The 144,179-nt window shown below is 38.4% G+C and overlaps 1 protein-coding gene across 1 annotated transcript; it reads right to left on the bottom strand.

The window, feature by feature from the left end:
* Positions 1-35,193: 35,193 nt before the first annotated feature.
* LOC140847595 (uncharacterized) lies at positions 35,194-121,736 on the bottom strand. The gene is made up of 10 exons (XM_073228282.1): positions 121,652-121,736; positions 109,316-109,403; positions 70,941-71,004; positions 64,120-64,554; positions 63,005-63,101; positions 62,278-62,381; positions 56,675-56,820; positions 54,606-54,735; positions 41,430-41,535; positions 35,194-38,934 (listed from the first exon to the last, which is right to left on the bottom strand). The coding sequence occupies exons 1-7, from the start codon at positions 121,734-121,736 to the stop codon at positions 56,689-56,691; spliced, it is 1,005 nt and encodes a 334-aa protein (XP_073084383.1). The 3' UTR covers positions 35,194-38,934; positions 41,430-41,535; positions 54,606-54,735; positions 56,675-56,688.
* Between the last annotated feature and the right edge of the window lie 22,443 nt (positions 121,737-144,179).

Below are 144,179 nucleotides of genomic sequence, written 5' to 3'. Positions count from 1 at the left end.
CTCACAGTTTTTTGTATAAATCACCTTAGTGGCTTCCCATACTGCCTGGTTTCATTGTTACATTTTGTTGTGCGATTCTGAACCACCCCCACCAGATCATGAGCTCCCTGCAGCAGAAACTAGATTCCATTTCCCCCTGTTCTGTCCTTGTAGCTCTAGCCCCAAGAAGAAATGTAGTATGAAAAGATGATTCCAGTGGGGTGTCGGACCAATTTTCCTCCCTGGACTTTTGGATGTTAGAGAGAAGGGGGTCTGCCTTCAAGATTTGGGTAGGAAAATATTTGACTTGCACTTGGATTTTTCTCAACTATGTACTGTGGTCTACTGAAAGGCTGTACAAGTGGTGCTGAACAGTATATGGGGAGATACTGTTCTATATTCAATACTAAGAAGCCTTTTCCCAAACTGGGTCTATAAGCAGAGGAGTCTTTGCCTCAAGTCATTCATTGGCAATCTTCTCTGTTAAATTCTGTGAAACCATAAGCATTGGTGGGATAATGGATAAGGTGTAAGGGACCCTCCATGGTCACAGGATGACTGAAATGATTTGAACTTACTAATATTAGTAATACTGCATGCCCTTTGAGCACATTGTATACCAGGCACTATATAGACACAGTACTTCATTTAATCTTCACAATAACCATATGAAGTAAGTGTTAATACCATCCCATCCTGCAGATGAGAACCTCAAATGTAAAGGATTCTAAGTTACTGACTCATATTACACAGCTGCAACTACTCATGTCTCTGTGTCTCCAAAACCTGCACTTATTTCCTTTTGCTAAATTCTTTCCATTGAAGGGATTCAGAACATGCCATCCCAAGCTTTGCTGCTTTGGCATATTTACAATTTTGAGCTGAAGAGACTTGAGAAACAGCAGATATGGGAAGTGCTCTATGCCCTCTTCCTTTTCCCCCCAGAAGCAGATCATAAATTTTCCCACAGGAAAGATGCCTTCTGGCACCTGTACCAGGAGTAGAAGACCATTCTTATCTCCAGAGACTGGGAGTTGATGCTGGAAGAGACATGTGCAAGCAAATCTACTAAGATGACACTTATTATCTTCAATTAGTTTCCATCTCTCATGTACTTCCTGGTGTGTCCCACAATTTACTGCCACTACCCCAAGCCCCTTTGCCTTGTCACATCCTCACAAGTAATAATTCTTTATGTAAAAAGGCATGTAATATTTGGCCCTAATGGCTTCTTTTGGGTCTCATTTTCTTTCCAAATGCACCACTGTATGTGTTAATATATATATATAAAATAAATTTGTATGTTTTTCTACAGTTTAACTGTCTTGTGTCCATTCAGTTCTTAGGCCAGCCACAGAACCTAAGAGTAGAAGGAATTTTCCTTCCCTGTACCAGTACAGATGGACCATAAGGCCTTGGATTTTATTCTTACCATATTTGTTGTGTGAGGTAGATATAGTTATAGAGCTAGAATGTTGCTTTTCTGGTCTTCTGAAGTGGCCATGCTTCTCCTTGGCTCAAAAATGCGTTGACTTGGCTCCCTGAGTTAGATGGGTCCACTCTTAAGAAAAGTTGGTTTTCAAAACCATGCATTCTTAAACCTAAGCATTTGAACCTGTTCATCACAAAAGTGAGAGATTTTGTTTTATATGTGTCCATTCTCAGGGTTTCTTTCAAATACCTGGCTCCTGAAGTGTTTATGTAAAATTGTATTTACACAAAATAATGTGTACACATCTTCTCAGAAACACATCTGGGGCCAAGAGTAGGTTTTGAAGACACTATCACTGGGGAATGGAAAGGGCTTGACATCATCAGAGCTCAGAACATCTAAGTAAAAAAGTTAGAATGAAGTTGAATGCTGATCACCTGAGGTTTTAATAAAAAAAGTATATTTCAATTTAGTAAATTTTAATCTTGATAGCCTAAATAAAAAAATTCTATTTAAAACAAAAACTGACTGCAGTTGCTTTCACATATTTGAACCATCATGAACTACCTCAGGAGCCAGGGGAGAGGGGAAAACACCTTCATGGACTGGCCTGCTCTCCTTGGTAAGTCAGTCTACCCTGCCATTGGCCCTGCATTACAGCAGAGGTAACACAAAGAGGGCAGAATTCATTGCTTAACCAAGTGGGTTTCCAGATGGCCTACGAATTTCTGGAGGAGGGAATTGCCAGTGAGTTTTATATATAGAAAGTTATGTCTGCAGTCAAATTTGTGGTTTTGTTACCAGTTCTGTCTTGTAATTTGCCAATATTTTCACAAACATTCATAAAAGTGTAGTGCATTCAGCAAGTTTGATTTCATGATGCTCTTAGGGGAATGAAAGAAGAGAGTGGTCCTCAGGATGGGAGAAGTGGTTCAGTATTAGGGGTGGCATCTGGGGGAATCAAAGGTGTTTTAGCTTGTGCTGCCATAACAGAATACCACAGGTCTTGGGGCTTAAAAAACACATTAATTTTCTCACAATTCTGCAGACTAGAAGTCTAAGATCAAGGTGATGGCAGGGCTGGTGTCTGGTAAGAACTCTCTTACAGGGCTGTAGATGGCCACCTCTTTGCTGTGTCCTCACATGGCTCTCCCCTTGTATGTGCATGGCAAGAGAGAGAAAGAGATCTCTGGTATCTCTTCCTGTACTTACAAGGACATCAGTTCTATCAGATTAGATTCCTCTCTATGACCTCATTTAACCTCAAGTAGTTTCCTAAAATCCCTGTCTCCAAATACAGTTGCATTTGAGGTTAGGGCCTCAGCATAGGAATTTGGGGAGATACAATTCAGAAAATAGCAGAAGGTGGACCTGAAAAACAGGTGACAGCAAATAGGTGTGAGATGCAGCATGTGTTTAGTCAGAAATGGTCAAGAAACAGCTCTCTTTCCTCAAATTTATCAGAAGGCGCTCCTCGTAAGGGATGGGGCAGAATAATTTGTTTCATAAAACAAGGTGTATCACTGAATATTTACTGTTATATTTTTGTATCAGAGTCACCTTTCCAAGAGTTAAACCCAATTATCTAAGAAAAATTCACCTTCTACACTTCTGGGGTTCCGGGGGCCACAAATTGTTATATAAAGATAGTGTACTTGCTGGTATTCACAACAGAGCTCACAGAAAAAAATAAATGTGTTCATTTTCTCCTGGAAATTCATACCTTCCACTAAGAGGAGAATCATCTTTATCCAGTGAGAAATATGTATAATTTAAAATATTCACAAAAAGCCCACATAATTGCTAAAGAATCACAGGTTCTCAGTCTTTAAGAGCAACTAATGAATTTATTCTCAGCAAAGCGAGGGACTTGTTTGAAATGGAAACTTTCTCCTTCTTGCATATCAAAGTGGTGGCCAGCCTGAAATGGTGATGCTATGGCAGAGGTCAGGCCCTTAGAGCAACAGAGCATCTGTGGAAATGTGGTTAGCACTGGTCCTGGGCAGGGAAGATGTCCCTCTGTACTCTCAGAGGCAGCCTTTTCCTAAGTAGAAAAATGACAGGTTCTGCTTACCCACAAAGGTCCATGACTTTCCTTTTAGAACAATCAGAGTACTGTGTTCAAAAGGACAATTGTTTGATTGCAGTTGCAATTTGCAGAATATCAGCTTGAGATGTGGGAGGAAGAAGTTTAGCTCAGTTCATTAAAAGACTGTGAGAACTGAAACAGGGACCTGTGCTCCATGTGCATCCAGGAGGCAATATGATAGTGTGATTTAGCACAGAGGGTTGTAATCAGACCTATCTGAACTAAAATCCTGGTTCTGCTTCTTATCAGCTCCTGGGCTTTGGCCATTAGTGATTCTTCATGTATGAGACAGGGATACTGATTATAACTGTATTATAAGATTATTGTCCCACATGTTTGCAATTGCCTTAGCATATAGTGTTTGATAATTCAGAAATGCTTTTCAAAATGTATGCTCTAAGTAGGGTGTCATATAATGAAATGTCCAAAACTCATCCCATTTGAGGTACAAAGAGTCACCATCAGAATTTATATGGGGCATAAACTGAGACTATTCCAGGAAAACCAGCATGTATATTTGCCTTAGCTATGAAAATAAAGCTTCTGTTTGTAACCTGGAGACAACTCTGGTGTGGTAGAAGATTCCCCAATGTATATGAATAGATTTGCTTGGAAATTGGAGTATCAATACCAGAATTATAGCTTGTATTATGTTATGGATTTAGTTGTGTGCCCCCAAAAGACTTTTGAATCCTAAATGCCAGTACCTCAGAATGTGACCATATTTGGTACTCGGATTGTGGCAAATGTAATTACCTAAAATGGAGTCAGATTGGAGTAGTGTGGCTTCTTAATCCAATATGACTAGTATCTTTATATAAAGAGCGAAATGCAGATGCAGACACAGAGGGAAGGTGGCCATGTGAAGACATAGGCAGAAACTAAAGTGATGCTGTCAAGCCACAAAATGCCTGAAGCCACCAGAAACTGGGAAAGGTCAGGAAGGAACTTCTCCTAGAGGCTTAGAAGGAAGCACAGCCCTGCTGACAACCTGAATTTGGACTCCCAGTCTCCAAAAGTGTGAAACAATGCATTTCTATTGTTTTAAGCCACACAGTTTATAGGACTTCATTATAGTAGCCCCAGGAAACTAATACAGACCATGATATCAATCAGCTGTGTGGTGCTGAACGATCCATGTCAGTTCAATGAGACTCAGTTCTTTGCCTTTACAACGGGAACCAAAGGCCTCACAGGAGTAGTGAAAGTATTGTCTGACCTAAGCAGTGTGTTCCTCTCTAAGATAAAGAAAAAGAGGAGTATGACTTGATCTGTGTCTTCCCACAATTTAATCCCAGCTGCCTAACAGAGTGAATTCACTCAGCCAAATGACATAGAAAGGTTATTTTAGTTATTTGAGTTGAAGGATTGGCTAAGCCCAGTGGCCAGTTAGAGGGGCAAGACCTTAAGACCTCCAATGGGTCTGTGAGCCCCACCCCAGGGTAATCTTAATGTGATTGGCTGTGATCCTAGTTCCAATCAGAGTGTGTGCCTATGAGGGGTTGTTGGAGAAGAAAAGGTGGATAAGTTGGATCACAAAGGGAGCTTATAAACCATTTGTCACAGTGCTGGTGTCCCTGGCTGCTCGCCTCGGAGGATTTGCAGATTTAAAAAACCAGTGACATCAATTGCCCTCTGGGGTTTCCACTCACTCAGCCCTGCCTGACAATGCTGGCCCACAGGACCCTTTATTTGTCAGGCAACCCCTTGGAATCAGAACTACGAAAGTGTCCCAAGGCCTGGGAACTTGATGTTCTCAAAATCTACAGGCAAATTTGGAAGAAGTAAATGTAGGAACTAGTTGGGTGACCATTTTAATAATGTATATAACTGTTAAATCACTATTTTGTATACTTGAAACCAACAAAATATTGTATATGAACTATACTTCAATAAAAAATATATCAAAAAAGGAAGTAAATGTAGGAATGCAAAAATAAATAAATAATTGAAAGGATAAACAAAAGAATTTCTGTATCATAGGCTGGAGATTTAGTCCATTAGGCAGAAAGGAATGACAAAAAAACTATTCATGAAGCAGCAGCATGTACCTGAGGTAGGAGTTTCAGTGAAATATAACTTGGAGAGAGAATTTGTGTTAGAGTGCTCACTAAAGCAAAAAATTTGAAAACTACTGACTACTGATGGTAAAATCCAAGTGTGCATCTTTAATCTATCTGAGGACTTGTTCTGAGCATGCCTCTTCCTCTTAGATTTAGATTATGACTCATAATAAATATGACTCATATATAACTTAAAAAATCTTATAAATTTATATACATAACAAACACACTCCAATTGTATATATTATTTGTGCACAAACTCTGAAACTTGCTTCTCACCCTGAGAGTGCAGATCCATCATGATGACTGTGTCCCAGCCAGTACCCTCTGTCCTGACAGTTCAAGGACTTCCAACTGAGTGGGTTTTGGACCAGCCTGTCAGGGAGGTGTGAAATGAGACTGCCAGTTTCTACTCTGGCCTTCATCAATCTCTTCTCCATACAGAAGCCAGAGTAACATTTCGAAATAAATCAGATCATGTCTGACCCAGGTCAGAATTTTCTGAAGACCTGTCATTACACTTACAACAAATTGCTACATCTCACTATGGCCCACGTGGCCTCCGTGGCAGGGCTGCACCTTCCTCTTTAATGTCAGCTTTTACACCCCCCTTCTTTATTAAGTTCTACCCCCATTGTCCTTCTTTTCACTCTTTAATGCATCAAGAAAGTTCTTGCCTCAGAGAATTTTCTGGTCCATCTTCCAGGAATTCTCTTCCAGATATTCACATGGCCATAGTTTCTTTTCCCGTCAAACCTTCCCTGACCTCTCTATCGATAAATGTATCTACTTCCTCCCTATCTCCACATAGCAATTATCACTGCTGGCCATTATATTGGATGATAACGTATGCAGATCACCTTATCTCACTGGATTGTCAGCTTTCTTAGAGCATATGCCTTATCCAACTCCTCATGGCATTCCTAGCACCTAAGATAGTGTCAGTAATCTGATAGGGACTTCAGTAAACCTTTACTGGATATATGGAAGAGTAGATGGAAGGGTAGGGTATTAAAATACAGAGTCATAGCTTTAAAAATTGATGTCATCGAGGCTGGTAATTATATATTTGCTTTGTTTATGTCACTGTATTCCTATTATGTTAATATGTGTGCGCAAGTTAGTTAGTAGTTTAAAACCTACACATGCTTAAGGTACTCTACAAGAAGATATGTCAAAGAAATAATCAATCCTCCCATGTTTTCTTCCATATGCTACCTCTATAGCTTTTCTTCTTCCTTCCTAATTACAACCCTTAAATAGAATTCGTGCCTCATATCCAATTTTCCGAGTATCATAATTCCTCCAGGTGGTAAAGATTCCTCGAGACAAGTGCTGGGCATAGAAGCCACAGGGCATAAATCTGCAAAGAAGTAAAAAGCTAACCTTTTCAAACAATATGGCTTCTCTCTCACTTACCAACTATACATTTCCCTGTATGGCCCCGGAAGATGACTGGTTAGCTAGAGACGGGTAAGATTCCTCAAGGGAGGAACAACCTAAGACAGGCACAGTCACAGGGGGCACATCAGGTGAGAAATTGGGGATCAACAGAGGTGAGGCTTAGAACCTCACCCCCCCAGTTTTGAGAGAAATCTTCTGCATCCGTGGACTTTCAGACCACAAAGATATAAAACTAGAAGCTAAATTGTACAAAGAAAGCAAAAAAGGCCCACAAACACATGGAGGCTTAACAAAATGTTCCTAAATAATCAATGGATCAAAGACCAAATTAAAATAGAGACCAAGCAATATATGGAAACAAATGACAACACAACGCAAAGCCCCAACTTTTGTGGGATGCAATGAAAGCAGTCTTAAGAGGAATGTATACGGCAATCCAGGCATATTTAAAGAAGGAAGAACAATCCCAAACAAATAGTCTAATATCACAGTTATCGAAATGGAAAAAGAAGAACAAATGAGGCCTAAATTCAGCAGAAGGAGGGACATAACAAAGATAATAAAAAAATAAAATCGAGAAGAATAAATCAATAGAAAAAAATCAATGAAACCAAGAGCTGGTTCTTTGAGAAAATAAACAAAATAGATAAGCCTATAGCCAGACTTATTAAGAGAAAAAGAGAATCAACACACATCAACAGAATCAGAAATGAGAAAGGAAACATCATGACAGACCTCACAGAAATACAAAGAATTATTAGAGACTACTATGAAAATCTATATGCCAACAAGCTGGACAATCTAGGAGAAATGGACAACTTCCTAGAAAAATACAACCTTCCAACACTGACCAAGGAAGAAACACAAAATCTAAACAAACCAATTACCAGCAAAGAAATTGAAGTGCTAATAAAAAACTACCCAGGAACAAAACCCCCGGACCAGATGGATTTACCTTGGAATTTTATCACATACAGAGAAGACATAACACCCATTCTCCTTAAAGTTTTCCAAAAAATAGAAGAGGAGGGAATACTCCCAAACTCATTCTATGAAGCCAACATCACCCTAATACCAAAACCAGGCAAAGACCCCACCAAAAGAGAAAATTACAGATCAGTATCCGTGATCAACATAGATGCAAAAATACACGACAAAATATTAGCAAATCGAAATCAGAAATACATCAAAAGGATCATACACAATAACCAAGTGGGAATCATCCCAGGGATGCTGAGATGGTACAACATTCAAAAATCCATCAACATCATCCACCACATAAACAAAAAGGACAAAAATCACATGATAATCTCCAGAAATGCTGAAAAAACATTCAACAAAATTCAACATCCATTCATGATAAAAATTCTCAACAAAATGGGTACATAGGGCAAGTACCTCAACAAAATAAAGGCAATATATGATAAACCTACAGCCAACATCATACTGAACAGCGAGAACCTGAAAGCTTTTCCTCTGAGATCGGGAACAGGACAGGGATGCCCACTCTCCCCACTGTTATTTAACATAGTACAAAAGGTCCTAGCCATGGCAATTAGAGAAAACAAAGAAATACAAGGAAACCAAATTGGTAAAGAAGTTAAACGGTCACTATTTGCAGATGACATGATATTATACATAAAAACCCCAAAGACTCTACTCCAAAACTACTAGAACCGATATCGGAATACAGCAAAGTTGCAGGATACAAAATTAACACACAGAAATCTGTGGCTTTCCTATACAATACAAATGAACTAATAGTAAGAGAAATTAGGAAAACAATTTTGTTCACAACTGCATCAAAAAGAATAAAATACCTAGGAATAAACCTGACCAAGGAAGTGAAAGACCTATACCCTGAAAACTACAAGACACTCTTAAGAGAAATCAAAGAGGACACTAGCAAATAGAAACTCTTCCCATGCTCTTGGCTAGGAAGAATTAATATCATCAAAATGTCCATCCTGCAGAAAGCAGTCTACAGATTCAATGCAATGCATATCATATTACCAACAGCTGTCTTCAATGAACTGGAACAAATAGTTCAAAAATTCATATGGAACCACCAAAGACCCCAAAAATCCAAAGCAATCCTGAGAAGGAAAACTAAAGTGGGGGAGATCTCGCTCCCCATCTTCAAGCTCTACTACAAAGCCATAGTAATCAAGACAATTTGGTACTGGCACAAGAACAGAGCCACAGACCAGTGGAATAGAATAGAGACTCCAGACATTAACCCAGGCATATGTGGTCAATTAATATATAATAAAGGAGCCATGGACATACAATGGGGAAATGCAAGTCTCTTCAACAGATGGTGCTGGCAAAACTGGACAGTTACATGTAAGAGAATGAAACTGGATCATTGTCTAACCCCATACACAAAAGTAAATTCGAAATGGATCAAAGACCTGAATGTAAGTCATGAAACCATAAAACTCTTAGAAAAAAACATAGGCAGAAATCTCTTGGACATAAACATGAGTGACTTCATGAACATATCTCCCTGGGCAAGGGAAACAAAAGCAAAAATGAACAAGTGGGACTATATCAAGCTGAAATCTTCTGTACAGCAAAGGACAGCATCAATAGAACAAAAAGGTACCCTACAGTATGGGAGAATATATTCGAAAATGACAGATCTGATAAAGGGTTGACATCCAAAATATAGGAAGAGCTCATGCACCTCAAAAAACAAAAAGCAAATAATTCAATTAAAAAATGGTTAGAGGAGCTGAACAGACAGTTCTCCAAAGAAGAAATTCAGATGGTCAACAGACACATGAAAAGATGCTCCACATCACTAGTCATCAGACAAATGCAAATTAAAACCACAATGAGATATCACCTCACACCAGTAAGGATAGCCACCATCCAAAAGACAAACAACAACAAATGTTAGTGAGGTTGTGGAGAAAGGGAACCTCTCCTACACTGCAGGTGGAAATGTAAATTAGTTCAACCATTGTGGAAAGCAGTATGGAGGTTCCTCAAAAAGCTCAAAATAGAAATACCATTTGACCCAGGAATTCCACTTCTAGGAATTTACGCCAAGAATGCAGCACTCCAGTTTGAAAAAGACAGATGCACCCCTATGTTTATCGCTGCACTATTTACAATAGCCAAGATATGGAAGCAACCTAAATTTCCATCAGTAGATGAATGGATAAAGAAGATGTGGTACATATACACAATGGAATATTACTCAGTTATAAGAAAAAAACAGATCCTACCATTTCCAACAACATGGATGGAGCTAGAGGGTATTATGCTCAGTGAAATAAGCCAAGCAGAGAAAGACAAATACCAAATGATTTCACTCATATGTGGAGTATAAGAACAAAAGAAAACTGAAGGCACAAAACAGCAGCAGAAACACAGAACCCAAGAATTGACTAACAGTTACAAAAGGGAAAGGGACTGGGGAGGACGGGTGGGAAGGGAGGGATAAGGGTGGGAAAAAAGAAATGGGGCATTAGGATTAACATGTATAATGTGGGGGGGGGCACGAGGAGGGCTGGGCTACACAGAGAAGACAAGTAGTGATTTTACAGCATCTTACTATGTTGATGGACAGTGACTGTGAATGGGTATGTGGGGGGGACTTGGTGTAGGGGAGAACCTAGTAAACATACTGTACTTCATGTAATTGTAGATTAATGATACCAAAATAAAATTAATAAAAAAAGATATCCTAAACAGTGCTTTTCTTATCTATTCATGGGGACATTATTTAAACTTAGTAGAAGCAGTACAATAAAGAAAATAAATGCTGATTGATTTTTTAAAAAAAGAGAGCATGTGGTACATATACACAATGGAATATTACTCAGCCATAAGAAAAAACAAATTCTACTTTTTGCAACAACATGGATGGAGCTAGAGGGTATTATGCTCAGTGAAATAAGCCAGGCAGAGAAAGACAAGCACCAAATGATTTCACTCATATGTGGAGTACAAGAACAAAGAAAATCTGAAGGAACAAAACAGCAGCAGAATCACAGAACCCAAGAATGGACTAACAGTTACCAAAGGGAAAGGGACTGGGGAGAATGGGTGGGAAGGGGGGGATAAGGGTGGGGAAAAAGAAAGGGGGCATTATGATTAGCATGTATAATGTGGGTGGGGCATGGGGAGGGCTGTGCAACACAGAGAAGACAAGTTGTGACTCAACAGCATCTTACTACGCTGATGGACAGTTACCATAATGGGGTATGTGTGGGGGACCTGGTGCAGGGGGAGCCTAGTAAACATAATGTTCTTCATGTAATTGTAGATTAATGATAGCAAAATAAAAAAATATATATTTGATGAGCTAATTCATATAATCACTATTGATCATCATAAAGGAACTTGACTTTCTATTTAAATATAATAAGGTCTTCCCCAATTGTTCATAATGGAAGAATACTATCTGTCTGGCATACAATTAAGTATGTGGTAGATATGGAATAAAGGATTCACCAAGGCCTGCCTTCTCACTCTACTACTTAGGGAAAAAAAGAAACTAATCACAAAGGACTCTGCTAAGCTTACCTTTTGCAGAGACATTTAGCAACAAATATAGCATTTGTTTTTTCTGGGCCCGTTTATGACTATTTTTCATTTTAAAAATAGGCTTAAGACAAGAACAAAGCTAATGCAGAGTTCTGTGGCAAAAATGAACAAACATAAAAACCATAAAAAAACCGTCTTCAGTTAAAGGGAAGAAGTGTCTACTTAATGCTGAATAATGTTTATGAAAACATAAAATAGAAAGATGATCATAAACTCTAAGTTTTTAAAAACTGTCTTATTGTATTCTAAGTGGCACACACATACACATACAATTTCATTTTAAGTGGCACACACATACACATACAATTTAATCAGTGGAAATGCTGAGTGCATTTTCAAAGTAGAACTCTTCTATAAGAACCATTTACTTTGTAACAGTTTTCTGAATGCAGTTTTGTGTACATTGTTCTTCCTAACTAGAATGTTTTCTTCTCCTCACTTTCTGAAAGTATCATCTTGAAGTCATCCTCTTGCTTTGCAAGTTTTTCCATGACTCAGCCGAAGTTCATCTTCCCTATCTCTGTCCTCCATTCTCCCTAGTATGTATCTGAGCCCTCATCACAAAGCCTTGCACCTATGTTTACATGCCATTATTCACCATTACAGAGTCTACAAAACACCATTTGTGTTTGCTCTCACATTTTTTTCACATCTGTATTTCTTTTGTACTATTAATTTCTTAGTGCTTTTCTTTAATTGGTCACCTTTAAAATTTCCAAGGAATCTCAAAATCACTCTGTGGTGAGACAGCATTAACATTGGCCACAGAGATAATCAGACAATAGTTTTCAGTTCCAGCAAAACTCTGTTGCCTGCCAAAGGCTCACAGCCTGCCACTTGTTTTCTATTTGAGATTAGCCAGTGATGGAAAGGTGTGAGACAGACTGGCACCAAACAGACTTTCTCCTAAATGTAATCCAAAGGACTGAAAGTGAACAGGAAGAATTTTTCACTGGGTGATGATGTTACTTTATGCTATGTCTCTCAGCCATCTGAAATCTCCTGTTATTCCACCTAGGGTGAGGTTTCTAGTCTCTCACAGTTTGGAAAACAGTATCCTGTAGACTGGGGGCTTCACTGGAGGGCAGTGACCAAGTTTTATTCAGAGTTATATTTCTCTGTACCTGGCACATAATACAACAAACATATCTGGACAGAATAAATATTAATGTCATCATACTATATTTAATGAGCAAATGAAATTCACTAACTGAAATGCACCGTTTGTAGAGGTCATCAGCAATAGATGGAGAGAATTTGAACCTGTTTGGCTCTTACTTTTCCTGCATACTAAAACCTAAGACATATCTAATAATAGCTGCCATATATTAAGCATTTACTACATGCATACATAAAATCATTTAATTCTTTTTTTTTTTGAGAGGGCATCTCTCATATTTATTGATCAAATGGTTGTTAACAACAATAAAATTCTGTATAGGGGGGTCAATGCTCAATGCACAATCATTAATCCATCTCAAGCCTAATTCTTGTCACTCTCCAATCTTCTCAAGCATAACGAACAAGTTCTTACATGGTGAACGAATTCTTACATAGTGAAAAAATTCTTACATGGTGAAGAGTACAAGCGCACTCATCACAGAAACTTTTGGTTTTGATCACGCATTATGAACTATAAAAAATCAGGTCAAATATGAATATTCATTTGATTTTTATACTTGATTTATATGTGGATCCCAAATTTCTCCCTTTATTATTATTATTCTTTTCATTTTTAATAAAATGCTGAAGTGGTAGGTAGATGCAAGATAAAGGTAGAAAACATAGTTTAGTGCTGTAAGAGGGCAAATGTAGATGATCAGGTGTGTGCCTATGGACTAAGTATTAATCCAAACTAGACAAGGTCAGCAAAACATCCACGGATGGACAAGATTTCTCTCAAAACAGGGGGGGGGGTGAGGTTCTAAGCCTCACTTCTGTTGATCCCCAATTTCTAACCTGATGGCCCCCCCTGAGACTGTGCCTGTCTTTGGTTGTTCCTCCCTTAAGGAATCTTATCCGTCTCTGGGTAACCAGTCATCTTCCGGGGCCATACAGGGAAATGTAAAGTTGGTAAGTGAGAGAGAAGCCATATTGTTTGAAAAGGTTAGCTTTTTACTTCTTTGCAGATTTATGCCTTGTGGCTTCTATGCCCAGCACTTGACTAGAGGTATCTTTACCACCTGGAGGAATTATGATACTCGGTAAATTCGATATGGGGCACGAATTCTATTTAAGGGTTGTAATTAGGAAGGAAGAAGAAAAGCTATAGAGGTAGCACATGGAGGAAAACATGGGAGGATTATTTCTTTGACATATCTTCTTGTAGAGTACCTTAAGCATATATAGGTTTTAAACTACTAACTAACTTGCGCTCACATATTAACATAATAGGAATACGGTGACATAAACAAAACAAATCTATGATTACCAGCCATCTCCAGTGAAGCCAAGAAAACCATTTAGGCACCCTAGGCATTTGTGAAAATTTGTCTATGATATGATGGATATTGTCCAACTGTACTTGAACAGTCTGAGAGAAATCAGACAAATTAAAGCAACCCATTTCTGGGATCTGTTCACATCCCATATGTTCTTTTAACCGTAGATAGTCTATAGTCATAAGATTTTGGAGTGCTACAACTTGCAACCCTCCCAACTCCTGGTTGAGTTCCAACAGTACAGATCTGGTCAAATCTGTTGTCTCACTGTATGCACATTCCAGCCTAGACATCTCCCTCCTCATTCCAAAGGCAAGTCCAGGAAATGGTGGGGTGGATGCAGCCACAACCGCAGCATCGTCGGGATCCCTGTGGAGGCTTTTTGATGATCATCCCCCAGCACAAGTCCTCCAGAGAGTGCTAATGCCGGAAGCTCCTCCTCATATCGTATCTTAGTTCATTTTCTGTGTAGCTAAGCTAGGCCTTGATCTTCTGCATAGAAACAAACAGACCCCTTGCCCACACTTTGACATACCCTGTATACCACTGTGTAGAACTCATTGGAGGTCAGCACACAAGAACTGCTTTTTTTTTTTTTAATTAAGAGAAAGGAATATTATCAGAAAAGAGTACCTCCATAGCTCATCATCTGACACCCTTTAAGTGATCAACATTAAGGACATTTAAAGCATGCGTTGATCTTTGATTTACCAATAATTTTATCCTATCAAGGAGTAATCCTCTTTTCTTTCTTTCTTTCTTTCTTTTTTTTTAATCTTTAATCTATACTTAGATGAAGAATACTATGTTTACTATGCTCTCCCCTATATCAGGTCCCCCCTAAAAACCACATTACGGTTACTGTCCATCAGCTTAACAAAATTTTGTAGAATCACTACTTGTCCTCTCTGTGTTGTACAGCCCACCCTCCACTTTCTCCCCACCCCCATGCATGCTAACCTTAATGCCCCCCTGCTTCTTCCCCCCTTATCCCTCCCTGCCCACCCATCCTCCCCAGTTCCTTTCCCTTTGGTACCTGTTAGTCCATTTTTGGGTTCTGTAATTCCGCTGCTGTTTTGTTCCTTCAGTTTTTCCTTTGTTCTTATACTCCTCAGATGAGTGAAATCATTTGGTATTTCTGTTTCTCCGCTTGGCTTATTTCACTGAGCATAATACTCTCCAGCTCCATCCATGTTGATGCAAATGGTTGGATTTTTCCACTTCTTATGGCTGAGTAGTATTCCATTGTGTATATGTACCACATCTTCTTTATCCATTCATCTACCGATGGACATTTAGGTTGCTTCCAATTCTTGGCTATTGTGAATAGTGCTGCGATAAACATAGGGGTGCACCTGTCTTTTTCAAACTTGATTGCTGCGTTCTTAGGGTAAATTCCTAGGAGTGGAATTCCTGGGTCAAATAGTAGGTCTGTTTTGAGCATTTTGATGAACCTCCATACTGCTTTCCACAATGGTTGAACTAATTTACATTCCCACCAGCAGTGTAGGAGGGTTCCCCTTTCTCCACAGCCTCGCCAACATTTTTTGTTGTTTGTCTTTTGGATGGCAGCTATCCTTACTGGTGTGAGGTGATACCTCATTGTAGTTTTAATTTGCATTTCTCTGATAATTAGCGATATGGAACATCTTTTCATGTGTCTCTTGGCCATCTGATTTCTTTTTAAGACAACTATCTGTTCAGTTCCTCTGCCCATTTTTTAATTGGGTTATTTGTTTTTTGTTTGTTGAGGCGTGTGAGCTCTTTATATATTCTGGACGTCAAGCCTTTATCAGATCTCTCATTTTCAAATATATTTTCCCATACTGTAGGGTTCCTTTTTGTTCTGTTGATGGTGTCTTTCGCTTTACAGAAGCTTTTCAGCTTAATGTAGTCCCACTTGCTCATTTTTGCTGTTGTTTTCCTTGCCCGTGGAGATAATGTTCAACAAGAGGTCACTCATGTTTATGTCTAAGAGGTTTTTGCCTACGTTTTTTTCCAAGAGTTTAATGGTTTCATGACTTACATTCAGGTCTTTGATCCATTTTGAGTTTACCTTTGTATATGGGGTTAGACAATGGTCCAGTTTCATTCTCCTACATGTAGCTGTCCAGTTTTGCCAGCACCATCTGTTGAAGAGACTGTCATTTTGCCATTGTATGTCCATGGCTCCTTTATCAAATATTAATTGACCATATATGTTTGGGTTAACTTCTGGAGTCTCTAATCTGTTCCACTGGTCTGTGGCTCTGTTCTTGTGCCAGTACCAGATTGTCTTGATTACTATGGCTTTGTAGTAGAGCTTGAAGTTGGGGAGTGAGATCCCCCCTACTTTATTCTTCTTTCGCAGGATTGCTTTGGCTATTCGGGGTCTTTGGTGTTTCCATGTGAATTTTTGAATTATTTGTTCCAATTCATTGAAGAATGTTGCTGGGAATTTGAGAGGGATTGCATCAAATCTCTATATTGCTTTCGGCAGGAAGGCCATTTTGACGATATTAATTCTTCCTAGCCATGAGCATGGGATGAGTTTCCATTTATTAGTTTCCACTTTAATTTCTCTTAAGAGTGACTTGTAGTTTTCAGAGTATAAGTCTTTCACTTCTTTGGTTAGGTTTATTCCTAGGTATTTTATTCTTCTTGATGCAATGGTGAATGGAATTGTTTTCCTGATTTCTCTTTCTATTGGTTCATTGTAAGTGTACAGGAAAGCTACAGATTTCTGTGTGTTAACTTTATATCCTACAACTTTGCTGTATTCCGAAATCAGTTCTAGTAGTTTTGGAGTGGAGTCTTTAGGGTTTTTTATGTACAATACCATATCATCTGCAAATAGTGACAGTTTAACTTCTTCTTTTCCAATCTGGATTCCTTGTATTTCTTTGTTTTGTCTGATTGCCGTGGCTAGGACCTCCAGTACTATGTTAAATAACAGTGGGGAGAGTGGGCATCCCTGTCCGGTTCCCGATCTCAGAGGAAATGCTTTCAGCTTCTTGCTGTTCAGTATAATGCTGGCTGTGGGTTTATTATATACGGCCTTTATTATGTTGAGGTACTTCCCCTCTATTCCCATTTTGCTGAGAGTTTTTATCATAAATAGATGTTGAATTTTGTCAAATGCTTTTTCAGCATCTATGGAGATGATCATGTGGTTTTTGTCTTTCTTTTTGTTGATGTGGTAGATGATGTTGATGGATTTTCGAATGTTGTACCATCCTTGCATCCCCAGGATGAAACCCACTTCGTCATGGTGTATGATCCTTTTGATATACTGTTGAATTCTGTTTGCTAATATTTTATTGAGTATTTTTGCATCTACATTCATCAGGGATATTGGTCTGTAATTTTCTTTTTTGGTGGGGTCTTTGCCTGGTTTTGGTATTAGGGTGATGTTGGCTTCATAGAATGAGTTTGGAAGTATTCCCTCCTATTCTGTTTTTTGGAAAACTTCAAGGAGAATGGGTATTATGTCTTCTCTGTGTGTCTAATAAAATTCCGAGGTAAATCTGTCCGGCCCCGGGGTTTTATTGTTGGGTAGTTTTTTGATTACCGTTTCAATTTCTTTGCTCGTAATTGGTTTGTTTAACTTTTGTGTTTCTTCCTTGGTCAGTCTTGGGAGGTTGTATTTCTCTAGGAAGTTGTCCATTTCTTCTAGGTTTTCCAGCTTGTTGGCATATAGGTTTTCATAGTAGTCTTTAATAATTCTTTGTATTTCTGTGGAGTCTGTCGTGATTTTTCCATTCTCATTTCTGATTATGTTGATTTGTGTTGATTCTCTTTTTCTCTTAATAAGTTTGGCTAGAGGCTTATCTATTTTGTTTATTTTTCTCGAAGAACCAGCTCTTGGTTTCATTGATTTTTGCTATTGTTTTATTCTTCTCAATTTTGTTTATTTCTTCTCTGATCTTTATTATGTCCCTCCTTCTGCTGACCTTAGGCCTCATTTGTTCTTCTTTTTCCAGTGTCGATAATTGTGCTGTTAGACTATTCATTTGGGATTGTTCTTCCTTCTTCAAGTGTGCCTGGATTGCTATATACTTTCCTCTTAAGACTGCTTTCGCTGCGTCCCACAGAAGTTGGGGCTTTGTGTTGTTGTTGTCATTTGTTTCTATATATTCCTTTATCTCTATTTTGATTTGTTCATAGATCCATTGATTATTTAATAGCATGTTGTTAAGCCTCCATGTGTTTGTGAGCCTTTTTGTTTTCGTTGTAGAATTTATTTCTACTTTTATACATTTCAATATTTTGGTATTTACTGAGGCTCTTTTTGTGAGCTATTATGTGGTCTATTCTGGAGAATGTTCCATGTGCACTTGAGAAGAATGTATATCCTGTTGCTTTTGGATGTAGAGTTCTATAGATGTCTATTAGGTCCATCTGTTCTAGTGTGTACTTCAGTGCCTGTGTGTCCTTACTTATTTTCTGCCCGGTGGATCTATCCTTTGGGGTGAGTGGTGTGTTGAAGTCTCGTAAAATGAATGCATTGCAGTCTATTTCCCTCTTTAGTTCTGTTAGTATTTGTTTCACATATGCTGTTGCTCCTGTGTTGGGTGCACATATATTTAGAATGGTTATATCCTCTTGTTGGACTGAGCCCTTTATCATTATGTAGTGTCCTTCTTCATCTCTTGTTACTTTCTTTGTTTTGCAGTCTATTTTGTCTGATATTAGTACTGCAACCCCTGCGTTCTTCTCTCTGTTGTTTCCCTGAAATATGTTTTTCCATCCCTTGACTTTTAGTCTGTGCTTGTCTTTAGGTTTGAGGTGAGTCTCTTGTAAGCAGCATATAGATGGGTCTTGCTTTTTTATCCATTCTGTTACTCTGTGTCTTTTGATTGGTGCATTAAGTCCATTTACATTTAGGGTGACTATTGAGATATATGTACTTATCGCCATTGCATGCTTTAAGTTCGTGGTTACCAAAGGTTCAAGGTTAGCTTCTTTAGTATTTTACTGCCTAACTTAGCTCGCTATTGAGCTGTTATATACACTGTCTGGGGATTCTTTTCTTCTCCCCCTTCTTATTCCTCCTCCTCCATTCTTCATATGTTGTGTGTTTTGTTCTGTGCTCTTTTTAGGAGTGCTCCCATCTAGAGTAGTCAATGCAGGATGCCCTGTACAGGTGGTGGTTTCTGGGAGGCAGATTCCCTCAACTTTTGCTTGTCTGGGAATTGTTTAATTCCTCCTTCATATTTAAATGATATTCATGCTGGATACAGTAGTCTTGGTTCGAGGCCCTTCTGTTTCATTGCATTAAGTATATCATGCAATTCCCTTCTGGCCTGTAGGGTTTCTGTTGAGAAGTCTGATCATAGCCTGATGGGTTTTCCTTTATAGGTAACCTTTTTATTCTCTCTGGCTGCCTTAAATCTCTGTCCTTGTCTTTGATCTTTGCCATTTTATTTATTATGTGTCTTGGTGTTGTCCTCCTTGGATCCTTTCTGTTGGGGGTTCTGTGTAATTGCGTGGTCTGTTTGATTATTTCCTCCCCCAGTTTGGGGAAGTTTTCAGCAATTATTTCTTCAAAGAGACTTTCTATCCCTTTTCCTCTTTCTTCTTCTTCTGGTACCCCTATAATATGAATATTATTCCTTTTGGATTGGTCACATAGTTCTCTTAGTATTGTTTCATTCCTGGAGATCCTTTTATCTCTCTCCATGTCAGCTTCTATACATTCCTGTTCTCTGGTTTCTATTCCTTCAATGGCCTCTTGCATCTTATCCATTCTGCTTATAAATCCTTCCAGGGATTGTTTCACTTCTGTGATCTCCTTCCTGACATCTGTGATCTCCCTCCGGACTTCATCCCATTGCTCTTGCATTTTTCTCTGCATCTCTGTCAGCATGTTCATGATTTTTATTTTGAATTCTTTTTCAGGAGGACTGGTTAGGTCTGTCTCCTTCTCAGGGGCTGTCTCTGTGATCTTTGTTTGCCTGTAGTTTTGCCTTTTCATGGTGATAGAGATAGTTTGCAGAGCTGGTAAGAGTGACCGCTGGAAGAGCTTCCCTTCTTGTTGGTTTGTGGCCTTCCTCTCCTGGGAGGATAGCTACCTCTAGTGGCTTATGCTTGTCAGCTGTGCGCAGGCAGGGCTTCTGCTACCTGCCCATTTGCTATGCAGTTTATCTCCACTGTTGCTGTGGGCATGGTCTGGCTGGGGCTGCTCCTCCATAATGGTGGCGCCCCATTGGAGGGGGAGCGTCCGGGAAGCTATTTATCTCTGTAAGGGGCCTCTGTGCTCCCTGTTGCCCAGGGGGTTAGAGTGCTCAGGGATCCCCAGATTCCCTGCCTCTGGACTAAGTGTCCCACCCTGCCCCTTTAAGACTTCTAAAAAGCACTCTCCAAACCAAAACAACAACAGCAACAACGAAAGAGGAAAAAGAAAAAAGAAAAAAGGAAAAAACTCACAATTTTCATTGTCCTCAGGTGCCGGTCCCAGGCACCCGCTCACCAGTCCTGCTGCCCTGCCTCCCTAGCAACGGGGTCCCTGTCCCTTCAAGGCTTCCGAAAAGCACCCACCAAAAAAAAAAAAAAAAGGGAAAAACGCGCGATATTGTTTATCCTCAGGCGCCGGTCCCAGGCACCTGCCCACTGGTCATGCGGCCCTGCATCCCTAGCACTGGGGTCCCCATCCCTCCAAGGCCTCCAAAAAACACTCTCCAAAAAAAAAGGGAAAAACACGCGAACCTCTCCATCCCCAGGTGCCGGTCCCAGGCACCTGCTCACCAGCCCTGCCGCCCTGCCTCCCTGGCACTGGAGTCCCTGTCCCCCTAAGGCCTCCAAAAAGCACTCGCCAATAAGAAAAAAAAAGGGAGAAACGCGCAATTTTCTTTGTCCTCAGGCGCTGGTCCCAGGCACCCACCCAACAGTCTTGCTGCCCTGCCTCCCTGGTATTGGGGTCCCTGTCCATCCAAGGCTTCCAAAAAGCACTCGCCAAAAAAAGAAAAGGGAAAAACACATGATTTTCTTTTGTCCTCAGGTGCCGGCCCCAGGCCCCCGCCCACCGGTTCCGCCGCCCTGCCTCCCTAGTATTGGAAAAAACGCGCGATTTTCTTTTTCCCCAGGCGCCCGTCTCAGGCACCCGCTCACCAGTGTTGCTGCACTCTTTCGCTGGTATTGGGGTCCCTGTCCCTTTAAGTCTTCCAAAAAGCACTCGCCAAAAAGAAAAAAGAAGAGGAAAAACGCGCAATTTTCTCCGTACTCAGGCGCCGGTCTCAGGCACCCACCCACCGGTCCCGCTGCCCTGCCACCCTAGCACAGGGGTCCCTGTCCCTTTAAGGCTTCCAAAAAGCACTCGCCAAAAAAAAGAAACCCTACGGTTTCTTTCCACCCGCCGGGAGCCAGGGGGAGGGGCGCTCAGGTCCCGCCGGGCCAGGGATTGTATCTTACCCCCTTCGCAAGGCGCTGGGTTCTTGCATGTGTGGATGTGGTCTGGATGTTGTCCTGTGTCCTCTGGTCTCTATTTTAGGATGAGTTTTCTTTGTTATATTTTCATATATCTATGTGTTTTTGGGAGGAGATTTCCACTGCTCTACTCACGCCGCCATCTTGGCTCCGCCCCCTCATTTAACTCTTTAAACCAATTAAAGGTAGATAATCTTACCACTAATTGTAACATAAGGAGGATGGGACGCAGACAAGCTAAGTAAGTTACCAAAGGACTCAGAGCACTAGGTAACAAGATTCAAAATTAAAACTGGTTTGTCTCACTTCAAAGCTATCACCACTCCATCAAACTTCCTTCTAACAGTTCTTGGTGAAAAGATCAAGCTTGAGAATCCAGAAAGCCAGTTCAGAGATTAGGATGTGGCCATCTGTCATTATTCTGCTTAATTCTTTTCTGCTCTGAATGGACTTTTGGTTTTGCTTTGAAACATCTCTGAATCCTGAACAACTTTCCCTCCTCTCAGCTCCAACTCATTATTTCCTCTGCCTACTATAACCTTTCCCCCACATAACCATGTCAAAGTTTTGTATACTATAGCCAAGGTTCAGCATGAGCCCTACATGCTTTAAAAATCCATACTGCGTACCCCTGTCAAAATGGCATTTTGAGTCTATTGTCCCATAGCATGTCACTTGTTTCTCTACATGGGACACATGACAGGCTGCTTGTCCAGAAATTTGTCCATAGTAGGCATTGCATAAGTGTGTTTAATTAAACAGATCAATGGAATAGAGAGTTTGCTACATCAGAGATTGGTTTAGCCCAGTTATGTGACCCAGCCCTTGGCCATTGGGAACTAGAGGACAACTGCTTAGGCAGGATGATACAAATAATGGTGTTTCTTTGTAGACTAGCACTGTTTATTGCATTAAGAACTTTTACAGCAATTTAATTGAGTAGTTTTATACATATTGATTATAATGATAATAATAATTATAATAAGTAATTAGTGTTGGCATTTTGAATATCTTTATTTTTATTTCATTTATATAGTAATTGGTTGTTACTGTATTTTAAAAAATAATGGTTTGTGATGGATTGGGAAAAAACAAACTGGTTCTTCATCTCAGATCATCAGAGATCCTAAAGAACTTCTGGGAAATATTTTCCTCCCATAGAGGAAGGGATGCTTCTTCTTTGTGGATATGATGTCTACACAGGATGCTGGGGACAGTTGCATTCACCCAAGGGACCACTGAGAATTCCACACTGGTGTGCTGGAATTTCAGAGCCAAAAGATGGGGCAGCTAACATGTACCAGTAACAGTCTTAGTTACCATTCATTGAGTACTTATTATATACCTAGCCCTTTTCTAAATGATTAATGCAAATCTCCTCATTTAATACTCATAATAACTCTGAAGTGCCTCTTCTATGAGCTGCTTTGGGTTGGATTTCCATTACCTACAGCCAAAAGCATAGGAAATAAGCAATAAAAGAAATATTCCACAGAGATTAAAGATGGTGGCATAAGAGGTGAGACAGAGGCCTCCTCCTAAAACCACATATAATGCGAAAATATAATAAACACAACTAATCCTGAAAGAGCAACAGAAAAGAAGGATGCACCAGAGTGCATACAGCTGGAGAAAAGAGCAGACCTCATAGAACAGGGTAACGTACCAAAGCCGTGATCCAGTGGGACTTAAGCCCTACCCCCACCCCAGCTCACTGGCAGGAGGAAGAGAAATGGAAGAGGGAGGGAGTGGAGGGCTGGGACTGCTAAACACGTAGCTCTGAAGATCTTATCTGGGAGCCCAAACCTGCATTGTATGGTGCTCTGATGATTACGGGGGTTGGAAATCTAAGGCAGAATACTTAGAGAGACTGAGATTCCAGCCAGTTGTGGAAAACAGGAAAACAGGGATCCATATCTGGCTGCTCTGGGACAAAGGAAAGGCTGGTAGTCTAAGAGACTTCCTAAGAGCAAGAGAGCTGCTAAAGGAGCAAGGACTGCCCAGAGCTTACTGCTCATGAGAAAGGACAGGTAGACAAAATTGTCTCGGTGCACTCTGCCCAGCAGGTTGGGAACTTTCATGATCCTCAAGTGCTCCAGCCTCCTGGTTGGCTATGCAGCTCCAAGGCCACCCTCTGTGATATGCAAACTGTTGCGCTTTTATTCCGGCCAGCCTGCACCTGGCTCACAAACTGGCAAACCCTGCACTGGTGTCAGATCAGCTAGAGGGAAGCCCCACCTATAGCACTTACAAACGCAAAGCATAGAGGCTTATACCTGAGTGCTCATCCCACTGGTTCTGGCAGTGGAAACAGGCACAGCAGCCAGGAAGCAGGAAACAGTTCTTTCCTCCCCTCAGTTACCAACACCACTCCCCTGCGACCTCAAACATTGCTCCAGGGGCTGAACAGCTCCAGAGAATAGAGCTTCTGGGCCCAAGAGGGCACCACATACAAGTGTGAAACATAAAAGGAACCTGGTTCGAAGCAAAATCCTACATACTCCAGGGAAAGAGTAAAATGAAACCAATCTCATGAATCTTTCTGAGAGAGATTTCAAAATAAAAATCATAAACATGCTCATGGAGTACACAAAAATATTCAAGAACTCAGGAATGAATTCCTGTCAGAGACCCAATTATTATGGAACACAGTTTCAGAAATGAAACATACAAGTGAAGGTTTAAAAAGCAGATTAGATATGGTGGAGGAGACAGTAAATAAAATAGACATTAGAGAAGAGGAATGCAAAGAAGCTGAGGCACAGAGAGTAAAAAGTATCTCTAAGAATGAAAGAATTTTAAGAGAACTGTGTGACCAATCCAAATGGACCAATGTAAGTATCATAGGGGTACTAGAAGAAGAATAGAGAGACAAAAGGGATAGAAAGTGTCTTTGAGGAGGTAATTGATGAAAACTTCCCCGATCTGGGGAAGGAAATAGTCTTTCAGGCCATGGAGGTGCACAGATCTCCCAATACAAGAGACCCAAGGAAGATAACACCAAGACATATAATTATTAAAATGGCAAAGATCAAGTATAAGGACAGACTGTTAAAAGCAGCCAGAGAGAGAAATAAGATCATATAAAAAGGAAAGCCCATCAGGCTATCATCAGACTTCTAAGCAGAAATGTTAAAGGCCAGAAGGGAGTGGCATGATATATTTAATACTATGAAGCGAAAGGCCTAGAACCAAGAATACTGTATCTGGCAAGAACATCATTTAAATTTGCAGGAAGGACTAAACAATATCCAGATAAGCAAAAGCTGAGAGAATTTACCTCCCACAAACTGTCTCTACAGTGTATTCTGGAGGGACTGCTATCAAGGGAAGTGTTCCTAAGGTTTAAAAGTTGTCACCAGAGCTAATAAAACCACAATATATTACAACAGTTAATCACTAAGCAAATGCAAAATTAAATCAACTACCCACAGAGTCACTCAAGGGATAGACAAAGAGTACAGAAAATTACACCTATTATATAAAGAATGGAGGAGGAAGAAAAAGGAGGAGACAAAAAGAACATTTACATTGTTGTAATAGCATACTAAGTGAGTTAGATTCTTGGACACTAAGAAAGTTAACCTCGAACTTCTGGTAACCACGAATCTAAAGCCCACAATGGCAATAAGTATATACCTATCGATAATCACCATGAATGTAAATGGTCTGAATGCATGAATCAAAAGATACAGAGTCACTGAATGGATAAAAAAACAAGACCCACCTATATGCTGCCTACAAGAGACTCACTTTAAACCCAAAGACATACACAGACTAAAAGTGAAGGCATGGAAAAAGATATTTCATTCAACTAATAGAGAGAAAAAAGCAGGAGTTGCAATACATGTATCAGAAAAAATAGACTTCAAAACAGAGAAAGTCACAAGAGACAAAGGAGGACATTACATAATTATAAAGGGGTCCATCCACCAAAAAATATATATAACCATTATAAATATCTATGCTCCCAACACAGGAGCACTTACATATGTGAAACAAATACTAACAGAATTAAAAGGGGAAATAGAATGCAGTGCATTCATTCTAGGAGACTTCAACACTCCACTCACTCCAAGGACAGATCAACAAGACAAAATAAGTAAGGACACAGAGGTACTGAACAACACATTAGAACAAGAGGACCTAACAGAAATCTACAGAACTTTACACCCCAAAGCATCAGAATACTATTTTTCCCAAGTGCACATGGAACATTTTCAAGAATACATCATATACGATGTTGACAGAAAGATGCTCCATAAACTTAAAAAGACTGAAATTGTACCAACCAGCTTATCAGACCACAAAGGTATGAAACTAGAAATAAATTACACAAAGAAAATGAAAAATCCCACAAACACATGGAGACTTCACAACATGCTCCTAAATAACCAATGGATCAATGATCAAATAAAAACACAGATCAATCAATATATGGAGAAAAATGACAACAATAATTCAACACCGCAAAATCTGTGGGATGCAGCCAAGGCTGTGCTAAGAGGAAAGTATATTGCAATACAGGCCTACCTCAGAAAAGAAAAACAATCCCATATGAACAGTCTAAACTCACAATTTATGAAACTAGAAAAAGAACAACAAATGAGTCCTAAAGGCAGTAGAAGGAAGGACATAATAAAGATTAGAGCAGAAATAAATAAAACTGAGAAGAATAAAACAATAGAAAGAATCAAACAAAGCAAGTGCTGGTTCTTGGAGAAAATAACAAAATAGATAAACCCCTAGACAGACTTATCAAATAAAAAAGAGAGTCTACACTCATAAGCAGAATCAGAAGTGAGAAAGGAAAAATTACTAAGAACACAACAGAAACACAAAGAATTTTTGGAGAATACGATGAAAAATTATATGCTAACAGACAGGATAACCTAGAAAAAATGGACAACTTTTTAGAAAAATACAACCTTCCAAGGCTGACACAGAGAGATTCAGAGAATCTTAATAGATCAATTACCAGCAAGGAATTTGAATTGGTAATCAAAAAACTAACTAAGAACAAAATGCCTGGACCAGATGCCTTCAACACTGAATTTTATCAAACATTCAGTGAATACCTAATGCTATTCCTTCTTAAAGTTTTCCAAAAGGTAGAAGAAGAGAGAATACTTCCAAATGCAATCTACGATGCCAGCATCACTCTAATACCAAAACCAGGCAAAACCATGACATAAAAAGAAAATCACAGACCAATACCCTGATGAACATAGATGCAAAGATACTAAACAAAATATTAGCAAACTGAATTCAAAAATACATCAAAAAGACCATCCATTATGATAAAGTAGGATTCATTCCAGGTATGCAGGGATGATACAATATTAGAAAATCCATCAACATCATCCACCACATCAACAAAAAGGACAAAACCCACATGATCATCTCCATAGATGCAAAAAAGCATTAGACAAAATTCAACATCCATTCATGATAAAAATTCTCAACAAAATGGTTAGAGGGCAAATACCTTGACATAATAAAGGCCATATATGACAAACCCACAATCAACATCATACATTACAGAGAGAAGCTGAAAGTCTTTCCTTTAAGATCGGGAACAAGACAGGGATGCCCACTCTCTCTGAAAGGAAAGGAGCGACACACAGCAGCAATTCACCGGAGAATTCCGCTTTATTAGGGAAAGGTGCTGGGTTATATAGGAAGGGGCATGAGCTGATTGAGGTGTCACTTTTACAGGGCTGGTGGTTATTGGCTAGGTGCTGGGATTAGGGGTGGCGAGGGGTGAGTTCGCCATCTTATGGGTGGGGGCCCTTCATTGCCCCCTTTCTCCTCTATGGGGTTGTGGACGTTGCTTTCTCTCTGACTGCTTCCTGCTGAACGGGGGCGGAGAAGGGAGTGAGGGCTTGAGGATTGGGAGGAAAGGGTTGATAGGACTCCCCACAGTAAGGACAGGTAGATGTGGACTTCTTCAGATTGGAAATCAATGAAGGTTCCCTGTAACCATACGTCGAGGACTTGTTGATTCTAATGGTGCCAAGAGGATACGGGTGCCAGAAGCCAGGCGTCTGCGGCCATTGTTTCCAGGAACAGTTTCCAGCGGGATGAGGGGTCCATCTCAGCGTGTGGTGAGGAGGTTACATGAGGGTGAGGGATCTTCTGTGGCCAGAGGCTGATAGTTCCTGAGTAAAAGCTAGTTGAAAGTTTGATTAGAGATTTTTCCGACTTGGGATTTGATGAACTTTATTATACAGGGTAGGAAGAGACAGGCAAGAAGAATGATTATTATGGGGCCTGCAATGGGCCAGAGCCAGGTAAGGAGGGGGTTTGTTAGTATTGAAGAGAATGGGTTGGAATTGGAAGCAGAGTGGAGGCTGGAGGCAAGGTCAGTGAGTTTGGTAATGTCAGTTTCTACAATGCCGGATTCGTTGATGTAATAGCAGCACTCTTCTCGAAGGAAGATGCAGGTGCCACCCTTTTCGGCTGTAAGCAGATGTAAGGCCCGCCAGTTTTGAAGGGTGACCTTAGCTAGCGAAGTGACCTGTATTTGGAGAGAGGTCAGTGGATGTCAGGGCTCCCTCAAGTTTGGCATTGAGATCTATAACTGCCCATAGAGAGTGACCCAAGGCTCTTCCCGAAAACCCTGCCCCAATGGCTGAGGTAGCTAGGGAAATACTGACCATAATGGGAAGGAAAGCAACCCTTCTTGTGTGCAAAGGCAAGGGAGGTTGGAGCTCAAGGAATTCTGCCATGCTGTAAAGTGTAAGCTGTGGGATTAGGCTGATGAGAATGCAGGGTGTGCTGGAGTTGGGAGGCAGTGAGTTGGAAAGACTGCCATTACACTAAAAGGAGTGTCCCGGTTGCATAAAAGTCTTAGAGCCGGAGGTAGGGGTGTAGATAGAGAGGCAGTGAAGTGTGCTGGAGGGGGGTGGAGTTGGGCCTACACAGTGGTGGATGGTGAGATTATCTGCGTATTCTGGTTCCCATAGGGGTATGTCTGACAGGGGGCAGAGGTGTTGTCTTTCTGCATGGAAGAAGTAGTTGGAAATATTAAGGGGCACGGCGGCCAGCAGTGGGCGCTGTAGTGATGTGCATAAGAAACAATTGGTGGTGTTGAGGGAGTGGTTGAGAAAGATGGTGGTGTCTTGAATGAGCTGTAACCAAGAGTAGGAGAAATTGGAAGAGGGGCGGGGATAAGAAGATGAAGAGGTGCCGTCAAGAGTTTGGATAATGACTTTTTTGGAATGTCCGATATCTGATGCAACTTGAGAGATCTGGGAATGAGAGGGAACATACTTTCAAGAGATATGAAGGTTACCGTGGGGGTTCGAGGACCCCTCATAGTAAACTGAGGCTGTGATTCCGGCGGCCCATCAGGAGTCCCAGGGATCTGGGATTGATAAGGAGAATGAGCTGTTGGGATATTTTATGAAACGGTTGGAGGAGTAATACTGTGGGTACTGGGAGTTATCCATGTAGTGAATGGCGCAAGACCAGTAGGGACATCCCCCGTAGGTGTCTGGCCATCGCCTGCAACAGGCTTGTTTTTGGTCATAGAGGAAGCAGAGGTAGGGAGAATAAAGGCAGCTGCTGGTGAACACTTCGGTGGAGGGAGGAAAGTGGAGGTATAAAGGCTCGGAGCAGCCTTTCAGAGGGCAGTCTGATGTGGCAATGAGGGCGGTAATTTTTGTTTGATGCTGTGTGTAAGTCTGTCTGACTTTGAATTGCCATACAAAGGAGGCTGGGGTGGCGGGGAAGACAATAGGAATGAGGAAAAAAAGCGAGAGAGCAGTAAAGGAGGAAATAGTCATGATTTGGGTATGGATGGCAAAGGGGGTGAATGGGATTTTGGAGGAAAGAGGACAGTAAGGTCAGGAGTCTGGAGGGAGGGAGAGTTTGTAAACTTTTGTAGGTGAAGAAATGTTTTAGGTGATGTGGGGACAGAATGGTAAGGGGCTCCCTGAATGTCAGTTTATGAGCTTCCTTCTGCAAGAGCTGTCCACTGGCTAATGCCCGTAGGCAGGGGGCCCATCCCCGAACTGTGGGGTCTAATTGCTTGGAGAGATAAGCTACTGGGGCAAAGGATGGACCATAATACTGGCCCAGGACTCCTAGAGCTTGACTGGACCTCTCATGAATGTATAATGAGAAGGGCTTCAACAAATCAGGAAGATGGAGAGCTGGGGCTTCCACAAGGCTTGACGGAGCTAAATGAAGGAGTGTCGGGGTGAGGATGATAATGGTTCTTCAGGGGGGCCCTTGCTGAGGTCGTATAGGGGTCTTGCCAACAGGGAGAAGTTAGGGATCCATGTGCTAAAATACCCAGCCAGGCCTAGAAAGGAAAGGATTTCTGTCTTGGTTTTGGGAATGGGCAGGTCAGAGAGGAGCCATTTTCTGTCTAAGGTAATGTACTTTCTTTGTTGAGATAGAAGGAATCCGAGGTAAGTGACAGAAGGGGAAGAGATTTGAGCTTTGACGGGGGATACCCGGTAATGATTGGAAGCTAGAAGGTTAAGTAGGGAGGCAGTGTGAAGTTGAGACTGTTCCCACGAGGGACTGCAGAGTAGAAGATCATCCATGTATTGTAATAAGGTGGACTCGGAGTGATCATGATGAAACTGTTTGAGGTCCTGAGCTAGGACCTGTCCAAAAATATGGGGACTATCTCGCAAGCCTTGTGGCAAAACTGTCCAAGTGAGTTATTCAGAATGTCTTGTGTATGGGTCCGTCCAGGTGAAGGCGAAAAAATCTTGGGAGGAGGGGTCCAGAGGGATAGAAAAAATGCATCCTTGAGATCTAGGACTGAGAAGTGGGATGCTGAGGCAGGGATCTGTGATAAAAGGGTGTATGGATTTGGAACTAAGGGATGGACAGGGACAACGGCCATGTTGATGAGGCGAAGGTCTTGGACAAGGCGGAAAGATCCATTGGTTTTTTTTAACAGCTAATATGGGGGTATTAAATGGGGAGTGAGTGGGTCTGAGGTAAGTTTTGTTTAAGAGATCTTGAATGATGGGTTGGAGGCCTATGAGGGCTGAAGTGGTTAGGGGGTATTGGGCCTGACAGATAAAGTGAGAGGGATCACGAAGGCGGAGGAGGTGAGATGGGGGAGGAGATGGTGGGGGAGGAAGGGAGAAGGGCTGTTGTAGGAGAAGGGGAAGGGAGTGAATGGGAGGCTTCTGCAGGGGTGGAGGCGGCGGCGACTGCAGTGGTGGTGGAGGAAGGGGGAGGGGCTGTTGTAGGAGAGGATGGGGAAGGGGGTGGGCTGGAGGCTTCTGCGGGAGAGATGGCTTGCAGGCTAGGAGAACTTGGTGGGAGGTGTGGGGAGGAGGAGGCCACAGCAGCGAGGGGGGCGGGAGGAGGAGGGTGAAGGGAGTGAATGGGAGGCTTCTGCGGGGGAGACGTCTTGCAGGCTAGAAGAATTTGGGGGGAGGCAGAGGCAGTGGTGGCAAGGGGGGTGGGAGGAAGAGGGGGGAGTGAACAGGAGGCTTCTGCAGGGAGATGGCTGGCAGGCTAGGAGAACTTGGGGGGAGGCGGGGAAAGGAGGAGGCGGAAAGCTTCGATATAGGGAATCTCCTTCCATTATTTCAGGCGCTGGCAGTAGTTAAAGAGATTGCGAGTGATGTTAGGATCAAGAGTTCCCCCTGCGGGCCATTGGTTGTTATTGTCTAGGGGGTATGTTGGCCAATCTTGGGAGCAATATTTACGGAGAAGTTTTGGTTTTATATCAGGTGTCAGGGAGAGGGTAGCTAGATACTTGAGCAGGCATTCAAGAGGTGAATCTTTAGGGAGGGAGGAGGAGGCTCCCATGGCTAAAGGACAGAGAAGGAGACAAACAGGGGAAGATGAACAGAGATCCTTGGACTGGGAGCAGACCGCAAGGAGATAAAGGGCGTCTCCGATGATCCCTGGTGGTCTGCGGAAACTCGTATACGAGTCGGAATTTCTTAGGAAGTGTGGGTCGTCACCCAGACTTCTCTAAGAAGGCAGAGTGCCAGAGTCACGAGGTACCTAGTACTAGGAATTTTTGGTGGAAGGAACGGAAGGACGAGGGGGGGGGGGGGAAATGGAGCATTCCTACCCGCAAAGAAGTCACCTCGTTTATGGCTACTGGAGGAGGGGCCTGAGGTTCCGACACAGCCATGAAGGCCTAAGGCGGGGAGAGCAAAGGAGTCACCTTCTTTATGGCTGTTGGAGGAGGGGCCTGAGGGTCGGCCGCAGCCATGAAGGCCTAAGGCGGGGAGAGCAAAGGAGTCACCTCATTTATGACTGTTGGAGGAGGGTCCTGAGGGTCGGACGCAGCCGTGAAGGCCTAAGGTGGGGAGAGCAAAGGAGTCACCTCGTTTATGACTGCTGGAGGAGGGGCCTGAGGGTCCACCGCAGCCATGAAGGCCTAAGGTGGGGAGAGTTCTCTCCTCGTCCCCGAGCGTCACGGCCTTGCCGGATGATCATGGTCAATGGCGCTGAGATAGCTCAGGGAATAGCGGCCCACTCCGAGGGAAAACTTACCCAAAGGCCAAAGAGGAGTGGTGAGTGTGAGGAGCCAGCGCCGGAAAAAGAGGATGAGGGCAAGCTGCTGCTGGTGTCGGGGGAAAGATGGGCCCAGTTGGGGTGTCCCATCTCCCGGGTTTCGGCACCAATGAAAGGAAAGGAGCGATACACAGCAGCAATGCACGGGAGAATTCTGCTTTATTAGGGAAAGGTGCTGGGTTATATAGGAAGGGGCATGAGCTGATAAGAGATGTCACTTCTACGGGGCTGGTGGCTATTGGCTAGGTGCTGGGATTAGTGGGGGGCGAGGGGTGAGTTTGCCATCTTATGGATGGGGGCGCTTCACTCTCTACTTTTAGTCAACATAGTTCTGGAGGTCCTTGCCACAGCAATTGGGCAACACAAAGAAATAAAGACCATCCAGGTTGGTAAGGAAGAAGTTAAACTGTCACTGTTGGCAGATGACATGATACTGTACATAAAAAACCCTAAAGAATCCACTCTAAAACTACTAGATCTAATATCTGAATTCAGCAAAGTTGAAGGATACAAAGTTAATACACAGAAATCCATTACAATCCTACATACTAACAATGAACTGGCAGAAAGAGAAATCAGGAAAACATTTCCATTCACAATTGCATCAAAAAGAATAAAATACCTAGAATAAATCTAACCAAGGAAGTGAAAGACCTATACTCTGAAAACTACAAGAAATTCACAAGAGAAATTAAAGAAGATACCAATCAATCAAAACATATCCCATGCTGACAGACAGGAAGAATTTATAATGTTAAAATGGCCATCCTGCCTAAAGCAATGTACAGATTCCATGCAATTCCTATCAAAATACCAACAGCATTTTTCAATGAACTAGTGAAAATTTTTCTAAAATTCACATGGAACCACAAAAGACCCCGAATAGCCAAAGCAATCTTGAGAAGGAAGAATTAAGCTGGTGCTATTACGCTTCCGGACTTCAAGCTCTACTACAAAGCCACAGTAACCAAGATAATTCGGTACTGGCACAAGAACAGAACAATAGACCAATGGAACAGACTAGAGAGCCCAGATATAAGCCCAAGCATATGTGGTCAATTAATACACGATAAAGGAGCTATGGACATACAATGGGGAAATGACAGCCTCTTCAACAACTGGTGTTGGCAAAACTGGACAGGTACATGCAAGATAATGAAACTGGATTACTGTTTAACCCCACACACAAAAGTAAACTCAAAATGGATCAAAGATCTGAGTGTAAGTCATGAGACCATAAAACTCTTCAAAGACAGCATGGGCAAAAATCTTCTCACTATAACCATGAGCAACTTCTTCCTGAACGCATCTCCTCGGGCAAGGGAAAGAAAAGCAAAAATGAACAGGTGGGACTACATCAAACAAAAAAGCTTCTGTATGGGAAAGGACATCATCAACAGAACAAAAAGGAATCCTACACTATGGGAGAATATATTTGTAAATGACGTATCTGACAAGGTGTTAACATCCAAAATATATAAAGAACTCACATGCCTCAACACCCCAAAAGCAAAGAATCTGATTAAAAAATGGGCAGAGGATACGAAGAGACAATTCTCCAAAGAAATTCAGATGGCCAACAAACACATGAAAAGATGCTCCACATCACTAATCATCAGGGAAATGCAAATTAAAACCACAATGAGATATCACCTCACAACAGTAAGGATGGCCAGCATTGAAAAGACTAAAAACAACAAATGCTGGTGGCAAGGATGCAGAGAAAGGGGAACCCTCCTTCACTGCTGGTGGGAATGTAAGGTAGTTCAACCATTGTGGAAAGCAATATGGAGGTTCCTCAAACAACTAAAAAGAGAAATACCATTTGACCAGGTAATCCCACTTCTTGTAATATACCCAAAGAATACAAATTCTCAGATTCAAAAAGACATATGCACTCCTATGTTTATTGCAGCACTATTTACAATAGCCAAGATATGGAAGCAACCTAGGTGTCCAGCTGTTGATGAATGGATAAAGAAGATTTGGTAGATATACACAATGGAATACTATTCAGCCATAAGAAAGAAACAAAAGGAACAAATTCTACCATTTATAACAACATGGATGGATCTGGAGGATATTATCCTCAGTGAAATAAGCCAGGCAAAGAAAGACAAGTACAAAATGATTCCCCTCATTTGTGGAGTATAACAATGAAGCAAAACTGAAGGAACAAAACACCAGCAGACTCACAATCTCTATGAAGGGACTAGAGGTTATCAAAGGGGAGGTGTGTGGGAGGGTAGGTGGGGAGGGAGGAAGAAGGGGATTGAGGGGTTTTATGTTTAGTACACATGGTGTGGGGGTTCACGGGGAAGACAGTGTAGCACAGAGAAGTCAAAAAGTGAATCTGTGGCATCTTACTATACTGATGCACAGTGACTGCAATGGGATATGGGTGGGGACTTGATGATACGGGTAAATGTAGTAACCACATTGTTTTTTCATGTGAAACCTTCATAAGAGTGTATGTCAATAATACCTTAATTTCAAGAAATAATAAAAAAAAAATACTTCACGTGAAATGTGGTACTGGTGCACATTTTGGGAAAATGGCTGGTTAAATTATGGGCACTACCCATTCCTAGTTGGTGTTTGAGGCTGAACTGTCAGCATTCAGGTCTTTCACATAGAATTGATTTGTGAGTGACAATACTCATCACCTTGTATCACCCAGTTCATGATTTTATTTAGACTCTGAATTGTATGTCTAGACGGTGAGAAGATCAGCTCTTTAAAATACGTAACCAGAGGAAATGCAGAACAGGCTGATAAGGGCCCTGGCATGCAAACAAATACCATGATAAAAATGCCCTCCCTATCAGGCCTCCCAAAGTTGCCTTTGTGCTAAAGGCAGACTCCCAGTGCTCTGTCTTCTGCCTTTGATAACATCTTTACAATGAACTTTTTCCTAAAGCCAGGCTGGGACAACCCACAGAGGTTGCAAAGATCCTGTTGCTTCTGTGTTTAAAAGCTTCTGAAATGTACAGAGCAAATTATCCTATCCTTACTTGTTCTCCTATTAAGACAGGTCTAGTGTCTCTCTCTCAGATGTATTTCTTTCCTGAGGTGGCTGGTTATTGAGAAACAGCTGCAGCCTTTGCTGGCAGTTTGAAGGTTTAGTAAAGGTCACAATCTAAAAGCAAATGACTGACTTTATTGAATTTAGCCTTTCTGATTTGGATTCTAAAATGTGGAATCAGAGCAGATCATTTGAGCTGCTTCCTCCATATAAACATTTGTAAGTCCGGGGAGAGGAAATCCTGGGGCAAAATGCCTCTAAACACCAAAATCAGTCAAAGGGAAAAATAAAGTTTAAAAAATCTGTTTATTGCTTACACACCACAGTCCGGGCCCTTCTCTCTTTCCTGCTCCAGCAGAAACAAAACTGCTACAGCTCCCCTGACCTCTCAGCTACAGAGAAGCCCTCTGTTGCCCAGGTAATTACCCATTGATATGGAGATGAACTTCTCTCAACCCCTGAGGAATGATGCAAATGGACTAAAGTCATACTTCTCTCCACTCTTGAGTGCCTGTTGATATGCAAATGTACTAAAGCCAGGCGAGATATTCTGGAAATATTACAATTTTACCCACAGGCCACCCTTCCAGAAATCTCACCTTACAATTTACTCATTCCCCCTCTTCCGACCAAACTAATGACATACAATAAAATCATGATAATCCTCAAGCCAGAGGACTCATCCTATACAGATTAAGTAAATGTACTTTACAGCACAATCCCTTACCAAGCACAAAATATGTTTCTCCACCTGTTTACTCATTCCTAACAGCCATGCTAGACTGCTCACAAAACTTTTACCAAACATTAGTCAAAGTCAATCCTCTAAGATTTTTTTTCTTGACAACAGCAATACGATCATGATAATTCTCCAGACAGAGGATTCAACAAGGTTCAAAGTCCCATGCAGATTAAGTCCAAAGCTTGTCCATTCCAGCCATCACGTGGCAGCTGCAGTCAGGGTACACATCCAGGACACAAGGACTGTAGAAGTAAGTTGTGGGGGGCCACTTTGCTGTTTTTCCAGGACACATGAGGACAGCTTCCAGGCCTTTTCCCCAAAGTGCCAGAAGAGCCAGCCATTGCTGGTCCATGCGTCGAAATGCCAGGGCCATGTCCATTTGATTCCTAATTGCTGCACCCATCCTTGCAATGCACATCTAATAATGTGGGTACCTTACTCGCTCTCAATCACCGGCGACGGGCCATAGGCTGCAAAGAGATGCTTTAGGTCCTTCTTGGTGGTTTGCTGATCTGCACAATGTGCAGGGCACTTCTTCCAGGCTCGGCTGACTTCTTCAAAGGTCAATGGCAAGCCCCACCAATGGGCAACAAGCCCATATTGTCTTTGTCCCTGTGTGCAGCAAACGCTGATGTAGCTATTGGCCCACATCAGTGGCAGGCTTTCCTTCTAGCCAGGGCACCTGGGGCAATGCATCTGCTTCATCATTCCCTGGGGAATGCAAAAGCAAATGGCCAGTCACATGATATACAGTAGATGTCTGTGCCACACCACTCCATGGCCTTTAGGTCCAGTCTCTCAGTTATCCCGTGATGGGACAGGTGTTTATTATCTTGGTCGGAGCTTTTCTGGCAATGGGCTCCGGGGTACATAGCAGCCAGTTGCTTCTCTAGCAAGATGTACTGGACCTCTGCTCCTTTCCACAGTTGTGACCAGGCTCCAGCCGGCAGCAGAAGCAGCAGCAGTGGCAAAATCAGTAGACTTAGGCTCGGGCAATGGGCTGGGGTCGGCGCTTCCATGACCACATGAGTGTAGACACACTTCCCTTGGTGCGAGCGCCACTTCTTCCCATCATTTCTAGGGGCAGCCCTCCCAAAGGTCCTACCCATTGTAACAGATTTTGGGTTCAGAGGAATACTGCTAACTGCACCAAATGTTAAGTCCAGGGAGAGGAAACGCAAGGGCAAAATGCCTCTAAAAACTGAAATCAGTCAAAGGGAGAAATAAAGTTTAAAACCCATTTATTGCTTACAAACTGTAGTACAGGCCCTTCTCTCTTTCCTGCTGCAGCAGAAACAAAACTGCTGACGCCCCCTTCACCTCTCAGGTACAATAAGCCCTCTGTTGCCCAGGTAATTACCCACTAATATGTAGATTAACTTCTCTCCACCCCTGGGGAATGATGCAAATGCACTGAAGCTGTTGGTGCCCTCCCTGCCTCTGTCCTGCAGATAAGGGAGGGGACATGATGAGATATCAAAGATCTGAAAGGGCCAGCCAGAGGACTCAAGGCATAACAGTGCAAGAGTAATGCCGAAAAGGCACTCCTCATATTTATTGAGTAAATGAACCCAAACATCCAAAGAATTCTGAGTAGGGGTTTCAACACATGACCAACACACAATCATTATCTGACCTAGGGCGTGATGCTCCTCAAAGACACCAAAACCATGTGAGGGTGGTCATGAGTTGTAGGAACTGTTTTGTCTTTACTCATTCTGTTACTGATCATGCATCAGGAGTTGTAGGAGAAACAATCAGGTCATACGTATTTGTACATATGATCCCTATATCACTTGATTTATGTGTTAAACCCATTAATCCCACAAAAGCCATACTTCTCTCCACCCTTGAACACCTGTTGATATGCAGATGAACTAAAGCCAGGTGAGATATTCTGGAAATATTAAAATTTTACCCACAACATCATTTAAAATTTATCTTTAATTGCCAAGAAAAGGATCTGGTTAGGTTATGAATCAGTAATACAAGCTCCTGATGCTGTTCTTTATCACTGTAAGGGACATTTCTTAAAAATTATGTTTGTGATCATTTAAATCCAAGGATTGAGAAGAAGATGAGGAGTGTCCTTTGCAGATATTATACTCCCATTGGAAATAAAGATGTAAATAACACTGACATTGGCATTCAGATAGTAAGGATTTTGGGGTTCAAAATGAGTCATAAGTCAAAGATAACTTGGCTAAGTTCAGTGCAGCCCAACCCAAAGAATGCTTTCATTCCTTTTTTTATTGAAATAAAGTTGACATACAGTTATATTTCTTTCAGATGTACAACAAAGTGATTCTATAATTATATGTATTACTGGATGCTGACCACCATAAGTGTAGTTACCCTCTGTTACCAAACCAAGATATTACAATAGTATTGGTTGTATTCTTAATCTTATCTTCTTAAGAATGATAAAGTGGTTGAGTCAATGGGCTCAACACCCTTTTTGCTAATCAACATTAGAAGAAATCCAGTCAGGGATACACTAAGACTAAGACAGGAGTGTATTATGTGTACATGTAGGCAGGAGAAGTTACTAAAAATAGTGAGTTCTGAACACAGTCTTGAGCTACTGAAGTTAGTGTTATTTTCTTTCATTTAGTCAATCATATTTTTTAGTTTGTAGCACCTTAAAGGCACCATTCTAAGTTCTGAAGACACATTGGTGATTAAGACAAACAGTCCCTCACTCATGACACTTAAATTCTCTCCCACTTGGAAACACATCCCAAGACAGACTCAAGATTTATCCTCTGGCTTTTCATGGGAGACACATTATGTGGACCTGAGGATCAAAGCCATAGTCCTAAGTCATCATCACTGTTTCATCCACTGTAGGCCACATATATCCCAAGGTAAAACAAGCCCCAAGTAGAAGTCTTCAACCCTGGCGCCAAGGCAGTGGTGGTGGAAGGCAAGGATTGGGTGAAGGGTGCAAATTCCTTTTTTTTTCTTCAATTGCATGCATCAAATACATACACCTTTTCCTTTAATTTAAGGGTCTGATAGTAGAGAGGGCTTAATTTGAGCATGGGCTTTGAGAATCTTGGAATAGGCCTTTTATGAACCACTGCAATTGGATCAGGAGCCATCCCGACTCAATCTGGCAATAGGAGTGGCAATTATTTACTCCTTAAGGACTTCCAGGTAAAAAGTTTTCCCAATGCAGATCCAGCTTGCTTTGAGTGAAGACTTTCTTTTTCATCAAATTTCAGTGAGTTTATTGCACATGTATTTGTTAGTACCTGTTTTCGGACAGGCTCTGTTCTGGTTTCTGAGCATATGGTGTTGAAGCAGAAAGACAAGTCATGAGACTTATGGTAACTAAGTAAAGATAGAATTAAACAAGTAAATTTAAAATTTATTATTTGATCCCAGCAATGCCATTTGCTCTGAAGGGTGCTGAGTGTGTAAGTGATAAAGCCAAACTGACTTATTCTGGGGATCAGGAAAGCCCTCTTATTTGGCTAGAAATAGGTGAATAGGAATTGGCAGGGAAAAAAGGAGGACAGTTTTAGGCAGAAATAAGAGAGTGAGGAAAGAGTGGCAGATGTGTGTGTGAAGAATGGAATAACAGAAAAACACATTTGTTTAAAGCCTGGACCGTGAGGAAGACAGTGCTGCCAGATGAGGAAGGAGATGGGCAGGCCTCATAGTACTATGGACCTCAAAGACGAGGGTGAGGAGTTCAGAAAGTCTGTTAACAGAGACAAGAAGCATTTTAAGCTGGCCATGAGTAAGATTAGATTAGCATTCTTTGAAGATCACTGCAACTGCCACATGGAAGTGGTTTGAAGGGAAGCTGATGTGAAGTACAAGAACTGTCAGGGAAATAGTACAATTGTTCAGCAAGGAATGATGAGGGCTGGGATTCAGGTGGTGTGAATAGGTATAAATTTTAAACACCCTTCCTTGCAAAGAATTCTAGGGTAGGTCAGCCATCTAAATTTTCCCCACAGAACTTTCTGCTCTACCAGAGGGGAACAACATGGGTTCACACTGGGGCTGGTGTGTCAGCTGCATTCATGGTACAGCATAACTGTACGTGTATGCTATCAAACACAGGTCCTTTTGCAGAATCAAGATATGCAACAGAGCTAATGCCCATTTATGGGACTTGGACACAAGAGTATTGTTTCAGGTGACCAGAGCAGCTTCCAGCTATTGCAGATTTGTGTTTAGGATAGTTTGGTCATAGCTCTGATTTATTGGATGTTGAGCCCTTAATTGGGATGCTCTTCCAAAAATGGCATTTTTCCTGTGGGGAATATGATTACCTTCATGACAGTCTGATTTATGGACAACTTTTCAGGAATACCCATTGATTCTAGTGCTCAGCACCAACCCTGTTCTAGGTCAACTGTGTGCTAGATATAGGGTATACAAAGATGTCTTCAAGAAGGAGTTCACAACCCAAGAAGGTCAGGCTCATTTCTAGCTGGAAAAACCCAAACTTATACTCCATCTAACCAGATTTCTTAATGATCACTGCCATCATATTTTCTCACACCACCCCTTTCAGCTGGCCCTTTATCCTGTCCAGACTGACATCATCCGTAGTCACAATTCCATAGAGATCCAGGGCAAAGGGCCAGAAAGCAAAAACAAAGGAAACCATTTATTCATGGATTGCATTCTAATATCTTCCTAGGCCATGGTTTATGTATCCAAGTATTTTCCACAAAAGACCTAGTATCTCAGAAATATGCCAAAGCAAAGCTTTTTTTAACTGTTTTTTTTTTCCATAAAAAAATTCTCAGACTTGAAAGTGCGGCCCTTCATTAATAAAATATGATACTTACTAACTCCCTGATGTAATGAAAAATGCAGTGTTTGGAGATGGGAGCATGTGTGCAGATTATTTATCACTGAAGTAGCTTCCAAAGCTGGATTTCCAAGCATGAGCCATATAACTAGAAGCTCAGAAAACCTCTTGTGAGTGACCTGGCCTTTTTGCTGTCACCTCTCCTGAGCTAACAAGATAAATACTTTGCTTCTTTTAGAGGAAACACTTCAAAGGCAAAAATAGCTCTTCCAAGAAATCATTTCTAAAAGCTACTGCCTTTGAGGAGGCTACACATGGCTCTCTAATGAAGCAGTAGCTTACTGTTTTTCTTCCTCTTGCTAAACTATTTCCTCTTGCTTGTTCTTTTATGTTTTTTTTAAATTTGCTTATCTTTCTGAGGCTTTTGTGAACACAGCTAGAGCATAAAACTCTTTAAAGTCCACTATATCTACCAGGAAACTGACTCTGTGATTTTGTGAAGAAGCAACCAGAAGTACTGTGAGCAGTGGTCCCGACTGGCTCCAGAGAGATGTTGTTTAGAGGTTTCCTGCACAGAACCCAGCTGTGTTCTAGTCCCTGACTTTTGTGAGTTTACGCTGACAAAAGTGTAGCCTCATGCATCAGAAATGGCATCAATACCCTAAAACCTTGTTTATCCTCATGTGTATGTAAGTGGATGTATGATGAGAAAGACAGAGAGAGACAGATATCCAGGTAATAGTGGTTCCCACAGTAATTGGTAGTAATAAAAATGTTAATATTAATAATAATAGTAATCATATTGATAACAATGAGTAATAAAACTATAATGCATTGAGTACTTGCTTGTACAGATAATGAACTAAAGTGTTGATATTTATTATCTACCTCAATCCTCGTAACTCCAGAAGATTGATTATATTAGTCAGAATAGGCAGGTGAAACAGCAATAATAAATTAACTCTAAAATCAGTGGTTAACAAAGGTTAAGATTTATTCCTTACTTGTATCTGTTGTGATTTCCTTGGCCATTATACTCCAACAGTGGTAAAGTGATCTGAGTAGTTTCCTCCTGCCATTCTCCATCCCTTAAGTTCTTTGGTCATCTATCTGTGTAGATGGAAACAAGTATAAAGAACACATATGTCCTCTTATCAGTATCAGACCAGAATTGGCATGTTTTAATTCCCCTCACAAACTATCGACTAGAAACAATCCCATGACCCACACAAACTGCAAACGAGGGGAGCATATGCACTACTTTGTGAGCACCACTGTCTTGTCCATTTGATAACACTATCATCATCATTTAACAGACAGAGAATGAGAGACTTTGAGAGGTTAGTGTTTCAAAAATAGTAAGAGCCAGGGCCAAGGTTGGACCGAGATCAGGGATGCTGAACCTTGTTCATATTCTTTCAGGATAATTAGACTCATTCATTCATTCATTCATCCCACAAACATTTGACAAGCATCCATTATATACAAAGAACTGTGCTGGGCTCTGACAACACCACAGTGAGTAAGTCAGATGAGGTTCAAGGTAAATACGTGTGGGGCTAAAACATACATATTTTCTTTCTATTCAAAAGACATTTCTTGAGCATTTCCTGGGTAGTTGTACAAGACACTATATTGAGGAGATCATAGTAAAATCAAATGTAGATCCTGGCCTGAAGACTTGATGATCTATTAAGGTAAACTGGATATCAAAACTCTGTATACTCAACAGTGATATCATGCTTTGCTTGATCATAAGGTGGAACATACCAATTACTGTGGGAACCAATAGCAGGCAGAAGACTAGAAGTGTTTTCATGGTACAGATGTAATAAAACAGGGTAATGGGAAGTGGGGAAGATGTCTAACAGATAGTGTTGGAGTGAAGGATGGAGAGACCTGCATGAGGAAAATCCCATAGAGAAAATAGTGTTTGTTCAAACAGAGGTAGCAAGATCTCCATGCATGTGGAAGAGAAATGTATGCATAGGCAAGTGTGAATAGGGTCAGAGCTAAAAAGCTAGACATCAGGCGACATGGATAAAGCAGTTCAGCAAATGGTCAGGACTCTGCTGTCATGAAATAATATGTGAATACTAGCTTGGCTTATTCCTTACTGTGTGGCCTTGGACAAGCCCATTAACACTCTGAGTTTCAATTTCTCATTATATTAAAATAGGGATAAATTTAGAACCACCTCATAGGATTGCTGAGAATATTAAATCAGATAATGTTTCTAAAGTCTGGCATGTAGAAATCCAATTCTGTGCCATGCCTAATGCCTTATACTCAGGTGGATTGACTCACAAGGGTCATTATGGTCATTTTCCAATCCAGTGTGCTACATCCAGAATGTCCATTTCCTCCAAAAGCCCCACATCTGTATTGAGTGAATCACAGAATGTGCTCTTGGCTTGGGGTGGGAAGTTTGGGTGATGGCTAGTCAGGTAAGTTCTGTAGTTCTGTCTTTCAAGATTCTCTTTGCTAAGACTGATTAAAAGCTATGATTCTTACATTCTTGTTTTGAATGGCTCAAAGGTAACATTGATCTCTTTAGGATGGTTGTGGTAGGGATGCTTCCCTTAGAAACTAAACTGTCAGAGATGGAGGAGCCAATGTGGCTTTTTAGAGGAATTTTGACTCAAGGGATATTCTTAAATTCTTTTGAATTAAGTACTTCACTAGTTGTTTTCCCAACTAGAAAGAGCCTCTAGCTTGTAAGCAAAAAAGCATTAAATACTGTATTAGTTATTACAGAGACCCTTCATGTTTTTAACTAGAAGAAATGATTAATATTTATTCCTTGCCTCAGGATTATGATGTTCATAAGATCCTGGGTCTTGAGGGAAAACTGCCCCATCATTTGGCAATGGTAACACTCGTTACTGTTAATGCAATGGTAACACTCGTTACTGTTAATGGACTTGCAGGGAAGCGCACTCCCTCTCAAACTGCCTCAATCTATTCTGGAACTGGAGCCAGTACTGTGAGTTTTAGCTACTCAGCAGAGCAGGGAAAGCCTAACTTTTCAGAAAAGTATTTTAAGCACTTTCTGCTAGCTTCCTTGTTAGGTAAGGTATCAAGGTAATTTAAGTCCCTTTTGTGATCTAAAGCCTCTGCTTGCTGGCTTATTGCTTTTTAATACTTTAATACTAGTGGCTTCTGGTTTTATAATATTTTACATTTATTTTACAGACTTCCAGATTTGCTGAGATGACTCAACTAAAGAAGTGCAAACTGATTAGCAACATATGACAGAAGAGGAGCTTCCTCCTTGTCTCCTGCCTTAACGTTCTCAAGAATGTTCAGAAGCCTGGGTAGCTCAGCATCCCTGAACTCCCCTCTGCTTTTGGTAAAGGCACAGATTTTGGACTCAGCAGAATTCAGAACAGACTCTGTGTGGTGCCACACTCATGGGTGAGCACATGGTATGTGCTTCTGAAACCTCTACTGAATGAGTGAATGTCCACAGGACATACTCAGGAAACTGGAAGAAAGCATTTTGTGGATAATTCTCAATTCACCAGGTACGCCATTGTTTTACCCAATGCTTTGCAGTAGTTCCATCTTTAACCAGGGTACTTTTTTTTGCAGCTGTTAAGAACAAATATAAATTCTGCTTGTGAATATAACCTATGAAATTACTTATATGGGATGTGAGAGATAGCTATATATCTAAAATGTACAACTATCTATTTCTTTATCTATACATATTCCCATAACCATATATGAACCTTTAAATAAATATCATTCTATCAAAAAAATTAAGGGCACGTGTAACAGGTAACTCTAAAACTCAATGGCTTAAAACAATAATCACTTAACATCGTTCATGAATCAGTGGGTTATATGGGTACTTCCGCTGATCATGGATCAGCCTGCTCATAAGTCTGAGGTCAGCTGTACATTCTTTAAGTGTGAATTCTAGTGTGGCCTCACTTGGGGTGACTGGGGTGTTTCAGTCCTCTTTAACATCTAGATTAATGTCCCTAGTATAATGCCCCTCTAGCAGGCTAGATCTGGCATGCTTTCATTGGGGAGACAGGGATTCAATAACAAGCAAGAGGTAACATGCAAGCCCTCTTGGGGCATAGGCTTGGAAATGGCACCATGTCATTTCCTCTGCATTCTATTGGCTTAAGCAAATTACAAGGTCACCTCAGATTCAAGGGATGGAGAATCCGTTCTGCCTCTTTTGGAAAGGAGTGAAGAAACAGAGCTATTACTTCAATATGTCTACCACAAGCAAAGAAGAGCATTAGTTGGAATTGTGAGGAATAAGCTAGGAACAAAATAATGACCAGAGATAAATTTTCTTTAATACTTAACTAGAATCTTCCATCAGAACTGAGGATTTATGGTTTAGAGGAATGACTGGGGGAAGCCCCATGGACTGATGTGGAAGCTGGGACCACTACTTTGAACAGAAGTTCTGGAAGCTAAGATACTACTAAAGGCTTCATGTGGTCTGACTACAACAAACAGAATGGATGAAATTGCCACATAACCACCTGGGCATGGAAGAGCTCCACAGACCTGCTTCTTCCAAGCATAGCCCCATTGTCTGTTTAGGGTGCAATAAAGAGTTTCTGACTTGCTCTGTCTCCCTTGTGAACTTTATCCTTAAACAAATGTGAAGTAGGTCAAGAGTAAAAGAAAAGTAACTATGCACTTTCTCTTCCTTTTCTCTCCATGTCAAGTCTCCTTCAATCCTATTTCCGTTTTGGTCTCTATGAAATGGAGATGACAGAGGGAGAAACATTAAGACACCATTCACAGAAAACAATGTCATCTTTGCTTATTCATACACCCATGTATAACCAAGGCTTGGTGTATATGTTTCTGTTGTGGAATGAAATTAAACAGCTTTGGTTAATTTTTGAAGTTTAAAATGAGATAACAAATATTTTGGCCCTAGATCTGCATACAATTTACCATTAGCACTGAATTAATCAGTTACCAATCAGTCAGTCAGTCCATATTGAGTGTACCTATTATTTTCATCTCTAAGGAAAAGTAATATCCATGGTTTCTACTCTATATAGTTATGAGCTTTAATTCAGGTTAAATTTACCTTTAAATTTGCTGAACTTGGGGTTCCTCAAATGAAATCAGGTGTATGTAACCATTTCTGGCCCAGGTAGCTTACAGAGATGATAACAAAAGAAATGGGACAATGGATGGAATGGGACTTTGAATAAATCTCTTCAAGATATAAGGAATTATTGAGACTGAAAGAGGATAGTTGTTTTTTCAGGTGACAGAGGGTAGTGTTTTGCCAGGTGACAGAGGGTAGTGTTTTGCCATGCCTGATGGAACGCTTTCAAGTGAAATGTTTTCATTTCCATCAGCACATTTCAGTGCTGTATATTAAAGTAGGACGTGTGTGGTTATATGCATAATTAAAAGGTAATAAAACAGCTACTTCACAGTATTCTAATTCAGAATGTGACAGATGAGAACTTAATTGTTCACTCTGTGATGGCTGCACTCAGTGTCCACTTAACAGAAGGTGACTCACGTGGAGACTTTCTCATCAGGGCCTTGAAGGGCTTCTGTTACAATCTCCATTCTCTTGTTTCTGATGCTGCTGCTGTTCCAAGGTGGTGACAATCCACTTAAGTGTCAAGGAGAAATTAGAATCCTTTCACAGCACTGGATTGTACTGCTGGCCCCTTGAGCCGAGCACAATCCATCTAATTGCATGTCCTTATTGAGTTCCTCGGGATGTATGTGGCACTGATTTTAAAGACTGAAGGGGAGGAGGACTGAGAAGCCTACAGTCTGGCTTGACTGATAAGCCTTTCACACAGAGGCAATTAAGGAACAAGATAGTACATGCATGGTTTAACAGCTTCCAAAATGTATTGTTTGTGCATCTACTGTGCATTTATTCTAATCTTACTTGTATTAACTGTGTCAATATCTGTTACTGCCACTTGTGTGTAAATTCTTGAGGGGAAAGAACAATTACATATGTCATGTCACTCTCAATAAAAATCCTTCAGTGGGATTTCTTTCTTAGGTCATGACAGAGTTTTGGGCACCAAACTCTTTGTCCTATGACAAACAATTAGGGCTGTGGAAAATGGATCAAAAAACTGTTTACAGGCATTGGTAAATAGTGTAAGATTATGACTTGAGATAGAAAAGAGAAAAATGAGGTGAGACCTATATTCCTTTTTGCCTGGAGTAATTTTCTAAATTGTGCAGAGAGGGGAAATCCAAGCAGAATCAATGTGGTCATACTGAGTTGATTGAATTTCAAAGAGAATTAAACAACTGAAATGTTCAGAGAAGAGAACCATAGAAGAGGAAGTTACACAAAGAAAGAGCTCAAGATTGCATGGGGCTTTCCTGAGTCTTTGGTGAATAGTGATTTATGTATGTCATGAAATTGGGCTAAGAGCAACTATCAATAAACTCTAGACCGAACAATTCCCAGACTCCACATGGGGTTGGGAGACTTTTGAATTCCTGGGAGATGACTGAATGAGTCAGAGTAATGAGTCTTTATTGAATACTCATTCTGTAGAGCCCCCAGAAGAGTCAAAGCAGTCCTAGGGTAAAGGCCATTCGAGATGTTCACCAACAAAACCATAAAACCAACCATGAAAAGATCAAACTGATCTACAAGAAATGTCAAAACCAATATTAGTACTCTTTAAAGGATAATAACAAAATCCAGGCATTCACCAATGTGATTTTCACAATACTTGTATCTAATCAGAAATTACTAGAAGTGCAAAGAATCAGTGTAACCTATAAACACAAGAAAAAAATTAATCAACAGAAACAAATTTAGAAATGACAGAGATGCTGGACTTAGCAGACAAGAGAGAAGGCCAGAAAAAAATATCCCATAATATTGACTCAAAGCCCCAGCTGCTGCCCTCTGGACCCACCTCTCTGCTTGCACTGAGACTATGTTTCTTAGGGATTCTCTAAGCCAATGACTGAACATGGCAGAGGATTTAAGGTAAGCCCATTCCCCCAATGGGAGACATTGAAGATTTCCTTATCTGTCTGGTTGAACTCTTCTTGGTACTACTCAGCTGTCTAAGATTTTTCTACCCAATCCCCTTCCTCCCCTCTCTCTATGATAGTTGTCAGATCTGCCCCATGGTTTGAAGTCTCTCTCTGCCTTTTCATGCCTTCTCCCCTTTATCCTTCATAGGCATTTTCACCAATAAATGCCTTTTATTTCTATTCCTGTGTCAATATTTGCTTTTTGGAAGACTTGAGCTAAAAATGTCAAAGGACAGAGCTTCAAAATTCATGAAGAAAAATATGACAGAAATGAAAAAGAGAAATACATATGGCAGAATATATATTCTTTTAAAGTATACATAAAATATTTATCAAGTCAAATCATATATCGGTCCATTGAGTGAGTCTTAATACATTTGTAAGGCTCAAAATTATATAACATATTCACCCTTGATTCAGTAAAATTAAATTAGAAATCAATAATAAAAGGATAATTGAAAAACCTCCATGTACTTGAAAATTAAATGATTAAAATAATTATAAGTAACCAATGAGTCAAACAGGAATTTTAAAGCAGAGTTGGAAAATATTTTGCATTGAATAATTAATACAACATATAAATATTTTGGAATCCAGGTAAAATAGAGTTAATGGGAAATGTATAGCTTTAGAAGAAAGGAAATATTAAAAATCAATTATCTAAATTTCCCTTTCAAGAAGCTAAAAAAGGAGTGGATTGAACAAAAAGCACAAAGAACAAAGGAAATAATACATATAAAACCAGAAATCAATTAAATAGAAAACAGAGAAATAATATAAAATATCCATAATGCCAAATACCATTTGTTGTTGAAAAAAATGGTAAAATTAGTAAAACTCTAGTTAGACTGATCAAAAGAGAGAAAGAAAAGACACAAATGATCAGAATGAAGACTAGAAGAAGAGATATCACTGTAGAACCTCCTGACATCAAATTATATTAACGAAATATTGCAAAACATTTTATCAGTAAATTATAAAATTTTTAATGGAAAAAATTACTTGAACGATACAAATTAGCTAAAAGGCTCAAAAATGAATATAAAATATGAATATATCTGTGTTTATTAAGTAATATAAATTTAAACCTCATTAAAGAAATTCCAGGACCAGAAGGTTTCATTGTTGGATTCTCTATATTTAAGGAAGAAATACTACCCATCCTACACAAACTGTTTCAGGGAATAGAGGAGGAAAGGGCACTTTTATTTTTTTTATTATTTATTTTTTATTAATGTATTATTGATATACACTCTTATGAAGGTTTCACATGAAAAAACAATGGGGTTACTACATTTACCCGTATCATCAAGTCCCCACCCATATCCCATTGCAGTCACTGTGCATCAGTGTAGTAAGATGCCACAGATTCACTATTTGACTTCTCTGTGCTACACTGTCTTCCCCGAGAACCCCCACACCATGTGTACCAAACATAAACCCCTCAATCCCCTTCTTCCTCCCTCCCCACCTACCCTCCCACACAGCTCCCCTTTGATAACCTGTAGTCCCTTCATAGAGACTGTGAGTCTGCTGGTGTTTTGTTCCTTCAGTTTTGCTTCATTGTTATACTCCACAAATGAGGGGAATCATTTTGTACTTGTCTTTCTCCACCTGGCTTATTTCACTGAGCACAATACCTTCTAGCTCCATCCATGTTCTTGCAAATGGTAGGATTTCTTTCTTTCTTATGGCTGAATAATATTCCATTGTCTGTATGTACCACATCTTCTTTATACATTCATCTACTGATAGACACTTACGTTGCTTCCATTTCTTGGCTATTGTAAATAGTGCTGCAATAAACATAGGGGTGCATGTGTCTTTTTGAATCTGAGAACTCGTACTCTTTGGGTAAATTGCACAGAGTGGGATTCCCGGGTCATATGGTATTTCTATTTTTTGTTTTTTGAGGAACCTCCATACTGCTTTCCACAATGGTTGAACTAATTTACATTCCCACCAGCAGTGAAGGAGGGTTCCCCTTTCTCCACATCCTCACCAGCATTTATTGTTCTTAGTCTTATCGATGCTGGCCATCCTTAATGATGTGAGGCGATATATCATTGTGGTTTTAATTTGCATTTCCCTGATGATTAGTGATGTGGAGCATCTTTTCATGTGTCTGTTGGCCATCTGAATTTCTTCTTTGGAGAATTGTCTCTTCATATCCTCTACCCATTTTTTAATCAGATTATTTACTTTTTGGGTGTTGAGGCATATGAGTTCTTTATATATTTTGGATGTTAACCCCTTGTCAGATGCGTCATTTACAAATATATTCTCAGGGAAGCACTTTTCTTTTATAAGCCTAGCATTGCCCCATTATAAGAATCAGAAAAAAATTAACGCATTATGGACAAAAATCCTCTAATGAAATATTAGCAAGTCAAACTGGGCAATATATAAAATGGTTAATCCATTGTGAAAAAGGAGGGGTTACACCAGGATGCAAGTTTGGTTTGTCATTTGAAAATCAATCAGTGTAGTTCACCATATTAACAGAATAAAAGGGGAAAACTGGTAAGGTTTTCTCAGTAGATGCAGAAAAACTATTTGACAAGATCTAATACCTATTAATGATACTAAGCACAAAAGAATTTCATCAAAGTATGGGTAGAAGAGTATTTCCTCTACCTGTGAAATACATTTGTAATAAATCTACAGCTGACATCATACCTGATGGTAAAAGATTGAGCATTTCCCCCATGACATCAGAAAGCAAGGATGTCTGCTTTCACTTCTGTTCAGTATCTTTTTTTAGATTCTAACTAGTGCCATGAGACAAGAAAAAAAATAAAAGCATACAGTTTGGAATTGAAGAAGTATCCTTATTTATAGAAATAATAAATATTAGCAGTGTTACAGAGTAAAAGATCAAACTACAAAAATCAATTCTAATTCTGTATACCAACACTGGAAGATTTGAAGTGAAATTAAAATTTGCCTTTACAGTAACATAATAAGATAAACATTTGGAGGTAAATTTATCAAAATATGTGTAAGACCAGTACACTCCAAACCATAAAATACTTTGTAGAAAATTTAAGAATATCTAAGTACATGAGGAGGTTTGTGAATTCAAATATTTCGTTTCTTTTAAAGCACCAATGCTATCCAGTTTGGTTTAGATTCAATGCAGTTCCAAGCAAAACACCTGCAGGTGTTTTATAAGGACTGACAAGCTGATTCTGAAAATTATATGGGAATGCACAGCTAAAATAATTTTGAAAAGGAATAATAAAGGTAGAGGACTTAGACTACCTGATTTCAAGGCTCACCCTGCAACTAAAGTAGCAAGACAATGTGGTATTTATGTAAGGACAGACATATAGATCAATGGAACAGATTAATTAGCTCAAAAATAGACCCACACATATATTATCAATTGATTTTCAATAAAGTCGCTAAGATATTTTAGTGGGGAAAGTGTTGTGCTTTTAACAAATGGTGCTGGGAAAACTGGATGTACATATGATAAACAAATGAATCTCCTTCACATCATATAGAAAAATCATCTTAAAATGGATCATAGACCTAAATTAAGAACTAAAACTATAAACTTTTGGAGGATAACACCAGAAGAACTCTTTTCAGCCCTGGGATTGGCAAAGATTTATTAGAATGCAAAAAGCTCTGGTCATAAAAGAAAACATGATAATTTGACTTTAAAACTAAGACTTATGTTCTTCAAAGCTATCATTTAGAAAATGAAAATACACCACAGATGGTGTCTTAGTCTGTTTGAGTTGCTATAACTATACCACAGACTATGTATCTTTTAAGGAACAGAAATTTATCACTCACAGTTCTAGATGCTGGAAAGAACAAGATCAAGGTGCCACCACGGTAATGTTTTGTTGAGAGATCTCTTACCGGTTCATACCTAGCAGCTTCACACTGTATCCTCATATGGTAAAAGGCTCTGGGGAATCTTTCTGGAGCCTCTCTTACAAGACACTAATCTCACTGATGAAGGCTGCACCCTCATGAAGTAAGCACCTCCCAAAGGCTCTACTTCCTAATACCAGCATCTTGGGGAGCAGGACTTTAACACAGGAATTCTAGGGGACACAAACATTTAGACCATAGCAAATAGAGAAATTATTTTTGCAAAACATGTATCTGAAAAAGAAAGAACTACTTCCAGAATATTTAAGAACTAGTATAACTCAATAAAAAGACAAACATCTCAACAAAAACAGGCAAAGAATGGGAACAGACATTTCATACAATAAGATAAATGCCCAAAAGCACCATGAAAAATGTTCAAGATTATTATTCATCAAAGAAATTAGTTTAAAACCACAGGAGATACCTCTACACATCCACTAGAATGGCTATAATTAAAATGACTTATTTTCACCAAGCTATGCATCCCTCTTCAAAGAGTCCTTCTTTGAACTCAAATCCAGACTATTTTCCCTCACAGCCCTTTATAATTCCCTTCTTAGCACCTAAAATAATTCTGTAATACATATTAAAATGAATATTAAGTGATAGTCTTCTCCTTTAGAGTAAAGTGCCCTGAAGGTCAGGCTACCACTTTGGCCCCCATTCCGTATCTGGAAACCTCTACAGTGGCTGACATTTAGGAGAGTCTCAATAAATACTGAAGATAAATGAATGAATGAAAAGCCTAAAGTGACACAGAGACTTATAGAACAAATACTTATAAATGCATGTATTAATGAAAATTAAATAAGGGCTCCTGTTATATTCTCATTTGTTTACTCATTTTATAAACTCCCTACCCAGGCCAGTGATTTGGAATAATCTCATATGTTCAGCTGGGAAAGCTTTCTGATGGGTAGAGGCAAGTTTGCTTCATTTGTTCTTGACTGCTTTCAGTAGGGTGAAGGCAATGTCTTTGAACTTTCACCAATATCCTTGTCATATCTATTTGATCATTCTGTATTTGAGCATTACTAATCCCAGAATCTAAATCCCAGTTGCTATGGCCTTTTGTGATCTAGGGCATACTGAAAAGCAAAGCCTTTTTGAGTTACAGATTTTTAGACTGATTCACAGATTTTAAAACTTACTGGTTTCTTGGTGTTTACTACAGTACATTTTGATACAAGGCTAACTGAAAAGAATGGGCTTTCACAAAGATCTAAACCAATACTTTAACATTTTCTCTAGCTTTCTGACAATTTCACACCTTCTATCACATGAAATCCCTCATTTTATTAAAACAGAAGTCTTACAAAAAGTTCCTGATGTTTCTATTCTTCTGCTCTGCTCTCTTATCTACAGCACTCTACCACTTTACTCATTCCTCTACTTCCTATGGTATGTGATGTGACTTACCTGATATTTAAAACGTGGAAAGAATAAACTGGCCATGTTTAGCTCATTCCTACCCTTATTTTTCTTGAGAGTCACCTTTCTGAAGAAAGTACATGGGCCCTGTTGCCCTAGACCAACTCAGTTTAGTGCCACTCTGCCTGGACAGATAACTTTATCAAAGTCCTGAGATCCAGATTTGAGGCTAAGACGCTCTCCCACTAAGCTGCTTGTACCAGTTTTGAGGCTAAGATGCTCTCCCACTAAGCTGCTTGTACCAGGTTAGTTTTTAACAGTTCTCAGGTTGACATATTTATTGCCACTCTTTTCCTTTGTTTTTTAGTTTATTCAGAAGTTGGGTAGGAATAAGAAGTATGCTTTACTGGGCTTCCACAGAGATCTTCACAATGAACACTGTCTCTGTAGATTTAGGCTTCTTAAAGTTTAATTATGAAAACAATTCCCAATTAGCATCAGCAGACATTTTTATTGACCATATATGTTCAGGCAAATACACCAGACTCATGAGGAATTCATGGCTTACTTAGAAAGATTTAACATAGATAGGAACCTAATTGCGGCAAAGTAGAACATGGTTTTTGTTTAGTTTCTATTTTTTATGTGTATAATTCAGAGGATTTTAATATATTCACAAAGATATATAACCATCACCATTATCTAATTCTAGAACATTTTCATCACCTTGCAAAAAATGTGTATCCATAAGAAGTCATTCCCTATATTCCTTCCTCTAGCCCCTGGTAACTACTAATCTACCTTTGGTCTCCACAGACTTGCCTATTCTGGACATTTCATAAATATAGAAACATATAATAGGTGGCCTCTTGGGTGTAGATTCTTTCACTTAGTATAGTATTCTCAAGGTTCATGAATATCATAGCATGTATCAGTACAGCATTGATTCTTGTGAGTGAATAATAGTCCAGTGTTATAAGAAATGTGTATAATTACCAAATATTATGGGATATTTCAGATATCTTCCATTGAGTCCAAGTTTAATCCCTTCATGACATAAGAAAGTACTTTTTATGATTTCTACTTTAATACACTTCATTAAGGTACCCTTCATGATCCTCATATAGTTATATTGGTGATAATTATTAATTCCATATTAAGCTAAAAAAACATGTATACTACCATTGTTGGGAAGAGTGGTAAACGATAACAAAATCAAATAAGTAAGATAGATAGATAGATAAACAAACAAACAAAGGCAGCAAGCCAGTTTGTAAAAGACACATTCACCCTTTGTTTATTACAGCACTACTTAGAATAGAAAAGAAATGGAAAGGACCAATGTATCCATAGTTAGAGTAATAGATAAAGAACATGTGGTACATATAAGCAATGGAATATTATTCAGCCATAAGAAGAAAACAAATGCTACCATTTACAACAACATGGATGAAGCTAAAGGGTATTATGCTCAGTGAGATTAGCCAGTCAGAGAGAGAAATGCATTGAATCATTTTACTCTCCTGTGGAGTATTAGAACAAAGAATAAACTGAAGGAACAAGACAGTAGCATCCTTGCCACACATAAGAATGGACTAATGGTTACCAAACGGAAAATGACTGTGTAGGATGGGTGGGAAGGAAGGGATAAGGGAGAAAATCGGGCACTACGAGTAGCACACATAGCGCGGGCGGGGAGAGAAGCACGGAGATGGCAGTGTAACACAAAGACCAGTAGTGATTCTACAGCATATTACTGGGCTGAAAGACAGTGACTCTCATGGGGTATGTGGTGGGGACTTGATAATGGGGGGAGTCTAATAAAAATAATGTGGCTCATGTAAATCTTAAGTACTGACAACAAAATTAAAAGAAAAAAACAGTACCTTGGATATGGTTTCCATATTCCTGATGCTGTCAAGGTGCTCAGCGCGCACCTCACCGAAATCATACCCCCAGCCAGGGCATCAAGCTATGAAGTGGGAATGTGCTCCAATTGCCGTACACACTCTGTCCCTACGAAAGAGGCACTGTTGTGATGTTATTGAAACTCCACGCAACAGTGCTTCTCTTGCAAAGTCCAGCCTCAGATACATATATGTGTATATATATGTAAACACACACACACACACACACACACACATATATATGTATATCAAAGATTTCTCTCATCTGGGGACTACAACAACAAAGAAATTACTGAAGGAGCAAAAGGGCAGCAGCCTCACAGTACCCAAGAATGGACTAACAGTAACCAAACAGTATGGAACAGGAGCAGATGGGTGGGAATGCAGGGATAAGGGAAGGGGAAAGAAAGGAGGCATTCTTTAGGATGTATAATGTGTGGCGGGTCACAGGGAAGGCTGTACGACACAGAGAAGACTAGTAGTCATTGGACATCATCTAACCCCCCTGATGGACAGCGAGTTCAATGGGGTATTTTGGGGGAACTTGGTGATAGCAAGAGACTAGTAACCATAATGATCCTCATGGAGAAGTACATTAATGAAACCAAAATATAAATAAACAAGCAACAATAGAAAAAAATAATGATACCAAAATATAAAATAAATAAGTATAAAAAATGCTGAAAGCCACTTTTTAAAATATCTAGGTACCCCTATGTTTATCACAGCACCATTCACAATAGCCAAGTTAACTGTATGTGAGGAGATGAATAGTTAAACAAAATGTAGTACATATACACAATATAATATTATTCAGCCATAAGAAGAAAATACATACTACTATTTCCAAAAACATGGATGGAGCTAGAGGGTATTATGCTCAGTGAAATGAGCCAGACAGAGAATGATGAGTAAGAAATCATTTCACTCAATTGGGAGTAAAGAACAGAGAAAAACCTGAAGGAGAAAAACATTAGCAGACTCACAGAACCCAAGAATGGACTAATAGTTACAAAATGGAAACAGACTGAGGTGGATGAGTTGGAATTTAGGGATAAGGGTGGGAGCGAAAGCAGGCATTATGATTAGCATGTATAATGTGGTTTTGGCACAAGGACGGCTGTACAACACAGTGGAGACAAGTAGTCATTTTAGAGCATCTTATACTGCATTGATGGACAATGATGGCAATGGAATAACTGGGGGAAACTTGGTGATGGAGAGTCTAGTAAACATAAATTTCCTTATGTAAAAGTAGGTTAATGACACCAAGAAAACAAAATATGTGTATATATATATATATATATATATATATATATATATATATATATATATATATATATATATATATATATTTATATTTATATATATATATACAATATGCATGTATGTATATATCAATAAATTAATAAGTAAAATGGAAGACAGTTAACCAGTTTGAAAAACACATATGCACACCTATGATTATCACAAGACTATTCACAGTAGAAATGGAAAGATCCGATGTGTTCACAATTAGACTAATGGATAAAGAAGATGGGGTACTGATAGGCAATGGAATATTAGTCAGCCATAAGAAGAAAACAAACGCTAACATTTACAACAACATGGATGAAGCAAGAGGGTATTATGCTCAGTGAGATGAGGCACACAGAGAGAAAAATGCATCAAATGATTTCACTCTCCCGTGGAGTATCACAACAAAGAAAAAGCTGAAGGAACAAGACAGAAGCAGCCTTGCCAAAGCTGAGAATGGACTAAGGGTTACTAATAGGAAAGTGACTGTGGAGGAAGGTTGGGAAGGGAGGTATGAGGGGGAAAATTGGGCATTACAAGTAGCACACATAATGTGGGCTGGGAGGGGAGCACAGGGAAGGCAGTAAAACACTAAGACCAGTAGAGACACTAGAGCATATTACTGGGAGGAAAGACAGCGACTCTCATGGGGTATGTGGTGGGGACTTGATAATGGGGGGAGTCTAGTAACCGTAATGTTTCTCATGTAACTGTTTAGTACTGACACCAAAATTAAAAGAAACACACAGTACCTTGGATATGGTTCCTAAGTTCCTGATGCTGTCAAGGGGGTCGGTGCAGACTTCACTGAAATCAAACCCCGGCTAGGGCACCAAGCTGTGAACAGGGAACCTGCTCCAATCACCATAGACAATCTGTCCTTACGAAAGTGGCACCACTGTGATGGCATGGAATGTTGTGATGTCATGGAATCTCCAGGCAACAGAGCTTCTCTTGGAAAGCCCACCCCCACATGGTAGGCACTTCCCAGCCGTGGCAAGACGCATCATCTTAGCAAACAGTAGTGGTTCTAGCCTACATATACATATATATATATACATATACATATACATATATACATATACATATACACATATCAAAGATTTCTCTCATCTGGGGACTACAACAACAAAGAATAAACTGAAGGAGCAAAAGAGCAGCAGCCTCACAGAACACAAGAATGGACTAACTGTAACTAGGGGACTGGGGTGGACGGGTGGGAATGGAGGGATAAGAGAAGGTGAAAGAATGGGGGCATTGCTCAGCATGTGTAATGTGTGGGGCGGGGCACAGGGAAAGCTGTTCAACACAGAGAAGACTAGTAGTCATTCACAGCATCTTAACACGCTGTTGGACTGTGAGGGCAAAGGGTTATCTGGTGGACACATGGTGATGGGGAGAGTCTAGTAACCATGGTGTTCCTCGTGGAATATATTAATAATAAAAAAAATAAACAAACAAGTGAAAATAGAAAACAAATTAGTGATACCAAAATATAGAATAAATAAGTAAAAAGAAACAAATGCAGCAACCCAGTTTGGAAGAGACCTATGCACCAGTTTGTTTATAACAGCACTATTCACAAAAGCCAAGTTAAGTGTCCGTATCAGGAGATGAATAGATAAAATGTGGTACACATACACAATAGAATATTACTCAGCCATAAGGACAAAGTAAACACTACCATTTCCAACAACATGGATGGAGGAGGTAAGAGTATTATGCTCAGTAAAATTAGCCAAGCAGTGAAGAAGAGTACCAAATGATTTCACTGATATGGGGAGTATAAAAACAGAGATTAAACTGAAAAAGGAAAACAGTAGTAGACGCACAAAACCCAAGAATGGACTTATAGTTACAAAAGGGAAAGGGACAGGGATGTAATGGCGGGAATGGAGAGACAAAGGGCAGGGAAGAAAGGGGGCATTATGATTAGCATGTATAATGCTGGGCGGCATGGTGATGGTTGTACAACACAGAGAAGACAAGTACTGACAGAACAGCTTCATAGTACGCTGATGAACGCTGACGGCAATGGGGTATGTGGCGGGAACATGGTGAAGGGCAGTCTAGTAAACATAATTTGCTCTTGCATTTGTAGCTCAAAGATACAAAAACAAATAAACAAATAAACAATGCAGCAACCCTGTTTGAAAAAGACATACGGCCCCCTATATTTATCACAGCACTCACTATTCAGTGTAGAAAAGAAATGGAAAGAACCAATGTGTCCATAATTAGACTAATGGATAAAGAAGACGTGCTACATCCATGCAATGGAATATTATTAAGCCATAAGTAGAAAACAAATGCGACCATTTACAAAAACACGGATGAACCTAGAGCGTATTATGCTCAGTGAGATTAGGCAGACAGAGAGAGAGAAATGCATCACATGATTTCACTCTCCTGTGGGGTCTTAAAACACAGTAAAAACTGAAGGACAAGACAGAAGCAGCCTCGCCAAACCTAAGAATGGTGTAACAGTTACCAAAGGGAAAGTGACTGTGGAGGATGGGTGGTAAGGAAGGGTAGGAGGGAAAACTGAGCATTGGAGTAGCACACATAATGTGGGCGGGGAGGGGAGTGTGCAGTAGGCAGTATAACACAAAGACCAGTTGTGATTCTACAGCATATTACTGGGATAAAAGACAGTGACTCTCACAGGGTATGTGGTGGACACTGGATAATGGGGAGAGTCTAGTAACTATAATGTTCCTCATCTAAGTGTTTAGTATTGATGCCAAAATTAAAAGAAACACACAGTACCTTGGATATGGTTTCCATATTCCTGATGCTGTCAAGGTGGCCGGCACGCACCTCACTGAAATCATACCCAACGATAGGGCACCAAGCTCTGAAGAGGGAACCTGCTCCAATCACCATAGATACTCTGTCACTAGGTAATAGGCACCATTGTGATGTCATGGGATCTCCAGGCAACAGTGCGGCTCGTGCAAAGTCCACTCACAGATGGTGGGGACTGCCCAGCCATGGCAAGCTGCATCATCTAAGCAAACATTAGTGGTTCTGGCCAACGTATATATGTGGGTATATGTATGTATGTATATATAGATAGATAGATAGATAGATAGATAGATAGATAGATAGATAGATAGATAAATAGATATACACACACACACATATATATGAAAGATTTCTCCCATCTGGGGACTACAACAACAAAGAAAAAACTGAAGGAGCAAAAGGGCTGCAGCCGCACAGAATCCAAGAATGGACTAACAGTAATCAAAGGAAAAGGGACTGGGGTGGAAGGGTGGGAATGGAGGGATAAGGGAAGGGGAAAGAAAGGGGACATTGTTTAGCATGTGTAATGTGGGGGAGCACAGGGTAGGCTGTATAACACAGAGAAGACTAGTAGTCATTCCACAGTATCTTATCACGCTGATGGACGGGGAGTGCAATATTGTATCTCGGGGGAAATTGGTCAAGGGATGGGTGTAGTAACCATAATGTTCTCCGTGGAATAGTTGATTAATAATAACAAAATATAGATAAAAAATAAAAATACAAAAAAATTAATGATACCATAATATAGAATAAATGAGTACAAAAAAAGAATGCAGCAACCCAGTTTGGAAAAGACCTATGCACCCCTATGTTTAGCACAGCAATATTCGGAATAGCCAAGTTATGTGTCCGTCAGGGGATGAATAGTTAAAAAAAAATGTGGTACACATACACAAAAGAACATTATTCAGACATAAGAAGAAAAAAAATTCTACCAATTCCAACAACATGGATGGAGCTAGAGGGTATAATGCCCAGTGAAATAAGCCAGACAGAGAAGGATGAGTATCAAATTATTTCACTCGTCTGGGGAGAATAAGAAGAGAGAAAAACCTGTAGGAGAAAAACTTAAGCAGACTCACAGAACACAAGAATGTACTAATAGTTACAAAACTGAAAAAAACTGGGGTGGATGGTTCGAAATGCAGGGAAAAGGGTGAGGGAGAAAGCAGGCATTATGATTAGAATGTATAATGTGAGTTTGGGACAGGGAGGGCTGTACAACACAATGGAGACAAGCAGTGATTCTTCAGCATCATACAACATTAATGGACAATGACTGCAAAGGAGTAACTGGGGGAAGCTAGGTGATGGGGAGTCTAGGAAACGTAAATTTCCTCATGTAAGAGTAGATTAATGACAAAAAGAAAACAATACATATATATATATATATATGTTTTTATATATCAATAAGTAAATAAATAAAAAAGTAAAAAACAGAAGGCGGTAAATAAGTAAGCAAAACATACACGCACCCCTATGTTTATCACAGCACTATTTAGACTAGTAAAGAAATGGAAAGAACCAATGTGTCCATAATTAGGCTAATGGATAAAGAAGATGTAGTACATGTATGCAATGGAACTTTATTTAGTCCTAAAAAGAAAACAAATGCTATCATTTACAACAACATGGATGAAGGTAGAGGGTATTATGCTCAGTGAGATTACTGAGACAGAGAGAAAAATGCATCAAATGATTTCCCTCTCCTGTGAAGTATTAGAAGAAAGAAAAAACTGAACGACCAAGACAGAAGCAGCCTTGCGAAACCAAAGAATGGATTGATGGTCACCAAAGGGAAAGTGACTGTGGGAGATGGGTGGGAAGGGAGGAAAAGGGGGAAAATTGGACATGATGAGTAGCGCCCCTAATGTGGGCTGGCAGGGGAGTACGGGGAAGGTAGAAAAACACAAAGACCAGTAGAGATTCTACAGCATATTCCTGGGCTGAAAGACAGTGACTCTCTCATGGGATCTGTGGTGGGGACTTGATACTGGGGGTGTCTAGTAACCATAATGTTCTTGATGTAAGTGATTAGCACTGACACCATCTTAAAAGAAACACACAGTACCTTCGATAGGGTTTCCATATTCCCTGATTCTGTCAAGGTGGTCAGCGCGCACCTCACCAAACTCATACCCAAGGCTACGGCACCAAGCTCCGAAGTGGGAACCTGCTGCAATCACCATACACACTCTGTCCCTAGGAGAGAGGCACCACTGCTGTGATGTCACAGTATCTCCAGGCAACCGTGCGGCTCTTGTAAAGTCCAGCCACAGATGGCGGGCACTGCACAGCTGCTCAAGCTCCATCACCTTACCAAACATTAGTGGTTCCGGCCTACATATACATATATGTGTATATATACATACATATATACTTATATATATATATATTAAATAATATCTCTCATCTGTGGACTACAAGAACAAGGAAAAAACTGAAGGAGCATAAGAGCAGCAGGCTCACAGCACCGAAGAATGGACTAACTGTAAACAAATGGAAAGGGACTGGGGTGGAAGGCTGGGAATCTGTACCCCCCCACATTATACACACGAAAAATTGCCCCCTTTCTTTTCCCTTCTCTTATCCCTCCATTCCCATCCTTCCCAGGGATAAGAGAAGGGGAAAGAAAGGGAGTAGTTTTTACTGTGTATAATGTGAAGGTGGGGGTGTGCACAGGGAAGACTGCAAAACACAGAGAACTCTAGTAGTAATAACAAAGCATCTTACCACGCTCATGGACAGTGAGGGCAGTGGGGTATCTGGGGGAAACTTGGTTATGGGGTGAGTTTAGTAACCATAATGTTCCTCGTGGAATAGTAGATAACACCAAAAATATATGTATGTATGTGTATATATATATATATATATATATGTAGATACCAATAATAAATGTAGAAATAGGAAAAAAAAAAGGGTGCAACCCAGTTGAAAAAGACATATGCACCCCTATGTTTATCACAGCACTATTTAGAGTAGAAAAGAAATGGAAAGAACCGATGTGTCCATTGAGTAGACAAATGGATAAAGAAGATGTGGTAATACACAATGGAATACTACTAAGCCATAAGAAGAAAACAAATGCTGCAATTTACAACAACATGGATGAAGCTGGGGGGTATTATGCTCACTGAGATTAGCCAGAAAGAGAGAGAAAAGCATCAAATGATTTGACTCTCCTGTGGAGTATTAGAACAAAGAAAAAGCTGAAGGAAGAAGATAGAAGCAGCCTTGCCAAAGCTGAGAATGGACTAACGGTTACTAAAGGGAAAGTGACTGTGGAGGATGGTTGGGAAGAGAGGGATAAGGGGGAAAATTGGGCATTACAAGTAGCACACATAATGTGGGCTGGGAGGGGAGCACAGGAAAAGCAGTAAAACACAAAGACCAGTAGAGATACTAGAGCGTATTATTGAGAGGAAAGACAGTGACATCATGGGGTATGTGGTGGTGACTTGATAATGGGGGTAGTCTATTAACCATAATGTTTCTCATGTAACTGTTTAGTACTGACACCAAAATTAAAAGAAACACACAGTACCTTGGATATGGTTTCCATATTCCTGATCCTGTCAAGGTGGTCCACGCGCACCTCACGGAAATCATACCCAACAATAGGGCACCAAGCTCTGAAGAGGGAACCTGCTACAATCAACAAACACACACTGTCACTAGGAAAGAGTCACCACTGTGATGTCATAGAACCTCCAGGGAACAGCACTGCTCTTGCAAATTCCACCCCCAAATTCCAAAGGGAAAGGGACTGGTGAGGATGGGTGGGAAGGGAGGGAAACGGGGGAAAATAGGGCTTTACAATTAGCACACATAATGTAGTGCGGAGGGGACTGGGGAAAGGCAGTATATACAAATAATGATTCTACAGTTTCTTAGTATGCTGATGGAAAGTGACTATAATGGGGCATGTGGGGGAAACTTGATAATAGGGGTAGTCTAGTACCCATAATGTTCAAGTAATTGTACATGGACGATATCAAAATTAAAAATAAAGAAGGAAAGAAAATAAGTAGTAAAAAAAGGAATAAGGTAAGAATCTTACTTCTTGGCAAACAGAGAATCTATAGCATCTTACTACACTGATGGACAGTGACTGCAGTAGGTAAGAGGGGGACCCGACAACATGGGTGAATGTAGCAACCACATTGTTTTTTCATGTGAAACCTTCATAAGCGTGTGTTTTAATAATACCTTAATAAATCAAAAAAAGAATCCTACCTGTTAACATCCTGGATGTTCAAATGCAATCTTACCTTTAAGATGGGATGCTTCCTGCCTCTTACTACGTTGTTTGTGACTGGGTTTACTTGACATATTAATCGCCCAGGTTATATATAACTTGATTAGGGGCTGAAGGAGGAAAAGCAGCATCTGGGCAAAGTTAAAGATAAACTAGGCCTTTTCGCAGGCTAAAGTAAATTTTACAATAGCCTCATTTAATTGACACAATGCAGACTTGGGCCATGCTGAGGTATTTTCTTATCTGGGAAATGTTCCAACATTCCAGGCCAGGCTACTCCTGGCTTTTTAGTTTTAACTAATCTTCACGGAAGAATGCTTATACTCCTAGTTTGGTATTTTACTTGAGAGAATTCATGTGACTCTGACTTTGCTGAATTGTTTAATTCGGAGTTTTGGAAAGGGTCTTTTTCCAGAGGCCCTCACCCTACTCTGACTACACCCACGGTCCCTGTCTCAGAATCCCTGTGGCAGACTACGAACCGAAATGACGGTAAGATATGAATTTCTAAATACAAGAAAATGCACTGTCAGTTCCCATACCAAGTAAAGAAACTTCATTCCCAAATAAAAAATACGGGAGGTACCTCACGAAAAATTTTTTAATTCTAAAGGCGCTGCCTCCAGGCGGCCCTCGCCCGCTGCCCCGCCCCGGGTCACACTTGAACCTCAGCTCGCCAGCCCTCACCCTCGAGGCCCCCGCCGAGAAAATCCACACACGGCAAAACGCCCACCGGCCTCCCCATCTGCGCGGCACGGCGCGGCCCCTCCACCTGCATCCACGGCCCGGGCGGCGGGACCAGGTCGGCGTTGCGGCCCTAGGCCGGGCCGACGCGAGCCGCGGGGTGGAGAGCAGCCGCCCTCACCACCCGGACGGATGGAAAAGCAGCGGCTCCGGCGAGCCCCTCCCCAACTGCCACGGAGAACTTCAACGGCCGCTCGCACGTCTGCCCCGGGCGCATCTGCTCCGCTCCCTCCCTACCCGGGCGGCTCCTCTGGCGGAATGCTTCGACCTCCGGACCCCGGGCGGACCCCGCGAGCCCACAACCCGCGTCGGCCGCTTCCCGACCCCGCGGGCCACGCGCTGCCCACCAAGCCACTCGCAGGAGCGCCCACTCGTCCAACTCACCCGCGCCCTCAGGCGGAGGCAGGGGTTACGGCGCCACGTCCGGGTCCCGCCGCGCCCCGCGGCCACGTACCTTTCAGCCCGTAGAGCCGTCGCTGTCGCCTTCACCCTGAAGCAGGGCCCGCTCTGGACCCTCCACTGCAGGTCTGTCGCAGCGGGAGCCGCTTCTCGGCTGAGCTCTCTGAAGTCCGGCCGGGCCAGCGGCTCAAGTCCGAGCCGATCGCCGCCCTCAGGCCGCCGCGGGAGAGCGGAGGAGGGGCGAGGCGGCGATCCGAGGCCGGTACCGCCCCCGCATGCGCGCCGGGAGGCCGGCGCAGCCGAGCACGGCGCGGGTCCGTCCGCATCTGCTGCGTGGACTGGACGGTGCGGGCCGCTCCTGACCGGACCGAAGCACGGACGGAACAGCGGAAGCTGCCTTTCCCGGCGGCGCTCGCGACACTACTGACTGGGGGATAAGACGGCGGCGGCGCCTGCAGCTACTACGCAGCCGCCGGACTTAAGCGATCTGCGCCCAGTGGCTGCCCGCCATCGACTGACGGCCCTCCCGGCCAATGGGCGCGAGTCGCTCGGGCGCAGCCCCGCCCCCGACTGTCCGCAACAGTTAGACGGTGGAAAATAGAAGGAAAAAAATTAAATCTATTTTCTGTCTCTATGTATTTATCTCTTCTAGACATTTCATATAAAGAAATTATACAATATGTGACCTTCTGTGTCTGCTTCTTTCACTTACAATGTTTTTAGGGTTTATCCATGTTGTCGGATGTATCAATACTTCATTCCTTTTTATGACTGAACAATATTTCACGCTATGGATATAACATCTTTGTGGTGTATCCATTCATCAGTTGATGCGGTTGTTTTCACTTTTTGGCTGTTATAAATAATGCTTCTATGAACACATTTTTCTATAAGTGTTTTCAAATCTAGGTAGTAATGGAATTCCTGGGTCATATGGTATGCTATGTCTAACTTTCTGAGTAACTGCCAAATTATTTTCCAAAGACGCTGCCCCATTTTACATTCCCACCAGAAATGTATGAGGGTTCTAAATTCTCCACATCCTTATCAACACTTATTTTTTCTGTTCCTGGTGGGTTTTTTTTAACCATCTTAACTGTCTTTGTGGGCATGAAGTAGTAGCTTCTTTGCCCTTTAACTTTTCTTGTGTCCCTTGTAAACAATATAGAGCTGACGTTTGTTTTTGTTCCCTTGTCTGACAACCATTTTCTTTATGTTATGCGTTTATTTAATTTCTTGTACTCTAATTACCAACTTAACTGGATTTATTTTTAATCACATAATTTTGTGCTTATTATGTCATATTATTTGAAAAATATTCTTTCCTTTCAGATTAATATTCCTTTTCTATTTCCTCATGACACTTTTCTCCATGTCTCAGTTTGAAAGTTCTATTCAGTATGTCTATTTTTCAAGAGCTCACCATAGATATTTTTATTTTTTATTTTTTCATTTTTTTATTTTGGTATGATTAATGTACAATTACATGAGCAACATTATGGTTACTAGAACCCCCCATCCTCAAGTCCCCGCCACATACCCCAATAAGAGTCACTGTTTTTCAACCCTGTAATATGCTGTAGAATCACTACTTGTCTTCTGTGAGGTATCCTGCCCTCCCCGTGCCCCCATCCCTGGCCATATTATGTGTGCTATTGTATTGCCCCTTTTCCCCCCTTTTCACTCCCTTCGCACCCACGCTCCCAAGCCCCTTGCCCTTTGGTAACTGCTATAGTCCATTCTTGGGTTCTGTGAGACTACTGCTGTCCTGTTCCTTCAGTTTTCCCTTTGTTCTCATACTCCACAGATGAGTGAAATCACATGATACTTGTTCTCAGCCTGGCTTATTTCACTGAGCATAATACCCTCCAGCTACATTCAGCATCATAGATATTTTAACATGCATTCTCAACAATATCTCAGGTTATCGTGATGCTTTAACTTCCTTCACAAAACAAAGCGTTCTTAAACTTTGATCATTCTCTTCCCCATTTATATGCTATTATTTTCTCGTATTTTTGTTCTAACTGTATCTTAAATCCCACCCATGAGGCATTGTTATTGTTTCATGTAGTCGTTCAAAGCACTTACCACATAGTCAACAATGTCTTTGTTCATTCCCTTTTGCTTTTCTATAATTTTTTTAAAAATTTTTAGTTAAGGTATTATTGATATGCACTCTTATCATTGTTTCACATGAAGAAACAATGTGATTACTACATTCACCCATATTATCGGGACCACCCCCTTACCTATTGCAGTCACTGTCCATCGGTGTAGTAAGATGCCACTGATTCACTGTTTGCCTCCTCAGCTGCACAGACACTTCCTATCTCTTTTTCTCCCTCTTTTTCTTCTGGTACCCCTATAATGCAAATGTAGTTCCATTTGGATTGGTCACACAGTTCTATTAATATTCTTTCATTCCTGGAGATCCTTTTATCTCTCTCTGCCTCAGTTTCTCTGTATTCCTGCTTAAGTAACCTCAGTGACCATCATTTTTAAATAATTTTTTAAATGCGTTTTTAATTCAAATGGATTTTGAAGATAACAGAAGAATAATCTGGAAAATACTACAGTGATCATCCCCTACAGGTGCTTAAAATTACTTAAACCAAGGTTACAAAAACAAATTTTTTTTAGAATCCAGGGATTACCATTAAATAAAAATTAATTTCATTGTTTGGATAACTCTACTCCTTTCTGCTAGACCTTTCCCATGTTATGAAATATTTCCATTATGCTAAAAAATAAAAAGCATGTGTCAAAGCAAAACAGCAGTAAATAAATACAAAAAAACGTTTAGCATGTGAAAAGCAGGAAAAAAACAAAGGCAATCTTTGTGCATAATGTTTACATGTCATGTACTTAGTGCAATTTATTGAAAATTTATTAACGCATAGACTTTATGTATGTAAAAGTAAATTTACACATGAAAGTGCTTCTTCTTGAGCATTCACTTTTATCACTTCCTCCCTTCTTATTTCAAGATTAATAAGGGAAATCATCCCAACAAAATGCCTTTAGTTAAGTGAGCCAGAATTTAAATACTGCCCTGATTCTTTCAGTTGTAAACTCATACAAGTACCACATGAGTAAAGTACTATTCCTGACTTTGAGGAGCTCACGGTACAGTGGAAGTAACTGATACAAACGACATACAGTCTTTTAACATTTTCTTTATCTATATGAGAAACCATAGCGTATTTTCACTTATCTCTAGGATAAAATTAAGTTTACATGCGTAATACCGAAATACACCTGTTAAAAAGGTCAGTTTAATGTTGTAAACTAAATATGGTTACTAGAAGTTCTCATTGCTTGGTAGATGTTGATATTTAATGCATACGTTGTATAATACATACATTTTTATTTTTATGACAGATACTTGAAATTGAAAATTTCACTGATACATAATTTAGAACAGGGTCTTGCAATTGGTACTTGGAATATTTGTCCTTCCAATTTTTCATAAAGAGACATACACTATGGATTCCTCCTACTGAAATAACAAAAACACATAAAATGTCTGTTTACTATTTCACATATTTTAATGATTTTGTGAATTTATAGTATTTTCTATTCACTCTTTCTCATCTCCTAAAATAGCTATTTTCCTGGCCTTCCATCTTCTGCATCTGTATTGCAATTAATACACTTTCTATGCTGAAAATATAGATCTTTTATCTTCAATTGAAATTGACAAAAAGATGCTTAAGAAAAACAAAAATAAGGATAGTTTCTATTAGGACCAGGAAACTATTTAAAGCCTCTTGGTCTGCATTGACACTTTCTTAGCTAGGTATTACCCCTGACTACTTCACCCCCCAAAATAATTCAGTTTACACACACACAAACACACACCTCATTTGTAGTTTTCAGTGTCCTTTATTCCTTGTAACACATTGGTTATAAACACATCCTTTATTCCTTATAACACAAAGTGATCCTCTGAACTTTTCTTCTTTAATTTTCTCCTTTGGGTTTAGATCTTTTCATTGATTTTTCTTTATTCTTTAAAAATTCCAGATATGTTAAAACTCCTGTGAAATCTCCTGACCTATTTGTAATATTTAAAGTTCAATCTTAGAGTGCAGAGAGAACTAAAGGCAGAATTCTTGTAATTCATGTTTAGCTTGGGAGAATCCAGAATTACGCTGCAAAATGCAAAATGAAAATTTTTGTTAAAAGGAATTTTAAGACAGTAGGAAAATTCACAAGTGGAAAATTAAATTTAGAGCAGTTGAATACTCCAGTAGAACTATACGTTAGCTTACCATGGGGGTGTGGGTGTGGAAGAGAATTAAAACAAAAAGCATAACTTTAGAGAGATGTGGCCGTTCTTTAAGTGTAAATAAAGGGTCACTGATAAAGAATCTCAGAACTGTAAAGAGGCTGAAAAGTCATCTTGTCCTAGCTCCTTATCTCAAGAGGAGAGGCTGAGGTAAAAAGGCAGATTCTTACCCAAAATCACACAATTAATAATTGCTAAGAATAAAGTCTCTGAAATCTTACTCCAGTGATCACGTTCCTCTTGTAGTATGTGTGTATAGGGGGCTCATAACTGCATATTCCAACAAACCATCAGGCCCTGTCTCTACCTTTCTACTTTTGAAGTTATTAACAAGAAAAAAAAATCACCTTAAAATGTTTTCAAAACCAATAAAATACTCATAATTTGAACACATTGGCCAAAGCACCTAAATTATGTCAGTTAAATTATCATTTTAAGTTATCTAACAAAATCCAGTTTGCCTTTTTCAAACTCCTAGCATGAACAAAGCCTAACTGCCTACTGTTTCAGACTATCATTTCTTCCTAATAAATTGCATAAAAAGCAATATGAAAAAGATTGTAAGTTTTAATTGAGAAAGTTTTATATATAATGTATATATAAAAATACACATGCATGCAAGAATATACACACACACACATAGAGAGAGTTAATTAACATTCTTGTTCATATTGGCTTACTAAAGAAACAGTTTATTCTCATTAGATTAGATTGCATAACCTTTTTTAAGTAGTGAGTTTTTAATTAAATAGATTTTCTTTATTTCACTGGGTGTCATCAAAAATTTAAAGTACTCCTTTGAACTACTGTTTCTCTTAAAAATTATGTAATGACCGTAGTTAATCAAATAATTTATACTTAAAAAGAAATAATACTTTTCTTTCATCTAAAATAATTTTAAAAAGGCTTTTAAATGTTTTAAGTTATTTCGTCGAATTTATATGATCTAGGCAAATCCAGTCATATCTGTTTTAATTTAGTGCACAATAAAATATATTGAGTTTTAAAATCATAATACCAAATATAGTTGCAAGATATTATAGATGAACCCTAAAATGAATTGCATTGCTTCAAAACGCAAAATGTAATTCACTTTCGTAAATATTTTTATACAGTATTTACTGACATCAACCATTTTTACCACGTCTCGGTATTTTTATTTTTCTGCTTTAATTTATTCCATTAAAATTTGATAAATTCAAGTTGTTTATGATAAAAGGTTAATGTTTTGCTCTTATATAAAAAACTTGGATAGTATTTAAAATATCTACACACACACACACATGCACGCACGCGCGCACACACACACACACACACACACACACGCGCGCGCGCGCCTAGGATTCTCCCTTAAAGAACACTTAAAATCCTTCTATACTGTTTGGTGCTTTACTCCTTATATTATATTGCATTTTCATTTGTTTTCTTCTGGATACCCTATATCAGGCTTAAGAAAGCAGTTTCTTTTTAACTTGCATAATTCCATGCTAACAAAATTTGTTAACTTGAATTTCATTTTAAAATTGTATATTCTGATACATGTTTTTGTCTGTTTTCTTAACTAGTGAAAAAAGCCATAGATTTTAAATCTAGAGGTTTAAATGGTTTCCAGGGAAAGACAGCAGCAACAAGTTTTCTGTCTGTGAGTGTACTCCTTTTTTTGTTACTTTCTCTCGTGCAAGAGTGAAGTTTGTGGTGTCTGTGTTGGTTGTGTGTGTTTTCTTAAAAATGTTCGTGTATTTACCAAATTAACTGCATTAATATCTATATAACATGCATGATTATTATTCAGTATTTTCTTGTATTTAAATGTGCACTGAGTTAATGGATTGATACAGAAAGCTCCCAAACTCAGATTGTTTCGACATATAAAAAACAACAGTAATAAACTTTTAATCTAGAGTGTTGGTAATATTTTAGTTTTATAACTCTAGGATGTGAGATAAAAAAGTGAGTAAAATTCCACAAATTGGTGGTTTCCTACAGGAATTTTTGTGTGAACATATCCAAATTTCAACCAGTATTTCTCTGAGGAAAATTTTAATAGCAACTTCTCATTTAGAGGAAAAAGGTATTCTTAATTTGACTTAATTTATCTGAACCCTTTAAATCAATAGTCTTTTATAAGTTGATTAATTTTTGATTTCTTTTGAAAATCTCACAAAATGGCTTGAAATACATATGTTTATGTATTGCCTCAATATACAATTTTGCCCAACATTCAGGGATTTATAGATCATCAGAAATTCATCCACGAATCTCAGATTAAGAATCACTAAATTAGAAAATTCATATATATTACCATGAATGGATATAGAATAAATTTATGAGAATTATGCATTTTTGTAGAGTAAGTCAATAGCACTTTGTAGAAATCCCCTGCCTTACTGCTCATACACATACAGATAATAATTTTGAGAGAAGCCATTCATGACATACATCTGACTTCTAAAATAGCATGTTGATAGAAAGTAAGTTTAGTTGTTGTAAATGATATGTTATTCGATTTTACAGGAATGTGTTTAGCATTGTTATTTTTAGTCAGTTCCAAATCATCTGATGAGATGAGCTTATACCTATTTAACAAAAATCGTTTTATCATAACTACATAAGGAAAGGATTATATGCTAACATTTATACATAAAAAAGTACATGAAAGAAATTGAGAAGTTACATCAATTATCAAGAAACAGACCTGGGGCATGTATATTAACAAATCTTATAAAGAATAATTAATTTTAAAATGTGATACTTACATTTTGGTATATTCTGAGACTACTAAACTAAAATCAGCAGTTGTCAATAGGAAATTGTTGGTCAAATACAGTTACCTGTTTGGATAGCACTTGAACAGTTAATATCAAAGTACATAATTGTAAATTAAGATTTCTTGTTATGCTTTGGTGGTTAAAACATAGTTTCAAATTGATAATGACAGTTTTTAGGGAAAATAAATAATGCTACAGTATGTTTCCCATATATTAATAATTTGATTAGTTATTTTATTTTGAAAGACATTTTTCTTATAATAGAAAATAGAAACAAAAAGCCATATGAAATTATTTGGACACATCGTATTTCATCATGTCAACAAGAAATAAAAATATTTGCAGACTTAAACATTAGGGTTACTACCTTTATTTTCCTAATATTTTGTCTAATATAGTTATTTTTGAATTCTAAGTAGAATTAGAAGCTGCTACTGTTTCACCCTTTTCTTATTTTGGCTACTCAAATGTTATTTTATATGGTACATGCTTCAAACGTTCAGATGCCCAGAGAAATTCAGTCTGTTTATGTACAACTATCTAAGATTTATCATAGCACTAAGATACATGCAACTCTCTATACTTGGCACATTGCCTTAGTGCAAATATATGTTATTTTCATTGTTTATGTGCAGGAGTTGTGCAGCTCAATAAAAAAAGGAAATTTAGACAACACTGTGTCTGGGTGTGGAGAGGGAAACCTGACATTTTAAAATACAAATATTTTATTTTTAAATCTTTTATGTTTGCTTTAAAATTGTCAGGACAAAAATTAATGAGACAATAAAAGTCATAAAGCCAAACTGTAAATTTACTTCATAATTTTAAAACAAATTTTGCACTCATATTTTATGTAAGAGATAAAAATGCTTTTCATCTTGTTTTATTTTTGAATGTAATATCCCCACTTCAACCTAAGCAAATTATATAGGCCGATTTTTTATAGTCAAGGATAATAAACCAAAAGCATTTTAAATTTTATATTCCTCCAATTTTTTTCTCAAGTATTTATTCACTAGTTTCAAAAATATATTCTTTATGGTTGTTTATAGAAAAGGGTTACATTGTTTTAATTATGTCAGTATTATATACCTATTACCAAGTAAGTATTCAGTTTTTATCTCTTTGAAATAATTTAACACAGAACCAGTTTTAAAAGGAGACAATTGTTATCTCACATCCACCTTTCAAATGTAAAGAAATAAACGCAGCTCATCTTCTTTGAAAAAATGATCAATTCTATTATCAGAATTGCCAGAAATTAACATAAGCATAGATGATATACAGCACACACATTGCTAAAGCATGTCTTCCCGCAACAGCAATTTTACAGTTTAACTAAGAAACATTAATAAGAGATTCAGGACGTTGCAGTAGTGTCCCTGGAGAGCGTTTGGCTGTTTAAATGGCTAATTCAGATTATTTTTCCAACTTTCATCCCTGAATTCTAAATAGCCTGTATTCATCCCACCTTATTCTACATAAAGGCATAAGTTTTCCAAGAAAGGAAAAAAATTAGGTTTTTTAATTTTAAAAATGAAAAGAATATTTTATATTTAAAATGTTGAATTTAGTGAACTAGTAAACTTGCCAAGTTTTCTACTTGAATATAAAGATGGAATTATAAAAAAAATGAGCTTCCCATTATGTATTTTTTATTTCATCTTCTTCAAATTCATACTTCCATTCATTCATTATTATCCATTCATTTCACAATTCCGTTTGAGCTACATCTCCATGGGAGCACCGTGCTAAACTAAGCAGGTAAAAGAGTAAATAAAACACAATCTCAGCCTGCAAGATTCCAGCATTTTATTGGGAAGCAAAACAAACAAGGCAACTCTGTGAAGAATATAAAGTTAGTATAAAGTAACATTCTGTCAACATCCATGATGTTTGAATTCAAGACCAAAAGTGTTTTATTTTATAAGGTGGAATAAATTTTTTAAATGCACTATTAAAAAATCAAAGAAAGGTAGCTGGATGAGGTAACAGGGATGTGACTTTTGGTCAGAATCTACTCACTTTTATTTTTAGAATAGATTGTATGCTGTGTAAAGCTAGAAGCCTCAGAAAACTTGCTAATAATAACACAATTATATTTTGAGGTTGAGTATTTATATAGCCAGTATATTTAAGCTGGAACACCCGAAAATATGGTAAATTTATTAAGGTTATGGTAACATATTTGAACAGACACATGTAATAAAGATACTGCACCTCAATGATGTTAGAAAGGACAATTCATTTAATTTTTAAAATCCAATACGTACTGCCCTCCTCTGTTTTTCTCACAGATACGTGGGGAAAATGACTAATAGTGAATGAGTAAATAATAATGATGATGATGATAAAATATCCTGAAATGTTAGAGCAAAAAAGGGTATTCAAGAGGCAGCATCTTGTCCAGGCAATTAAACTTTTAAAGAGTACTCCTGTTCTTACCTCTCTGTAAGTTAAATTAAACATTTTTTAAATAAAAGTGATAAATCTAGCCATTTGCTTGAATGATGTTATGGAGTGAGAGCAGCTGATTGAATGAATACTAACTTCATTTGTATGTCTTGACATCACTTGCTGTGGGCAGTTATGAAATATCTGAATGTTAGAAAAATAAGAGATTATATGCACTTTGTTCTTTATTTTTATTTTAAATGTTTTCAATTAAGGAACATTAAGTGCACATATATAGATACTATCCTGTTATCTTTACATTTCAACTTGGGAGGTCTTTCCTCTCTTGTAGATGTCCATAAGCAGTGGTTTAAAGGACATGTACAAATAGACGAAAGTAATGTCGCGATTAGAATTGTAAGAACTGGGATTAAGTAAATGAAAATGGTGGACATTGTGAATGTGCTCTATATTTTAAGACAAAACGTTTGGAAAAGAGAATTAACTAGTGATGCTCTTTTCCCTGGCTGAGATTTCTGGACAGGATGTAAGGCTCAGGGGTTAAGAGTAGAATTTCTTGAACCAGGCTGCCCAAGGTTTAAACCTAGACTAAGGCACTAACTAGCAATATGACTTTGGAAGCACTTTTTAACCTCTCTAGTCCTCAGTCTTCTCACCTATAGGAAATGTGTAATAATAATAGCTACTTTAAGATTGTTGTGAAGATTATAAATGGGTACATGTTAAGGATGTAGAATAGTTCCTGACACATAGTACTACATAAGTGTATGCTATTATTGAAATTCATATTAACCTTAGCTTGATTTTTGAGGCTCTGATAAAATGGAAAAAATGAAATTTTATTATTTTCATTTTCTACTATATTGAAGGACCACCTTTATCTTAACCTATAATCTGTGGTATAGACTATAATAAAGTAGGTAAGCCTAGGTCATGCCATTGTTCCTTATCTCTATCCTATGTAAAAAAGCCACATTTTAATAACATTCACCACAATATTTTTAAAAATCTATTTAAAATAGTAAAAAAGTGCCTCCCATAGTAAATATCCAATTCATTGAAAACAGTATACCAGATATTGTTGTTTCTCAAACAACTAGGACGTATTTGCCAAGAAATCATTAACCCCTATCTATGCGTGTGGGCATATTAAAATATTTATAAGTTTTCCCTTTATCAAATATATCTCTTTGTATATATGAGCAAGGCATGTGCAACTATTAATTTATAACACAAACTAATTTAAAAATTAAAAATAAAACTGTCCATTTTATGTAAAAAGAGAGATTTGAATAACCTGGGAAAATGAGAGATCATATTTTACAAAAAGTGGAACTTGAGCTGAGTCTTGAAAATTAGGTGCCATTTTGACAGCTAAAGGGGAAGAAAGAGAAACCCTGGAAGCATGGAGAAAATAAAGCAAGCCCGGAATGAGCATGGCAGCCCATGAAAATGCAGAAAGATGAAGAATCCTGCAGACTTCAGTAATAAGTGTATCTTGGTGGCTAGTAGAAAAGATAATTGTTATACTATAAATGCTAGTAGAAAAGATAATTGTTATACTATAAATCTAGAATTGTATGAGATTTGAACAGTCGTAAAAATACTGTTTGAGGAAGTTTAGTTCTCCTTTAGTTCTCAAGATGGATTGGAGGTGAACGATGAAAGAGTCAAAAAAGCATCAGTAATGAGGTTATACCTAAGCTTCCCAATGCGATAACACTGGGAAATTTGGTGGGATTACCTAGAAGTTCATTAAAGGAAGAAGAAAGGAGCTTAACAAAAGATGACAAAAACATAGATGGAAAGTTATTAGCAAAGATGTGATTTTTCAAGACTTAAGGGAAATATAAAATAAGTAGAACTGTGGGTCAGGGCCTTCGAATTTGTCCACTCTGTGTCATAACAGCCAAAGGAAGAGAGTGCCCAAGATACAAACAAGCACACAAAAAACAGAATGGTAAAGAGGAACTAAATAGCAAGTCGGCAGACCAAAGAAGAAAAGTTGTCACTTGTTTTGTACGGATCGGTGAATATGTAATAAAGTTAGCAATTAAAGTATTGCTGGCAATACTTAGGAAAGTTGTTTTTATAGAATGAGGGGCATAAATACAAAGTTTCATGTCCAAATGAAAATATGACAACTTTACCAGGGCCATGCCTCCTGGGCCATCTGCTGGTAGTTCTGTTGCTATGTGACAAATACCGACCAATCTGAACTAAATGATGCTGGGATACAGTGGTTATCAATGTTGATTTACATTAGAATAACCTTAGGATTATTAACTAACAAAACAAACATATTTAAAAAAGAAACCCTCTAAGATTCCTCAAGGGAGGAACAACCTAAGACAGGCACAGTCGCAGGGGGGCCATCAGGTGAGAATTTGGGGATCAACAGAGGTGAGGCTCAGAACCTCACCCCCCCTGCTTTGAGAGAAATCTTCTGCATCCGTGGATGTCTTGATGCCCTTGTCTAGCCTGGATTAATACTTAGTCCATAGGCACACACCTGATCATCTGATCATCTACATTTGCCTTCTTACAGCACTAAACTATGTTTTCTACCTTTATCTTGCATCTACCTACCACTTCAGCATTTTATTAAAAATAAAAATAATAATAATAATAGAAATGTGGGATCAACATATAAATCAAGTACAAAAATCAAACGAATATTCATATTTGACCTGATTGTTTATAGGTCATATTGCATGATCAAAACCGAAAGTTTCTGTGATGACTGCCCTTGTACTGTTCACCATGTAAGAATTTATTCACTATGTAAGAATTCGTTCACCATGTAAGAACTTGTTCGTTATGCTTCAGAAGATTGGAGACTGACGAGAATTAAGCTTGAGATGGATTAAGGATTGTACATTGAGCATTGACCCCCCTATACTGAATTTTATTGTTGTTAACAACCATTTGATCAATAAATATGAGAGATGCCCTCTCAAAAATAAAAAATAAAAAAAAAATAAAAAAATAAAAATAAATAAATAAATAAAAAAGAAACCCTGATGTCCTGTGTCCCACCCTAGCATAATTGCATTAGAATATCTGTGGTAGAAGTAGGCCTCTTTGCTCTTTAAGGAAAACTCCTCAAGTGATTCTAATCCACAGTGTAGGACACGAAGCATTGCAATATTTATTTATTTCATCCTCTACAGTCTCCACTCAGGTATATTTGTTTCTTAAGAGTAGAAGAGTTGATGAGGAGCAAAATAGAATTATTCTCCAGTTCACTGTTACATTGAAGTTATGAAACAGTATCACTCGGATATTTCAAAACTATCTGGTTTAATAATCTTCCCACTAAAAAAACTGACCTTGAGGATTTCGTTTTCCACTGTGCTCACATTCATGGAAAAAATAAATCTTTCATCAACTGTGTATTCTGAAAAAATTGCGGAAAACATGTACAATGGCTAAGCAAAACATTGTTATGGAAATTGTAAAGTCATTATTTTGCTTTTCAGTATTATATCATAATTCAATGGAATATTGGTCATTTGCACCATAGTTTTACTTTGACAGTAGCAGACCAAGGTGTTCTACTATAAACTAGATGAGAAGTGCTAATAATTTTAAACTATTTCCATAGAGTCTTATTTTTCTACTGCAACTTAAAACTAACAGGTGCCCAAATGACACTGTTGTAACTGTTGGTGACTTCTGTACTGCTAGTAATTAATAGAAACTCTGGTACTGATACTCTGGGAACACGTTTCCCAAGATTTCATAGTTTACATAGTAATAAAATAAGGCGTTACTTGTTTATGTGTTAATAGAATAGCATGTAATTTCATGTGAACATCAAACTTATTTTCCTATAGTCCACAAATAGAAAAAATGTTTTGTCTTCATTTTTAGGTAGCAAAATTATATTTTAACTGTGTATAAACTAATGATTATAATAAAAATATACAAGAATATATTTTATGTAAATTTTTAAATTAATGTTATCCCTAATTTTCTAACAGCATGTTTTGTTCCTGTCTTTTTGTTTCCTGTTGTTACAGTAAACGAGGGTGGTATTAAAACAGCTCCCAATTTATGCCCAGATCCAGGAGAACCAGAAAATGGGAAGAGAGTTGGATCAGATTTTAGGTAATATTTTAAATTGTTTATTTTATTCTTTATTTTCTTAAAGTGTAGTTTAAATTTTTAAAATCACCAGCAATATGGAGATGAAGACCTGGTTATGTAAAACTGTGGCAGATAGATTCCATCGATGTTACTGTTAATAGTAGTTCATTATTTTAAAATGTCTGATTAAATATCTGTGTTTTTAGCAGTGATATTTTGTAGACTACAATGTGGCAAGCAATTTACTAAGTGGTATTTTTACATGTCTTCCTTATTTATTATGAAATCCTATATGGTATTTATTACATTATATTGACATACAAAAAAGAAAACTGAAGGATTTACACAGGTAATAATTTGATGGAACTGGAATTTGAAGTCATTACTTGTCATTCCAAAATCTGACTTTTAAAAACTCTATTGCATTATGCTTTGAAGTCAAACAAACTTCATTTAGATCCCATCCTTGCCATAAAGTATCTTGTCTTCTCCAAGAGTTTGTTTCCTATGATCTAAAAATGAGGATAATAATACTTATCTTTCAGGGGTTGAGAGGAAGATAAGATGCGATAATATACACTTGGTAGAATCACAGAGCTTGAGACAATATAGGTATTCAATTAATGCAAGTATCTATTATAGTATGATATATAGAATGTTATAAAATAATTACAATTAGGATAAATGTTAATACTTGCTACAAAAGCTTTACAAAATATGTTTTTTTACAAAAAGATATGGTTCATTGGAAATAGACAATACAATAGTAATATAAGGAGTTAAATTATCTTCAAGTGTAGTGGATTTTAACTCATAAGATCATCTTACAGTTATATTGCTTGCACCATGGTAGATGTTAGACATCAAAACGCTCACAGTTGGACTAAAATATAATGTTGCCATCATAGTTTAAGTAATGAGAAATGTTATGGACAAAAAAGGAAGTATGGTATTTTTAGGGGCTAGGAGATGAGGTCACAGAAGTTTAGTATTTAGCTAAGAGGTGAAGGATGATTAGAGTCTGGTATAGATAGGAAGAAAAATAAAGAGAAATACGTTTATATACTTGTACATTTATCATCTACATTATATTGTTTAACCTGTTATGTGCCTGACCTTGTACTAGGAACAAATAAAACACCCAAGTCCAGGCATAGTGCTTGCCACTACACATAGTTCTTAGGATTTAATGTCAGAAAAGACAATGTACAGTGTGCACATGTTCATTAATTAATGACTTAGCTAATGTATCAATTAATTAAATGAACACATGCAGATGTAATCACAAATTTAGAAAAGTACTCTGAAGTCAAAAAACAAAATTATAAAAGAAACTTCTGTGAGAAAGAATGAAAATATCAGTGTAGGAATCCACCCAATTTAAAAAGAACTGCCCTCTCATATATCCTAGACAGATTTTACGCATCTAGCCTACAGTGAAGGAAGAGCCTCACGGTGAGCATGATCTTGAATAGCTATTCCAGGAAAGCAAAGATAAGTGAGCCTAAATTACAGAAAGTAAATGGGAGTAAAGCTTAGAATAAAGTTGAGAAGATAAGGAGAAACCAGATCTCTTCTGCAGAGGAAGCAAATTGGCAGGCATTCAGCCTGATCTGGACAGAATATGTTTTTTTTTAAGCACACAGTACTTTTTTCCTCTTTTTTTTTTCATGGGAGCCAACATTTAAAATTACAGGGATTTCACACACACACACACACACACGCACACACACACACACACACACACACACACACACAGAGATTTTATATCCCTTGTTAGCTTTGGCAGCTGCAACTGATACACCTCCAAGGCAACATCTGCTGGAACCAACTCACAGCCCCTCGGGGGCTGAGAAAGCTCTCGCTGGTGCATCATGGTTGCCCCTAGGCTACTTCAGTCACTCACGTCACCCACCTGTTATGGGAAGCTCCGAAGTGTTGTAGGAGAGTGACCTGATCCAACATATATTTCAGTAGATCATGCTTTATAGTTTATATAGATGGATCAAAGAAAACAGAAGTTGTAGTTAGAAGGCTCCTACAGTTGTCTAGGTGTAAGATGCTAGAGGCTTGGTGATGGCAGTGAACTAGACAGATTCGAGGTATCTTTTAAAGACAAAATTCTCAGCTACCAATGATAATTCAATGTGGAAAGAAAAAAAAGTAATGAAGGATGATCCCTAATTTTCTAACTTGAGCATCATGAGAATGTAGTAAGTGATTATATTTAATTAAATGTGGAAGTCTAGAGACTTGAGGAGAAGAATCAAGAGTTCATTTCTGAGAGTGTAAACTTCAGATGTCTTAGAGATTTCCAAGTGGTACTTCAGCCCATAGTTGAACACAATTGAAATTCAGGGAAAACATGGGATCATCAGTGTGTGGATATTATAAATTGAAGCAACATGGCTAGGAAACATCATTTTGACTATGTAAGTAGGAAAGAACCTATGACATAGTCCCAAAGATCTATGCTATTTGAGGACATGATGGAAGTCAAGGAGCTATCAAATCAGTGCTCGTGAGTGGCAAGATATGTGGAGTGAGTGACGTGAAAGAAGGAAGTCCTTTAAAAGGGGTCAAGGACTGTTGGATACTATTGGAAAATTAGGACTGATAAACACAAAATAATATCTCTTAAATTTGACAATGTGAAAGTTGTTGGCAAGAATGATGTCATCAGAGAGAAGTTGAGACTAATTAAAATAGGCGGAAGAGTGAGTAGTAACAGTTCAGACGATTAACAGCTTTGGAACAACAAATTATATAAACTGCAGATTAATAGGGAAGTTCTTTAGTCTTAGGAACTCAAGAGAAATTTTCTTCTTAAAGATACAAGAAATCAGAGTTTGTTTACTGATTGATGCAAATGGTCCTATAAAGAAGAAAACATTAATGATAAGAAGGAGAGGGTATAAGTGAAGAACATATTTTTGTGGGGAGAAAATAGTGAGGATACCAAGGACAGGTAAAATGAAATTGTTCTTACTGTAACAGGAATCAAGACAGAGAAGTAGACAGGAGATGCTACGAAGCTTGCAGATTTTGTAATGTAAAACTGCAGTTTGAATACTTAATTTTAGTTTCCAAATATCACACAGATCATACAGTATTTGGTTTTCTCTGTCTGACTTATATCACTCGGTATGATGCCCTCAAGGTCCATTCATGTTGTTGCAGATGTCAAGATTTCATCTTTTTATAGCTGAAAAATATTCCATAGAACATGTATAACACTTCCTGCTTACCCATTCATCTTTCAATGGACATACAGGTTGTTTCCATATCATGGTTATTGTAAGTAATGCTGCAATGAATATGGAGGTGCAGATATGTTTTTGAGTTGGTGTTTTCATTTCCTTTGGATATATACCCAAAAGTGGAATTGTTGGTTCATAAGGTAGTTCTATTTTTAAATTTATGAGGAGTCCCTAAGCTGTGCTCTCTTGTGCACATATCCTTGCTAACACTTATTATCTCTTGTCTAGTCTTTTGCTTTTTTATTAAAGTATCATTGATAAGCAATCTTACATTGGTTCCAAATGTACAATACAGTGGTTCAACAGTTAGTCATATTATTAAATCCTCACCTCTTCTAGTGGAAATCTATCAACGTGGAAAGATGTTACAGAATCATTGACTATGTTCTCCATGCTGCACTATCATCCCCGTGAACAACTGATTATTGTGATTGTGAATCATTGTGCCCCTTTATCTGCCTCCCTCTTCCCCACCACCCACCCCAATCCCTCCCCCTCCGTAACCACTAGTCACTTTTCAGTGCCTGAGTCTACTGCTGTTTTGTTCCCTCTATTTTGCTTTGTTTTTATATTCCACAAATAAGTGAAATCATATGGTATTTGGCTTATTTCACTGAGCAATAATACCATCTAGATCCATCCACGTTGTTGCAGTGGCAGTATTTCTTTTATTTTTATGGCTGAATAATATTCCATTCTGTATAGGTACCACATCTTTATCCATTCATCTATTGATGGCTACTTAGCTTTCTTCTATGTGTTGGATATTGCAAATGGTGTGGTGATAAACATAGGGGTACATACATCTTTACAACTCAGAGATTTTTTTTTTCTTAAGGGAAATTCTTAGAAGTGGTGTTACTGAACTGAGAGGTATTTATATTTTTAGTTTTTTAAGGAACCTCCAGATTGCTTTCCACAGCAGTTGCTCCAATTTACATTCCCACCAACGGTGTAGGAGGGTTCACCTTTCTCTGCATCCTCACCGACATTTTTTATTTCTTGTTTTTTGGATAGTGGCCATTGTGAGATGATTTCTTGTGTGGTTTTGATTTGAATTTCCCTGATGATTAACAAGGTGGAGCATATTTTCATGTGCCTGTTGGCCATCCATATTTCTTCTTTGGAGAAATGTCTGTTCATATCCTCTGCCTATTTTTAATCAGGTTATTTATTTTTAGAGTGTTGATGTGTATGAGTTCTTTATATATTTTGACCGTTAACCCCTTATAAGATGAGTCATTTAAGAATATATTCTCCCATACTGTGGGGTGCCTTTTTGTTCTGCTGATGGTGTCTTTTGCTGTATAAAAGCTTTTTCAGTTTGATACAGTCCCACTTGTTCAAGTTTGGTTTTGTTTTCCTTGCCTGAGGAGATGTGTCCAGGAAAAAAATTGCTCATACTTATGTTTAAGAGATTTTTGCCTACATTTTCTGATAAGATTTTTATGGTTTCATGACTTAATTTGGGTCTTTGGTCCATTTTGAGATTATATTTGTGTATGGAGATCAATAATAATCCAGTTTCATTCTCTTACATGTAGTTGTCCAGTTTTTCCAACACCAGTTGTTGAAGAGGCTGTCTTTTCCCCATTGTATTTTAATTGGCCATAGATGTGTGGGTTTATATGTGGGCTCTCTTTTCTGTTACACTAATCTATGGGTCTGTTCTTGCACTGATACCAAACTGTTTTGCTTACTGCTGCTTTGTAGTAGAGCTTGAGGTCAGAGAGCATAATCCCCTATCTTTGTTCTTCCTTAGAATTGCTTTGGCCACTCAGTATCTGTTGTGTTTCCATAGGAATTTTTTAACTATTTGTTCTAGTTAGTTGAAAAATGCTGTTGTTATTTTGATAGGAATTGCACTGAGTCTGTAAATAACTTTGGGCAGGATGGCCATTTTGACAATATTAATTCCTCCTATCCATGAGCATGGGATAGATTTCCATTTAGTTGGAAGTTTTTTGGGAGTTCTTTTTGTTTTTTAATTACTAATTCAATTTCATTGCTGGGAATTGGTCTGTTCAGATTTTCTGTTTCTTCTTGGGTCAATGTTGGAAATTTGTATTTTTCTACAAAGTTGTCCAATTTCTAGGTGTCCAATTTATTGGCATGTTATTTTTCATAGTATTCTCTAATAATTCTTTGCATTTCTGTGGTATCCATTGTGATTATTCCTTCTTCATTTCTGATTTGTTTGTACTCTCTCTCTCTTTCTCTTGATATGTTAGGCCAGCAATTCATCTATTTTCTTTATTTTCTCAAAGAACCAGCTCCTGGTTTCCATGATTGTTTTCTATTGTTTTATTCTTCTCTATTTTATCTATTTCTCTTCTCATATTTATTATGTCCCTCCTTCTCCTTATTTGGGGCCTCATTTGTTCTTTTTCAAGTTTCTTTAATTCTGATTTTATACTGTTTGTTTGGGATTCTTCTAGTTTCTTGTGGTAAGCCTGTATTGCTATGTATTTTCCTTTTAGGGCTGCATTCACAGTGTCTCACAGATTTTGGGCTGTTGAATTTTTGCTTTCATTTGTCTCTATGTATTGCTTGCTTTCTGTTTTAATTTTTTCATTGATCCATTGATTATTTAGAAGCATGTTGTTTAGCCTCCATGTGTTTACTACTTGCCTTTTTGATAATCGTTAACCTATTAGGTGTGAAGTGGTTTCTCATTGTAGTTTTGACTTACATTTCCCTGATGAGTGATGTTGAGCAGCTTCTCATGGACCTATTGGCCATCTGAGTGTCTCCTTTAGGAAAATATATATTTTGATCCTCTGCCAGTTTATTAATTTGATTGATTGTTTTTCTATTGAGCTGTATGAATTCTTTATATATTTTGGTGGTTTTAGTGTTTATTTTTTAATTGAGATGCATACAATAAAATGCACAAATGTTACTGCACTGCTTACTGAATTTTGACATATATATATATATACACTCATTTAACCATTACCCAGACCAAGACATCAAACATTCTCACTGATTACCACTACTTCACTATTTTTACCCATCTCTCACCCCTCTGACAGCCACTAGGCTATTCTCTGTGTTTGAGTAAATTTATGTGTTTTTCTGTTTCATTTTTTTAGATTCCACATGTAAGTGAAATCATATGGTGTCTATCTTTCTCTGACTTACTTCAGTTAGCATAATACTCTGTAGGTCCACCCATGTCACAAATAGCAATATTTCATCCTTTTTGTGGTTGACTAATATTCCAATGTATATAGGTACCAAGTCTTCCTTATCCATTCATTTCTCCATGGACCTTTAGGTTGATTTCATATTTTGGATATTATAAATAATGCTGTGGTACACATAGGAGTACATATATATTTTCAAATTAGTGATTTTTGCTTTCTTCAACTAAATTCCCAGAACTGGAATTTTTGGGCTGTGTGGTATTTCTACTTTCAGTTTTTCCATATTGTTTTCTGTACTGAGTGTACCAGTTTACATTCCAACTAACAGTATAGAGGTGTTCCCTTTCCTCCACATACTTGCTAACACTTACTGTTTCTTGTCTTACTGAAAGTACCCACTCTGATCGTGGTAACGTGGTATTGCATTGTGGTTTTGATTTGTATTTCCCTGATTATTAGTGAAGTTGAGAATCTTTTCATGTGTTTGTGGCCACCTGTAGGTCTTCTTTGGAAAAATGTCTATTCAGGTCTTCTGTCCATTTTTTTAATCAGATTATTTGTTACTTTGTTGTTGCGCTGTATGAGTTCTTTATGTATTTTGAGTATTAGCCCCTTATCAGATACATCATTTGAAAACTACATTCTCCTTTTCTGTAGGTTACCTTTTTATTTTGTTGATGCTTTCCTTTGCTGTGAAGAAGCTTTTTAGTTTGATATAGTCCCACTTGTTTGTTTATGCCTGTTTCCTTTGCCTAGGGAGACATATCCAGAAAAAAATTGCTAATACCAATGTTCAAGAGTTTACAGTCTATTTTCTTCTAGGAGTTTTGTGGTTTCAGGCCTTACATTTAATCTTTAATATATTTTGAATTAGTTTTTGTTTATGGTGTAAAATAATGGTCCAGTTTCATTCTTTTGCATGTCCAATTTTTCCAGTACCATTTATTGAAGAGACTGTGCTTTTCCCATTGTATATTTTTGACTCCGTTTTTTGTAAACTCACTTACCTTATATGTGTTGGTTTATTTCTCAACTCCTGTTCCATTGATCTGTGTGTCTATTTTTATGCCAATACCATACTGTTTTAGTTATTATTGCTTTGTAATTTAGACTGAAAGCAGAGAATGTGATGCCTTCAGCTTTGTTCTTCTTTCTCAAGATTGCTTTGGCTATTCATGGTCTTTTGTGGTTCCATACAAATTCCGGGATTGTTCTTTTCTGTTCCTTTTAAAAATGCCATTAGAGTTTTGATAGTAATTGCATTCCATCTGTAGTTTGCTTTGGATAGTCTGGACATTTTAACAATATTCTTCCAACACTGGAGCACAGAATATATTTTTCATTTAGCTGTGTTTCCTTTGATTTCTTTCACAAATGTCTTATAGTATTCACCTTTTTGGTTAAATACACTTCTACATACTTTATTCTTCCTTATTCATTTATAAGTAGTACTGTTTTCTCTTTTTCTAATAGTTCCATGTGAGTGTACAGAAATACAACTGTTTCGGTGAATTGATTTTGGATCCTGAAACCTTATTGAATTTGCTTATTAGTTCTAACAGCTTTTTTGTCAGAGTCTTTAGGATTCTCCTACACAGGTATACCTCAGAGCTATTTGGGTTCAATTCCACACCAACAAATATCACAATTAACTTATTCCAATGAATTTTTTTTTCCCAGTGTATATGAAAGGTATGTATACATAATACTGTAGTCTAGTTAGTGGGCAGCAGCATTACATACAATGTGCATATCTTAATTAAATAACACTTCATTGCTAAAAAATGTTAACCATCATCTGCGCTTTCATCTAGTTGTTGGCTTTTTGCTTGGGGAGGGTGGGAGGGTTTTACATCAGTGTTGATGGCTGCTGACTGAGCAGGATTTTGGTTGCTACAGGTTGGGGTGGCTGTGGCAATTTCTCAAAACAAGACAACAGTGAAGCTTGCCACACCAATTAACTCTTCCTTTCATAAATAATTTTCCTGCAATATGCTATGCAATTTGATAGGGTTTTACCAACACAACTTCTTTCAGAAATCAGAGTCAATCCTGTTATGTCCTGCTGCTGTTTTATGAACTAAATTTATATAATCTAAATTCATTGTTCTTATTTCAACAATTTTCACAGCATTTTCATGAGAATTTGAATCCATATCAAGAATCCACTTTCCGTGCTCATCCATGGGGAGCAACCCCTCATATGTTCAAGTTTTACCTTAAGATTGCAGCAATTCTGTCACATCTTCAGGTGCTACTTCTAATTTTAGGTCTCTTGCTGTTTCCACCACATCTGCAGTTACTCCATCCACTGGAATTGTGGACATCTCAAAGTTATCCATGAGGGTTGGAATCAACTGCTAGCAAACTCCTGTTAATCTTGACATTTTGACGTCTTCTCATGAATCATTAATGTTCTTAATGACATCAAGAATGGTGAATCCTTTCTGGAAGTTTTTCAGTTTACTTTCCCCAGATTCATCAGAGGAATCACTGTCAAGACCACTATAGTCTTACAAAATTTATTTCTTAAATGAAAATATGTTAATTGAAAATCAGAAAGATTGCTTGATTTGTGAGCTGCAAAATGGATTATGTGTTATCCTGTCATGAAAACATTAATTTTGTTGTACTTTTGAGCTCTGCCAGAGCTCCTAAGGGACCAGGTGGATTGTTAATGAGCAGTACTACTTTGAAAGTAATTTTTTTTGTTTGTTTCTGAAGAGTAGGTCTTAAGAATGGCTTGAAATATTCAGTAAACCACCTTGTCAACAGATATGCTGTCATCCAGGCTTTGTTGTTCTATTTAGGGAGCACAGAGTAGATTTAGCATAATTTTTAAGAGCCCCGTGGTTTTCAGAATGGCAACTGGACATTAGCTTCAACTTAAAATCACCAGCTGTATTTTCCCCCAATGAGAGAGTCAGCCTTGTCATTTGAAGTTTTGAAGCTAGACACTGACTTCTCCTCTCCAGTTATGGAAGTCGTACATGGCCTCTTCTTCCAAAAGAAGTCTATTTCATCTACATTGAAAACCTGTTGTTTAGTGTAGTCACCTTCATTAATTATCTTAGCTAGATCTCCTGGGTAACATTCTGTAGCTTCTACATTGACACTTGTTGCTTCATTGGCACTTTTCAGTTATGAAGGTAGCTTCTTTCCTTCAGCCTCATAAACAAACCTCTGTTAGCTTCCACCTTTTCTTCTGAAGCTTCCTCACCTCTATCAGCCTTCACAGAATTGAAGAAGGTTAGGGTCTTGTGGATTAGGCTTTAAGGGAATGATGTAGCTGATTCAATCTTCTATCCAGACCACTCAAAGTCTTGAGGACACTCTCCTTTCCCTATTAGATGCTCTTGGATCCTTTGTCATAAATTAATTTGCCATATATGTGTTGGTTTATTTCTGGGTTTTCCTATTTCATTTATCTATGTGTCTGTTTTTATGCCCATACCATACTGGTGACATTATATCTTTTTTTTTCAAAAAATAGTCATCTAATTCTGTGAAGCATAAAATGCATGAGTTCTCTCATTTTTATACACTTGGTGTTGCTATTAATATACACAAAGTAATCCCACATTAAATAATGACAAATACCTGCTTCATCCATCAACAGTTTTAGTCATTAAAAATTATTCTCTAAATGCAACAGCTTAATATATTTATAAATATGTATGTAAACTATTTTGGTGAAAGATAGCCATAACTTAAATTGTGTGTGGTCTTAAATTGTTCCTTGAATCACCTTTTCCTTTTAATATTTTGTCAAAACTTTGCAATAACAGCTTATTTTTCATCTCCAATAGTAAGACTATGAGATTAGAGTAGAAAAAGTGTAGCTAGAGTGCTAAGCTATTCAGAAAGTGTGTACAGTGCAAGTACTAAGCCTTGTGATGCATTTAGATTTCTTACCCATACTGAATAGTTTCATAAGTCATATTTCCTAAATGCCCTATCAACTAGATACAATAATTGGAGTAACTTTGAAAAATCTAGTCACGCAATTTCTTCTATACATTTATACAACTTAATTTTTTAGGAGCTAGTTTCAATATGGTAATAACGTCCTGAGCAGTCTTAGCCTCAAGTAACGACAGAGCACTTACGCTGTCACCGCTTTTCAGACCTGAGTAATATGTCTTTGAGGGAACCTTTTCAAAAAGGCCAGAAATAACTTTCCATATGAACAATAACAGTATGATAATTCTTAATTGACTTGGTCTAAAAATATAACAAGAGGAAGGTTGCAGTGCAGGTTTACTCAAAATCGATTCAGCAAGCTTTTCTTAAGCATCGAAATCATTTTTGCCTTAGTGGTGAAAAAATAGTAAGAAAATATCTGCCTTCTAGAAATAGAAAAAAATATGATATGGTAATAAGAGAAGCAAGTTGAAGTCATATGACCCAAGAGAATGTGGACAAGTTACATTAAACCAAGGAAGATGAAAAATACACTTGAAGAATGGATATGATTCTTTTAAGAAAAAAATGGCAGGATCATGTTCTGGGAAAAGAGAGCCACATGTGCTATATAAAGGACGGAGGCATTTGAACGAACAGTTTGCCTTAAGCAACTGGTTATTTTTTAATTGAATAGTATCATATTTTTTATTTTTAAAAATACACACCACAAAAGGGGGGGCGGAGCCAGGATGGCGGCGTGAGCAGAGCAGTGGAAATCTCCTCCCAAAAACACATAGAGCTATGAAAATATAGCAAAGAAAACTCTTCCTAAAATAGAGACCAGAGGACACAGGACAACATCCAGACCACATCCACATGTGCAAGAACCCAGCGCCTTGCGAAGGGGGTAAGATACAAGCCCCGGCCATGCAGGACCCGAGCGCCCCTTCCCCCGTCTCCCAGCGGGTGGAAAGAAACCGGAGCGTTTTTTTTTTTTTTTGGCGAGAGCTTTTTGGAAGCCTTAAAGGGACAGGGACCCCGTTGCTAGGGAGGCAGAGCTGTGGGACCGGTGAGCAGGTGCCTGGGACTGGCGCCTGAGGAAAAAGAATATAGCGCGTTTTTCCCTGCGGGACTGGTGGGCGGGTGCTTTTTGGAAACCTTGAAGGGACAGGGACCCCGGTGCTAGGGAGGCAGGGCAGCAGGACAAGTGAGTGGGTGCCTGGGACCGACGCCTGAGGAAAAAAAAAATCGCGTGTTTTTTTCTTTTGTTTTTTTTTTCTATTCCCTCTCTCATTGTTGCTGTTGTTGTTATGGTTTGGAGAGTGCTTTTTGGAAGTCTGAAAGGGGCAGGACAGGACACTTAGACCAGAGGCAGGGAATCTGGGGATCTCTGGGCACTCTAACCCCCTGAGCAACAGGGAGCACAGAGGCCCCTTATGGAGATAAATAGCCTCCTGGCTGCTCCCCCTCCAACGGGGCTCCACCACTTTGGAGGAGCAGCCCCAGCCAGGCCACGCCCACAGCGACAGCGGAGATAAACTCCATAGCAAACGGGCAGGTAGCAGAAGCCCTGTATGCGCACAGCTGACAAGCATAAGCCACTAGAGGTCGCTATTCTCCCAGTAGAGGAAGGCCACAAACCAACAAGAAGGGAAGCTCTTCCAGTGGTCACTCGTACCAGGTCTGCAAACTATCTCTATCACCATGAAAAGGCAAAACTACAGGCAGACAAAGAATGCAGAGACAACACCTGAGAAGGAGACAGACCTAACCAGTCCTCCTGAAAAAGAACTCAAAATAAAAATCATGATCATGCTCACAGAGATGCAGAGAAAAATGCAAGAGCAATGGGATGAGATGCAGAGAAAAATGCAAGAGCAATGGGATGAAGTCCGGAGGGACATCACAGATGTCAGGAAAGAGACCACAGAAGTGAAACAATCTCTGGAAGGATTTATAAGCAGAATGGATAAGATGCAAGAGGCCATTGAAGGAATAGAAGCCAGAGAGCAGGAAGGTATAGAAGCTGACATAGGGAGAGATAAAAGGATCTCCAGGAATGAAACAGCACTAAGAGAACTATGTGACCAAGCCAAAAGGAATAATATTCGTATTATAGGGGTACCAGAAGAAGAAGAAAGAGGAAAAGGGATAGAAAGTCTCTTTGAAGAAATCATTGCTGAAAACTTCCCCAAACTGGGGGAGGAAATAATCGAACAGACCATGGAATTACACAGAACCCCCAACAGAAAGGATCCAAGGAGGACAACACCAAGACACATAGTAATTAAAATGGCAAGGATCAAGGACAAGGAAAGAGTTATAAAGGCAGCTAGAGAGAAAAAGGTCACCTATAAAGGAAAACCCATCAGGCTAACATCAGATTTCTCAACAGAAACCTTACAGGCCAGAAGAGAATGGCATAATATACTTAATGCAATGAAACAGAAGGGCCTTGAACCAAGGATACTGTATCCAGCACGACTATCATTTAAATATGATGGCGGGATTAAACAATTCCCAGACAAGCAAAAGTTGAGGGAATTTGCTTCCCACAAACCACCTCTACAGGGCATCCTACAGGGACTGCTCTAGATGGGAGCACTCCTAAAAAGAGCACAGAACGAAACACACAACATATGAAGAATGGAGGAGGAATAAGAAGGGAGAGAAGAAAAGAATCTCCAGACAGTGTATATAACAGCTTAATAAGCGAGCTAAGTTAGGCAGTAAGATACTAAAGAAGCTAACCTTGAACCTTTGGTAACCATGAATCTAAAGCCTGCAATGGCAATAAGTACATACCTTTCAATAGTCACCCTAAATGTAAATGGACTTAATGCACCAATCAAATGACACAGAGTAATAGAATGGATAAAAAAGCAAAACCCATCTATATGCTGCTTACAAGAAACTCACCTTAAACCCAAAGACAAGCATAGACTAAAAGCCAAGGGATGGAAAAACATATTTCAGGCAAACAACAGTGAGAAGAAAGCAGGGGTTGCAGTACTAATATCAGACAAAATAGACTTCAAAACAAAGAAAGTAACAAGAGATAAAGAAGGATACTACATAATGATAAAGGGCTCAGCCCAACAAGAGGATATAACCATTCTAAATATATATGCACCCAATACAGAAGCACCAGCATATGTGAAGCAAATACTAACAGAACTAAAGAGGGAAATAGACTGCAATGCATTCATTTTAGGAGACTTCAACACACCACTCACCCCAAAGGATAGATCCACCGGACAGAAAATAAGTAAGGACTCACAGGCACTGAACAACACACTAGAACAGATGGACCTAATAGACATGTACAGAACTCTACATCCCAAAGCAACAGGATATACATTCTTCTCAAGTGCACATGGAACATTCTCCAGAATAGACCACACACTTTGTCACAAAAAGAGCCTCAGTAAATTCCAAAAGATTGAAATTCTACCGACCAACATTTCAGACCACAAATGTATAAAACTAGAAATAAACTCTACAAAGAAAACAAAAAGGCTCACAAACACATGGAGGCTTAACAACATGCTACTAAATAATCAATGGATCAATAAACAAATCAAAATAGAGATCAAGGAATATATAGAAACAAATGACAACAACAACACTAAGCACCAAACGTCTGTGGGACGCAGCGAAAGCAGTCTTAAGAGGAAAGTATATAGCAATCCAGGGATACTCGAAGAAGGAAGAACAATCCCAAATGAATAGTCTAATATCACAATTATTGAAACTGGTAAAAGAAGAACAAATGAGGCCTAAAACCAGCAGAAGGAGGGACATAATAAAGATCAGAGAAAATATAAACAAAATTGAGAAGAATAAAACAATAGCAAAAATCAACGAAAGCAAGAGCTGATTCTTTGAGAAAATAAACAAAATAGATAAGCCTCTAGCCAAACTTATTAAGGGAAAAAGAGAATCAACACAAATCAACATAATCAGGAATGAGAATGGAAAAATCACGACAGACTCCACAGAAATACAAAGAATTATTAAAGACTACTATGAAAACCTATATGCCAACAAGCTGGAAAACCTACAAGAAATGGACAACTTCCTAGAAAAATACAACCTCCTAAGACTGACCAAGGAAGAAACACAAAAGTTAAACAAACCAATTACGAGCAAAGAAATTGAAATGGTAATCAAAAAAGTACCCAAGAACAAAACCCCGGGGCCAGACGGATTTAGCTTGGAATTTTATCAGACACACAGAGAAGACATAATACCCATTCTCCTTAAAGTGTTCCACAAAATAGAAGAAGAGGGAATACTCCCAAACTCATTCTATGTAGCCAACATCACCCTAATAACAAAACCAGGCAAAGACCCACCAAAAAATAAAATTACAGACCAATATCCCTGATGAATGTAGATGCAAAAATACTCAATAAAATATTAGCAAACAGAATTCAATAGTATATCAAAAGGATCATACACCATGACCAAGTGGGATTCATCCCAGTGATGCAGGGATGGCACAACATTTGAAAGTCCATCAACATCATCCACCACATGAAGAAAAAGAAAGACAAAAGCCACATGATCATCTCCATAGATGCTGAAAAAGCATTTGACAAAATTCAACACCCATTCATGATAAAAACTCTCAGCAAAATGGGAATAGAGGGCAAGTACCTCAACATAATAAAGGCCAGATATGATAAACCCACAGCCAGCATTATACTGAACAGTGAGAAGCTGAAAGCATTTCCTCTGAGATCGGGAACCAGACAGGGATGCCCACTCTCCCCACTGTTATTTAAAATAGTACTGGATGTCCTAGCCACGGCAATCAGACAAAACAAAGAAATACAAGGAATCCAGATTGGTAAAGAAGAAGTTAAACTGTCACTATTTGCAGATGATATGATACTGTACATAAAAAACCCTAAAGACTCCACTCCAAAACTACTAGAACTGATATCGGAATACAGCAAAGTTGCAGGATACAAAATTAACACACAGAAATCTGTAGCTTTCCTATACACCAACAATGAATCAATAGAAAGAGAAATCAGGAAAACAATTCCATTCACCATTGCATCAAAAAGAATAAAATACCTAGGAATAAACCTAACCAAAGAAGTGAAAGACTTATACTCTGAAAACTATAAGTCACTCTTAAGAGAAATTAAAAGGGAAACTAATAAATGGAAACTCTTCCCATGCTCATGGCTAGGAAGAATTAATATCGTCAAAATGGCCATCGTGCCGAAAGCAATATACAGATTTGATGCAATCCCTCTCAAATTACCAGCAACATTCTTCAATGAATTGGAACAAATAATTCAAAAATTTATATGGAAACACCAAAGACCCCGAATAGCCAAAGCAATCCTGAAAAAGAAGAATATAGTAGGGGGGATCTCACTCCCCAACTTCAAGCTCTACTACAAAGCCATAGTAATCAAAACAATTTGCTACTGGCACAAGAACAGAACCACAGGCCAGTGGAACAGATTAGATACTCCAGAAATTAACCCAAACATATATGGTCAATTAATATTTGATAAAGGAGCCATGGACATACAATGGCAAAATGACAGTCTCTTCAACAGATGGTGCTGGCAAAACTGGACAGCTACATGTAGGAGAATGAAACTGGACCATTGTCTAACCCCATATACAAAGGTAAACTCAAAATGATCAAAGACCTGAATGTAAGTCATGAAACCATTAAACTCTTTAAAAAAATAGGCAAAAACCTCTTATACATAAACATGAGTGACCTGTTCTTGAACATATCTCCCCGGGCAAGGAAAACAACAGCAAAAATGACTAAGTGGGACTACATTAAGCTGAAAAGCTTCTGTACAGCGAAAGACACCATCAAAAGAACAAAAAGGAACCCTACAGTATGGGAGAATATATTTGAAAATGAGAGATCTGATAAAGGCTTGACGTCCAGAATATATAAAGAGTTCACACGCCTCAACAATCAAAAAACAAATAACCCAATTAAAAAATGGGCAGAGGAACTGAACAGACAGTTCTCTAATAAAGAAATACAGATGGACAAGAGACACATGAAAAGATACTCCACATCGCTAATTATCAGAGAAATGCAAATTAAAACTACAATGAGGTATCACCTCACACCAGTAAGGATAGCTGCCATCCAAAAGACACACAACAACAAATGTTGGCGAGGCTGTGGAGAAAGGGGAACCCTCCTACACTGCTGGTGGGAATGTAAATTAGTTCAGCCATTGTGGAAAGCTGTATGGAGGTTCATCAAAATGCTCAAAACAGACCTACCATTCAACCCAGGAATTCCACTCCTAGGAATTTACACTAAGAACGCAGCAATCAAGTTTGAGAAAGACAGATGCACCCCTATGTTTATCGCAGCACTATTTACAATAGCCAAGAATTGGAAGCAACCAAAATGTCCATCGGTACATGAATGGATAAAGAAGATGTGGTACATATACACAATGGAATACTACTCAGCCATAAGAAGTGGAAAATTCCAACCATTTGCAGCAACATGGATGGAGCTGGAGAATATTACGCTCAGTGAAATAAGCCAAGCGGAGAAAGAGAAATACCAAATGATTTCACTCATCTGAGGAGTATAAGAACAAAGGAGAAACTGAGGGAACAAAACAGCAGCGGAATTACAGAACCCAAAAATGGACTAACAGGTACCAAAGGGAAAGGAACTGGGGACTATGGGTGGGCACGGAGGGATAAGCGGGGGGAAGAAGAAGGGGGGTATTAAGATTAGAATGCATGGGTGTGGGAGGGAGAAAGGGGAGGGTGGGCTGTGCAACACAGAGAGGACAAGTAGGGATTCTACAACATTTTGCTAAGCTGATGGACAGTAACCGTAATGTGGTTGTTAGGGGGCACCTGATATAGGGGAGAGCATAGTAAACATAGTATTCTTCATGTAAGTGTAGATTAAAGATTAAAGAAAAAAGAAAGAAAGAAAGCAAAGGGAGATTACTCCTTGATAGGATAAAACTATTGGTAAATCAAAGATCAACACATGCTTTAAATATCCTTAATGTTGATCACTTAAAGGGTGTCAGATGATCAGCTATGGAGGTACTCTTTTCTGATAATATTCCTTTCTCTTAATTAAAAAAAAAAAGCAGTCACTGTGTGCTGGCCTCCAATGAGTTCTGCACAGTGGTATAGAGGGCATGTCAAAGTTTGGGCAAAGGGTCTGTTTGTTTCTATGCAGAAGATCAAGGCCTAGCTTGGATACCCAGATAATGAAATAAGATATGATATGAGGAGGAGCTTCTGGCATCAGCACTCTCTGGAGGACTCGTGCCGGGGGATGATCATCAAAAAGCCTCCACAGGGATCCGGGCGATGCTGCAGTTGTGGCTGCATCCACCCCACCGTTTCCTGGACTTGTCATTGGAATGAGGAGGGAGATGTCTAGGCTGGCATGTGCATACAGTGAGACAACGAATTTGACCGGATCTGTACTGTTGGAACTCAACCAGGAGTTGGGAGGGGTGCAAGTTGTAGCACTCCAAAATCTTATGACTATAGACTATCTACGGTTAAAAGAACATATGGGAGGTTAACAGATCCCAGAAATGGGCTGCTTTAATTTGTCTGATTTTTCTCAGACTGTTCAAGTACAGTTGGACAATATCCATCATATCATAGACAAATTTTCACAAATGCCTAGGGTGCCTAAATGGTTTTCTTGGCTTCACTGGAGATGGATGGTAATTATAGATTTGCTTTGTTTTTGTCACCGTATTCCTATTATGTTAATATGTGTGTGCAAATTAGTTAGTAGTTTAAAACCTATACATACTTAAGGTACTCTACAAGAAGATATGTCAAAGAAATAATCAATCCTCCCATGTTTCCTGCCATATGCTACATCTGTAGCTTTTCTTCTTTCTTCCTAATTACAACCCTTAAATAGAATTCGTGCCTCATATCGAATTTACCGAGTATCATATCCTCCAGGTGGTAAAGATACCTCGAGACAAGTGCTGGGCATAGAAGCCACAGGGCATAAATCTGCAAAGAAGTAAAAAGCTAACCTTTTCAAACAATATGGCTTCTCTCTCACTTAACAACTTACCATTTCCCTGTATGGTCCCGGAAGATGACTGGTTAGTCAGAGACGGGTAAGATTCCTCAAGGGAGGAACAGCCTAAGACAGGCACAGTCGCAGGGGAGCCATCAGGTGAGAAATGAGGGATCAACAGAGGTGAGGCTCAGAACCTCATCCCCCCTGCTTTGAGAGAAATCTTCTGCATCCGTGGATAGTTTATTGCCCTTGTCTAGCTTGGATTAACATATAGTCTACAGGCACAAACCTGATCATCTACAATTGCTCTCTTACAACACTAAACTATGTTTTCTACCTTTATCTTGCATCTACCTACCACTTCAGCATTTTGTTACAAATAAAAATAATAATAATAATAAAGGGAGAAATGTGGGATCAACATATAAATAAAGTATAAAAATCAAATGAATATTCATATTTGACCTGATTGTTTATAGTTCATAATGCGTGATCAAAACTGAAAGTTTCTGTGATGACTGCCCTTGTACTGTTCACCATGTAAGAATTTATTCACTATGTAAGAATTCGTTACCCATGTAAGAATTTGTTTGTTATGCTTCAGAAGATTGGAGACTGATGAGAGTTAGGCTTGAGATGGATTAATGATTGTACATTGAGCATTGACCCCCCTATACTGAATTTCATTGTTGTTAACAACCATTTGATCAATAAATATGACAGATGGCCTCTCAAAAAAAAAATACACACCATACAACAGAAATTATTTATTTTCCATAAGAGGCATTTTTAGTATTGTGTAACACAATAAGGTAGAATTAGAAAGAAAGTATCAGAAAGTTAGGTTTGAACTGTATCAAGGAACAACCTACGTTCTGGAGTGCAAATGTACAAGCAAATTGCAAGTGATAAGCCCTAGGTTCAAGGCCTGCCTTTATTACTGTGAATGTGCAGACTTTTGACATACCGGTTTTTTCCTTAGCAAAATAGGAATGTTGACATGTACCATGTTTTAATGAGTAACAAAATAATGTTGGTAAAAGTACTTTTAAACTAATGTGTATGATGTCTGTGTATGACAATTGATATGAAGTGATTTCTTAATTCAGTGAGCTATGGAGATACCCATGTTTTTGATCCGGGGATAGTATAGCAATAGCTATTTAATAAGATTTTTTATCTGAAAGCCAGTTGTAATGCATCTTATGATAGAATAGGAGACCATTGCCCTTGTATAGCTGACAAGTTTTAAGGGTGTAAAGTAAGAGAGGCCGTGAAAATTGAAGAAAATTAATTAACAAGTTTGAAGATGTGGAATTGATGGGTGTAGGATTTAGGGAAATAAAGTTTGTTACATCTGAATTCATTGGAAAAATTAGAGAAAGGAAAAACAGATTACTCAGCAATTATTGAGCTTTACTTTATCCTGGGTAATTCACTAGGCAATTTTATGACTGAAAGATAATCTAATTCTTCATGATAGCAGTATAATTTTGTGTTACTCTTTCCATTTTCGTTGAAAAAGATATAGAACTTTGGTGAGAATACATAGCTTCTATAAGTCAAATAAAAAGAGTGATAAGATTTGAAATTAAGTCAATCTGATTCCAAATTCCATGCCTTTCCCTTTTTCTAATGTGCACTTGTTTTCAGGGAAAGGCTGGTTCAATTTCTAAAAAGATAAAAATGAAGATCCAAATATTAAAAACTGACAATGATACAGACCACAGAGAAACATGAAAAGCCATTCTTATTGAAGACTTTAGAGGTGATGGCATTTTTAAAGCAGAATACATAGTAGAAAAGTATAAAAGCAGAGTTTTGAAGATGGAACATGGGAACAATACTTATTTTTAGGTAAGTAGATTGAAAAAAATAGTGAAAAATAGGTGGAAAAAATGAGCACACTCAGGGATACTAACTTTTTTCAGCCACTAAAGCCAAAAAAGAGGTTACAGTGGTGATAGAAGTTTGAAGTGAAATGAGGACCGAGGAAGGTAACTTTAGGGACAGGGAACTTACCGGTGATTTAGGAGATGATACAAAAAGTCAGATAACAAAATACTAGGAAACAGCTATGTCTAAGGAAGTGCCACAAGTGTAGACTATTTTTAGAAGATTTTTGTGGGGATTCTATCTATTCTATCTACTACAAATCTTTTGCAAATACCAAAATAAGATACGGAAGTGAATATACTAACATATTTAGACAGCTCATGGTAGGAGAATAGGTAAAGATGGATCTACCTTCCAGAGAATGATGGATTTACATAATCATAGTCAGCTTTTCCTGACTCTAGCAGTGTTTTAACATTGCCAGATGAGAAGCATGGTCCCTGCTGCCTCACTATATAGAATACTTATATACCAGTGTTTTAATAATCCAAATGAGCACCCAAATTTTGGAGCCAATATTATTCTTTGCCATCAAGGGGAAGAAAAATTTGTGTCCATGTGGTGATGTGTCTTACAGGTAGGGAATCAGACTGGGCCATTCCTACAACATGAATGTCTGTGTAAGGTAAAGATCCTGGGAGCCAACTTTACCAGACATTTGGTTATCATTTTAAGAGATATTAAAATTTTAAATTTGTTTTCCAAATAAAAATTGCTGGCATCGTCTATATCTCTTTGGCAGCATTTCTCCCTTTACAAGACTGTTATGTTCCACATGCATTTCAAATTAGAAAGAAGGCTTTTAAGATTTCAAAATACAGCTTCTGGGACTCTCACCTTGGATATCAGAGCACAAAATAGTAAGCAAAATAGAGCACATCCCATAAGATACCTTACTTCTTCTCCAAGTATTTCCTTATATATTATCTTAGTAATTTAGACATACTGATGATGCGATTAAAATAATATTTCTGTTTCAGCAACTGTTGACTATAAATCTTAGTATTTTTGATGACTTTGATGTCCTGCTGTAAGATCATATAATTGTAGCATTTAATGGAAAAATGCTAAAGCTGCCATTAAATATAAAATGGTAGTGTAAATCTCACTGGTAGTGGTGAATACACAGTTATAGTTACATTATGTAATATGGCAACTTTGGTGCATAATTCACTTAAACTCCAGTTCAAAAGTTTAAAAGTGTAAAAATAATCATAACAAAATAATCTGTTGCAAGTTACACAAAATAAAAACATGTAAATTTTAACCACAATAATCCACAATGTGGTTGGGAAGAGTTGTTCAGTGCAAAGTCTATGAATTCTATTAAAATTAAACTGTCATTTTAAATTAGGGTGTTATAAGTTTAAGATATTTTATGTAAGCCCCATAATAACCACAAAGAAAACTTCTGTAGTAATTATAGAAAAAAATAAATGATTAGTGTACTGATACCAAAAGACATCAACACACACACACACACACACACACACACACACACAAACAGAAAACAATTAAAAAATTGAAAATAGTAAGTCTTTACTTATCAATAATTACATTAATGTAAACACATTAAATTCTCCAGTTAAAAGGTACAGAATAGCTGGTGGATTAAAAAAATATCAAACATATGCTTCCTGTAAGAGGCTCACTTTAGACTTAAAAGAAACAACTTAGACTGAGAGTGAAATGAGGTAACAAGACACTTAATGCATAGGGGGAGTCTTATAACCATAATGTTGCTAATGTAATTGTAGATTAATGATACCAAAATGAAAAAAAATAAACCAGAGAACAGGAATACAGAGATGCTGAGGCAGAGAGACATAAAAGGGTCTCTAGGGAATGAAAATATTAAAAGAACAGTGTGACCAATCCACATGGAACTACATTTGCATTATAGGGGTACCAGAAGAGAAAGAGAGAGAAAAAGGGATACAAAGTGTCTGTGCAGCAGAGGAGGCAAACAAACAGTGAATCTGTGGCATCTTACTACACTAATGGACAGTGACTGCATTGGGGTATGGGTGGGGACTTGATAATATGGGTAAATGTAGTAACCACACTTTTTCTTCATGTGAAACCTTCATAAGGGTGTATATCAATAATACCTTGACTAAAAATTTAAAAAAATAGTAGAAAAGCAAAAGGGAATGAAGAAAGACATCATTGACTATGTAGTAAGTGCATTGAATGACTACATGAAACAAAATGCCTCATGTGTGGGATTTATGATACAGTTATAACAAAAACAGGAGAAAATAATAGCATATAAATGGGGAAGAAAATGATGAAAGTTTAAGAACAGTTTGTTTTTGTGAATGAAGTTAAACACCATGATAACTTGAGATATTGTTGATAATGTATGTTAAAATATCTATGCTGCTGAATGTAGCTAGAGAGTATTATGCTCAGTGAAATAAGCCAGGCTGAGAAAGACAAGTATCAAGTGAGTTCACTCATCCATGGAGTGTAAGAGCAAAGAAAAACCTGAAGGAACAGGACAGCAGTAGTCTCACAGAACCCAAGAATTGACTATAGCAGTTACCACAGGGCAAGAGATTTGGGAGCAAGGGTGAGAATGGAGTGAAAAGGGGGAAAGGGGGCAATAAAATAGCATACACAATGTGGCCGGGGATGGGGGCACGGGGAGAGCAGGATACCTCAGAGAAGACAAGTAATGATTCTACAGCATATTAATGGGCTGAAAGACAATGAGTCTTATGGGGTATGTGGTGGGGACTTAATGATGGAGGGAGTCTAGTAACCATAATGTTGCTCATGTAAATGTTTAGAACTGACACCAAAATAGAAAGAAACCCACAGTACCTTGGATATGGTTTCCATATTCCTGTACAGTCAAGGGGGTCAGCACGCACCTCACCGAAGTCATACACACGCAAGGGCACCAGGCTCTGAAGTGGGAATCTGAGCCACACACCATAGACACTCTGTACCTAGGAAACAGGCACCAGTGTGATTTCATGGAATCTCCAGGCAACAGTGCTGCTCTTGCAAAGTCCACCCCAGATTATGGGCACTGCCCAGCCGTGGCAAACAGCATCAATTTAGCAAACATTAGTGGTTCTGCTCTACATATGTGTGTATACATACATATATATATATATGTGTGTGTGTGTGCGTGTGTGTGTGCGTGGGTGTGTGTGTGTGTGTGGGTGGGTGGGTGTGTCTGTGTGTGTATCTGTGTGTGCTTAATTAACATATGCACATTGTATGTAATGCTACTGCCCACTAACTAAACTACAGTATTATGTATACATATCTTTCGAATACGCTGGGAAACCAAAGAATTCATTGGAATAAGTTAATTGTGATATTTGCTTTATTATGTTGGTCTGGAATTGAACCCAAATAGCTCTGAGGTATACCTGTATAGGACAATCCTAAAAACTTTAACAAAAAAGCTGTTAGAACTAATAAGCAAATTCAATAAGGTTTCAGGATCCAAAATCAATTCACTGAAACAGTTGTATTTCTGTACACTCACAAGGAACTATTAGAAAAAGAGAAAATAGTACTACTTGTAAATGAATAAGAAAGAATAAAGTATGTAGATGTATATTTAACCAAAGAGGTGAATACTATAAGACGTTAGTGAAAGAAATCAAAGGAAAGACAGCTAAATAAAAAATATATTCTGTGCTCCTGTGTTGGAAGAATATTGTTCAAATGTCCAGACTACCCAAAGCAAACTACAGATGGAATGCAATTACTATCAAAATTCTACAGGCATTTTTAACAGGAACAGAAAAGAACAATCCTGGAATTTGTATGGAAAAACAAAAGACCATGAATAGCCAAAGCAATCTTAAGAAAGAAGAATAAAGCTGAAGGCATCACATTCTCTGCTTTTAGACTAAATTACAAAGCAATAATAACTAAAACAGTATGGTATTGGCATAAAAATAGACGCACAGATCAATGGAACAGGAGTTCAGAAAAAAACCAACACATATAAGGTAAATGAGCTTACAAAAAACAGAGCCAAAAATGTACAATGGGAAAAGCATAATCTCTTCAAAAAAATGGTACTGGAAAATTGGACATGCAAAAGAATGAAACTGGGCCATTATTTTACACCACAAACAAAAACTAATTCAAAATATATTAAAGATTAAATGTAAGGCCTGAAACCACAAAACTCCTAGAAGAAAACAGACTGTGAACTCTTCAACATTGGTATTAGCAATTTTTTCCTGAATATGTCTCCCTAGGCAAAGGAAACAGGCATAAACAAACAAGAGGGACTATATCAAACTAAAAAGCTTCTTCACAGCAAAGTAAAGCATCAACAAAATAAACAGGTGACCTACAGAATAGTAGAATGTAGTTTTGAAATGATGTATCTGATAAGGGTCTAATACTCAAAATATATAAAGAACTCATACAGCACAACAACAAAGTAACAAATAATCTCATTTAAAAAATGGGCAGAAGACCTGAATAGACATTTTTCCAAAGAAGACCTACAGATGGCCACAAACACATGAAAAGATTCTCAACGTCACTAATAATCAGGGAAATACAGATCAAAACCACAATGCGATACCACCTTACAACGATCAGAGTGGCTACTTTCAATAAGACAAGAAACAGTAAGTGTTACCAAGTATGTGGAGGAAAGGGAACACCTCTATACTGTTAGTTGATATGTAAACTGGTACAGTCAGTACAGAAAACAATATGGAAAAAATGAAAGTAGAAATACCACATAGCCCAGAAATTCCAGTTCTGGGAATTTAGTTGAAGAAAGCAAAAATCACTATTTTGAAAAGATGTATGTACTCCTATGTGTACCACTGCATTATTTATAATATCCAAAATATGAAATCAACCTAAAGGTCCATGGAGAAATGAATGGATAAGGAAGACTTGGTACCTATATACGTTGGAATATTAGTCAACCACAAAAAGGATGAAATATTGCTATTTGTGACATGGGTGGACCTACAGAGTATTATGCTAACTGAAGTAAGTCAGAGAAAGATAGACACCATATGATTTCACTTACATGTGGAATCTAAAAAAATGAAACAGAAAAACACATAAATTTACTCAAACACAGAGAATAGCCTAGTGGCTGTCAGAGGGGTGAGAGATGGGTAAAAAGAGTGAAGCAGTGGTAATCAGTGAGAATGTTTGATGTCTTGGTCTGGGCAATGGTTAAATGAGTGTATATATATATGTCAAAATTCAGTAAGCAGTGCAGTAAGATTTGTGCATTTCATTGTATGCATCTCAATTAAAAAATAAACACTAAAACCACCAAAATATATAAAGAATTCATGCAGCTCAATAGAAAAACAATCAATCAAATTAATAAACTGGCAGAGCATCAAAATATATATTTTCCTAAAGGAGACACTCAGATGGCCAATAGGTCCATGAGAAGCTGCTCAACATCACTCATCAGGGAAATGTAAGTCAAAACTACAGTGAGAAACCACTTCACACCTGATAGGTTAACGATTATCAAAAAGGCAAATAGTAAACACATGGAGGCTAAACAACATGCTTCTAAATAATCAATGGATGAATGAAAAAATTAAAACAGAAAGCAAGCAATGCATAGAGACAAATGAAAACAAAAATTCAACAGCCTAAAATCTGTGAGACACTGTGAATGCGGTCCTAAAAGGAAAATACATAGCAATACAAGCTTACCACAAGAAACAAGAACAATCCCAAACAAACAGTATAAAATCACAATAAAAGAAACTTGAAAAAGAACAAACGAGGCCCCAAATAAGGAGAAGGAGGGACATAATAAATATCAGAAGAGAAATAGATGAAATAGAGAAGAATAAAACAATCGAAAACAATCATGGAGCTGGTTCTTTGAGAAAATAAAGAAAATAGATGAATCGCTGGCCTAACTTATCAAGAGAAAGAGAGAGAGAGTACAAACAAATCAGAAATGAAGGAGGAATAATCACAATGGATACCACAGAAATGCAAAGAATTATTAGAGAATACTATGAAAAATAACATGCCAATAAATTGGACACCTAGGAACTGGACAACTTTGTAGAAAAATACAACTTTCCAACATTGACCCAAGAAGAAACAGAAAATCTGAACAGACCAATTCCCAGCAATAAAATTGAATTGGTAATTAAAAAACAAAAAGAACTCCCAAAAAACTTCCAACGAAATGGAAATCTATCCCATGCTCATGGATAGGAGGAATTAATATTGTCAAAATGGCCATCCTGCCCAAAGCAATTTACAGACTCAGTGCAATGCCTATCAAAATAACAATAGCATTTTTCAATTAACTAGAACAAATAGTTCAAAAATTCACATGGAAACACAACAGACACCGAATGGCCAAAGCAATTCTAAGGAAGAAGAACAAAGCTGGGCGATTATGCTCTCTGACTTCAAGCTCTACCACAAAGCTACAGTAAGCAAAACAGTTTGGTATCAGCGCAAGAACAGACCCATAGATCAGTGTAACAGAAAAGAGAGCCCACATATAAACTCACACATCTATGGCCATTTAAAATACAATGGGGAAAAGACAGCCTCTTCAACAACTGGTGTTGGAAAAACAGGACAACTACATGTAAGAGAATGAAACTGGATTATTATTGAACTCCATACACAAATACAATCTCAAAATGGACCAAAGACCCAAGTTCAGTCATGGAACCATAAAAATCTTATCAGAAAACGTAGGCAAAAATCTCTTAAACATAAGCAAGAGCAATTTTTTTCCTGGACACATCTCCTCAGGCAAGGAAAACAAAATCAAACATGAACAAGTGGGACTGTATCAAACTGAAAAAGCTTCTATACAGCAAAAGACACCATCAGCAGAACAAAAAGGCACCCCACAGTATGGGAGAATATATTTGTAAATGACTCATCTGATAAGGGGTTAACATCCAAAATATATGAAGAACTCATACACATCAACACTCTAAAAACAAATAACCTGATTAAAAAAGACAGGCAGAGGATATGAACAGACATTTCTCCAAAGAAGAAATATGGATGGGCAACAGGCACATGAAAATATGCTCCACCTTGTTAATCATCAGGGAAATTCAAATCAAAACCACACAAGAAATCATCTCACAATGGCCACTATCCAAAAAACAAGAAATAAAAAATGTTGGTGAGGATGCAGAGAAAGGTGAACCCTCCTACACTGTTGGTGGGAATGTAAATTGGAGCAACTGCTGTGGAAAGCCATATGGAGGTTCCTTAAAAAACTAAAAATATAAATACCTCTCAGTTCAGTAATACCACTTCTAGGAATTTCCCTTAAGAAAAAAAAATCTCTGAGTTGTAAAGATATATGTACCCCTATGTTTATCACCACACTATTTGCAATATCCAACACATGGAAGAAAGCTAAGTAGCCATCAATAGGTGAATGGATAAAGATGATGTGGTACCTATACACAATGGAATATTATTCAGCCATAAAAGTAAAAGAAATCCTGCCATTGCAACAACGTGGATGGATCTAGATGGTATTATTGCTCATCATATGTATTTGGCTTATTTGTGGAATATAAAAACAAAGCAAAATAGAGGGAACAAAACAGCAGTAGACTCGGGCACTGAGAAGTGACTAGTGGTTACCGAGGGGGAGGGGTTGGTGTGGGTGGTGGGGAAGAGGGAGGCAGATAAAGGGGCACAATGATTCAGAATCACAATTATCAGTTGGTCACAGGGATGATAGTGCAGCATGGAGAACATAGTCAATGATTCTGTAACATCTTTCCACGTTGATAGACAGTAACCACACTAGAAGAGGTGAGGATTTAATAATATGACTAACTGTTGAACCGCTGTGTTGTACATTTGGAACCAATATGAATTGCATATCAATGACACTTTAATAAAAAAGCAAAAGACTAGACAAGAGATAATAAGTGTTGGCAAGGATATGTGCACAAGAGAGCACAGCTTAGGGACTCCTCATAAATTTAAAAGTAGAACTACCATATGAACCAGCAATTCCACTTTTGGGTATATATCCAAGGAAAATGAAAACACCAACTCAAAAACATATCTGCACCTCCACATTCATTGCAGCATTACTTACAATAACCATGATATGAAAACAACCTGTATGTCCATTGACAGATGAATGGGTAAGTGGGAAGTGTTATATATGTTCTATGGAATATTATTCAGCTATAAAAAGGTGAAATCTTGACATTTGCAACAACATGAATGGTCCTAGAGGGCATCATACCAAGTGATACAAGTCAGACAGAGAAAACCAAATACTGTATGATCTGTGTGATATTTGGAAACTAAAAATAAGTATTAAAACTGCAGTTTTACAATACAAAATCTGCAAGTTTCGTAGCATCTCCTGTCTACTTCTCTGTCTTGATTCCTGTTACAGTAAGAATAATTTCATTTTACCTGTCTTTGGTATCCTCACTATTTTCTCCTACAAAACCATGTTCTTTGCTTATACCCTCTCCTTCTTATCATTAATGTTTTCTTCTTTATAGGACCATTTGCATCAATCAGTAAACATACTCTGGTTTCTTGTATCTTTAAGAATAAAATTTCTCTTGAGTTCCTATGACTGAAGAACTTCCCTATTAATATCATTTATATAATTTGTTGTTCCAAAGTTGTTAATTGTCTGAACTGTTACTACTCACTCTTCCGCCTATTTTAATTAGTCTCAACTTCTCTCTGATGACATCATTCTTGCCAACAACTTTCACGTTGTCAAATTTAAGAGATATTATTTTGTCTTTATCAGTCCTAATTTTCCAATAGTATCCAACAGTCCTTGAGCCCCTTTAAAGGACTTCCTTCCTTCACTTCACTCACTCCAAATATCTTGCCACTCACGAGCACTGATTTGATAGCTCCTTGAATTCCATCATGTCCTCAAGTAGCATAGATCTTTGGGACTATGTCACAGGTTCTTTCCTACTTACATAGTCAAAATGATGTTACCTAGCCATGTTGCTACAATTTATGATATCTACACACTGATGATCCCATGTTTTCCCTGAATTTCAATTGTGTTCAACTATGGACTGAACTACCACTTGGAAATATCCAAAGACCTTTGAAGTTTACAGTCTCAAAAATGAACTCTTGATTCTTCTCCTCAAGTCTCTAGACTTCCACATTTAATTAAATATAATCACTACATTCTCAAGATGCTCAAGTTAGAAAATTAGGGATCATCCTTCATTTCTTTTTTTTTTCTCTCCATATTGAATTAGCATAGGTAGCTGAGAATTTTGTCTTTAAAAGATACCTTGAATCTGTCTAGTTCACTGCCATCACCAAGCCTCTTGCATCTTACACGTAGACAGCTGTCGTAGCCTTCTAACTACCACTTCTGTTTTCATTGATCCATCTATATAAACTATAAAGCATGATCTACTGAAATATATGTTGGATCAGGTCACTCTCCTACAACGCTTCGGAGCTTCCCATAACAGGTGGGCGACCTGAATGACTGCAGTAGCCTAGGGGCAACCATGATGCACCAGCGAGAGCTTTCTCAGCCCCCGAGGGGCTGTGAGTTGTTTCCAGCAGATGTTGCCTTGGAGGTGTATCAGTTGCAACTTCCAAATCTAACAAGGGATATAAAATCTGTGTGTTTGTTTGAGTGTGTGTGTGTGTGTGTGTGTGTGCGTGTGTGTGTGTGTGTGTGTGTGTGTGTGTTTGTGAAATCCCCTGTAATTTTAAATGTTGTCCCATTAAAAAATTTAAAAAAAGCACTGTGTGCTTTAAAGAAAACATATCTTCTGTCCGGATCAGGCTGAATGGCTGCCAATTTGCTTTCTCTGCAGAAGAGATCTGGTTTCTCCTTATCTTCTAAACTTTATTCTATGCTTTACTCCCATTTACTTTCTGTAATTTAGGCTCACTTATCTTTGCTTTCCTGGAACAGCTATTCAAGATCATGCTCAATGTGAGGCTCTTCCTTCACTGTAGGCTAGATGCGTAAAATCTGTCTGGGATATATGAGAGGGCAGTTCTTCTTAAATTGGGTGGATTCCTACACTGATATTTTCATTCTTTCTCACAGAAGTTTCTTTTATAATTTTGTGTTTTGACTTCAGAGTACTTTCATAAATTTGTGACTACATCTGCATGTGTTCATTTACTTAATTGATAAATTAGCTATGTCATTAATTAATGAACATGTGCACACTGTACATTGTCTTTTCTGACATTAAATCCTAAGAACTATGTGGAGTGGCAAGCAGTATGCCTGGACTTGGGTGTTTTATTTGTTCCTAGTACAAGGTCAGCCTCATAACAGGTTAAACAATATAATGTAGATAATGAATGTACAAGTATATAAATGTATTTCTCTGTATTTTTCTTCCTATCTGTACCAGATTCTAATCATCCTTCACCTCTTAGCTAAATACTAAACTTCTGTGACCTCATCTCCTCACCTCTAAAAATACCATACTTCCTTTTTTGTCCATAACATTTCACATTACTTAAACTATGATGACAACATCATATTTTAGTCCAACTGTGAGCATTTTGATGTCTAACATCTACCATGGTGCAAGCAATATAACTGTAAGATGATCTTATGAGTTAAAATCCACTACAATTGAAGATAATTTAACTCATTATATTACTATTGTATAGTCTATTTCCAATTAACCATATCTTTTTGAAAAAAACATATTTTGTAAAGCTCTTGTAGCAAGTATTAACATTTATCCTAATTGTAATTATTTTATAATATTTTGTATATCATACTATAATAGATACTAGCATTAATTGAATACCTATACTGTCTCAAGCTCTGTGATTCTACCAAGTGTATATTATCGCATGTTATCTTCCTCTCAACCCTTGCAAGATAAGTATTATTATCCTCATTTTTAGATCATAGGAAACAAACCCTTGGAGAAGACAAGATACTTTATGGGAAAGATGGGATTTAAATGAAGTTTTACTTCAAAGCATAATGTAATAGAGTGTTTAGAAGTCAGATTTTGGAATGACAAGTAATGACTTCAAATTCCAGTTCCGTCAAATTATTAGCTCTGTATATCCTTCAGTTTTCTTATTTGTATGTCAATATAATGTAATAAATTCCATATGGGACTTCATAATGAATAAGCAAGACATGTAAATACCACTTAGTAAATTGCTTGCCACATTGTAGTCTACAAAATATTACTACTAAAAACACTGATATTTAATCAGACACTTTAAAATAATGAGTTACTATTAACAGTAACATCGATGGAATCTGTCTGCCACAGTTTTACATAACCAGGTCTTCATCTCCACATTGCTGGTTATTTTTAAAATTTAAACTACACTTTAAGAAAATAAAGAGTGAAATAAACAATTTAAAATATTACCTAAAATCTGATCCAACTCTCTTCCCATTTTCTGGTTCTCCTGGAACTGGGCATAAATTGGGAGCTGTTTTAATACCACCCACATTTACTGTAACAACAAGAAAAAATAAGAGAGGAAAAAAACATGTTATTAGAAAATTACGGATAACTTCAATTTAAACATTTACATAAAATATATTCTTGTATATATTGATTATGATAATTAGTTTATACACAGTTAAAATATAATTTTGCTACCTAAAAATGAAGACTAAACATTTTTTCTATTTGTGGACTATAGGAAAATAAGTTTGATGTTCACATGAAACTACATGCTATTCTATTAACACATAAACAGGTAATGCCTTATTTTATTACTATATAAACTATGAAATCTTGGGAAACATGTTCCCAGGGTATCAGTCCCAAAGTTTCTATTAATTACTAGCAGTACAGAAGTCACCAACAGTTACAATAGTGTCATTTGGGCACCTGTTATTTTTAAGTTGCAGTAGAAAAATAAGACCCTATGGAAATAGTTTAAAACTATTAGCACTTCTCATCTAGCATATAGTAGAACACCTTGGTCTGCTACTGTCAAAGTAAAACTATGGTGCAAATGACCAACATTCCATTGAATTATGATATAATACTGAAAAGCAAAATAATGACTTTACCATCAAACAATTTCCATAACAATGATTTGCTTAGCCATTGTACATGTTTTCCGCAATTTTTTCAGAATACACAGTTGATGAAAGATTAATTTTTTCCATGAATATGAGCACGGTGGAAAACGAAATCCTCAAGGTCAATTTTTTTAGTGGGAAGATTATTAAACCAGATAGTTTTGAAATATCCGAGTGATACTGTTTCATAACTTCAATGTAACAGTGAACTGGAGAATAATTCTATTTTGCTCCTCATCAACTCATCTACTCTTAAGAAACAAATATACCTGATTGGAGACTGTAGAGGATGAAATAAATAAATATTGCAATGGTTCGTGTCCTGCAGTGTGGATTAGAATCACTTGAGGAGTTTTCCTTAAAGAGCAAAAAGGCCTACTTCTACCACAGAAATTCTAATGCAATTATGCTAGGGTGGGACACGGGACATCAGGGTTTTTTTAAAAAAATATGTTTGTTTTGTTTGTTAATAATCCTAAGGTTATTCTAATGTAAATCAACATTGATAAACACTGTATCCCAGCATCATTTAGTTCAGATTGGTCGGTATTTGTCACATAGCAACAGAACCACCAGCAGATGGCCCAGGAGGCATGGCTCTGGTAAAGTTGTCATATTTTCATTTGGACATGAAACTTTGTATTTATGCCCCTCATTCTATAAAAACAGCTTTCCTAAGTATTGCCAGCAGTACTTTAATTGTTAACTTTATTACATATTCACCGATCCGTACAAAACAAATGACAACTTTTCTTCTTTGGTCTGCCGACTTGCTATTTAATTCCTCTTTACCATTCTGTTTTTTGTGTGCTTGTTTGTACCTTGGGCACTCTCTTCCTTTGGATGTTATGACACAGAGTGGACAAATTCAAAGGCCCTGACCCACAGTTCTACTTATTTTATATTTCCCTCAAGTCTTGAAAGATCACATCTTTGCTAATAACTTTCCATCTATGATTTTGTCATCTTTTGTTAAGCTCCTTTCTTCTTCCTTTAATGAACTTCTGGATAATCCCACCAAATTTCCCAGTGTTATTGCATTGGGAAGCGTAGATATAACCTCATTACTGATGCTTTTTTGACTCTTTTATCGTTCACCTCCAATCCATCTTGAGAACTAAAGGAGAACTAAACTTCCTCAAACACTACTTTTACGACTGTTCAAATCTCATACAATTCTAGATTTATAGTATAACAATTATATTTTCTACTAGCATTTATAGTATAACAATTATCTTTTCTACTAGCCACCAAGATACACTTACTACTGAAGTCTGCAGGATTCCTCATCTTTCTGCATTTTCATGGGCTGCCATGCTCATTCCGGGCTTGCTTTATTTTCTCCCTGCTTCCAGGGTTTCTCTTTCTTCCCCTTTAGCTGTCAAAATCCCACCTAATTTTCAAGACTCAGCTCAAGTTCCACGTTTTGTAAAATATGATCTATCACTTTCCCAGTTATTCAAATCTCTCTTTTTACAGAAAATGGACAGTTTTATATTTAATTTTTAAATTAGTTTGTGTTATAAATTAATAGTTTCACATTCCTTGCTCATATATACAAAGAGATATATTTGATAAAGGGAAAACTTATAAATATTTTAATATGCCCACATGCATAGATAGGGGTTAGTGATTTCTTAGCAAATATGTTCTAGTTGTTTGAGAAACAACAATATCTGGTATACTGTTTTCAATGAATTGGGTATTTACTACGGGAAGCACTTTTTTACTATTTTAAATAGATTTTTTAAAATATTGTGGTGAATGTTATTAAAATGTGGCTTTTTTACATAGGACAGAGATGAGGAACAATGGCGCAACCTAGGCTTACCTACTTTATTATAATCTACACCACAGATTATAGGTTAAGATAAAGGTGGTCTTTCAATATATTAGTAAACAAAAGTAATAAAATTTCATTTTTTTTTATTTTATCAGAGCCTCAAAAATCAAGCTAAGGTTAATATGAATTTCAATAATAGCATACACTTATGTAGTACTATGTGTCAGGAACTATTCTACATCCTTAACATGTACCCATTTATAATCTTCACAACAATCTTAAAGTAGCTATTATTATTACACATTTCCTATAGGTGGGAAGACTGAGGACTAGAGAGGTTAAAAAGTGCCTCCAAAGTCATATTGCTAGTTAGTGCCTTAGTCTAAGTTTAAACCTTGGGCAGCCTGGTTCAAGAAATTCTACTCTTAACCCCTGAGCCTTACATCCTGTCCAGAAATCTCAGCCAGGGAAAAGAGCATCACTAGTTAATTCTCTTTTCCAAACATTTTGCCTTAAAATATAGAGCACATTCACAATGTCCACCATTTTCATTTACTTAATCCCAGTTCTTACAATTCTAATTGCGACATTACTTTCGTCTATTTGTACATGTCCTTTAAACCACTGCTTATGGACATCTACAAGAGAGGAAAGACCTCCCAAGTTGAAATGTAAAGATAACAGGATAGTATCTATATATGTGCACTTAATGTTCCTTAACTGAAACCATTTAAAATAAAAGTAAAGAACAAAGTGCATGTAATCTCTTATTTTTCTAATGTTCAGTTATTTCACAACTGCCCTCAGCAAGTGATGTCAAGACATACAAATGAAGTTAGTATTCATTCAATCAGCTGCTCTCACTCCATAACATCATTCAAGCAAGTGGCTAGATTTATCACTTTTATTTTTAAAAGTTTGAATTTAACTTACAGAGTGGTAAGAACAGGAGTACTATTTAAAAGTTTATTTTCCCGGACAAGATGCTGCCCCTTGAATACCGTTTTTTCCCTAATATTTAAGGATATTTTATCATCATCATCATCATTATTTACTCATTCACTATTAGTCATTTACCCCACATGTCTGTGGGAAAAAGAGAGGAGGGAAGTACGTATTGGATTTTAAAAATTAAATGAATTGTCCTTTCTTACATCACTGAGGTGCCGTATCTTTATTACATGTGTCTGTCAAATGTTACCGTAACCTTAATAAATTGACCATATTTTTGTGTGTTCCAGCTTAAATACAGTAGCTATATAAATACTCACCATCAAAATATAATTTTGTTATTATTAGCAAGTTTCCTGAGGCTTCTAGCTTTACACAGCATATAATCCATTCTAAAAATAAAAATAAGTAGATTCTGACCAAAAGTCACATCCCTGTTACCTCATCCAGCTACCTTTCTTTGATTTTTTAATAGTGCATTTAAAAAATTTATTCCACCTTATAAAATAAAACACTTTTGGTCTTGAATTCAAACATCATGGATGTGGACAGAATGTTACTTTATACTAACTTTATATTCTTCACAGAGTTGCCTTGTTTGTTTTGCTTCCCAATAAAATGCTGGAATCTTGCAGGCTGAGATTGTATTTTATTCACTCTTTTACCTGCTTAGTTTAGCACGGTGCTCCCATGGAGATGTAGCTCAAACGAAATTGTGAAATGAACGGACAATAATGAATGAATGTAAGTATGAATTTGAAGAAGGTGAAATAAAAAATACATAATGGGAAGCTCATTTTTTTATAATTCCATCTTTATATTCAAGAAGAGTAGTAGAAAAGTTGCAAGTTTTCTAGTTCACCAAATTCAGCATTTTAAAAATAAAATATTCCTTTTATTGTTAAAATAAAAGAACATAACTTTTTTTCGTTTCTCGGAAAACTTGTGCCTTTATGTAGAATAAGGTGGGATGCGTACAGGCTATTTAGAATTCAGGGATGAAAGTTGGAAAAATAATCTGAATTAGCCATTTAAACAACCAAACGCTCTCCATGGACACTACTGCAACATCCTGAATCTCTTATTAAGGTTTCTTAGTTAAACTGTAAAATTGCTGTTGCGGGAAGACATGCTTTAGCAATGTGTGTGCTTCATATTATCTATGCTTATGTTAATTTCTGGCAATTCAGATAGTAGAATTGATCACTTTTTCAAAGAAGATGAGCTGCGTTTATTTCTTTACATTTGAAAGGTGAATGTGAGATAACAATTGTCTCCTTTTAAAACTGGTTCTGTGTTAAATTATATCAAAGAGATAAAAACTGAATACTTACTTGGTAATAGGTATATAATATTGACATGATTAAAACAATGTAACCCTTTTCTATAAACAGCCATAAAGAATATATTTTTGAAACTAGTGAATAAAAGCTTGAGAAAAATATTGGAGGAAAATAAAATTTAAAATGCTTTTGGTTTATTATTCTTGACTATAAAAATTCGGCCTACATAATTTGCTTAGATTGAAGTGGGGATATTACATTCAAAAATAAAACAAGATCAAAAGTATTTTATCTCTCACATGAAATATGAGTGTAAAATTCGTTTTAAAATTATGAAGTAAATTTACAGTTTTCTTGATGACTTTTATTGTCTCATTAAGTTTTGTCCTGACAATTTTAAAGCAAACATAAAAGATTTAAAAATAAAATATTTGTATTTTAAAATGTCAGGTTTCCCTCTCCACTCCCAGACACACTGTTGTCTAAATTTCCTTTTTTTATGGAGCTTCATAACTCGTGTACATGAACAACGAAAATAACATATATTTGCACTAAGGCAATGTGCCAAGTATAGAGAGTTGCATGTATCTTAGTGCTAGGATAAATCTTAGATAGTTTCACATAAACAGACTGAATTTCCCTGGGCATCTGAACGTTTGAAGCATGTACCATATGAAATGACATTTGAGTAGCCAAAATAAGAAAAGGGTGAAACAGTAGCAGCTTCTAATTCTACTTAGAATTCCAAAATAACTATATTAGACAAAATATTAGAAAATAAAGGTAGTAACCCTAATGTTTAAGTCTGCAAATATTTTTATTTATTGTTGACATGATGAAATATGATGTGTCCAAATAATTTCATATGGCTTTTTGTTTCTGTTTTCTATTATAAAAAAATGTGTTTCAAAATAAAATAACTAATCAAATTGTTAATATATGAGAAACATACTGTAGCATTATTTATTTTCCCTAAAAACTGTCATTATCAATTTGAAACTATGTTTTAACCAAAAAAAGTATAACAAGAAATCTTAATTTGCAATTAAGTACTTTGAAGTTAACTGTTCAAGTGCTGTCCAAAAAGGTAACTGTATTTGACCAACAATTTCCTATTGACAACTGCTGAGTTTAGTTTAGTAGTCTCAGAATATACCAAAATGTAAGTATCACATTTTAAAATTAATTATTATACTTCAGAAGATTTGATAATATACATGCCCCAGTTTGTTTCTTGATAATTGATGTAACTTCTCAATTTCTATCGTGTACTTTTTAATATATAAATATTAGCACATAATCCTTTCCTTACGAAGTTACCATAAAACGATTTTTGTTAAATAGTTATTAGCTCATCTCATCAGATGATTTGGAATTGACTAAAAATAACAATGCTAAACACATTCCTGTAAAATCTAATAACATATCATTTGCAACAACTAAACTTACTTTCTATCAACATGCTATTTTAGAAGTCAGATGTATGTCATGAATGGCTTCTCTCAAAATCAGTATATGTATGTGTATGAGCAGTAAGGCAGCGGATTTCTACAAAGTGCTATTGACTTACTCTACAAAAATGCATAATTCTCAAAGGTATTCTATATCCATTTATGGTAATATATATGAATTTTCTAATTTAGTGATCTTAATCTGAGATTAATGGATGAATTTCTGATGATGTATAAACCCTGCATGTTGGGCAAAATTGTATATTGAGGCAATACATAAACATATGTATTTCAAGCCATTCTGTGAGATTTTCAAAAGAAAGCAAAAATTAATTAACTTATAAAACACTATTGATTTAAAGGGTTCAGATAAATTAACTCAAATTAAGAATACCTTTTTCCTCTAAATGAGAAGTTGCTATTAAAATTTTCCTCACAGAAATACTTGTTGAAATTTAGATATGCTCACACAAAAATTCCTGTAAGAAACCACCAATTTATGGAATTTTACTCACTTTTTTATCTCACATCCTAGAGTTATAAAACTAAAATATTACCAACACTCTAGATTAAAAGTTTATTACTGTTGTTTTTTATATGTCGAAACAATCTGAGTTTGGGAGCTTTCTGTATCAATCCATTAACTCAGTGCACATTTAAATACAAGAAAATACTGAATAATAATCATGCATGTTATATAGATATTAATGCAGTTAATTTGGTAAATACACGAACATTTTTAATAAAACACACACAACCAACACAGACACCACAAACTTCACTCTTGCACGAGAGAAAGTAACAAAAAAGGAGTTACACTCACAGACAGAAAACTTGTTGCTGCTGTCGTTCCCTGGAAACCATTAAAACCTCTAGATTTAAAATCTATAGCTTTTTTCACTAGTTAAGAAATCAAACAAAAACATGTATCAGAATACACAATCTTAAAATGAAATTCAAGTTAACAAATTTTGTTAGCATTGAATTATGCATGTTAAAAGAAACAGCTTTCTTAAGCCTGATATAGGGTACGCAGAAGAAAACAAATGAAAATGCAATATAATATAAGTAGTAAAGCACCAAACAGTATAGAAGATTTTTAAGTGTTCTTTAAGGGAGAATCCTGCACGCGCGCGCGCGTGTGTGTCTGTGTGTGTGTGTGTGTGTGTGTGTGTGTGTGTGTGTGTGCATGTGTGTGTGTAGATATTTTAAATACTATCCAAGTTTTTTATATAACAGCAAAACATTAACCTTTTACCATAAACAACTTGAATTTTTCAAATTTTAATGGTATAAATTAAAGTAGAAAAATAAAAATACCGAGACGTGGTAAAAATGGTTGATGTCAGTACATACCGTATAAAAATATTTATGAAAGTGAATTACATTTTGCATTTTGAAGCAAGGCAATTCACTTTAGGGTTCATCTATAATACCTTGGATCTATATTTGGTATTATGATTTTAAAACTCAGTATATTTTAAACAGATATGACTGGATTTGCCTAGATCATATAAATTCCATGAAATAACTTAAAACATTTAAAAACCTTTTAAAAATTATTTTAGATGAAAGAAAAGTTTTATTTCTTTTTAAGTATAAATTATTTGATTAACTACAGTCATTACATAATTTTTAAGAGAAACAGCAGTTCAATGGAGTACTTTAAATTTTTGATGACACCCAGTGAAATAAAGAAAAGCTATTTAATTAAAAACTCACTACTTAAAAAAGGTTATGCAATCTAATCTAATGGGAATAAACTGTTTCTTTAGTAAGCCAATATGAACAAGAATGTTAATTAATTCTTGTACATATACGTGTGTGTGTATATTCTTGCATGCATGTGTATTTTTAGATATACATTATATATAAAACTTTCTCAATTATAACTTAAAATCTTTTTCGTATTGCTTTTTGTGAAATTTAAAGGAAGAAATGATAGTCTGTAACAGTAGGCAATTAGGCTTTGTTCATGCTAGGAGTTTGAAAAAGGCAAACTGGATTTTGTTAGATAAAATGATAATTTAACTGACATAATTTAGGCACTTTGGGCAATGTGTTCAAATTATGAGTATTTTATTGGTTTTGAAAACATTTAAAGGTGATTTTTTTTTCTTGTTAATAACTTCAAAAGTAGAAAGATAGAGACAGGGCTTGATGGTTTGTTGGAATATGCAGTTATGAGCCCCCTATACACACATACTACAAGAGGAACGTGATCACTGGAGTAAGATTTCAGAGACTTTATTCTTAGCAATTATTAATTGTGTGATTTTGGGCAAGAATCCGCCTTTTTACCTCTGTCTCTCCTCTTGAGATAAGGAGCTAGGACAAGATGACTTTTCAGTCTCTTTACAGTTCTGAGATTCTGTATCCGTGACCCTTTATTTACAGTTAAAGAATGGCCACATCTCTCTAAAGTTATGCTTTTTGTTTTAATTCTCTTTCACACCCACACCCCCATGGTAAGCTAACATACAGTTCTACTGGAGTATTCAACTGCTCTAAATTTAATTTTCCACTTGTGAATTTTCCTACTGTCTTAAAATTCTTTTTAACAAAAATTTTCATTTTGCATTTTTTAGCATTATTCTGGATTCTCCCAAGCTAAACATGAATTATAAGAATTCTGCCTTTAGTTCTCTCTGCACTCTAAGATTGAGCTTTAAATATTACAAATAGGTCAGAAGATTTCACAGGAGTTTTAACATATCTGGAATTTTTAAAGAATAAAGAAAAATCAATGAAAAGATCTAAAGCCAAAGGACAAAATTAAAGAAGGAAAAGTCCAGAGGATCACTTTGTGTTACTAGGAATAAAGGATGTGTTTACAACCAATGTGTTACAGGGAATAAAGGACACTGAAAACTACAAATGAGGTGTGTGTTTGTGTGTGTGTGTAAACTGAATTATTTTGGGGGATGAGGTAGTCAGGGGTAATACCTAGCTAAGAAAGTGTCAACGCAGACCAACAGGCTTTTAATAGTTTCCTGGTCCTAATAGAAACTATCCTTATTTTTGTTTTTCTTAAGCATCTGTTTGTCAATTTCAATTGAAGATAAAAGATCTATATTTTCAGCATAGAAAGTGTATTAATTGCAATACAGATGCAGAAGATGGAAGGCCACGAAAATAGCCATTTTGGGAGATAAGAAAGAGTGAATAGAAAATAATATAAATTCACAAAATCTTTAAAATATGTGAAATAGTAAACAGACATTTTAGGTGTTTTTGTTATTTCAGTAGGAGGAACCCATACTGTATATCTCTTTATGAAAAATTGGAAGGACAAATATTCCAAGTACCAATTGCAGGACCCTGTTCTAAATTCTGTACCAGTGAAAATTTCAATTTCAAGAATCTGTCATAAAAATATAAATTTATGTATTAACACAACGTATTCATTAAATATCAACATCTACCAAGCAATGAGAACTTCTAGTACCCATATTTAGTTTACAACATTAAACTGACCGGTTTAACAGGTGTATTTCAGTATTACACCTGTAAACTTAATTTTATCCTAGAGATAAGTGAAAATATGCTATGGTTTCTCATATAGATAAAGAAAATGTTAAAAGAGTGTATGTCGTTAGTATCAGTTACTCCCACTGTACTGTGAGCTCCTCAAAGTCAGGAATAGTACTTTACTCATGTGGTAGTTGTATGAGTTTACAACTGAAGAATCAGGGCAGTTTTTAGATTCTGGCTCACTTAACTAAAGGCATTTTGTTGGGATGATTTCCCTCATTAATCTTGAAATAAGATGGGAGGAAGTGATAAACATGAATGCTCAAGAAGAAGCACTTTCATGTGTAAACTTACTTTTACATACATAAAAACTATGTGTTAATAAATTTTCAATAAATTTCATTAAGTACATGACATGTAGACCTTATGCACAAAGATTGCCTTGGTTTTTTCCTGCTTTTCACATGCTAAACGTTTTCTTTGTATTTATTTACTGCTGTTTTGCTTTGACACACGCTTTTTATTTTTTAGCGTAATGGCAATATTTCATAATATGGGAAAGGTCTAGCGGAAAGGAGTAGAGTAATCCAAACAATCAAATTAATTTTTATTTAATTTTAATCCCTGGATTCCAAAAAACAAAATTTGTTTTTGTAATCTTGGTTTAAGTAATTTTAAGCACCTGTAGGGGATGATCACTGTAGTATTTTCCAGATTATTCTTCTGTTATCTTCAAAATCCATTTGAATTAAAAACGCATTTAAAAAATTATTTAAAAATGATGGTCACTGAGGTTACTTAAGCAGGAATACAGAGAAACTGAGGCAGAGAGAGATAAAAGGATCTCCAGGAATGAAAGAATATTAATAGAACGGTGTGACCAATCCAAATGGAACTACATTTGCATTTTAGGGGTACCAGAAGAAAAAGAGAGAGAAAAAGAGATAGGAAGTGTCTGTGCAGCTGAGGAGGCAAACAGTGAATCTGTGGCATCTTACTACACCGATGGACAGTGACTGCAATAGGTAAGGGGGGGTCCTGATAATACGGGTGAATGTAGTAATCACATTGTTTCTTCATGTGAAACCTTCATAAGAGTGCATGTCAACAATACCTTAACTAAAAACTTAAAAAAAATTATAGAAAAGAAAAAGGGAATGAACAAAGACATTGTTGACTATGTGGTAAATGCTTTGAACGACTACATGGCACAACAATGCCTCATGGGTGGGATTTAAGATACAGTTAGAACAAAAATACGATAAAATAATAGCATGGGGAAGAGAATGATCAAAGTTTAAGAACGCTTTGTTTTTGTGAAGGAAGTTAAAGCATCACGATAACCTGAGATATTGTTGAGAATGCATGTTAAAATATCTATGATGCTGAATGGAGCTGGAGGGTATTATGCTCAGTGAAATAAGCCAGGCTGAGTACAAGTATCATGTGATTTCACTCATCTGTGGAGTATGAGAACAAAGGAAAAACTGAAGGAACAAAACAGCAGCGGAATCACAGAACTCAAGAATGGACTATAGCAGTTACCAAAGGGCAAGGGGCTTGGGAGCATGGGTGCGAAGGGAGTGAAAAGGTGGGAAAAGGGGCAATACAATAGCATACATAATGTATCCAGGGATGGGGGCACGGGGAGGGCAGGATACCTCACAGAAGACAAGTAGTGATTCTACAGCATATTACTGGGCTGAAAAACAGTGACTCTTATTGGGGTATGTGGTGGGGACTTGATGATGGGGGGGTCTAGTAACCATAATATTGCTCATGTAATTGTACATTAATCAAACCAAAATAAAAAATTGAAAAAATAAAAAATAAAAATATCTATGGTGACCTCTTAAAAAATAGATATACTGAATAGAGCTTTCAAACTGAGACATGGAGAAAAGTGGAATGAGGAAATAGAAAAAGAATATCAATCTGAAAGAAAATATTTTTTTCAAATAATATGACATAATAAGCACAAAATTATGTGATTAAAAATAAATCCAGTTAAGTTGGTAATGAGTACAAGAAATTAAATAAATGCTTAACATAAAGAAAAAGGTTGTCAGACAAGGGAACAAAAAGAAACTTCAGCTCTGTATTGTTTACAAGGGACACAAGCAAAGTTAAAGGGCAAAGAGGCTACTACTTCATGCCCAAAGTTAAAGGGCAAAGAAGCTACTACTTCATGCCCACAAAGACAGTCAAGATAGTTTAGAAAAACATCAGGAACAGAAAAAATAAGTGTTGATAAGGATGTGGAGAATTTAGAACCCTCATACATTTCTGGTGAGAATGTAAAATGGGACAGCGTCTTTGGAAAACAATTTGGCAGTTACTCAGAAAGTTAGACATAGCATACCATATGAACCAGAAATTCCATTACTACCTAGATTTGAAAACACTTATAGAAAAATGTGTACAGTGTTTTCATAGAAGCACTATTTATAACAGCCAAAAAGTGAAAACAACCGCATCAACTGATGAATGGATACACCACAAAGATGTTATATCCATTGCGTGAAATATTGTTGAGTCATAAAAAGGAATGAAGTATTGATACATCCTACAACATGGATAAACCTTGAAAACATTACAAGTGAAAGAAGGAGACACAGAAGGTCACATATTGTAAAATTTCTTCATATGAAATGTCTAGAAGAGATAAATACATAGAGGCAGAATATAGATTTAATCTTTTTTCCTTCTATTTTCCACCGTCTAACTCTTGCGGAAGTCGGGGGCGGGGGTGCCCCCGGGCGACTCGCGCACATTGGCCGGGAGGGCCGTCAGTCGATGGCGGGCAGCCATTGGGCGCAGATCGCTTAAGTCCGGCGGCTGCGTAATAGCTGCAGGCGCCGCCGCCTTAACCCCCAGTCAGAAGTGTCGCGAGCGCCGTCAGGAAAGGCAGTTTCTGCCGTTCCGTCCGTGCTTCGGTCCGGTCAGGAGCTGCGCGCACCGTCCAGTCCACGCAGCAGATGCGGACTGACCCGAGCGGTGCTCGGGTGCGCCGTCCTCCCGGCGCGCATGCGGGGGGCGGTACCGGCCTCGGATCACCGCCTCGCCCCTCCTCCGCTCTTCCGCGGCGTCCTGAGGGCGGCGATCCGCTGGGAATTGAGCCGCTGGCCTGGTCGTACTTCAGAGAGCTCAGCCGAGAAGCGGCTCCCTTGGCGGCAGACCTGCGGTGGAGGGTCCAGAGCGGGCCCTGCTTCAGGGTGAAGGCGACAGCGACGGCTCTGCGGGCCGGAAGGTACGTGGCCGCGGGGCGTGGCGGGACCCGGACGTGGCGCGGTAAACCCTGCCTCCGCCTGAGAGCGCGGGGGAGCCGGACGCGTGGGAGCTCCTGCGAGTGGCTCGGTGGGCAGCGCGTGGCCGGCGGGGTCGGGAAGCGGCCGACGCGGGTTTTGGGCTCGCGGGGTCCTGCTGGGGTCCGGGAGTCGAAGCACTCCGACGGAGGAGCCGCCCGTGAAGGGAAGGAGAGGAGCAGGTGGCCCGGGTCGGACGTGCGGGCGGCCGCTGAAGTTCTCAGTGGCAGTTGGGGAGGGGCTCACCGGCGCCGCTGCTCTTCCGTCCGTCGGGGTGGTGAGAGCGGCTGCTGTCCACCCCGCGGCTCGCGTCAGCCCGGCCCAGGGCCGCGACGCCGACCTCCTCCCGCCGCCCGGGCCGTGGACGCAGGTGGAGGGGCCGCGCCGTGCCGCGCAGACGGGGAGGCCGGCGGGCGTTTTGCCGTGTGTGAATTTTCTCGGCGGGGGCCTTGAGGGTGAGGGCGGGCGAGCTGAGGTTCAAGTGTGACCCGGGGCGGGTCGGTGAGCGAGGGGACGCCTGGAGGCAGCGCCTTTAGAATTAAAAAGTTTTTCGTGAGGTACCTCCCGTATTTTTTATTTGGGAATGAAGTTTCTTTACTTGGTATGGGAACTGACAGTGCATTTTCTTGTATTTAGAAATTCATATCTTACCGTCATTTCGGTTCGTAGTCTGCCACAGGGTATTCTGAGACAGGGACCGTGGGTGTAGTCAGAGTAGGGTGAGGGCCTCTGGAAAAAGACCCTTACCAAAACTCCGAATGAAACAATTCAGCAAAGTCAGAGTCACATGAAATCTCTCAAGTAAAATACCAAACTAGGAGTATAAGCGTTCTTCCGTGAAGATTAGTAACTAAACTAAAAAGCCAGGAGTAGCCTGGCCTGGAATGTTCGAACATTTCCCGGATAAGAAAATACCTCAGCATGGCCCAAGTCTGCATTGTGTCAGTTAAATGAGGCTATTGTAAAATTTACGTTAGCCTGCGAAAAGGCCTAGTTTATCTTTAACTTTGCCCAGATGCTGCTTTTCCTCCTTCAGCCCCTAATCAAGTAATATATAACCTGGGCGATTAATATGTCAAGTAAACCCAGTCACAAACAACATAGTAAAAGGCAGGAAGCATCCCATCTTAAAGATAAGATTGCATTTGAACATCCAGGATGTTAACAGGTAGGATTCATTTTTTGATTTATTAAGGTATTATTAAAACACACTGTTATGAAGGTTTCACATGAAAAAACAATGTGGTTACTACATTCACCCATGTTATCGGGTCCGCCTCTTACCTACTGCAGTCACTGTCCATCAGTGTAGTAAGATGCCATAGATTCTGTATTTTCCAAGAAGATTCTTAACTTATTCTTTTTTTATTATTTTCTTTCTTTATTTTTAATTTTGATATCGTCAATGTACAATTACTTGAACATTATGAGTACTAGACTACCCCTATTATCAAGTTCCCCCCACATACCCCATTACAGTCACTGTCCATCAGCATACTAAGAAACTGTAGAATCATTACTTGTATATACTGCCTTTCCCCAGTCCCCTCCGCACTACATTACGTGTGCTGATTGTAATGCCCTATTTCCCCCCTTTTCCCTCCCTTCCCACCCATCCTCACCGTGTCCCTTTCCCTTTGGAAATTATTTGATATGTATACATATATAGGCCAGAACCACTGATGTCTGCTGAGATGATGAAGCCTGCCGTGGATGGGCAGTGCCACACTCTGGGGGTGGGCTTTGCAAGAGCAGCACTGTTGCCTGGAGATTCCATGACGTCACAGTGGTGCATGTTTCCTAGGGGCAGAATGTGTATGCTGAGAGGTGCAGGTACCCACTTAAGAGCCTGCTGCCCTAGCCGGGGGTGTGATTTCGGTGAGGTGGGCGCTGACCACCTTGACAGCATCAGGGAAAATGGAAACCAGATCCAAGGTACTGTGTGTTTCTTTTTATTTTTGAGTCTGTACTAAACAGTTACATGAGCAACATTACGGTTACCAGACACACCCCATTATCCAGACCCTCCACATACCCCATTACAGTCACAGTCCATCAGCGTAGTAAGATGCTGTAGAATCATTACTTGTCTTCTCTGTATATACTGCCTTTCCCCTATCCCATCCCCACTACATTATGTGTGCTAAACGTAATGCCCCATTTTCCCCTTCATCCCTCCATTCGCTCCCATCCTCCCCAGTCCCTTTCCCTTTGGTAAATGTTTGGCCATTCTTGGGTTCCGTGAGTATGCTGCTGTGTTGCTCCTTCAGTTTTTTCTTTCTTTGTTCTTATACTCCCCAGATGAGTGAAATCATCTGATACTTGTCTTTCTCCGCCTGGCTTATGTCACTGAGTTTAATACCCGGTAGCTGCAACCATGTTGTTCAAAATGGTAGGATTTGTTTACTTCTTATGGCTGAGTCATGTTCCACTGTGTATATGTACATCTTCATCCATTCATCTACTGATGGACATTTAGCTTGGCTATTGTGAATAGTGCTGTGATAAACATAGGGGTGCATAAGTCTTTGAAACTGGGTCGCCACATTATTTATTTAATTCTAGCTTGTTTATTTATTTATTTATTTATTTTTCATATCGTTGATCTACAATTACATGAGTAAAAGTATGTTTACTAGATTCCCCTATCACCAAGTTGCCCCCACAGATCCCTTTGCAGTCATTGTCCATCAACGTAATAAGATGCTGTAGAATCACTACTTGTCTCTTCTGTGTTGTACAGTCTTCCCCCTGCCAAACCCACATCACACATGCTAATAATAATGCCTTCTTTCTCCCCAAACCTTATCCCTACATTCCAACCCATCCACGCCAGTCCGTTACCGTTTTGTAAGTGTTTGTCCATTCTTGGGTTCTGTGAGTCTGCTGCTGTTTTCCTTCTTCAGGTCTTTCTCTGTTCTTATACTCCCCAGCTGAGTGAAATCATTAGATACTTGTCTTTCTCCGCCTGGCTTATTTCACTGAGTATAATACCCTCTAGGTCCATCCATGCTGTTGGAAAATGGTACGATTCGATTTCTCCTTATGGCTGAATAATATTCCACTGTGCACATGTACAACGTCTTCTTGGTCTATTCATGTCCTTGTGGACACACAGCTTGGCTATTGTGAATAGTGCTGTGATAAACATACGGGGGCATAGGTCTTTTCCAAACAGGGTTGCTGCAGTCATTTTTTGAAATTATGTATTCATTTACATATTGGTATCATTAATTTATTTTCTATTTTTAATTTTTTATGTATATTTTGGTAGCATTAATCTACTATTCCACGAAGAACATTATGGTTACTAACTAGACTTCCCCCATGACCAAGTTCCCCCCAGATACCACATTGCCCTCACTGTCCATCAGCGTGGCAAGATGCTGTGGAATGACAACTAGTCTTCTCTGTGTTTACAGCCTTCCCTGTGGCCCCCCCCCCACATTATACATGCGAAACAATGCATCCTTTCTTTGCCCTTCCCTTATCCCTCCATTCCCACTCACCCACCCCAGGGCCTTACCCTTTGGTTACTGTTAGTCCAGTCTTGGATTCTGGGAGGCTGCTGCCCTTTTGCTACTGCAGTTTTTTCTTTGTTGTTGTAGTCCGCAGATGAGAGAAATCTTTTATGTATACAATGTAGGCCAGAACCACTAATGTTTGCTAAGATGATGCAGCTTTCCATGGCTGGGCAGTGGCCACCATCTGGGGGTGTACTTTGCAAGAGCAGCACTGCTGCCTGGAGAGTGTATGACATCACAGTGGTGGCTCTTTCCTTGGGACAGAGTGTGCATGGTGATTGTAGCAGGTTCCCACTTGAGAGCTTGGTGCCCTAGCCTTGGGAACGATTTCGGTGAGGTGTGCGCCGACCACCTTGACATCATCAGGAATATGGAAACCATATCCAAGGTACTGTGTGTTTCTTTTAATTTTGGTGTCAGTACTAAACAGTTACATGAGGAACATTTTGGTTACTAGGCTCCCCCCGTTATCAAGCCCCCACCACGTACCCCAGAAGAGTCACTGTCCTTCAGCCCAGTAACATGCTGTAGAATCACTACTGCTCTCTCTCTGTGTTATACTGCCTACTGCGTACTCCCCTCCCTGCCCACATTATGTGTGCTACTCCAATGCTCAGTTTTCCCTCCTACCCTTCCTTGCTGCCCATCCTCCACAGTCACTTTCCCTTTGGTAACCGTTATTCCATTCTTGGGTTTGCGAGGCTGCTTCTGTCTTGTGCTTCAGTTTTTTCTTTGTTCTAAGGCTCCACAGGAGAGTGAAATCATTTGATGCATCATTTCTCTCTCTGTCTGGCTAATCTCACTGAGCATAATACGCTCTAGCTTCACCCATGTTGTTGTAAATGGTAGCATTTGTTTTCTTCTTATGGCTGAATAATATTCCATTGTGTATATGTACCACATCTAATTTATCCATTTCTCTCATTATGGACAGATCGGTTCTGTCCATTTCTTTTCTACACTAAGTAGTGCTGTGATAAATATAGGGTTGCATATGTCTTTTTCAAACTGGGTTGCTGCAGTGTTTACTCATTTATTCATTTATGTACCACATCTAATTTATCCATTTCTCTAATTATGGACAGATCGGTTCTGTCCATTTCTTTTCTTCTCTAAATAGTGCTGCGATAAACAGAGGGGTGCATATGTATTTGTCAAACTGGGTTGCTGCGTTGATTATTTATTTATTCATTAATTTTGCTTTTGCATCATTAAGCTGGAATTACGTAATGAAAATTGTTTACTAGGCATCCCTATCACCATGTTGCACCCACATAAACTGTTGCCTCCACCTAGCCCATTGCTATCAGCGTCCATCAGAGTGGTATGATGCTGTTCAATCACTACTTGTCTTGTCTGTGTTGCACAGCTGTCATCATGCCACCCCTCATTATACATACTAATTGTAATACCCGTTTTCTTCCCTGACCCTTTTCCCTCCATTCCCACCCATCCCATACATCCCAGTCTGTAAGTAAGTAAGTAACTGTAAGTATATTCCTGGGCTTTGTGAGTCTGCTACTGTTTTGCGCCATCTGTTTTTTTCTCTGTTCTTTTACAGCCCAGATGAGTGAAATCAATTAATACTCATCCTTCTCTGTGTGGCTTTTTTCACTGAGCATAATACCCTCTAGCTGCCACCATGTTGTTGAAAACTAGTATTTACTTCCTTCTTATGGCTGAATAATACTCTATTGTATATATGAACCACCTCTTTATCTATTCAACTCCTGATGGACACTTACCTTGGCTATTGTGAATAGTGGTGTGATAAAAATTGCTATTGTGAATAGTGGTGTGATAAAAAAGGGATGCATGTGTCTTTTTCAAAGTGGGTTGCCGCATTCGATTTTTTTCTTATTTATTGATTCACACATTCATTCATTTATTTATTTATTTATACACACACACACACACATACACACACACACATATATATATATATATTTTGGTGTCATTTATCTACTTTTACATGAGGAAAATTATGTTTACTTGACTCCTCCTTCACCAAGTTGCCCCAGCGTATCAGAATGCAGTCATTGTCTATCTAGGGAGTAAGAGGCTGTAGAAACGCTACTTGTCTCCGCTGTGTTGTACAGCCCTCCCTGTGCCAAACACACATTATGTATGCTAATCATAATCCCTGCTGTCTCCCCCACCCATATCCCTACTTCCAACCCATACCCCCCACCCCACCCCCGTTTGTTTCCCTTTTGTAACTATTAATGCATACTTGGGATCTGTGAGTCTGCTGATGTTTTGCTCCTTCAGGTGTTTCTCTGTTCTTATACTCCCCACATGAGTGAAATTACTTGATACTCATCATCCTCCTGGCTGATTTCACTGAGCATAACACCCTCTAGCTCCATTCATGTTGTTGGAAGTTGAAGTATTTAGATTTGTCTTATAGCTAAAGAGTATTCTGTTGTGTATATATATTCCACATATTGTTTATCTATACATCTCCTGATGGACACTTTACATCGCTATTGTGTGTAGTGCTGTGATAAACAAAGGGGTGTATATATCTTTCTCAAAGCGGGTTGCCGCATTCCATTTTTTATTTATTTATCTATTGATATATACATATGTGTGTGTATGTAATATATATATACACAAATATATGTATTATATATATGTGTATATATATATATTATTTTTTGATGTGATTAATCTACTATTACATGAGGAAAATTATGTTTACCAGACACTTCCATCACCAAGTTTCCTCCATATCCCTTTGCAGTCACTGTCCATCAACGTAGTAAGATGCTGTAGAGTCACTAACTGTCTCCGCTGTTTTGTGCAGCCCTCCCTGTGCCAAACCCACGTTAAAAATGCCAATCATAATGCCTGCTTTCTCCCCGTGTATCCCAACATGCGAACCCATCCACTGGAGTCCGTTTCCGTTTTCTAATGATGAGTCCATTCTCGGGTTCTGTGAGTCTGCTGCTGTTTTGGTCCTTCAGTTTTTCGTGTGTTCTTATACTCCCTAGATGAGTGAAATCATTATATACTTCTCTTTCTCTGCCTGGCTCATTACACTGAGCATACTACTCTCTAGCTCCTTCCATGTTTTTGGAAATGGCAGTATTCATTTCCCTCTTATGGCTGAATTATATTGTATTGTGCATATGTACCACATCTTGTTTTATCTATTAATGTCCTGTTGGACACTGAACTGGGCTATTGTGAATAGTGCTGTGATAAAGAAAGGGGTGCATATGTGTTTTTCAAACTGGGATGCCTCATACTGTTTTCTTTCTTATTTATTTATTTCTTTATTTCTTTATGTATTCACATACACACACATGTATATATATTTTTTGGTGTCATTAATCTACTATTATATGAGGAAAATTATGTTTACTAGATTCCCCCATCACCACGTTTCCCCCACATATTCCATTGCAGTCATCGTCCATCAATGTAGTAAGTTGCTGTGGAGTTACTACTTGTCTCAGGTGTGTTGTACTGCCCTCCCCGTGCAAACACACATTATACATGCTAATCATAATGCCTGCTTCTTACTCGACCCCTGTCCCTACGTTCCCACCCTTCCACCCCAGTCCGTTTCCCTTTTGTACTATTAGTCCATTGTTGTGTTCTCTGAGTCTGCTAATGTTTTGCCGCTTCAGGTTTCTCTCTGTTCTTATACGCCGCAAGTGACTGAAATCATTTCACAGTTGTCTTTCTCTGCCTGGCTTATTTCAGTGAGTATAATATCCTCTAGCTTGATGCATGCTTTTGGAAATGGTAGGATTTGATTTGTTCTTGTGGCTGAATAATATTCCACTGTGTATATGTACCACATCTTCTTTATCTGTTCGTCTCCTTATGGACTCTTAGCTTGCCTATTGTGAATAGTGCTGTGATAAACATAGGGGTGCATAGGTCTTTTCCAAACTGGGTCGCTCCATTCTTTTTTTCTTCACTTATTTTATTTTGTATTTTGGTGTCATTAATTTCTTTTCTATTTTTACTTGTTTATGTATATTTTGGTATCATTAATCTCCTATTCCACGAGGAACTTTAAGTTTATCAGTCTTCTCCAACACCAAGTTCCCCACTGATACCCCATTGCCCTCACTGTCCATCAGCATGGTAAGATGCTGTGGAATGACTGCTAGTCTTCTCCGTGCTGTACAGCCTTCTCTGTGCCACCCCACACAATACACATGCTAAACAATGCCCCTTTTCTTTCTTCTTCCCTTAAACCTCCATTCCCACCCATATACCCCAGTCTCTATCCCTTTGATTACTGTTAGTCCATTCTTGGGTTCTGTGTGCTGCTCTCCTTCAGTTTTCCTCTTTGTAGAAATCATTTGCATTATGTATATGTCTGTGTGTATGTGTGTGTGTGTACACATATATACACAGATATATATATATATATAGGCCAGAACTACTGTTTGCTAAGATGATGCAGCCTGCCATGAGTGGGCAGTGCCCACCATCTGGGGGTGTACTTTGCAAGAGTAGCACAGTTGCCTGGAGATTCCATGACATCACAGTGGTGCCTATTTCCTAGGGACAGAGTGTCTCCGGTGATTGGAGGAGCTTCCAACTTCGGAGCCTGGTACCCTTGCCGGGGGTATGATTTCAGTGACGTGTGCGCTGAGCACCTTGACAGCATCAGGATTATGGAAACCATATCCAAGGTAATGTGTGTTTCTTTTAAAATTGTTGTCAGTACTAAAGAGTTACATGAGCAACATTATAGTTACTAGACTCCCCCCATTATCAAGTCCCCAGCACATACCACATGAGAATCACTGCCTTTCATCCTAGTAATATGCTATAGAATCACTGCTGGTCTTTGTGTATTACTGCCTTCCCCGTGCTCCCCTCCCAGCTCACATTATGTGTGCCTCTCGTAGTGCCCAATGTTCCCCTTATCCCTCCCTTCCCAGCCATCCTCCACAGTCACTTTCCTTTGGTGAGCGGTAGTCCTTTGTTAGGTTTGGCGTAGCTGCTTTTGTCTTGTTCCTTCAGTTTTTTCTTTGTTCTAAAACTCCAGAGGAGAGTGAAATCATCTAATGCATTTCTCACTCTGTCTGGGTAATCTGACTGAGCATACTACCCTCTAGCTTCATCCATGTTGTTGAAATAGTGGCATTTGTTTTCTTCTTATGGCTGAATAATATTCCATTGTGTATATGTACCACATCTAATTTATCCATTTCACTCATTATGGACAGATCGGTTCTGTCCATTTCTTTTCTTCTCTAAATAGTGCTGTGATAAACAGAGGGGTGCGTATGTGTTTTCCAAAGTGGGTTGCTGCGTTGTTTATTTATTTATACATTAATTTTGCTTTTGCATCAGAAAGCTGGAATTACATGATGAAAATTGTTTACTAGGAACCCGATCACCAAGTTACCCCCACATAACCCATTGCCTTCAGCGTCCATCAGAGCGGTATGGTGCTGTTCAGTCACTACTTGTCTGTTGCACAGCCGTCATCATGCCACCCTTCATCATACATACTAATCATAATACCCCTTTTCTTCCCTGCCCCTTTTCCCTCCATTCCCACCCATACAGCCCAGTCCCTTCGGTAAGTGTAAGTACATTCTTGGGTTTTGTGAGTCTGCTACTGTTTTGCCCCATCTGTTTTTTCTCTGTTCTTATATTGCCCAGATGAGTGAAATCATTTGATACTCATCCTTCTCTGCATGGCTTTTTTCACTGAGCATAATACCCTCTCGCTCCCTCCATGTTGTTGGAAACTGTAGTATTTTACTTCCTTCTTATGGCTGAATAATACTCTATTGTGTATATGTACCACCTCTTCTCTATTCAACTGCTGATGGACAATTACCTTGGCTATTGTGAATAGTGGTGTGATGAAAAAGGGATGCATATGTCTTTATATGTACCACCTCTTCTTTATCTATTCAACACCTGATGGACACTTACCTTGGCTATTGTGAATAGTGGTGTGGTAAAGTTGGCTATTGTGAATAGTGGTGTGATAAAAAAGGGATGCATATGTCTTTTTCAAACTGGGTTGCTGTATTCTATTTTTTTCTTATTTATTGATTCACACATTCATTCATTCATTTATTTATTTATACATTCACATACATATGTATATATATTTCGGTGTCATTTGTCTACTTTTACATGAGGAAAATTATGTTTACTTGACTCCCCCTTCACCAAGTTGCCCCAACGTATCACAATGTAGTCATTGTCTATCAAGGGAGTAAGATGCTGTAGAAACGCTACTTGTCTCCGCTGTGTCGTACAGCCCTCCCTGTGCCAAACACACATTATGTATGCTAATAATAATCCTTGCTGTCTCCCCCACCCTTATCCCTACATTCCAACCCATACCCCCCACCCCACCCCCGTTTGTTTCCCTTCTGTAACTATTAATGCATTCTTGGTATCTGTGAGTCTGCTGATGTTTTGCTCCTTCAGGTGTTTCTCTGTTCTTATACTCCCCACATGAGTGAAATTATTTGATACTCATCATCCTCCTTGCTTATTTCACTGAGCATAACACCCTCTAGCTCCATTCATGTTGTTGGAAGTTGAAGTATTTAGATTTGTCTTATAGCTAAATAGTATTCTGTTGTGTATATATTCCACATATTGTTTATCTATACATCTCCTGATGGACACTTAACATCGCTATTGTGTGTAGTGCTGTATAAGCAAAGGGGTGTATATATCTTTCTCAAACTGGTTGCCGCATTCTATTTTTTTTCTTATTTATTTATGTATTCATATATACATATGTGTGTGTGTATAAAATATATTTACATATATATATTATATATATGTATATATATTATTTTTTTTTGTGATTAATCTACTATTGCAGGAGGAAAATTATGTTTACCAGACTCTTCCATCACCATGTTTCCTCCATATATCTTTGCAGTCATTGTCCATCAACGTAGTAAGATGCTGTAGAGTCACTAGTTGTCTCCGCTGTTTTGTACAGCCCTCCCTGTGCCAAACCCACGGTATACATGCCAGTCATAATACCGGCTTTCTCCCTGCATATCGCAACATGCGAACCCATCCACTGGAGTCCGTTTCCGTTTTCTAATGATTAGTCCATTCTTGGGTTCTGTGAGTCTGCTGCTGTTTTACTCCTTCAATTTTTCCTGTTTTGTTATACTCCCTAGATGAGTGAAATCATTAGATACTTCTCTTTCTCTGCCTGGCTCGTTACACTGAGCATAATACTCTCCAGCTCCTTCCATGATTTTGGAAATGGTAGTATTCATTTCCCTCTTATGGCTGGATTATATTGTATTGTGCATATGTACCACATCTTGTTTTATCTATTCATGTCCTGTTGGACACTGAACTGGGCTATTGTGAATAGTGCTGTGATAAACAAAGGGGTGCATATGTCTTTTTCAAACTTTGTTGCCTCATACTGTTTCCCTCTTGTTTATTTATTTCTTTATTTATTTATGTATTGACATACACACACATGTATATATATATATTTTTTGTGCCATTAATCTTCTATTATATGAGGAAAATTATGTTCACTAGATTCCCCATCACCACGTTTTCCCCACATATTCCATTGCAGTCATCGTCCATCAACGTAGTAAGTTGCTGTGGAATTACTACTTGTCTCAGGTGTGTTGTACTGCCCTCCCCATGCCAAACACACATTATACATGCTAATCATAATGCCTGCTTCTTACCCGACCCTTATCCCTACGTTCCCACCCTTCCACCCCAGTCCGTTTCCGTTTTGTACTATTAGTCCATTGTTGTGTTCTCTGAGTCTGCCAATGTTTTGCCACTTCAGGTTTCTCTCTGTTCTTATACTCCCCAAGTGAGTGAAATCATTTCACAGTTGTCTTTCTCTGCCTGGCTTATTTCAGTGAGTATAATATCCTCTAGCTTGATGCATGCTTTTGGAAATGGTAAGATTTGTTTTGTTCTTGTGGCTGAATAATATTCCACTGTGTATATGTACGACATCTTCTTTATCTGTTCATCTCCTTATGGACTCTTAGCTTGCCTATTGTGAATAGTGCCGTGATAAACATAGGGTGCATAGGTCTTTTCCAAACTGGGTCACTCCATTCTTTTTTTTTTCACTTATTTATTTTATATTTTGGTGTCATTAATTTCTTTTTTATATTTACTTCTTTATGTATATTTTGGTATCATCAATCTACTATTCCACAAGGAACATTATGTTTACCAGACTCCCCCAACATTGAGTTCCCCCCAGATACCCCATTGCCCTCACTGTCCATCAGCATGGTAAGATGCTGTGGAATGACTGCTAGTCTTCTCTGTGTTGTACAGCCTTCTCTGTGCCACCCCACACAATACACATGCTAAACAATGCCGCTTTTCTTTCTCCTTCCCTTATCCCTCCATTCCCACCCATACACCATAGTCCCTATCCCTTTGATTACTGTTAGTCCATTCTTGGGTTCTGTGTGGCTGCTGTCCTTCACTTTCCCTCTTATAATCCAAGGATGAGAGAAATCGTTTGATATATTTATATGTCTGTGTGTATGTGTGTGTGTGTGTAAAAAGACATACAGATATATATATATATATATATATATCTGTATGTATGTAGGCCACGGCTGGGCAGTGCCCACCATCTGGGGGTGTACTTTGCAAGATCAGCACAGTTGCCTGGAAATTCCATGACATCACAGTGGTGCCTATATCCCAGGGATAGAGTGTCTCTGGTGATTTGAGGAGCTTCCAACTTCAGTGCCTGGTGCCCTAGCTGAGAATATGATTTCGTTGAGGTGTGCGCTGACCACCTTGAGAGCATCAGGAATATGGATACCATATCCAAGGTGATGTGTGTTTCTTTTAATTTTTGAGTTAGTACTAAACATTTATATGAGGACCATTATGTTTACTAGACTCCCCCCATTATAAGTCCCCACCACGTACCCCATGAGAGATACTGTCCTTCAGCCCCGTAATATGTTTTGAATCACTGCTTGTGTTTGTGTTATTGTCTGAACTGCATACTCCCCTCCCCTCCCACATTATGTGTGCTACTCCAATGCTCAGTTTTCTCTCCTACCCTCCCTTTCCACCCATCCTCCACAGTCACTTTCCCTTTGGTAACCGTTACTCCATTCTTAGGTTTGGCGAGGTGCCTTCGGTCTTGTCCTTCGGTTTTTTCTTTGTTGTAAGACTGCACAGGAGAGTGAAATCATTTGATGCATTTCGTTCTCTGGCTAATCTCACTGAGCATAGTATGCTCTAGCTTCACCCATGTTGTTATAAATGGTAGCATTTGTTTTCTTCTTATGGCTTAGTAATATTCCATTGCATGTATGTTCCACATCTTCTTTATCCATTAGTCTAATTATGGAGACATCGCTTCTTTTCATTTCTTTTCTATACTAAATAGTGCTGTGATAAATATAGGGGTGCATATGTCTGTTTCAAACTGGTTTTCTGCAGTGTTTACTCATTTATTTATTTATTTAGGTATCTTTAAGCTACACAAATATGACGCTAATTATGTTTACTTGACTCCCCATCACCCATACCCCAGTGCCGTCAATATTCATCAGCGTAGTATGAAGCTTTTCAGTCACCGCTTGTCTTCTCTGTGTTGTACAACCATCGCCATGCCACCCGGCAGTATACATGCTAATCATAATGCCCCCTTTCTTCCCCGCCCCTTATCTTTCCAGTCCTGCGCATACATCCCCGTCCCTTTCCCGTTGGTAACTGTAAGTCCATTCCTGAGTTTTGTGAGCCTGATGCTGTTTTGCTCTTTCTGTTTTTTCTCTATTCTTTTATGCCCCAGATGAGAGAAATCATTTGATACTCATCCTTCTCTCCCTGGCTTATTTTACTGAGCATAATAGTCTCTTGCTCCATCCATCTTCTTAGGGCTGAATAATACTTTATTCTGTATATGTTCCACATGTTGTTCATCTGTTCATCTCCAAATGGACACTTATTTTGTCTATTGTGAATAGTGCTGTGATAAACATAGGGGTGCATATGTCTGTGAACCTGGGTCACCACATTACTTACTTATTTATTTATTTATTTTTAGCTTATTTATTTATTTATTTATTTATTTTTGTATCGTTGATCTACAATTACATGGGTAACAGTATGTTTGCTAGACTCCCCCGTCACCGAGTTGCCCCGATATATCCCGTTGCAGTCATTGTCCATCAACGTAGTAAGATATTGTAGTATCACTGCTTGTGTCTTCTGTGTTCTACAGCTTTCCCCGTGCCAAACCCACATTACACATGCTAATAATAATGCCTTCTTTCTCCCCAACCCTCATCCCTACATTGCAACCCATACACGTCAGTCCGTTTCCCTTTTGTAACTATTAGTCCATTGTTGGGTTCTGTGAGTCTGCTGCTGTTTTCCTCCTTCAGGGCTTTCTCTGTTCTTATACTCCCCAGATGACAGAAATCATTAGATTCTTGTCCTTCTCCACCTGGCTTATTTCGCTGAGTATAATACCTTCTAGCTCCATCCATGCTGTTGGAAATGGTACGATTCGTTTTCTCCTTATGGCTGAATAATATTCCACTGTGTATATGTACAGCATCTTATTTGTCTATTCATCTCCTTATGAGCACTTAGCTTGGCTATTGTTAATACTGCTGTGATAAACATACGGGTGCATCGGTCTTTTCCAAACAGGGTTGCTGCAGTCATTTTTTGAAATTATGTATTTATTTACATATTGGTATCATTAATTTATTTTGTAATTTTACGTTTTTTATGTATATTTTGGTATCATTAATCTACTATTCCACGAAGAACATAATGGTTACTAGACTCCCCCCATGACCATGTTCCTCCTATGATCATGTTCCCCCCAGATATCTCATTGCACTCACTGTCCATCAGCGTGGCAAGATGCCGTGGAATGACTACTAGTCTTGTCTGTGCTGTACACAGGCTGTGCCTGTGCCCCCCACACATCATACATGCGAAACAATGCACCCTTTCTTTGCCCTTCCCTTTTCCCTCCATTCCCACCCTTCCACTCCACTCCCTTTTCCTTTGGTTACTGTTTTTCCATTGTTGGGTTTTGTAAGGCTGCTACCCTTTTGCTCTGTCAGTTTTTTCTTTGTTCTTGTAGTCCTCAGAAGTGAGAAATATGTGATATATATATCATATATATATATATATATATATATATATATGTAGGCTAGAACCACTAATATTTGGTAAGATGATGCAGCTTGCCACCGCTGGGCAGTGCCCGCCATCTGTGGCTGAACTTTGGAAGAGCAGCCCTGTTGCCTGGAGATTCCATGACATCACAGTGTTCCTCTTTCCTAGGGACAGCATTTCTCTGGTGAATGGAGCAGCCTCCAACTTCAGAGCCTTGTGCCCTAGCCGGGAATATGATTTTGTTGAGGTGCACGCTGACCACCTTGAGAGCATCAGGAATATGGAAAGCATATCCAAGGTGCTGTGTGTTTCTTTTAATTTTGTTGTCAGTACTAAACAGTTACATGAGGAACATTATGGTTACTAGACTCCCCCAATTATCAAGTCCCCACCATGTACCCAATAAGAGTCACTGTCCTTCAGCCCAGTAATATGCTGTTGAATCACTACTGGTCTTTGTGTTATACTCTGTACTGTGTACTCCCCTCCCCTCCCACCTTATGTGTGCTACTCCAATGCTCAGTTTTCCCTCCTAACCTCCCTTACCACCCATCCTCCACAGTCACATTTCCTTTGGTAACCATTACTCCATTCTTTGGTTTGGCGAGGAGGCTTCTGTCTTGTCTTTCAGTATTTTCTTTGTTCTAAGGCTCCACAGGAGAGTGAAATCTTTTGATGCATTTTGCTCTCTGTCTCCCTAATCTCACTGAGCATTATACGCACTAGCTTCACCCATGTTGTTATAAATCGTAGCATTTGTTTTCTTCTTATGGCTTAATAATATTCTGTTGCATGTATGTACCACATCTTCTTTATCCATTAATCTAATTATGGACACATCAGTTCTTTCCATTTCTTTTCTACACTTAATAGTGCTGTGATAAATATAGGGATGCATATGTCTTTTTCAAACTGGGTTGCTGCAGTGTTTACTCATTTATTCATTTATTTATTCATTCATTTATTTATTTATTTATTCACTTATTTATTTATTTAGTTATCTTTAAGCTACACATACATGATGCTAATTATGTTTACTTGACTCCCCGTCACCAAGTTCCCCCCACATACCCATTGCTGTCAATATTCATCAGTGTAGTATGAAGGTTTTCAATCACTACTTGTCTTCTCTGTGTTGTACAACCATCGCCATGCCACCCAACAGTATACTTTCTAATCATAATGCCCCCTTTCCTCCCCGCCCCTTATCTCTCCATTCCCGCCCATACACCCCAGTCCCTTTCCCTTTGGTAACTGTAAGTCCATTCCTGGGTTTTGTGAGCCTGCTGCTGTTTTGCTCTTTTTGTTTTTTCTCTGTTCTTTTACGCCCCAGAGGAGAGAAATCATTTGATAGTCATCCTTCTCTACCTGGCTTATTGTACTGACCATAATAGTCTGTAGCTCTGTCCATCTTATGGCTGAATAATATTCTGTTGTGTATATGTTCCGCGTGATGTTTATCTGTTCATCTCCAAATGGACACTTATCTTGTCTATTGTGAATAGTGCTGTGATAAATATAGGGGTGCATATGTCTGGAAACTGGGTCACCACATTGCTTGCTTATTTATTTATTTATTTATTTAAGGTTATTTATTTATTTATTTATTTTTCTATCGTCGATCTACAATTACATGAGTAACAGTATGTTTACTAGACTCCCCCATCACCGAGTTGCCCCGACATATCCCGTTGCAGTCATTGTCCATCAACGTAGTAAGATATTGTAGTATCACTACTTGTGTCTTCTTTGTTCTACAGGTCTCCCCGTGCCAAACACACATTACACATGCTAATAATAATGCCTTCTTTCTCCCCAACCCTTATCCCTACATTCCAACCCATCCACGCCAGTCCGTTCCCCTTTTGTAACTATTAGTCCATTCTTGGGTTCTGTGAGTCTGATGCTGTTTTCCTCCTTCAGGGCTTTCTCTGTTCTTATACTCCCCAGATGACTGAAATCATTAGATAGTTGGGTTTTTCCACCTGGCTTATTTCGCTGAGTGTGATACCCTCTAGCTCCATCCATGCTGTTGGAAATGGTACGATTCGTTTTCTCCTCATGGCTGAATAATATTCGACTGTGTATATGTACACCATCTTCTTTGTCTATTCATCTCCTTATGAACACTTAGCTTGGCTATTGTGAATTGTGCTGTGATAAGCGTATGGGGGCATATGTCTTTTCCAAACAGGGTTGCTGCAGTCATTTTTTGAAATTATGTATTTATTTACATATCGGTATCATTAACTTATTTTCTATGTTTACTTTTCATGTATATTTTGGTATCATTAATCTACTATTCCACGAAGAACATAATGGTTACTAGACTCCCACCATGACCATGTTCCCCCCATGAGCAAATTGCCCCCAGATATCCCATTGCACTCACTGTCCATCAGCGTGGCAAGATGCCGTGGAATGTCTACTAGTCTTCTCTGCGCTGTACAGCATTCCCTGTGCCCCCCCCCACATTATACATGCGAAACAATGCACGCTTTCTTTGCCCTTCCCTTTTTCCTCCATTCCCACCCTTCCACTCCACTCCCTTTTCCTTTGGTTACTGTTTGTCCATTGTTGGGTTTTGTAAGTCTGCTACCCTTTTGCTCCATCAGTGTTTTCTTTGTTCTTGTAGTCCTCAGAAGTGAGAAATATTTTATATATATATATACATATGTATATATATATATATAGGCTTGAACCACTAATGTTTGGTAAGATGATGCAGCTTGCCACGGCTGGGCAGTGCCCGCCATCTGTGGCTTAACTTTGGAAGAGCAGCCCTGTTGCCTGGAGATTCCGTGATATCACAGTGGTTCCTCTTTCCTAGGGACAGCGTGTCTCTGATGAATGGAGCAGCCTCCAGCTTCAGAGCCTTGTGCCCTAGCCGGGAATATGATTTCGTTGAGGTGCGCGCTGACCACCTGGGGAGCATCAGGAACATGGAAAGCATATTCAACGTGCTGTGTGTTTCTTTTAATTTTGGTGTCAGTACTAAGCAGTTACATGAGGAACATTATTGTTACTAGACTCCCCCCATTGTCAAGTCCCCACCACGAACCCCATAAGAGTCACTGTCGTTCAGCCCAGTAGTATGCTGTTAAATCACTACTGGTCTTTGTGTTATACTCTGAACTGTGTACTCCTGTCCCTGCCCACATTATGTGTGCTACTCCAGTGCTCAGTTTTCCCTCCTACCCTCCCTAACCACCCATCCTCCACAGTCACTTTACCTTTGGTAACTGTTACTCCATTCTTAGGTTTGGCGAGGCGGCTTGTGTCTTGTCTTTCAGTTTTTTCTTTGTTCTAAGACTCCACAGGAGAGTGAAATCATTTGATGCATTTTGCTCTCTGTCTGGCTAATCTCACTGAGCATTATACTCTCTACCTTCACCCATGTTGTTATAAATGGTCGCATTTGTTTTCTTCTTATGACTTAATAATATTCCATTGCATGTATGTACTACATCTTCTTTACCCATTAGTCTAATTATGGACACATTGGTTCTTTCCATTTCTTTTCTACACTAAATAGTGCTGTGATAAATAGAGGGGTGCATATGTCTTTTTCAAACTGGGTTGCTGCAGTGTTTTCTCATTTATTTATTTATTCATTTATTTATGTATTTAGGTATCTTTAATGTACACATACATGATGCTAATTATGTTCACTTGACTCCCCATCACCAAGTTCTCCCCACATACCCATTGCTGTCAATATTCATCAGTGTAGTATGAAGGTTTTCAATCACTGCTTGTCTTCTCTGTGTTGTACAACCATCGCCATGCCACCAAACAGTATACATTCTAATCATAATGCCCCCTTTCTTTTCCGCCCCTTTCTCTCCATTCCCACCCATACACTCGAGTCCCTTTCCATTTGGTAACTGTAAATCCATTCCTGGGTTTTGTGAGCCTACTGCTGTTTTGCTCTTTTTGTTTTTTCTCTGTTCTTTTACGCCCCAGATGAGAGAAATCATTTGATACTCATCCTTCTCTGCCTGGCTTATTTTACTGAGCATAGTAGTCTCTAGCCCCATCCATCTTCTTATGGCTGAATAATATTCTGTTGTGTATATGTTCCGCGTGATGTTTATCTGTTCATCTCCAAATGGACACTTATCTTGTCTTCTGTGAATAGTGCTGTGATAAACTTAGGGGTGCATATGTCTGTGAAACAGGGTCACCACATTACTTAGTTACTTATTTATTAATTTATTTTTAGCTTATTTATTTATTTATTTATTTATTTATTTTTGTATCGTTGGTCTACAATTACATAAGTAACAGTATGTTTACTAGACTCCCCCATCACCGAGTTGCCCCGACATATCCCATTGCAGTCATTGTCCATCAACGTAGTAAGATATTGTAGTATCACTGCTTGTTTCTTCTGTGTTCTACAGCTGTACCCGTTGCAAACCCACATTACACATGCTAATAATAATGCCTTCTTTCTCCCCAACCCTTATCCGTACATTGCAACCCATCCACGCCAGTCCGTTTCCCTTTTGTAATTATTAGTCCATTTTTGGGTTCTGTGAGTCTGCTGCTGTTTTACTCCTTCAGGGCTTTCTCTGTTCTTATACTCCCCAGATGACAAATCATTAGATACTTGTCCTTCTCCACCTGGCTTATTTCGCTGAGTGTGATACCCTCTAGCTCCATCCATGCTGTTGGAAATGGTACGATTCATTTTATCCTTATGGCTGAATAATATTCCACTGTGTATATGTACAACATCTTCTTTGTGTGTTCATCTCCTTATGAACACTTAGCTTGGCTATTGTGAATAGTGCTGTGATAAACATACGGGGGCATAGGTCTTTTCCAAACAGGGTTGCTGCAGTCATTTTTTGAAATTATGTATTTATTTACATATTGGTATCATTAATTTATTTTCTAATTTTACTTTTTTATGTATATTTTGGTGTCATTAATCTACTATTCCACGAAGAACATAATGGGTACTAGACTCCCCCATGACCATGTTCCCCACCATGACCAAGTTCCCCCCCAGATACCCCATTGCACTCACTGTCCATCAGCGTGGCAGGATGCCGTGGAATGATTACTAGTCTTGTCTGTGCTGTACAGCATTCCCTGTGCCCCCGCACACATTATACATGCGAAACAATGCACCCTTTCTTTGCCCTTCCCTTTTCCCTCCATTCCCACCCTTCCACCCCACTCCCTTTTCCTTTGGTTACTGTTTGTCCATTGTTGGGTTTTGTAAGGGTTCTACCCTTTTGCTCCATCAGTGTTTTCTTTGTTCTTGTAGTCCTCAGAAGTGAGAAATATTTTATATATATATATACATATATATATATATATATATGTATATATATATATATGTAGTCTTGAACCACTAATGTTTGGTAAGATGATGCAGCTTGCCACGGCTGGGCAGTGCCTGCCATCTGTGGCTGAACTTCGGAAGAGCAGCCGTGTTGTCTGGAGATTCCATGATATCACAGTGATGCCTCTTTCCTAGGGACAGCATTTCTCTGGTAAATGGAGCAGCCTCCAACTTCAGAGCCTTGTGCCCTAGCTGGGAATGTGATTTCACTGAGGTGCGCGCTGACCACCTTGAGAGCATCAGGAACATGGAAAGCATGTCCAAGGTGCTGTGTGTTTCTTTAAATTTTGGTGTCAGTACTAAGCAGTTACATGAGGAACATTATGGTTACTAGACTCCCCCCATTATCAAGTCCCCACCACATACCCCATAAGAGTCATTGTCCTTCAGCCCAGTAATATGCTGTTGAATCACTAGTGGTGTTTGTGTTATACTCTGCACTGCGTACTCCCCTCCCCGCCCACATTATGTGTGCTACTCCAATCCTCAGTTTTCCCTGCTACCCTCCCTAACCACCCATCCTCCGCAGTCAGTTTCCCTTTGGTAACCGTCACTCCATTCTTAGGTTTGGTGAGGCAGCTTCTGTCTTGTCTTTCAGTTTTTTCTTTGTTCTAAGTCTACATAGGAGAGTGAAATCATTTGATGCATTTTGCTCTCTGTCTGGCTAATCTCACTGAGCATTATACGCTCTAGCTTCACCCATGTTGTTATAAATCGTAGCATTTGTTTTCTTCTTATGGCTTAGTAATATTCCATTGCATGTATCTACCACATCTTCTTTATCAATTAGTCTAATTATGGACACATCAGTTCTTTCCATTTCTTTTCTACACTAAATAGTGCTGTGATAAATATAGGAATGCATATGTCTTTTTCAAACTGGGTTGCTGCAGTGTTTACTCATTTATTTATTTATGTATTTATTCATTCATTCATTTATTTATTTATTTATTTAGGTATCTGTAAGGTACACATACATGACGCTAATTATGTTTACTCGACTCCCCATCACGACGTTCCCCCCACATACCCCATTGCCATCAATGTTCATCAGCGTAGTATGAAGCTTTTCAATCACTACTTGTCTTCTCTGTGTTGTACAACCATCGCCATGCCACCCAACAGTATACACGCTAATCATAATGCCCCCTTTCCTCCCCGCCCCTTATCTCTCCATTCCCGCCCATACACCCCAGTCCCTTTCCCTTTGGTAACTGCAAGTCCATTCCTGGGTTTTGTGATCCTGCTGCTATTTTTCTCTTTTTGTTTTTTCTCTGTTCTTTTACGCCCCAGATGAGAGAAATTATTTGATACTCATCCTTCTCTGCCTGGCTTATTTTACTGAGCATAGTAGTCTCTAGCTCCATCCATCTTCTTATGGCTGAATAATATTCTATTGTGTATATGTTCCATGTGTTGTTTATCTGTTCATCTCCAAATGGACACTTACCTATTTATTTTTATCTTATTTATATATTTATTTATTCATTTTTGTATCATTTATCTACAATTACATGAGTAACAGTATGTTTACTAGACTCCCCAATCACCGAGTTGCTCCGGTATTTCCCGTTGCAGTCATTGTCCATCAACGTAGTAAGATATTGGAGAATCACTACTTGTGTCTTCTGTGTTCTACAGCTGTCCCCGTGCCAAACCCACATTATACATGTTAATAATGATGTCTTCTTTCTCCCCAACCCTTATCCCTACATTGCAACCCATTCACAAAAGGGCAGTCCATTTCCCTGTTTTAACTATGAGTCCATTCTTCGGTTCTCTGAGTCTGCTGCTGGTTTCCTCCTTAAGGGCTTTCTCTGTTCTTATACTCCCCAGATGTCTGAAATCATTAGATAGTTGTGTTTCTCCACCTGGCTTATTTCACTGAATATAATACCCTCTAGCTCCATCCATGCTCTTGGAAATGGTATGATAC

The sequence above is a fragment of the Manis javanica genome, unplaced genomic scaffold (assembly GCF_040802235.1).
Source record: "Manis javanica isolate MJ-LG unplaced genomic scaffold, MJ_LKY HiC_scaffold_23, whole genome shotgun sequence".
Taxonomy (NCBI): domain Eukaryota; kingdom Metazoa; phylum Chordata; class Mammalia; order Pholidota; family Manidae; genus Manis; species Manis javanica.
The sequence above is the reverse complement of the archived record's forward strand: the minus strand, read 5'-3'. Positions and strand labels throughout refer to the sequence as shown.

What these genes read in the sequence shown, in the direction of transcription:
- LOC140847595 (XM_073228282.1), bottom strand. Translation starts at nt 121,736, where the DNA reads ATGGCTGCCCGCCATCGACTGACGGCCCTCCCGGCCAATGTGCGCGAG. An exon ending in GGAAGCATCCCATCTTAAAG is followed by an intron (nt 62,382 to 63,004) that starts GTAAGATTGCAT and finishes TGTTGATTGTAG; the next exon opens with CAGGTTCCCTCTTCAGAGCT. An exon ending in ATATGGAAACCATATCCAAG is followed by an intron (nt 56,821 to 62,277) that starts GTACTGTGTGTT and finishes ATGCCATCACAG; the next exon opens with TGGTGCCACTTTCGTAAGGA.